This window comes from Struthio camelus, chromosome 3, assembly GCF_040807025.1.
Source record: "Struthio camelus isolate bStrCam1 chromosome 3, bStrCam1.hap1, whole genome shotgun sequence".
In the NCBI taxonomy this organism is placed as follows: domain Eukaryota; kingdom Metazoa; phylum Chordata; class Aves; order Struthioniformes; family Struthionidae; genus Struthio; species Struthio camelus.
Window position 1 is genome coordinate 79,637,687 of NC_090944.1, and position 144,179 is coordinate 79,781,865.

At 40.2% G+C, this 144,179-nt stretch overlaps 2 protein-coding genes and 3 long non-coding RNA genes across 17 annotated transcripts; 4 read left to right on the plus strand and 1 right to left on the minus strand.

Annotated features, from left to right (window-relative positions):
* Positions 1-233: 233 nt before the first annotated feature.
* On the plus strand, positions 234-67,169 carry IPCEF1 (interaction protein for cytohesin exchange factors 1). 13 transcript variants are annotated; one of them, XM_068938665.1, is made up of 13 exons: positions 7,843-7,924; positions 10,548-10,609; positions 24,336-24,385; positions 24,745-24,774; positions 28,744-28,780; positions 29,472-29,641; positions 38,588-38,661; positions 39,897-39,968; positions 43,246-43,307; positions 47,043-47,131; positions 52,730-53,087; positions 61,999-62,189; positions 65,401-67,169. In XM_068938665.1, exons 2-13 carry the CDS (start codon positions 10,594-10,596, stop codon positions 65,599-65,601), a joined length of 1,350 nt encoding a protein of 449 aa, XP_068794766.1. In that variant the 5' UTR covers positions 7,843-7,924; positions 10,548-10,593; the 3' UTR covers positions 65,602-67,169. The 13 variants fall into 13 exon arrangements, with proteins under 13 accessions (XP_009675292.2, XP_009675291.2, XP_068794766.1 ...); XM_068938666.1 differs by lacking the exon at positions 24,745-24,774 and having other exon boundaries at positions 7,845-7,924; XM_068938672.1 differs by lacking the exon at positions 29,472-29,641 and having other exon boundaries at positions 7,852-7,924.
* A 4,332-nt stretch (positions 67,170-71,501) lies between these two features.
* On the plus strand, positions 71,502-83,441 carry LOC138066768 (uncharacterized). The gene is made up of 3 exons (XR_011140260.1): positions 71,502-72,012; positions 79,680-79,744; positions 83,407-83,441. It is a non-coding gene; the product is annotated as an uncharacterized lncRNA (long non-coding RNA).
* On the plus strand, positions 83,438-93,510 carry LOC138066767 (uncharacterized). The gene is made up of 3 exons (XR_011140259.1): positions 83,438-83,503; positions 83,633-83,757; positions 93,374-93,510. It is a non-coding gene; the product is annotated as an uncharacterized lncRNA (long non-coding RNA).
* OPRM1 (opioid receptor mu 1) lies at positions 90,394-117,121 on the minus strand. The gene is made up of 4 exons (XM_068938674.1): positions 116,775-117,121; positions 102,090-102,442; positions 100,433-100,953; positions 90,394-94,083 (listed from the first exon to the last, which is right to left on the minus strand). The coding sequence occupies exons 1-4, from the start codon at positions 117,119-117,121 to the stop codon at positions 94,045-94,047; spliced, it is 1,260 nt and encodes a 419-aa protein (XP_068794775.1). The 3' UTR covers positions 90,394-94,044.
* LOC138066769 (uncharacterized) lies at positions 102,896-115,069 on the plus strand. The gene is made up of 3 exons (XR_011140261.1): positions 102,896-104,736; positions 109,548-109,770; positions 113,888-115,069. It is a non-coding gene; the product is annotated as an uncharacterized lncRNA (long non-coding RNA).
* Positions 117,122-144,179: the final 27,058 nt, after the last annotated feature.

Here is a 144,179-nt window from a genome sequence, read left to right on the forward strand (position 1 = left end):
TAATGTGAACATATATAGTGTGCGTGCATCTATCCATCTGTCTCGATGTGAGCTTGAAGTGGTTTCTCACACCACTTCTGTTATAGCCTTGCGATATGAACTGCTTGGGTCTAGGCACCTGTTTGCACTGGTGGAAGAGGTCTGTCGGAGCAGCAGCTGGGTGGAGGAGCTCTGACCCCAGCTGCATTTAACGTGGGAGGCTCACAGGAAGGCCACCGTGCCCTGGCTGGCCATGCGCACGCAGATGGAGAGGTGAGGACTCCTCATCTGCTTGTTTTTGAGCAGTTTGAATCTTGCAGCTTTGGGAGAAGGTTGCCCAAATAATGGTTCCCCTTGTATAAAAGGATAATAAATCGCTGCTAGTGGTGAAAAGGTTGACATTAATGAGTTGAGAATAGTATAGATAGCATTGTCATTATGATCAGGGAAGATTCAGAAGGCTTTTTCTGAGAGCTGGTTAGGCCTTTGTGCCCTCTTGACAGAGGAGAAACATGTGGGACGTCCTCGGTGCGGGCTTGTACGGAAGTTTTCAGTGCCTTTGCACAGCCTTGCCTGTCATTAGCAAGGTAGAAGTGCTGCAGGTATAACACAAGTGAGCCCACCTAGATCTCCTGAAAAACCTTGTGCTTAGGTACTAGCATAAGGAACTTATTCAAAATATGTATAGAGAGATTTTAACCACTATTTTAACCACAATGACTCAAATGTTTACTGAGATATATCACTAAATGCTCTTATTCCCTTCTCTAACCTTACTGTGAGTGATTAATGATGAAGAATGCAAATAAGCAGGGGGAGTAGAGGAAGACTAAAAATTATAGCTGGGTAGAAAGAGTGACTGGAGAGCATCCTTCACTCTTCTCATGATGATTAACTATTTGCTATGCTCCAGGGACAAATGCTGTGGGTGAGTAAAATGTGAAAAGAGGAAGTAAAACATGCTGCCACTTGCAGCCTCAGCAGAAAATACTGATGAGAAATGGCAAATGTGCAGCTGAGCATGATGCTGTTCCCACTGAACATATTAGTGTTTCCACATCAGCCCCTTCACTCTGAGGTTTCAGAGCTCAGCAGTTACTTTCTGTCATCCTAAGAATGGGTGCAAAAGGAAATAAGCTGGGACTGAATTTGGTTTGAGGAAATTAGATTAATCTAAATAATACTTATTAATGTGCTAATGATAGTATCATTTTAAAAGCCATTACTTTAGCAATAGCTATGCAACCGTAAAAGCCACAAAGTCAGCCTTTTCTTACTATTGTTTCTAAAATTGACCTTTTGCAAGTTAGAATTCTTCGAAGGCAGTGATTAGGCTTTGTATTTCAGATAACTGTATCATACCAGTATTTGCATTTAAATGCAGCTCATGCGACCTTCAAGGGCAACTGAATTCAATGCACTTCATAAGAGTAATACACAAAGTGATTATAGTTTATTGATGAATTGTTGCACAAATCAATAGCTGCAGTGTCTTATTTATTTATTTATTTATTTATTTATCTTACAGATGGAATGGGACATCTTTTTTTTGGGTTCTTTACAAGTAATTAGGCCAGGCTTAGGAAACTTGCAGCACAACTTTACTTATTTGAAAGTTAAGTATTTTGAAAAAATAACATTACTAATTTATGTGAAAATAATATATATATTTTTAAAAGTTTTTCAAACATTTTCAATTCCTTTAACTTTCAAAATTTAAGATCTTTGCAGTTCTACTATTTTCCTTTATTCCCAAGAAGTTCACTATTTTTTTTCTTTTAAATTTCATTTTGCAAAATGACCCTGATTCTATTTGGAATAGAGACTGCCAAGTGAGAATTCAAAAAAAAAAAAAAAAAAAGTGTGTAATTGGTTTAATTTTCCCATTTAACCACTTATAATTCTTCTGCCTATCAGGAAAAACAACATTGCATCCATCAGCTCCCATCTTTCCCCAAACTTGAGATTTTTTTAATAGGTCATTTTTCTTGTATAAAGTTCTTCATTCCTTTTTGGATCTCTGAAAAAAATATTACAATTGAAAAACTTTTAAGTTCAAATGACTTGGCAGAACAGTTGAAATGTATGAATCAGGAAGACATATTTTGTTGGTTTAGTTTTGGTTTAGTTAGAAAAGAAGACTTTCAAAGGAGCACATTTTGGGAAGTGTATAGTCTCAGTTCCTCACCTGCTTCCTTTCTGTTATATTTTGTGGTTGGATTTTAGCACAAAAGTACACAAATACATAGGTTCTCCTAAACTTACATTTATATTCATCCGTTTACTCCTGCTCATTGAAAAGACATGCAACTTTCTACTCCTGAGAAGACTTACAAGGTCTTCACTACAGGTTTGTAGATGATGTCCATCTGTGTAGATAACACTCTGCAAGTCAGAGGTACATTTGGCTCTAACTGGGAATCACAGGACCACAGCATCACCCAGGCAGGAAGGGAGCTTAGGAGGTCTCAGCCCAACATCCTGGTCAAAGCAGGGTCAGCTGCGAGCTCAGGCTAGGTCACTCAGGGCTTTGTCCACTCAGGTCTTGAAAACCTCCAAGGATGGAGGCTGCACCACCTCTCTGGGGGACCTGAGCCACTGCCCGACTGCCCTCGGAGTGAGAAAGTTTTCCCTTCAACTCAGTCTGAACTCCTCCTGTTTCAGCCTCTGTCCCCGAGTCTCTCATCCTCCTGCCACGCGCTGCTGTCAAGACCCTGGCTCTGATTTCTTGCTGGGCTCCCCACAATGCTGTGGGGCTGTGGTGAGTTCCCCCTGCAGCTGCCTCCACCCTGGGCTGCACCAGCCCTGTTCCCTCAGCCTCTCCTACTGGGGTGAGTGCTCCAGCCCCAACCACTGCGGTGGCCCTCTGCTGAGGTCAGTCCAGTCTATCAGTACCTTTCCTGTAGTGGGATGCCGAAAACGGGACATGATATCCAAGATGTGGTTCAGATCAAGCAAAGGGGGATAATTACTTCCCTCAATCTCCTGGCTATGCTTCTGTTAATACAGCCCAGGATGCTGTTGACCTTCTTAAAAGCACACCAAGCTCCCAGTGTAACTGGAAAACTCAGTTTCTTTTATGTAATTAATGGGATTTACACAGCCCGGATGATGAAATTGTTTATGTGAATACTTGTATGATGGGCAATCCACTGCAGACTGTCTAATAGGACAATGCGTTTTCTATCCATATAGCTGCTACAGAGAGCAGTAATGTTAATACATACGTACAGCTGGAACTGCTGAAGGCTTTTTACGAGTGATAAAAGGAAAGCAATAGCATAAAGTTGTGCAACAAATGATTTTGAAGCAAACCGTGGGATTTAAGGTTCTCTACGTATGTTAAACTGCCTGATTAGTATAGTGCTGCAATAAAACCAGCGTCTAATGTTTAACTTCATTTGGCAACCATTTGGTTTCAAGACACATAACTAACTGCTTGGTCACTTTAAAGATGTTCTGTTTTCCTTATCTGCTAATGCTGTCATTTTAAAGATAGCTTGTATACTGCCCTCATGTGAAACATTTAATCTGGGAAACTCCAAACACCTTCGAGGTATTAATCAGCAAACTTTTGTAACATTCCTCTGATGTAGATAGTTACTATGTACTTCCTTTGCAAGTGTGGAAGTAAAGCTGAAGAAGTGGTCAGTTCAAAGACAAGTGATGAGTCAGTGCTGGAGTCAGGACTGGAACATCTGAATGCCCATTCCCTGCTCCGACCGAAGGAAGCAAGTCCTGTCAAGTCCCCGAGGATTTTATTTTCGAAGTCTCACATAGGGATTTAACCAATAATTAGTGGTAAATACACACAGCCAGTTTACCCTTCTTTGATTTTGGAAATAATACTTCTATGAGTTTGACTTGACTCCAGGAAGAGGGAAATAGAAAACTGAAGTACTATATATAATGTCCTACCATTCTCTCATTTTTACTAGAGTATTCAAGAGCTGTTTTGTTTTCTTAGTTACAAAGTTACTTCATTATGTGAAAGAAGTTAAAATATAAAACAAACCTTACTGAGGAACTTGAAACATCTTTGCTGCTTAATAAGAAAAACTTTGTTACTGGCAGTTGGTAGCTTTCAATATAAATGTTAAGTGCCAGCAACAACAATTTTTCATGTAACAGATAGGTATGGCAAATATGAATCATATTGATTGACAGAGACTCATCTCTTCCCACTTGTGGTCTGTGCAAGCTGTGGTAAATATCACACAGCCAATAGAATTTGTTGATAAGTGATGTGTAATCTGCTTTCAGTGGCTCTCCCATACCTTTTGGTACATTCATTGGTTACTTAGTTGGCTGAATAATCAAATGAAAGCTAGAATGATACCTTACCTTCCTGTCTGGTTAAGAAAAAGACTCTCAGAGTATTTTTGAAGAAAAAAAATATATGGTATCTAATGAGATTCCAATGCAAAGAATTTGTGACCTGGCTCACTTTTTTCTGATCCCTTTAACAACCACTGTTCTGCTGAAATGCAACATCTAGAATCTTCAGCCGGACAGGTATGTTTTCCCCAGCATAATGTCTTGGTCCAATGGACTTGATACCTACTATAGACGCATGTAAACTTAAAATGGAGAGGTAGTTAACCTGATTTTCCACCTGCTTGCTTTCATCAAACCTACTCTTGTGATTTTTGTGAGTTACCTTCTGATTCCAGGTGTATATGATTTTGATTATTCTGCTTCCAGAATCATTTGCTTCCTGATAGGGAGCTTGCCAGCTGAACAGAAATTGAGAGTCCCTAAATTCTGGGTTCTTCAGATTCTCCTATCTCCTTGTAGCCAGCTTGGCAAGCTGTGAAGTACTTGGGAGTCCTGTAGTTCCCTAGATTTTCAGAAATCAGACTTTTCCCCCCACCTCAGGATGGATGTTAGTGATTTTTATAACCTGTAATTGCATAATTGTCTGCATGATTTTTTTTAACTCTTTACATCACTCATCCAACTGAAATTTTTATACATGTGATGTGCAGCATTAAAAGTTAATGAAGATCTCTTACTTTTTGTCACTACTGTGGCCATGAGAGGAAGCTAGTAATAATAAGAGAATCAATTGCTTATGTGGTGACGTTTGTCATGTATAGTTCATTCTAATGTTCCTGGAAATTACTTTATTTAATGCTCTTGCTACACAGTCATTCACCATGTAGTCTGCTTTGTAGAGTAATAATTTCAATTCTGCACCAGCTTCCACATGCCTGACTTCAAATTACTGCAGCAGTGAGTTGCTATTATTGTGCCCATTTCCTTCTGTCCTTTTTTATTTTTATCACCTTTAATTATTTGTCCTTGACACCTGCATTCTTCTTCTTCTTTTTTTTTTTTTTTTTTGGTATGACTAGAGAACAGAGATATATTTTTCCCCATATCAGTAATAATTTTAAATATTTATATTGAATGTGTTATCAGTTAAGGCAATCTACAAAGCACAGTTTAAGTTTTTAAATTTATCTTCATATAAGAACCCCCCCCCCCCCCCCCCCCCCGGTTATTCTTGATCTTTCTTTTCACTCTTCACTATTTAGTCTTTCAATATACTTTCCATTGTTTGGTGGTGATGGTTATTTTGCATAATATTCTACATAACCGTGTGTCATTGATTTATATCAATGCATTCTTAAACTCATTATATTGTTCACCATTCCCTTCCTCATTTGTCTGAACATTCTGTTCTGTTTCTGACCACAGCTGCACGTTAAGCAGAAGCTGTCTTTGAACATGTCTTACACCTCTTTTAAGCTGATGTTTGCAGCAACGGAGCCATTAGGTTAATCAGTTGATTATTTTCCACTTCAAATGTTATTAATGGAAATTTAGCACCGAAGGTGCATATACTTATCTTTATCTTACTGTGACAAGTCATACATCGGTGAGAAGTCTTTACAGACATTACCTTAGCATTGGGTTGAAAGGGGTGAAAAGTAGTTAGCAAAGAATATTAAAAAAAAAAAAAGACAAACAGAGAAAGTAATGTACAATAACATTTGATTAAAAAGCATTCAAAAGCATGTTTTTATTCTGAAGGATATGCTGTTGCCTCCCAAAGGTGATGAAAAGTACCATATGCATGCAGTGCAGATGTCCATCACTGATGTGTGACATTTAAAGAAGTATACAGCCAATCATATTTTATATGCTAAAAAGTAAATTAAAAGTAAATAAGTTTTTAAAAAAGATGTCCTGCCATAATGGAAACTTTGCTGAGATTAATCTGTTCTAGAGTGATCTCTGTTTTTAGGTTAACGTTGGTTAAGGATGTGACAGTTCTGCTCTGGCTATAGTGGTACAAGCTCTAAGGTGGGTGGTCCATGAGTGCATTATACTGGTACATCCTCATCCCACAAAAGAGTCACCTTTATGGCAATATATCTGCCTGTGGGTGCACTGATGTACTCAAAGCTGTATAACTTGCTCAAAGTGAACAAGGCGATGAAGTTACTCCCTATATACCGATATGAATCATTCATTTTCTATGCTCTTTACTTAAGCTTCTGCCAAGGCTACTAGAAAGCCTTGTAATTATAACAACCAGCATTCAGGCATCAAGGTCCAAATTAAATTTCTCCTGGATGTCCTACAGGTGGCACCATAATTTCAATGGCATGAACAGTAAAAAATTCAAATCTCTGGATGGTTCCTTTACCTCCCTGTGGTTCCTAGAATATACCTCCCGCAATGGAGAGACATCTGAGGAAATATATATGAGAATTCCTAGTCAGCAGTATAACTCCATGCTGCTTTGAAGAAACATGTCTATAATATTCCAGTGATTCTAAAAGGAAAAATTTGCTTCAAAACATGCAATAATTTACCTTATTTTAAGCAGCTTCTGTCACTCTGAAGAAGGATCAGATTTAACCAAGTGTATGCTCTGTTTTCTCTACACTAATTTGATGTGCGAAGTACGTAAAGAATTGTATAAAGAGATTGGTGAAAAATATTTTGATGTTTGTGCTTTCTATAGTTTGTTCTTGATTTATTCGTGAAGTCCATATACCTATGACTGAATCTGTTATATATATACAGGCCAAGAAAGTATCCAAAACTACAAGGTCCTCATTTTTTATTTCTCTTTGTCCCCCAGACTTGGTAAAAAAATGTGACTTATAGAAACAGGTCTATCATGTTTTGAATAGGGCTATTAATCTTGGCTTGTCATTGCATCAGGTGATCAAAAAGTAAAAATCATAAATAAAGATTGTTGATTTGAAACTTTTAGACCCTGTGCTCTTCCCCAGACCTTTCTGTCAACCACACCTCTGCTTGGATTATGTTTTCTGGGACACACTTTGTGGGTGATCTGGGAAAACCGAACCAGTATTGCTACATGCTCAATCCTTTTTGTTTGTCCTAAGGGCTTTCTGGCCTCAGTATGGCTGAGCTCACATATCCCAGACCTCTCCAGCACCGCTCAGTGCAGGGTGGCCTCGGAGAGCCCCTGGGAATTTGAGGCTGAAGGAGCGCTCAGGAGAATGGGTTAGCAGTGGGGAAACACAACCCTGTGTTGAGGCACGGGTAATGCTCTTTACTACAGGTCACTCTCTCTACCTGTAATATGCTTTCTTCTGTCTCCCACAGTGCATTTAGAACCTCTTCTGAAAAATATTCAATAGCATAATTTTTAAACTAATTTTCATTTGTGAAATGAAAATTCAAAAACTAGCTATCTATGAATGTTTCTAATTTTTAGCTACTCCCCCCATTTCTAGCTATCTTGGTTCTAGTATTAATAGTTCTGGCAGGCATGGCTTTTAGCACTTGCTTTGATGCCTGGCTTGTGGTTTATGTAGTCATGACTTCTAAAAGACACACCAATTTCCTCTTGGGCAATTTCAACATTGCAACCAATTTCTGTAAGAGTTTCCTCTCTACTTTGAGAAGTATGGGAGTTGACAGGACAAGTATGGCTGTTCGTCAGAATTCCTAGCAGGTAAGGGTATTTACTTCTTTCCTGTTAAGTGACAGATAGAGTTGTTTCTGTGTAATGACAGCTGCTTTCTTTCTTCCTTTCTTTCTTTTTAAAAAAACAACCTTTTTAGCTGATGAGAAATGACATTTGGTACAATAAAGGAAGTTCATACTGGCACGTAAGTGCCTTTTTTTTCCTAAACGGCTGTGTAAAGCAACTTATGCTTCCCTTTTCTTCCTTTTGGTTAAAAAATGCAAAAATATTACTTAGAAATAATGATTTTTGTGTTTGTGGGGTGAGGACAGATGACAGAACATATGCAAACTGTTTTTATTTTGAACAAGTTTCAGTCAGTTATCTTTAAGATCCAGTAAAGGGCAGTCTAGTCCTGACTATTTCACTTGAATCAGATGTTTGTGAAGACAAATATGCCCTGTGGAAATGAAAAGCAATTCCTTTGTCAGTTTCAGGTTCTTAGAGAAAAATGTACAAGCGTAGCATATAAAGAGTATTTAAGGTGCAATATGAAGGGTAGAATTTAATGTGTTGTGATGACAGCACGGAGTAGATTGATTTCTGTTATTAATGTGAAAAGAATCTTGGACTATATTAATTTTAATGTTTTTCTCATAGACATGGAATTATGTGAGTAAAGAGACAGGAAAGCACTGTGTGAATGGGCTCACCCACATAAGCCATGAACAATAGGACAGCTGGAATTAAAATCATCTCTGTTTTCCCCTGAAATACAACACCTAAAATGCTGACTACATCTCTGGACCCAAATTTTCCTAAACTGTATGTGCCACTGGAAAAAAGCTGAGATTAACAGCTCATATATTCATTCACTTACCCACTTGATCCCAAGAAGTTCATTCTGGAGTGTAGGATAATATCTTTCTTTACTGGGATCAGTTCTATTAATTGAAGTTCTTGGAAGCTTTGCTATCTATGCTTAGGAACTACAGTTCAGTTTAATAGGATTTTCTAATCTGCCAGTTACGGCAATGTTTAATCACTTGTGACGCTTTCTAAAGGTGAGAGAAACTGCTTCGTAACTTCCCATGCAATGTTGTGCTTTCTGTACGTTCCCTAGTGGTATAATCTTTAACACTTTTTAGAGGCAAATGATGCCTCCTTCCTCTCTGTGAAGGAGAGGCTTACACCATGCCCCTCTCTTGGTGCTGACTTCCTTGTGCTGACTTGTGGGCTGCACACAACTTGATCAGGTGGAAGTCGTGTGGTAGGGCTGAGGCTGTGTGCCTCAGTTCATGGATTTTGAAGCGTTACGGTTTTAGATGCTGTCATCATTTTGACCCTGTGCAGCTTGCTACCTCACCCCTGCCTCTGAGAGAAGAGTCTCCTACTCAAAGCGGAAAGAGTGGGCACTTGCGTGCTGCCTTCCAACATCTGCTTTCTGTTTGAAAGTCATACTGATTTCATAGGAGGGAAAGGTGAAATGCACATGGAAAGGTATACTATCAGCAAACTATGTGCTCCAGAACTGCATCTGCACTGAGACTGGGGAAGAAGTTGGGGGAACAGAAAGCTGCTTCACTCCTTGTCACACTCCAGGCTGCTAATGTTCATATGGACTTCTTGTGCAAACAGCTTGCTACTTTCCCCCATGCATACTGGGAGATCTAATTTCTTGTGGGGCTGTCCAGAGGCCAGAAAGCAGCATTTGCAGTTCATTAAGGGCTGCTTTTGAGAGTGTTTTGTCAAGGGGGTGCAGTGGTAGGGAACTGCCAGCTCAGCATGCTGTGCTCTCTGGCAGCTTGTGTGTTGTCACTGCTGAGGGCATGTTGGAGGCTGCTGGGGGAGGCACTGAGATGAGATGTGCTGAAGGGCTTCCACAGCGAGGAAGATGCTCTGCTCTATTTTGGAATTTTACTTCCCAATGGTAAAGTGTTCTGCCTCCCATCCCTTCCACCCCTACCGTATCTAGCTAAAATAATAGCAGCATGGGTGGGTGGGTAGGATAAGGTTTGGTCTGGATAAAGAGGAAGTGGTAGCATGCCAAGAAACTATACAGACAAAGAAGTATTGCGCACTGACTATTAAGTGGTGGGGATATGCAATCTGTTGCTTATCATGCATGCAGTGTGAAGGTCCTACTGGATGGTCAATTGTTGTTGGATCCCAAGGTAGGAATAGTAACAGAAAGCACTTTGCAGAGAGGACTATGTCCCTAGATGACAGGCTGAATAGTTCCATTATTTTGTGCACGCAACTGTCTTCAAGAGACCACTCAAATGTCTGCTGATATACCTATTTATGGGCCTGGAGAAAGAGTCCTGCCTGCAGCGTCACTTACTGCTGATGAAATCACGCTGAGTGTGGTTACACAACTACTGCGTAGGGAGATGAGCACTGAGGTAATATTACATGTAAAACTTTACCTATAACCCCTTTCTGCATCTCAATTTCTCTCTCTGCTGAAGCAGAGCTACATTTCAGAAAAATCCTTGCAAGAGAGAAAAGCAATACATTCAATTAAAGGCAGAGCTCATCTAGTTGTCATTCTTAAAGTGCGTATATCTGTGTACTGCATTTATGCCTTTGTGATACGCACCTCTAGAAACGTTTTGCTTCCGCACCCTCCTCCACCCTCTAATTGTTCACTTTTCTTTCCTATCATCAGGTTACAGCCCGGTTTCTCTGCAGTGTCAGCTGCTTTTGTTTTTGCTATGGGGCATCTCTGGCGTAAGTCCTATGAATAGACTGAATTCCTCCGTTACGAATGTGTCTGTCCTCCTTCAGTTCCATCCCCCGCCTCTGGCTTAGCCGAGTCATCCTTGCTCTGTGCGTACGCCTTCAGTTTGTCCCCATGGTCTCTAACTTGCTGATTGCTTCCAAGGGGAAAAATCAATGAAAAGGTTGATGATGGCCTTGCCCATCTAATAGTATGCTTTCTTCCCCTGCTTCTCCTCCTGCAGGTATTTCTTCCTTATCTGAGTAGAACTCATCTCCCTTCTTGGTCCTTACTTCTCTTTTCTGCAGAACCTCCTCTAGTTTTTCTCCCTTTTACTCAACTAGTATATTTTCTTTCTTCCATTAAAAATAAATAAGCATCAAAAAACTCTGCTCTCCACCATTTTTATCCTGATTTCTCTTTGTCAGATCAAAGCTATCTACCAAGTCAATCTTTTTTAAAAATCTTACCATCAGTGATTTCGTCTGCTAATGGTTCTCCAACTACTTTTTGAGACACTGGTACAGATTGGCTTTCAGAAGTGCCTCGAAAACCCCAAAATACTGTCTATGGTCTACTCGGAGATCCTGTCCTCTGAGTTTTTTTTCCTCTACATCCTATGCCTGAGTAACTTTATTCAAAACCATTAGCTTGGCTTTTCCCTCTATGAAGATCTTGAAACAGATCTACTCCTATAACCCAAAGTTGCCTCTTTCTGACCAAAAGTGCAGCTTGGCCTGTCTCTCTAATATATCGTGACTCAGCCTTTAGCTGAACTCAGCAGGATCAACTTCCGCCTTTCCTGAATCATCCTTGCTCATTATTGACAATACAAATTACGATCTGAGTGTCGCCTTCAGTTCTCTGTGCCTCATTTCCAGGCTATCTCTAAATCTTGCACAGTCTTTCAAACTTCAGCATATTGTCTTCACTACCCATACATATAACTAAACTCTAATCTGAGTTGTTACTGTCTCATTTTCCGGTTACTGGACTCTCCTATTCTCTGGCCTTGATAAAAGCGGTTTGATCTCCTCAAGTCAGTTCAGAAACTGACTGCAAAAATAATTTTCTCACTCCGCTTCTTTGTTGAAATCTTTATACCTATTTACACTTCTGAGTAGCATCAAACATAAACTGAATTTTAACACTCATTTGGCAGCTTCCCTCCCTCTCTCATAATGCTTTCAAATGTTGGTAAAACTGTCTTATCATTTTTCTAAGCCACTTGTTATGGCACTGACACAAATTTTGACAATATCTGTTCTTGGGCACGCAGAGACTTGACATATAATGCTGGAGAGTATTGTCTCACTGTTACCTTGGACTCCTTCCTATTCCTGTCTACATCCCCCTGTTGTCTGCAGCCTTAAACTGGAAGTTGTTCTTTTGTTCTGTTTTCTTACAGTACCTGACATGTGGTCTGTTATAATGGAAATAAGCCTATTGCAATCCACACCACTAATACATCAAAAAAGTTTCTTTAAAAATTTGTTAGGTGCAAAAGCTATGAATCATTTTACATAGGTCTCCGCTTTGTTATATTGCATAGCTGCTTTGTTATTCTCATTATTTCTTACAAGGTTGCAGTAGAACTCATGCTGTTACTCTTTGGTGCATCCAGGTCTAACTCTGAACTTCTTCCAGGAATAGCTTCTGGGTATGGGGATCATCAAAATACCGCACCAGCTGAGTCATATTAATTATCTACATTTTCTCTTAATCTATAGCAAAGGCAAGTGCTAGGCAATTCAGATTAGTTTAAATCTCTTTCTCTATGGGTAAAATAAGCTGAATTACCAAGCTTTTGCCAAGGCCAAGACCTTCTTGCATGGATAGCTAATATGTCTCTGTTGACACATAGTAACTTGCTTATGTGTCTGAGCTTTCTGTCCATCACAGTCTTAAATTATTTGTGTGGATCTCACAAAGCTCAAGGAGAATAGACATGATGGCAAACATTCAGATTTTCTCAGAAAGCAATAGTGTGAAGATGCTTGCAGTAAATAGGAAGCTGCACTTCCCAAATTTATTGTTGAAATATCTTCAGTTATTAGCAAAATAGGGAATTTGGAGTGGAGAACAGGGGAAGCAGAAAGCATGTCTACTTTAGTAATTTAGTGCACTGGAGGGGTTTTCTTCAGGTGTGATTTTTGTCTCACAGCAATTGAACCCGGGTCCATGGATTCCTGCAATCACAAAAGACATATCTTAGGCTTGCATTGATTTCTGAATTCATGGGGCTTTCTCTAGTTCCCCTACCTCCATGAGTTTTTATGAGACTAACTTTCGGATAGTGGTTGAGTGCTAGCCTGTTTGTCCCCTAGTGGGAGGACAGCTTTAGAGACAGCTACTCAGCATGTTTAACTACTTTGCTCCTACTTTGGCCATTCATAAGTGGCCCTGTATTGCTGTCTGCAGATGTGCAGGGACATGGAGTACTCAGTTAAAACCTTTTCCCCACTGCTTCCTTCCTTTTCTTTCACTTTTAATGAATATATTAGTTGCATGTGCAACGCTACCAAATGTGCTATAAACTCGACTGAAATCCATTTTTAACAGCTGTTCAGCCTGCTGATCTGACTTACAGAGCTCTGTGGAGTTTAAGCCTTGGCTACCTTGAATTCAACCTTTCTACATTTCTTTATACTTCTCTATATTTGTGATCAGCTGGCTCTCTTCTACGAAGAATTGGACCTTAAACTCTGGAGTGGCAAATATAAAAAGTTTTGAGAGCAAGTCCTTTTCTTGGAAGTAATTTGTTTTTCTTGTTTGGAGTAGCTTGGGTTTTTTCTTCCTCATTGATCTCAACAAATCACGGACTGATGGTTAAAAGTGCTTTTACAGTCTATATAGTACAGAACTGAGTTTCTTGTTCCAAGCCTCTTATGTATTTGGCTCTGTTTTAAATTATTGTTCCATTACATAAAAATTATTATAATTTTGAGTTAAAGGCTATCATAGAATTTGAAGTAGAAATAATACTAATTCAGGACACAATGAACTTCAGCTGTGATATTATGACTTGACACCACTTTAATGTTTTTGTCACCCCGTGCTAGGATGCAGGTTTCAGCAAAGTTTTCAATGCAGAGAAAAAGGAAATTATGTTGTTGGACAATACAACCGCGAAACTTTATTTTTGTCTAATTTGTCTATGTTTTTAGATAAAACAGTTCCCCTCATTTTTGCATGGTAAGAAAAGAAAACTTTTAATTCCTTCAAAGCTATGAGTTTTTTTAACTGAAGTTTGTTATTTTTTACATGTTTTAGTATTTCTAGGATGTGGGAGGATTTTCCCTGAATGAAAAGATTGTTTTTCCTGAGAGTCTCTGTGGAAGAGAAAGCTACAAAGTAGAAATAATTATGGCTTGAAAATAAGAAATCTTTGCTGTGGGCATGATTATGGTGCTAACTTTTTACTGTACTAAAACTCCCACTAACATTAGTTGATGGGAGCAATTTATGCGTGTAAAAGTCACTTCAGTGTGATGCCGAAGCGTATCTTATTCACTTTTATATTTTCTTCTAGGGTACTGTTAGATTTTAGGGAATGTATATTAACAGGTCTCCTCCAGAAAGAGCAGTTTGCTGGTATTGGGCAGGACTTTTGCTTTCAGATGCTCCCCCAGAGCTTTGTTGTCATTTAGGTGTTTCTAGTCATGTCCATATGTCTGAAAAGCATCATTGCTCATCATGAGATAGTAATTCACTTGTGTTCAGTCACTGATGTGCTTAGATGAGTTGTATCCGGGTCTTTCAATGACCCTGTGCTTTAACAAGACGTGACTAATATAACCTTATTGTCCTCGATAATGCTTGCAAAGCAGATGAGCTAAACTATAATATCTGGTCAGAAGACATGAGAAGCTATATAAATGCCAAGAGAAACAGGATGCATAGTGCCATTTATCTGAGGAAAGCAGGAGAGATCAGCTACGAGGACAAATACCCCGTTCCGCATATTAGAAAAAGTGTGTGTTGAAAGTTGTGTCATCAAGTGAGTTGACTTAAATGGAGATAATTTAGATGATGGGTATTTAAAGTCCTTGTATTAGCCTTAGACTCTTTAACTGGTATAAATTACAGCTGTGCTGCAATGAGAAATATTGAGTGTGGGGTAGCTTTTCTCCAGACATTTGCTGCTCATTAGTTACTTGTACTACCATGTTGTTTTTGTTGCGAGAATGGCATGCAACATGAGAAGGAAGATTGAAGAAACAATTAAAATGGATACATGCTATTGTATTTTGAAGAAGATCATCAAAATAGGACTAATTACTCTGGTTGTGATTTCTGTGAGCTATGCACTGCCATGAAATAGTTGATAATATTGATTTTATTTTGTATTTGTTATCACTGGGAAGTCTAAACAGTTTTGAGGTTATTTACTTTTCTTAAATAAATCTCAAAAGATATTTGTATAAAAACAGATTTGAAAAAAGTTGAGGAACTCTGTATCAGAACACAGGGAACCAAATATAAAACACATAAACACCTGAGACTAATTTAGAAGAAAAACAGAGAGAAGAGAGAGAAGATGGTAAATAAAACTAGTGAAAAATTGTCTCCTTTACAAAAAAAAAAGGGGGGGAGGGAGAGTGAGAGAGGGAGAATGAGATTGTATTGTGTGCTGTATTAACTCTGGGGAGTGCCATAATATGATGGAATTTAAGGGAAAAAAGTTTGCTGAGGTATGGCTCATGACATCAAAAAAGCCAGTTCTTCTTGGAAAAACTGGAAATTGTTCTTGTGAAAGGATAATTATAGTTTATTGCTGCAGCTAGTTTCCACATGTTACCTTCTAGTTTAGAAAAACGTTCACTGCTTTACTTTCTGATTTTTCTACAGTGAGGGCAATCCCACAGAAAAGGAATAAGAGAAAGTGCTCAGTTGCCCAAGATTCAAGAAGCAAGTGTTTAATGTCTTTAGATCTGCATTTGCAGTCATTTTAATGATTTTTTTGGGGTGTGGATATTCTGGCAAAAGCTATAGTGGTTTAAGAAGCAAGAATCATAGTAAATTCTGACTGTTCAGAGGTGCTGATGGCTGCAGAGAAGTATTAGAGCCATCTTTTGCAATCAGTAATAATTTTTTCTAAGTTTTATTTCCGCTCCCAGGGTCTACCATCTTGTTACCCTGCCCATCTTGGACATGATACCCTTTTCACAGTGATGGACGGTTAAGGAACTTCTCATAAATATTTCTTACTATGCTCTTTTTGTGATTAAGAGGTGTAGCAGGCTTTTTTCTCATACTCACTGCAAACAGGTAAAAATGGAAAACGCTAATCACAGTTTGGACATAGGAGTTAAAGACCACCTCGTAATAAGGCAACTGAATTTTGATTGTAAATCTCCTTATATGAGCACTGCTTACAATAACTTGTGAGCCATGTGCTCTCAAAATCTAAGGATCTAAGGGAAGCACAAGCCAACTCTTGGCTCTACAGATTTTTAGAGCTTGTCTTCAGAATCCTTCTGGATTATAATTTTTTTCTTAGCAAGTACGGGGCTTTGATTCTTTTATTTTCCAGTGAAAACTGAAATCTTCATGCAAAGATGTTATCAAGAAATGAGAATTTAAAAATCTCACCACAAACACTAGTGAAAAAAATTATGACAAGTTGTAATTTCAAGAAGGAGAAAAGGAAAAATTCCCTTTCTTCTTCTCAGCCATTAACTGGACAGTTGGAAAGCTACAAACTAAAATTGCAGAAGTGGCTGGTGATTTTGGACGCTGCCTGGGAAAGGGATATGTCCGAAAATGGACCAAATTTTTAAAGGGTGTTCAGCACTTCAGGTAATCTTTGAAGGTTTTTCTATTATTGAAACCCAACTGATTTTATCTGCTTCAGGAACTGCACTCGCTCAGTGCTCTGTCAATAGTAATAACTACCAAACAAATAGGACAAACCCTGTGATTTACTCTTCCTGGATGACACCGAAGAAACAAGGAAGCAGTATGGTTTTTTTTTGCTTGTCTTTCTCTGTACCTTTCTAACAAGTCTGTCACGGTCTAATTTTCTCCCCAACTCTGTGAAGCCGCAAGTTAATGTCATAAAGAGACTATGTTATTAACGTAGTACTCAGTGAGTGCTGTGGTAGGGGAAAAATGTCTTTGCCGCTAATGTGAAGTTGCTTAAAGCTGCATGTGTACCAAATACTTGTCATATCTCTTTCTTCTAGTAAATCTCACATACTGAAAATTAAATGAAACTTTATTATCTCAATTAGATGTGATTAAAAGAAAATGAAACCCATAACTGAAATCAATAGTCTAGAAGTGAGGAATTAACTGCTGATTAAACTAGATTCTCAGGGCAAACCCAGGGCTTTCTAAGAGTATTTTCTCACTGTATCTTAGAGGTTATTATTTTTCTTCTCAGCAGTTCGCATCTGATCTGATTCATAAATACTCAGAACAGCACTTAGCTCTGGAGAAGCTCCGATTTGGGGAGTCCAGTTTTCTCTGTTCTCTTTTTGCTGGAGAAATGCATTTCACCATGAAGAAAAGAAGACCGCATGCAAATTTCTGTGGCTGAATGGACTTCATTGTAGCGCAGGAGCTGTATCACTGTCCTCAAGTGCAACCTGTCAAGACGGTTTGACCTTGCTTTACTTCCCCTTTCTAAGAATGCTTTATTAGAGAGAGATAACATTTGATTACTATATATGCACTTCATGTACTGTAAAGGAAGGAAGGAAGATAATTTTTTTTAATGCTCCCAGTTGTTTAATGAGGAATCAAACAGCACTCTCAAGGCTTCGGCTGCTTGTGAACTTTTCTGAACGTGAAGTGGAAATCCTCAATGGAAGAAGAGGCAGTTCTCCCCGTTACTTCTTCCTTGTTTCATCCTCATAATCAGTGTAATGATTTTGCTTTACCTTTTAGAAGCTGTTCTCTTGACATTTCTCTGCAAGTGTGCTAGTCTCTTTTGTAGAACTGCCAGTGTAAAGAATACTGCCTGGGTGGAAGAAAAGGGGAGAAGATATAGAGAGAAAATCATAGAGTGCAAGCAGTATTAAGTTTTTAATACCTTTTTCTTCTCAAATGCATATCCCAACAGGATGCTGCTGTTACCCTGACGCTTTGCACCGACAGTTGTGACCTGCCTAATATCATGACTTAATGGAATTGGACATCCTTATGGCATCTCTTGTCAGGGCAGCAGCTGACAATACTGCTTGAGCAACCCTATTTTTTTGACATAGACAAAGCCTCTACCCGCAGTGCTCTGGAGGGCAACGGTAAACATAGGAGGCATTGGTTGGCTTTTGCTGTGGTCTTAGCTCGGCTGCCTTAAAGTAAATTACTTCCGACCACTAGATGGCTCTGCCAATATGTAGTTACAGGTTCAGCCTCTCGTTGGAGCCCTGGCTTGAGCAAAAGTGCAGTGAGCAAGAGCGTGTGGGAAATGGCAGTCCCAACTCACGGGGGATTTTGAGCCTCTGAAGCTGTTTTTCGTTCCAACATGGATAGAAAACAAAGTGTAAAAATTCTGCAAAAGGAAAATATCAATGTGCAGGGAGGAGGAAACTGCAAAGCCAGTTTGTCCATGAAATCCCAGGTGGCAGAGCTGGATTCCTGAATTGTGCCAGGCCAGGTGGTGGTCCTGATGCTCGGGCTCCAATACGTCCATGCTTCTTTCCAGGCAGCCTCTCTGCAGGTCTGCATGGAGCAGGAGAGCTGAAGTTTTCAGTCTCTTGGCCTTGCAAGTGGCCTCTTGTGGAAGGATCCTGAAGGATGCCAGGTGTCTGAGGGAGCCCTGTCAGCTGGGAAGGCTCCATGTTGATCTCCATCTAGTATATCAGGCTCATTCTGATGAAATGAAAATAATTTCCCCTCCCCTGTACCCTGGCTGATTTTCTTCCGAACCTCCAAATGTACCAAATGTTTCACAACAGCCTATTGCTGTGGTTCCTTCAATTTTTATTTTGCCTTGGGTATCTAAAACATTATGCAATGCTTTGACAGCAAATGTTGGTCAGAACTGAATTCCAGTGAGGATGCTTCAGTTTCCTCTCACTACAATGATCCATGTTTGCAGTGTTTCAAAAAAATGCCTGATTTCTGACACTGCAAAAAGTTGTGAGCCTTCTCCTATGACGCTGCTGATATTTTAGCTTGAATTAGAGGAGCAGTCCTGCTCCTTTCTACTAGAGAAGAAACATTCCTCTTGTTCTCTCTTCTGATGATGGAACTTGCAGTGTTCCCTCCAAGGTGCATTTGCTAAATGGCTGATCTGAAAAAAATAGAAGAGGGAATGCCCCCTTCCCCTTGCTTCTTTTTTGTAAGGGACTTGCTTCAAGAGAAACCCCTCAGACCATGGTCTCAGGACGGTCTACAGACCTGGGTCTTCCCCCTCACCCCTCTCACCTCTGTGTTTGATCTTCTGGGCTAACAAGAACTGTGCGTCTTTGGGACAGAGCAAGACTCCTGGGGAGTAGTCTCTTAGACCTGGAGCATTTCTTTACCTCTTCATTTTGTTAGCAGTTCATCCATTTCAGCAGCCAATTTCTTAACATTGTCTGCTTTTATTGTGCAGTAGTTTCAGGCACAGCCAAAGAGCTAGCTAGGAGGCAGGAGTAACTTCACTATTACACTTACCTTTTCCAAAAATGCTCCCCACGTCCTGGGCTTTGGCTTTACAAGGGCCTCTATCAACCGAGCAGCCCTGAGAGTCAGCTCAACGCTATGAGGAGTCTGAAAGCAAAGTCACGTTTAGGGTAAAAACACTGCACTTAAGCATACCATTCTGATTGATTTTCTTTGGTCTGAGAGAAGACCTGAGAGACAGTTGTGTAGCAGCTCTCTTCTCTTGAACCCATTCCTTCTTTCCAGCCTCCCTCCTCTGGAAGGCAGCAAGTCTGGGCTCCTTTAACTACTTTCTCAGAGCTGTCAATGCTTGTAACCTGCCACTCTCTGGGCTTCCCTGCTGGATTAACAGGATCTGGCTGTAATCCAGCCAGGGTGATGTCTCCAGGCCCTTTCTGTCTTGGAGATAGAAGCAGTGAACTTTGTTCCAGCCGTTCCTGGCCTTTTCCCAAACAATCAAAAGTCTTCTTTTTTAATTGCTTGCTGGTGAGGGGATTGAATCGTTTTAAATTCATTTGAAAATAAGGTTATAACCAATGGTGTTATCATGTGACATATGCATTTTTCTTTCTGCTAGGCCTGCTAAAAGAATTCTTGTGGCTTTTCAAAGGCTAATTTGGGGGGAAGTGTTCTTTTTTGGTGTTTTTGTTTTTTAAGGTTCTCAAATATATCCATTATGGCCCAGGTTGAAGGTATATGCTGACAAGTAAGACTTACAAATACACTTTAATGCACTTATTGTTTGTAAAATTAATGGTGAATCTGTAGTTTCAGCTGCATTTTGAGACACAAAGTCAGAGGGACCAAGAATGATGGCTTGTAACCTCATCAGGGTGGGACAGTCGTAGGTGAATATGAAAACTGCCTCTGTGTCTGTTTGTCTCTGCCCTGTGGGACAGCTCTAGCTTAACATCTGACCTTCCTGGCCAGACAGTTTGTGAGAGAGAATCTGCAGATCAAGAATCTCCTTTTACAAGTAAGATAGTTGATTTGCATAGTTAATTAATCAGTTAAGTAACTGACTTGATCATTAATTAGTAGCTACTAGTAAGATTCTGTCAGACTAAGCTGATTTCTAGTAACCAGAAGTACAATTATGAGCTTACAATTACCGTGTTTATTTTTTTTTCCCCCTCCATTGTTGCAAGAACCTCAGTTAGTGGTAACGTGATGATTTAGGACTATTACATAAGCCTCTTTCTTTGACGAAGGACAGTGCTTCAGGCGCTGCTATAATTTGGGGCAATGCTATTCCTAATGTTTGGTAAGTGAGATCTGTGATTAGGTAATCATTGATTTTTAGGGAAATTTTTGTAGAGCTATCACTAATTTCATATCACCTGTCAATTCATTGCCCATTGAAGTGCAGATTGTTGCAGGCAGCCAAATAAACAGAAAGCAAATAGCGAAGTTAAAGCTGGAGACCAGTGTAAAAGAAATGGAAACAGAAGAAAGGTAAAAAGCTTCTTTTCTAGGTTGTTTTACAGCCTTGACTTAGTGCTTGGTAAAATGGAATTTTTTCGCCTAGTCGATGTTAACACCGTCTGAACAGGAACTGAGCTACACGTGTTTTGGGTCTTCTGCAATACAAATAATTTGAGTCATGTTTCATTGCTCAAATATTTTGCTCGGAAGCAGGAAGGCATATGCCCACTCTGGATGTCATCTGTGGGATGCTTGGAAGGCATATCTGGCAGGCTTGCACCAAAATCACTGCAGATCAACAGGCTCACTGTAGTTTGTAACTGGAAACACACAGTGTCAGGCCTTGTAGATTTTAACTTTCACAAGAACACTATTAATAGATTAAGTGTGCTTTTTAAAATCAGAATCATTAGAACTTGCTGCTTTTTTTTCTTCCCCTTTTTTCCCCACTTAGCACTATCTTTGATCTTTAACAGAGATAGTTCTGTTTATTTCAGAAGAGATGCTGTAGTCAAATGGAAATGATTGCAAATTATTTCTGATAAGTCCCTTGCTGTGTTTCCACGTTTCTTGCATCAGCTATTACTCACATACCTACTTTTTTACTACTGTTCTTGAAAGAGGAGGATTGAAGTGGTGCTAATAAATACAGCTATGCAAACTGGTATTTATACTTGTTGAACCAAAAAAACCCTTTGAAAACTTGAATTAGAAGTCTTCTAACTGAAACTACTTTTTATATAAAGTATTTGGTTCAGTCTGAAATTGTCTTTTCTGATGAAAATTATTGTGTGTTCTTATTTCAAGAAAAGCCAAAGAAACGTAGGTATGGTTTACAAACTAAAACCATTCTTTTCACTTTCATCTAATAGTTCAAGAGTTTAAACAAAAAAAAAAAAAAGAAAAAGAAAAAAAAAGATTTTCCAGGATGTGGGAGAAACAGGTTTGTTTCTCTCCTTAAAGTGAAGGAATCTGAGACTATATTAACCTGCTCCCAAGACGGTGCTTTGGAAAGTATGTTTTAAAGCCATCTGAAGTGGGAGAGGATTCACTCTGTCATGTTTTGCTTTCTTTCTCTCTTTGATATGATCCACTTTCCAGTTTCAGTGAACTGAACACCTGTTGCAGCAGACTGCAATGCTGGCACACTTGCCCATGTGGGTGCCTTAATCGTAGGCTGGAGGCTCATCCTGCCCTCCATTTCCCGCATCTCAAGCTATTGCAAACTGAGAGTCTGGAAGCCCACGTGCTGGCCTCGGTGCCTAGCATACCCCTTTGGAGGTGAGACCCAGCTTCAAATCATTGTCAACCTGAGTCAGGGCAAGGCTTCCCAAATGGGTGCGTATCTTTAGTGTAGCGCCCTGAGTGCTATGCTCTTAGGCAGTCTGGGCCACATCGTCTTCTGCAGCTACTTTAGTTAGGAATCAGAGTGAGTGTTTCCTTTTAGGATGCTCACCTTGCGGTATGAACTGAAATGTTGTCTCTCACTGACCTCTTGCTGACTTGGAAAACTCCCAGGTTCAGATGGCTTCGGAATCTATCCCATGAGCACAGCTGCCAGCACCGGATGCACGCCAGGGTTGCTATGGAGTCTGTGCAGCGGTGTGACCATGTAATGTCACACACAGGCACAGCTTAGGGTTCACACAGCTCGGCAGGGGATACTAGCTGCTATGTGTGAGAGAGCAATACTGGGGAGGAGGAGGGCAGTTCCCAGAGTCAACCCCTGTATATTCATGCTGGACCAGCCAACAGGATGAACGTAGACTAGCTGTACTTGAGTGGTCGTATTATTCCAGTTCCTTCTCCTATGTCTGTTCAGAAAGGATAGGCAGTTCTCCTGCAGTGTACCTGCAAAGAATTGAAAGGGATCACTTCTTCGCTGTAGTGCAAAGAGCAAAAGGTTCTGAAATGTTAGCTTTGCAACAGCTGATTACACTTGAGTAGAGGTAAAAACCCTAGCACTACTTCACAGTGCAACTACCATCACTCAGGTTAGGTTTGCTTGCGAGAGATAAACTCAGGTTATCTATATGAGAGTCATTAATGCAGTGAACATATAATTTCTATGCCTTTCTTTACATGGGGAATAATAAATTATAGTCTTAACTAGAATGAGATGAAAACTTTTGCTACTTTTGAAAATTGGCTTAAAGACTAGTTAGCCACTTTTTGGAAACTAAGCAAAAGTTGGACTTAAAGTCACTGAGAAAATTCTGCTAAAGTCCAGTTCAACTATTTTAGCATAAATAACACAAGTGGAAACATTTCCTTGCCAGTTAACTGACTCTCCTCCTCTCATTCCTGGTATCATGCTGATTCAAATCTGTACAGTTCTTATAATTACACCCCACCCCCCTAAACCCAAAATGCACACAAAATGAAGAAATGACAGGGAAAAGGCCACATGTCACAAAAATTACTATAATTTAGTCTGTTATTCCCTGGCTTTCTGGCTCAGCATTTGAGGCTCCTATGTTCTTTGCTTGTATAACTAAAGGTGTTTCCTCTGCTTGTTTACACTAACAACGATTTCTAAACATCCTTGAAATTACTTGCTACAACATCTCTCCTCATTTTTTTATTACTTCAGTTTGAACCACTTTTAGAAAGTGCTTCTTTCTATTTTTGAATAGAAACAATTGGGAGTCAGAAAAATGTGTATTTGTTTGCCTTTCTATTTTTGGTTTGAAATTGTAGCTAGTAGGTGGCTTTTGTTTTCTGTTTCAAAATATTATTTTCAAATTAAAGCAAATATGTATTAAGAATGGCGTATCTCTTAAACTATTTGTTTTAGTAACAGGAAAAAGTTCTTGTTAAAAATTCTTCTGAAGTGTGGCTCTGTTTTTGGAAATCCTTTCTTGCTCACGGAAATAGAGTCTTATACCCTCTTCCATTTCACTGAATGATTCTTTTATACATAGGATTCAGTTTTATAGCAATGTTGCTACCACTAAAAAGTTGACTTATTTTCCTTCATCTTCTAAATTGCATCTATTTTTCCTCATATGTGCATTCTACCACACCAAAGAAAATCACTTAGGGAGGTGGCTATTGGTTGTGTATACCAAATGAGATTGTCTACACTTTTGCCTAGAGTGATAACTTCAAACTTTGTATATCTTTGGGAGGAAAAACCCCCAAACCTAGAGTATGTTGTTGGCGTGTGCAGATTTTGCTCTCCAAAAAGAAAAACTGCAATTCATTGTTTAAGAGGTAGTTCAGTAGGAGATCCCTTATCGTTTAGGAATCCTAATCAGGCAGATTAGTGAATTAGAACTCCCAGAAATCACTGGGAATAGCTCAGCCTAAGTGGAAATCAAAGAAGTTCTCTAGATTTCTTTCGAAACTAAAAAACAAAAAACAAACAAACAAAAACCCCCCCCTGCTTTACCTATTCATTCTCTTTTCATTCTCTAAAATAAAACATATCCATGAGTTTTATTATATTTATTCCATAGAAAAACTTGGTAGCTTTATATTAGAGGGCTTTATCACCAGTGGACTGGTGGACTTCTACGCCAGCATAATCAGATCACATAATATAGCATTATCTTTGGAAAAGATTATTTTTTGTGGGGAGAGGTAGTTTGGGGGAGCGGAGGGGAAAGTTGACAAGTCAAAGCATTTTAACAGATTGTACTCTACTGCCAAGACTAATGTCATGAAAGCATGATACAGAACTTTAGGAAACAAAACTTTCTTCTTTTACAGCTTTTCTACTGAGTTTGAAACCATTCATGGAAGCTGATGGCAGTGCTCTCGTAAGTACATCTGAAGTTACAGCAGAAATACTGAGTCATTGGATAAGTTGAAGGGAGTGTATGTTTGGGTTTGTGTCCTTGTGATCACTGAGGACAACATCAATATCCTAACAAGATCTTGCTTATGGGTTAGACCAAGTGGTGAGACTGTCACAGCCTGCCCCAGTTCTGCTCTCTGAGTGACATGAAATCTATTGTACGAGCCTGACTTCAGGGGTCCCATCGTTTCCAAGTCCTACCCTGCAGCGGAAGGGACAGCAACAACTTAGGACACAGAAGCTTAGTAAAGGGTTTTCTTAGCTACACGTTTTACTCTTGTGAAGCTGTAAAAAATGAACTGATGGCCTTTGCCTTCTCAGATTCGCGTGCTGGGAATCAAACTGCATGAGGTATGAAGTCTGGCCTTCAGTATTAGTGCACTGCCTCTGCTTTTGCTTGCATGAAAAATTTTTATTTCACCTAAAACAACCTCATACACCCTTTTTACCCTACTTATTTCTCTTGGGGAGTTTGCAGGCTGCAGCCCCTCAGTTTTTAGGCATGCATGTGCTTCTTCTGGCAGAAGCGTTCCCTGGGGGTAGCCCTTGTGCTTCCTGAAAACTTCCCAGAGAGGCCCTGCCCACCTGAGGCTGGTTTCCAGCTACAGGCCGAGTACTCCAGGCCACCCATTTGGAAGGGAGGCTGGAAATAGGTAGTGTCCATGCTGCATATTTGCAATTTGGAAATGAGAACTCTACACTGACAGAGGCCTCTCGCTGAAGATGTCTTCTCCAGTATGCTCTTGCTTATCTGTGGAGCCGGCCTGCCATATGAGTGGCTGCTAACAGCGCCGAGCCATACGCCTCCCTTTGCAACTGGCCTGTGGGTATATTTGTGGAGTGGAGGAGGACTGGACAGCAACTGTGCAGCCTGCATTTACATGCAGGATCACCATCCCATCCTGCTCAATCCCCCAGACCTTAGCAAACTGATATGTAAGCCAAAAACCTCCCAGCAAAAAGATAAAAACTACTCTGTGTTGCCAGTCCTGCACAAAAATTAGGACCCTAGCCTTCTAAAACTGGAAGTAACTTTAATGGTCTGCATTTGTTTTAGAGCTTTCTGAGCATTATTTTTCTCAGATTTTCCCTGGTAACAAGGAGAGCTAGAAATAGGTCTAACTTTTTCAGTTGAAGCTGTGATAATGAAATGAATTACTCGTGATCAGGAAATACAGACATATAGAAAAACATCCACCATTGTCAGAGGCTTGATAAAGTCACGACATTTGGTTCTGTTTCAGGTCACTCCAGTGACTAGGTCTAATAGTTACGGTATGTTAACTTCTGAAACTTCTGTTTCACCCCGATCAGTAGCACTGATTTTACTGGTGATAGCTCTGCATTCCGTAGTCAGTATTTTCTCATTGATCTGCACTGGTGTTGATATCTCCGATTACGAGTGAAACTTAAAAGTCTCTCTTAACTAATGTTCACCTAGGGTCATGAAATGAAAGATTCTTGACTCGCATAAGACATTTTTCAGAGGGGGAACATTTGATTTTTGAGGAAAGATTTGCAAATAGAAACTTTCTAAAGTTGTATATTCTTGAGGAAAACTGACCCCAAATCCTGCTGGTGAGGCATTATATGAATTTGGTGGTAGATTCATTTTAAAATAGATTTTCCATTGGGTTAAGATGAATAAGGTTTTATTGAAAATGATTTCTTTATTTTATAAAATACCTCTCTGACTACAAACACTGATGCTTAGGGAAAAGACATTGCTTGTGTTTCTTCAAAGATTGCCAACATTTGGGAAAGCAAGTCTGTCAATAGCACCAGATTTCTTAGTGTATTCCATTACTGCAGTCTGGAATTAGAGATTGCTCTTATGAAGAACAAACTGGATATTTTTTCTACGATGAGGATATGATTTTTTTTGTATGACTCTGAACAGCAATAAAATCATTAAAGTTGCTGAATTCCTAGTTTAGAAAAGAGCTCTCTATAATATTATACTTTTTGTTCTTCCCCTGATGGAGAGGCTCAAAGGCATATTTTTTGCTTCAGCTTTCTGGAATCCTGGAAATGAAAACCAGAAATGTAGCTTAATTCATGAGATCTCACTCAGCAATGACTTTATCACATATTTGTCACTGATTTTATCCAGGCAAACTAAATGCATTGCTGGCTTGGGGAGCTCCTCTTCCCCCATTAATTTCCCAACTTGTCCAGTGAAACGTGAAAAGATGGAGATCTATCAGCCCTGCTAACCTGCTGCAGGAAACAGTAATTGCTGATGAATAATAAATGCACATTTATAATTTTCTTTTCTGCTACTTCAACTTCTTACTAAGTAATCAGTTTTCTCCTCAGGCTATATTTTAAAGCAGGCCCAAACTGATGATTTCTGTAATATGGATTTCAATTCTTCCTTGAGAGATGGGCCATAGACTATACTACCTTGATTTAGGTTATCAATAAAGTTAGTGGGAAGAACTGTTTCTTCCTCAGTTGTTTAGAGAGCCACATCCTGTCCCAGTATTGCTCTTACCACTGTACAATGTTGTTAGGTTGGGTAAAGATGATGAAGTGTCCCCACTGCAGTATCATGGCAAAGATGTAACATCACCCCACTATGTAGTTTCTGCGCAAGGAGAGTTGATTCACATTTGCGTTTCTTAATACCACCTTGGAAGCTCTAGACAAAAGTGATTAGCATGACAGCATGACAGCATGACCCATTGATTCATGACAGCTATATTTTCTTTCTGTGTGTCCCAAGTAAGGCATTACTTTCATTTGAATGAGGAAACAGAGAGTGGCCCGTATAGGATGGTTAAATATCAGACTCCAGTATAAGTGATCCGTTTTCTCGTTGCTTTTCTTTGTCTGTTGTCATGGAGAATAGTCTGAGAGAGACAGGCCATGATAAAATTAAAAAAGAAAAAAAAAAAAGGGAGAGTGAGCAAAAGAATGAATACATGATGATTAAGCAGGAATCTGGGATTATTCATTCCTGGTAAAGCCTCCCACAAGTGTGCTATACAGGTCACCTCAAATAAGCACCAGATAAGCACAAGTCTTTGTGATATGCAGTTCTGCACTCTGATACATGCTACAATGATAACTAGATAGAGAATGTTTAGCTGTTGTAAATATTGATGATAGTGGTTTCTTTTATTATTGTTTCCAGATGGTGCAGCTTTATTCACCTTTAATTCACCTGCAAAAAGAGCCATCAAATCCTTCAAAATATTATTAAATAAGTTTATATTTTTCTTCAAAGCTGGTTGCTTAGGTAGAGAAAATACATTAGGGATGTTCATAATGTAGCTCTGCAGTGGATCAGGTAGCTACCAGCTTTGCAGAGCAACGTTGTGACCAAGCACATTAAATTATAAGTCCTCTATATCCAGCATTTGTCATCCAGAGGTCTCAAAATCTTCCTAAAAATAAAAAAGGTAAATGATACTGTTCCCATGCCAGAGATGGAGAGGCTGAGGCAAGGAAGGTAGAGTATTTGGTACACAATCACGCAACCAGCCAGCCTGGCTAGGGGGAGATTAGTTTAAAACCCAGACTTTATGTATCTAATGCTCTCTTTTTTGGTCCCCGATCTCCTGTTTTAGTTTCATTTTCTATGCATTTATGTGGGATGAAATATTTTCTATGTACACTGCAAATGAGTAAATATAATTCAAATATGTTATTTTTACACTGATTAAAATTCATATATATATAGCATGGCAAACTTCTCATATATTTATGTATTACTGTTAGGACAATCTGCCAAGTTTGTGCTTTTTTTGGTTACTTTTCTTTTACAAATGTTACGAAACTCTTACTCATGTAGGGGGAAATATACTGTCTACACTAATTTGAAAACAAGTGGAAAATGCAATTTGTTTCCTTTTTTTAAGAAGTGCTTAGGAGGTCTAAAGGACAATAAAACATCTGACATGTACTTTTATTCTTTTTATTGTTTGTAATTCTCCCTCCTGGAGTGCAATGAAAATTAAAATATTGGAGTCCTAACTTTTTATTTTTTAACTTCTAAACACAGAATACGATTCAGGCAAACACAGAGTAGAAGCTGCCTGTGGGTGTGAAACAGGAAGCACCAGTGGGTAGGCATATGTATAACAGAGTTACGTTTGCTCTTGTTCAACTACATCTACATCAATTTTAATTAACACATTTTATGCTTCAGCTACTAACGTCCTTTCAGCTGTGAGTAGGTTATGCGATTCCATCCTGCATATACCACCAGCATCACCACCACATCCTTCTCTAGCTTTCCCCTCCCCTTTCTATACAAATGTTGCAACACAATCTGAAATTTCCTCTTTTCTTTCCTTCCTGCATTTCTTACAGGTTCCCTTGCGTCAGAAGACAAAAAAGAAAAGTCAAGGTAATGAGTGATTTTTTTTTTCTTTTCTCTTCTGGGTTCCTCTTTTGTTATTTTCTTAGTGTGCCTTGTTCTTGGGAGGGTGAGGATTTTATACTGCTGCTTAGCTGGTGGAAGATTGCTTTTTAACTCCACTGATTTTTGCACTAATTCTGAAAAAAATGACAACGTGCTGTTCCTTTGGACTAAATCCTTGTGGTATGTTAATTGATTCAAAGCTCAAAATCAATGAAAAGCTGGAAATCAGTGAAGCAGAATCAGGTACAGGCACATACACACACACGTTAGCGGTTTGCATGTACTTGGCATAATAGTTTTCTCTAGCTGTGTCTTAAATAGATGTACTGTTTTTTCAGTGCAGCTGTGTGAAGGGCAGTGTATGCATGCTTCTCTTAAAAGGATCAAAAGATATATTTTTAATTTACAAAAAGTCATATCATCTCTATGCATGGTTATCTTATCATTAATTAGTATCTGCATTATCTATAGCTTACTTTTGTTTTTATGCATCAGAACGCCTTCTCAAATGAAAGTGTATTTACAGCATTATAAAACTGAATGACTTCTAAACATATTTTAAGATATGCCTAGCTGACTTAAGATCACTAGCTAAGGCTGATATCTTTAATTGGCAATAAAATCTTTTCTGGTAATGTACTTTTAAACAAGTGGAACACTATTTTAAATGGCACAGGGTTCTTTATAATGAGCCGACGGAGGATATCGTGTAAAGAGCTCGGGCAAGCCGATTGCCAAGGATGGCTCTACAAAAAGAAGGAAAAAGGAGCTTTCATTGGCAACAAATGGAAAAAGTTCTGGTGTGTGCTGAAGGAGTCATCGCTGTATTGGTACAGCAGTCAGCTGGTGAGTACAGTGTCCATCCAGCTCTGGGTGGCTGATTACACAGGATATGCTGGCACAGAGAAGAGAGGAGTTGGGGGTACAGTTTAAACATACCCTAGAGTCGTACAACGACTGGGTTTATTTTTCAGCCCTGACATTTCATGTGATCTGAGAACTGTCTATGTGAATGTGAAACATGCAGAAAACTGTGTTTTCTAGTTCAGTAAGTACTTGTGAAATGTTAACTTCTTGTCTGTTCTGCTGTTTGAAGAGCTTCTCTTTTCAGGCATTTAAAGCATTCAGTTCAGAGCATTTCAAATGCTCTGCTGGCATTTGAATTTGGGAAAGGTTTTCCTGGGTTCGGCCGTTTACAGAAACTTGCTGTCAAGATTCAAAATAGGAATACTTTTTCACTTCTAATTCACTTAATTTTAAGAATTCTCTCTCCTCCCAAGCCTTCCACCTTCAGCTTCATCTGTTTTTTTTTAATTTAAATTTTATTTATTTATTTATTTATTTTTACAGTTTGAACTGATTGGGTTGCAGGTATGAACACTGCAGTTTTGGCAGTTTGTGATTATTTTACTCTTGATCTTACTGATGTCTCCTCCAGAGCATTGTGATTAAAGGTTCTTGCATTCTGCTGATTTTTAACTTCCTGCTCTTATGAATCGGTGCTGAAAGTCAAATCTGCAGCAGAACACTGTTTTCAATTCAGGGTCTAGCTTTCTGTTCAGAAGACAAGCTTTTCCCAGGACAGCTGGTATACATAACCAGGAGGGTTGGACTAGATGATCTCCAGAGGTCCCTTCCAACCTCAACCGTTCTGTGATTCTGTGACCTTTCTCTTCTTGCCAGTCCAGTGCAGACAGCTTCCTCCACTTAATGTGTGAGTGGGAAATAGTCCGAGACAAAGAGCAGCAGTCCCTGAATTTCTGTAATTAGCTGAAGAAACTAGGAATTAAGAACCAAAAAGGGGAAAAAAAAGTGTGATGTGGTAAGAAAGCAGAAATGGAATTCAGGGTAACTCTTTAATCCCCTTTCCAGATGACTGTCTCTGCCGCTGACGACCCACACTCAGGCTGTCATCTAGGGCACTCTGCAGATGTTCTGCTTGGATTTTTAGTGAAAGGTTATGGCTGAGTGCAAAGTAACAGTGGGTCCTAGGGAACAGCTGAATGCGTTCCAGGCTGTTTGCTATGGCTCTGTTTGATGGGGCAGAGATGGTGTCTTGCACGTGCTAGGAAGATTCAGACATAATTATTCACTTCCCTCGCTTGCACTGCTACATCCCAATAATCTAACAAAAGCTCCTATCATATTTTAGTGATGGATTGACACAGCTCGGAACTGGGGATTTCAGAGGATTAGAGGATGCTAACAACTGGCAGCTTCAGTGTGGAATTGTGAATGGTTATCTGGTTTTCTAAATGCAATAGGCTACTTTGGATATCAGAGTGTCCCAGGCCCAGCTCAGAAAGAAAGATTAATGAAACTTCTATTCACTCTTCCAACTTTTTAACAAGTTAAATGGAATCTGGATTTTTTCCACTGGTTTATTTCTATTGCAATAATCTCCATAAAATGTCTTACTAGCTTTTTCATTCAAATAAAATAGTTAAAACCATAAATAATATGAAATAAAACTCGTCATGTAGGAAGTATACCCTATTTTCTTTTCAGTTGTGGCTAGTTTCTTTTTAACAAGATAAAAAACTTTAACTGACTTTTCTTAGATGGTATTTAAAGACAGTACTGTTCTTTGGGGGGAAAAGTGAAAATATTAACTCTGCTGGTCTTGGGCTGGTTTTTTTTTTTATGGGGTTTTGGTAGTCTGGTGAAGCTTCCTATCAAGACCAAGTCAAATACACACATGAAGAGAAAGAAAAGGAGGGGAAAAAGGCTTATTTTTCCAATGCTTGCAATATTTCTGCTTAAAAGAAGTGGACTGTCAGATACTTGTCAGTCACACTAATACCTTGCAAACTTGTATTAGCACTTGCTGTTTTAATTCATTGCTTGCAGTTGTCCACCTGGCCAAGCAGTGTTATGAAAGGTGAGCTAGTTGGCTAATCAGGTCTTTTATAGATGGAAAGTGTTGGAAAGAAATTGTTCTGAGGAGTAATCAGGCTAGGAAAAAAAATAAAACGAGGCAAGATTAGGCAAATTTTGCATTAGAGGAGAAGGCTGGGAGCAGGGGGATGTGCAAAGTCACCTGCTTCCCTTGCTTGTTGTGGTCTGGCTACATTCCTCCCTCAAGATCCAGAGAAGTCCCCGTCACGGCAGGTCCCAGCGCCTCTAGACAGCATTCGCCAGTCAGGTGAACTCATCCTTTTGGTCCATACCTGCCCTCCTGTTGTCCTTGAATACCCCAAGATAAACAGGGTTGAAGAATGGGCAGCAGCCTCATTCCGATTTATTTCATACACTCAGCATTAAAGAGCTCATCCAACGTCGAGATACTTTTGGCTTGTGTCAGCCTCTGACTTTACACCTATCACAGTACTTCTTTTTAAACAAACTAGCTGGTAGCACTTTTTGGCTTTCAACTTCTGCTGACTCTTGCACACAATTTTATGTAACAAAACTGAAGTTTCTTTGGACAACTCAAAGTGCAGCCTCTGCATAAACCTAGATTCATGCAATGTTTGCAGAATCACAGTAACTATGGGGTGCTGAAAAAAGGAGAGGCGTTCTTTGTTAGGATATGCTCACTTAAACTGATTAGACCAGAACCATGTTTAGTACAGCTTGTGGTGTACATTTGAGGTGAATTTGACCTACTGAATTTTTCACCAATGTTTTCATCTCCAGATTTATGAAGCAAAAATAGCAGTGATATATTCACTGGCTTGCCTGATACTTGTTTGTACTTCTATATAAGCCTGGTTTTAACACTGTCTGCAGTTCCATTGCCTTCAGAGGAGGAGTCCTGTAACAGGCCCTCTTAGATACCGAAGTGAAGGTTCGTGGTGGAGGACTTGGGCTGACGTCAAATGAACGTATCAAGCCAGGTTACACTGACTACTTGTAGATCGGTCTGACCAGTTTCGTCATTGTAAGAAACAAGAATGTTTTGTTAATCACTGTGTAGAAACTGCAGTCAGCCAGACACTGGCAACTGTAGCATAGCAACAGCAGGGTGCTGGACCTAACCTTTTTTTCTAATGGAGCTGGAGGAAAATAAGAAGTGGGTGGAATTTGTAAATGAATGTCCGTTATTCCATATTTGGGTAGGTAACCTCAAATGACATCATGGTCTTGATGAAGTGTGTCTTAAGGCCTTCAAAGCTCTGGAAGTTTCTGTTGCTCTGATTTAATTTGCCTTCGGATCGCTCCAGTTCTGGATCTTTCACACCAGGCAGATTGGAGGAAGCAATATAGGACGCTTCTGGTGACGTTTACAGACAATGATTCCTTCAACTTAACATAAAATACTTTGTGAAAAAAATAATGAAATGCTGAGAAGGATCGGTAATAGCAGGTGAGGCGATTTGAGAGTCAAGCTTCTCATATACTGAAAGCAAACCAGGACACACAGGTCAAACCAGAAGAGCTTTAAAGTAGCTAGCTGAGGTATTGAGAGTAGTGAAGTTGGGCTCAAGTCTCAGTAGGCTTGAAACTTTTCTCCATGTCCACTTGCCCTTCCTGTAAAACATAGATATGTTTACAAATGAGACAGGGGAAGTTTTCTTTGAAACATAGATATACCCCCAGTCTGAGGAACGGAAACTTTTGGGCACAAAAACTTTTAGGAAATACATTTGAGCAGTCAGAATTTTTGGGGTGCATTCAGGAACACTAGACTCCTTGGAGAATGGCTCTTTGTTAGTGTCTGGTTTCCTCTTTTTAGTACTGTTCTATATAGAGAGCTGTCTTGAAAACAAGCATTTAAAGAGGACACTGATGCTGGACCATTCATACTGAAACCCTTGAAAGAATCGGTACTTCTGCATGCGAAGAAGGGTGGAGGGGGAAGATCAGCCTGTATAACACTGAACTCCCCTCTCATTTCATGCGTGCTGTGAATATGTGAATAGTGTTGGCTGGAAAGGGGCAGAGCACTACTCTGTTCTGACCTGTGGGTCTTTACTTTTTTGTCAGATAACTTGGCTGTCTTTTCCCAGTACAGTTGGAATCCTATAGTTTTGCAGGAGATGTGAATGATGGTTGTCATGGGGATTCAGCTAAAAAGAAATATAAAATTAAACGGATGCAGACTGTGATCTGCTGCCATTATTTATCTTTTTTTTTCCTTTTTTTCATTTACTGTATTTAAATTGTGTTCCTCACTCCATCCCCTTTGCTAGAAACTGTATGATAATTGCAGTCTTTTAGAAGAGAAACCTTTCTCCTTTGAGTTTAGTAACTGGCTACAGGAGTGGTAAGAAGTCACTGATGTCTGCTGACTTTGCTAAGGGCTTCGGGGACCTGTGGTCCAATGTGTTACACAAATTACCCACAGTTTTATGGATTGCCTCACTAGTGTACTTGTCAGAGAGAAAAAAGACTAAATAGGCTTGAGGACTGAACTGCTCTTCCAACATTCGCATGGTCTTCTCTGGACAGGGCTTAAACAGTGTGATAAAACCATCAGGAAAAATTTGAATTGCAGATTGGAGCTGTTCCACAGTATCTGGAGATTTTCACTTTATAGTGCTAATTTTTAATCTTTCTGCATCATTACAGTCACTTTAAATATTGAAAAAGGACTATCAAATGATTTAATAAAACTCATAAAGCCACTAAATTTATACAATGTATTGAGGCAAGCTAAAAAAAAAAAGCTTTTTTTTTTTTTTAATGTGAAAAACCTTTTGTCAAAAAGTAGTTAGTTTCCTTTTGCCCAAAGTATTTGCAGAGACAGTTGCTACTATTGAAGTTATTTTCTTACAGTTGGGCAAAGTAAAAAGTGCAGATTTATATGTTAGGCTAACCTGCATAAAAACCACAAGATATAACATTTTATTCGTTTAAACATTATGACTAAATAGGAAGCAGTTCAAAGTTCTTTTAATCTATGTTTTTAGGGCTATTTTACGACATCGCAATGAAACCTGAAGGAAGCTTGACTGAAATGTGTGAGCTAATATTATAATAGTGTATTTAACATTACCTTAAAGATAACATTTCAGAGAAAAGAAAATATTTAGGACTTCTATACACTTTCAATGTCTTAAAATGCCATTTTTACCTCAAGAATGACTGTGAACATGACTTCCACATGTTCTGTTTGCAGTGTTTATTTTGGTATTCCACTTATTGACCGCATGACACTTATAAGGTTTTACTGTTATGCTTCTGTTTCCTTTTTTTTCCTCCTTCCTTTTGTCTAATCATTAGGGAACTACATATCCACCAAAACCCTGCTTTCTGTTATATAGATAGCACATCCGGGGTGTGTACCAACAGTACATTTTTTTGAAAAAAGGAGGTGTTGTTCCTAAAATTCACACCATTAAGCTCCCTCCTTTCATTCATATATAAAAAGAAACATTAAACTTTACTTACAGATGAACAAACAGGAGGGAGACATCACTAACATAATTAATATAAAGCTTGAGAGTGATGCATTCAGCAACACCTTTTACCAACTTGAACATGCCAGGGGCTGCCTAAGGACTCTGGAGGGTTCTCTACATTAAAACATTTTCAACTGGTAAGTGTAAATTACTGAAGTCAAAGCCTATAGATCTATTTCCATGAGCAAATTAGAGAGTAGTCCTCAAATTTAGTTACATATTGGAGATGACAGTCATTCAGGTCCAAGCTCCCACCTTTGCACTGGTGGAAGTATCTCAGGTGAGTGTCTCCGCACTGGGTTATAGGGTCCTGATGATTCAGGAGCCCAATGAATATTCAAATATTTGTAAAAGTAAAATTGCATTGACAGCAGAGACAAATTCACAGCATTTCATGGACTCATTTCCTTGTAAGTGTCTGTGCAGCATCCTAAACCGTTTTTATAGAGTGCAGTCGAGATCAACGGCTAGTGCACCCATAGATAAAACTGTCTGAGCTGTTATTGCAATTGTAACATGTAAGGCCCTCCCAAAATAAAACAAACTTGTTATCCACCTGATGGCTTACATATCTCAAGCCATGTGTTCACTGGTGTGTAGGTGAGAAGGTACCCAGGTGTATTTGTTTTCAAGAGGTCTTCTGAGCCTCCATTTTTTATATTAGACATATTGATATTGCAGAGAAACAACTGGCATTGCATATATTTCTCATTCAGCAGTGTGTGTAATAATGACTTTGATACCACATAAACTACTTTTTTAAGGCTGATCTCTGGTGTTTGCAAGCTGGTGTTGGGAACTAATAATTCCAATGTGCTTGCCGTACTTAGTCCAGGAAATGACCACCCTTTTTGGTACAGAAATCCACAACAGTACATTCTCTGTCCTTAGTACAATAAGCAGCCCATGAACTGAACTTCTCGGTTACTTCCCCCTACTCATTCATTCACCCCTGTATATTTGCTGTACTCTATGGATCAGGGATGAAAATATTAGCTTAAGGTCTAATTGACTGAAATATTTTTTATATATATATATATGAGTTTTAGAAATTTTGGCTTGTTACTTTTTTCTTTTCTTTAGACAATTGGTATGTTCTCTCTGCTTAGTCTCACTAAATTCTGATTTGTAGAATGGAAACAAAAGTGCCCTCAGGTCAGTCTCTAAAAATGTCTGACAGGTACAAATATAATCAGAGAATGTTAAAATCCACAATAGCAAATAGGCAGTTTTCTGTACAGATGAAGACAGGTTGTGAAATCAAAGTTTTTCAGCACAGATCCTGGTGAACGTCACTGTTTCTTCTATATCAAAGGAAAAAAAAATAACAAAAAAAAATTCCACTGCTTTTTGTCCTGGAGCTACCAAAACCATTCACTGGTGAAGATGCAAAATATAAACCACTCATAGGAATATTTAATACATGTAAACTGAAGGAATGATAGTTACACTATGATTCACAGTATACTAAAGAACAGATATGCAGAGGTGCTGGGAAGCCATCCATTGCAATATCCATTTTGTGTTCATATTTCAGTTTTCTGAGCTTTAGTGTTTGAAAGTATGAATCTCAAAGACTTGTCTCGATGAGCATCTTTTTACAGTCTGTTCATATTCATGCATAATGTGACTTGAGATACTGTCAGTCATCTTCATTTAGCCTCTCTCTTTGTAATTGTTTTGTATATTTTACCTGCTTTAACTGAGCGTACATTTTCAGAATTTTAATGCGGCTAGGGGTAGGGTCTGGAAGCATTAAAGAAGTGATTCAGGAATGAATATTTTCCATATTTTGGAAAGCACAGTTTTTTTGTCATATTATATGCCATGTTCTTTTATCCCCTATTATTGCTCCTCTTAGAGGTCTATTCTGTTTGATCAGGAGTTCCAGGTGAATGAAATAGATACAGTACGGAAAAGGTTTCAGCTACAGAGAGCAGGGATTTGGGGTTAACTAGTAACTTTAGTATTTCTGGTACCACTTTCTATTGGAGTCCAGCTAACACAGAATAGCAGAGTCAATACTCGTTAAACTCTCTCCCCTCCAAAAAAGGAGCTTAATCTCCATTTAATCTCACATCTAAACAGTCCACTTGAAATGTCCTTCTAGCTTTTGTTGCCTACTGAACCATACCTGTAAATTTTGAGGGGGAATGATAATTTGGGTGGCCAAAGCCATCTGGGGTAGGTTTGTACTGTTTAATAATGGAGCTCAGCTGCCCAGGACTGTCCTTTGGCAGTGGCAACTTTTCAGCTACTGGCATGGAGGCAGCCTTTGTCTCCTCAGCCTCACTTCTGTATAGGAGTACATAAGCGAGCCTATGAGGTGTTCCATGTTAGTCATTATCCGGGGAGACCCTCTTCCACCTTTCTCTTGGATTTAGTTCACTTTTGAATTCCCTTTGCTGTAGAAGGCACCGAGGGTGCGTATCACTCACCAGACTCTTCACAAGCAAACTGATAGAGCTTCCTGCCATGAAATCTCATTTTTTTCCCTGTGTGTCTGAGTATTGACTGCAGAAAGCAAACTTTTGTCTTTCTGTTCTCAAATGCTGTGTTTGTTAAATGGAATAGCATAGGACAGCTGCTAGTCCAGCGCAGAAGTCTACTTGCTATTACTCTACCAATTCGCTTGTCCAGCATCTGTGAAGACAAAAAATTATGGAATTTATGAATTCCATTTGGATAATATAGGGCTCTTAGGAGATCTTTTCACTTAGTCTAATTCTTTCCACAAATCAGGTACCTACAGTTATTGGCAGTGGCAGCCTGGGAAACCAGACATATGTTTTTCGGATATACATGGAACAATTATTTCTGATCTTGTATCATTTATCTCTATTGAGAGCTTCTGTTTTTAGAGAGCTTAATAGTTTCATTTTCTATGACATGCACACAAAGCCTGGCTGATCTCTTTGTTGAAGTATGTTATGAGATCACTGTTTGCTACACAGGAACCGTGTTCCTCCACCTCCTCCCTGCTTTTAGTCCTGGTTTGACTAAAATTTGAATTTTGCCATTGACAATTTCAGACTTTGGATTATGCTTTTGAATAGTCATGAAACCTAGATAAGGGTACTCCAATGCACGTGTTTTGAGGTGGAGAGGAGGGGGAATCTACCTTAACACTACTTATGAGGAGAGAATCCTTCCTCTTCCAAGCTCTTTTATATTTGGAGATGTACAGCAAATCCTATGCTTACACAGACAGGAGTGGTGGCTTCCTAGCCTGCAGGACCTGCATAAATAGTAGCTGGTATAGGAATTTTTCTTTTTCCCCGATATCAGCCAAAAATTGTATGCTAATCTATCTCCATGGTGCTGAGAATATATTTTTACAGTATAAAAAGCTGTCAAAAACAAACACTGACATGTTGAACGCTGGTAGACTAGAAGACTCTAGTGCTTAACAATTGGTTGATGTGGTGATTTTTTTTAATTGCAGGCTGAAAAAGCAGAAGGATTTATTAGGCTTCCAGACTTCAGTGTGGACCGAGCAACTGAATGCAAAAAAAAGCAGTAAGTTTGTCTCTTGGCCCCAGTTTTGCATGAATAAAGATTTTTACATGATTGCAAGGACTTGAGTCTCAGTAGTGCATGACAATGAGGCTGTGGGGAACTTTTCTCTTGTATGAGCTACTAAAGGAAAAACCTATTGCAAAAATATTTTTGAAAATTCTCTGCCAGATGTGTTCCTATAGTCTGCTAAAACGGTGATTCAAAAAAAAAATCATTAAGCCAAATGCTTTTTCTTTGTTCGCTGTTGACATATAGGAAATAGTCTTAGATGCCTTCTCTTAGGTAAGGAGGTCAAGTGAGGCGAGTGATGCTGCTTCCTTCTGAGCTGGGATTATTCTTTAGTCTGCTGTGGTGCAGCTGACTTTGGGCTGTACTTGAAACCTCCAGTTGTGCAGGGAATGACAACTTTGTTTAGCAGTGTAAACATTTCAGAATATTCTCTCCAAACTCCATATGTAGCATTGGCTTCCAGCTGCTTCTGAGTACACTTCAGGAGTTTGGAGGGGTATTGCTGATGTTCCAAGTTATAAAGCTCAACATGCTTTTTCTTCTGGCCTTAAGAGAAAGCCTTCTTTCTTCTGCTCTGTCCTCTTGCTGAGGTTAGCTGTAGGCATGCCTGACATTAACTGTGGACTTGAGTTCTCAAAGAAAAGGACATAGATGCTTTGAATATGAAGAGCTCCATTTAGTGTTCTCAGAGGAAAGGCTGTTGAGTCACATAAAACCAGGGGCAAATGTTGCTGTTGACTTCTGTAGCTGTTGGCTGTCAGTGTCTGGGAAGAAAACACATCCTTATCACTTACTTGGGGTGGAGTAAGTCAGGAGACTTACAAGGACTGATCTGGTCTGGGCTTCTTGATTAGCTGGGTCCTAGTCAAATAGCGTATGCTTCCATAGGACAAATGTAAAGTAATATAACAAGGAGCAAAAAAGAGAAGCCACGCAGTCTCAGGACTGGAGACTACATCTTAAAGACTCTGAAAAGTCTTACTGACAGATGTTCAACAGCATAATGTGATGCTGAGACCAACAGGTTAATGTATGGCTATAAATCACCAGAAATGTGACTTATTATTGTAATAAAATATTTGGTTTTAGGGTCTGCAGTTCAAGATAGATGTTGATAAACTGGAAAGGGTATTTTTCTGGTTATAATTATTACAGATTGAGGATCTTTTTTGACTTCTTTTGAAACTAATTTTCTTCACACATCTTTTTTTTTTCTTTTCTTAAAGTGCTATTAAGATCAGCCACCCACAGATCAAGACATTTTATTTTGCAGCAGAAAATGTTCTGGAAATGAACACGTAAGTAAAAGTGAATGACCGTGGTGCATCCTGTCCCACATCTTAGAACACTCACTCTTTGAAAGTTCATTCTCTGTCAAGCAGTTGTTGACAAAGTTATTCTGGGAGTTACTAAATCTTTTCCTGTTTTCTCGTTGTTATATAGAAGGTAACTACTGCTAATTCAAGTTGAACATCTTACTCTAGCGCTGGATGTTCTAGTAACTTGAATATTTTTCTGTACAATATTAGAAATGGAATATTTGTTCACTAATTAAAGTTGAAATCAGAATCTCATTATTAGCCTAATTTTGATACTAGTCTTCCCCACATTTGCAGGTATAAATCTCTTTCCATTAAAGAGGTGTGTAGACTGGATATCAAATTCATTACCTTGGGAGAAGTGAGGGAAGAAAGAAAAGTACAATATACTTTTATTCCAGGAATGACTTAGGACTAGAATGTAGCGTTGTTTGCTTTGAGATGTCTTTCAGATTTTTATGTCAGTTAACAAGGTAGTTATAGAGCTATAGAAAGCTGTGTCTTTAATGTAAACAAATATTTACTTCACTGCCAAACGATGCTGCAGTTAAATGATCTTTGTGCCAGGTCATAAATTTTCGTTTCACAAATGTCCATAGGAACAACAATTTATTCACGTGGTTGTTAATGAAAGAAAGTAAAACTGGGTATGAGTTTTGCCATTTTAGAAACCGCTGAGCTATCAGAAACAGATTTTACTTGCTATTTTACTTGCTAGTTTTGGTCAATTTATATATATCTGATATCTTCTTTATCTTTACTACTTCAGATTGTAGGCTGTTCACAATGGATTAAATGGCCAAAACTCAAATACAAAGCAGCATAATTTAAAAAGGAAGAGAGCTCCTATGATAGTAAGGTCAGGATTTTAATGAGGACTCAATTGGTCACCTCAGTGAGATCCTTCATAGACCTTTCACTGTTCTTTCCATCTATAAATACGAGACTTGACATGTTTACCACAAAGGAAAAGGAGAGAGATGAAGAGAATGTGTGTGACCTTCTGAAATAGCTATAGATATAGAAATGTATTTATATTATACATATATCTACAATACTGCACAAATATAGGTATATATTTATAAAGCTATATTCTATAGATACATGCATGTAGCAATATGTTGCTCTTTACAACTTGGAGAAACGTAGAGCTTGCTGATGAGGAAATAACCATGCTTTTCTATATAGCTGTGCTTCTTACCAAGGCTCCTGAGTGGAGCGGGAAGTTCTTGAAGCAGATGGGCTGAGGAGCACTGAGAACGAGGGATCGCTGGGCAGAAATATTTCTGTAGAGAAAGCAACTACTGTTGAGACATGAGAAGGAAGGATGTAAGGAGAAGGAAAAGAAAAAGTAGAGCTGATGGAGGACATGTGAGTGTTAATAGCCAGTCTGGAGCCCAGCTGGAGATCCTCAGAGTCTTAATGACGCTTTTGAAATGTTTAGTCTCATGTGAGTGAGTGACTGAAATCTATGCAGGTATCCCAGCCCTTACACCCTGAGAATGATTTTCTTTAAACTCCACTTTTCAAGTAAATTTCATTTTGGCTTAAAGCTAGGTAGCCTACCGTTAGAGCAGCTTGCACTATCCTGCACTAGTACTAATTCCTCAGTATTGTAACCCATGATATTTTCCTTGGCAAAGTATAAAATACATACATTTAATACATAAAGTACACACATATTCACGCCTATGTCAAAACAGAATAAAAGACATCTGTTCTCCTGGCTCCAGTCCTGCAAATACTTTTGCATGTGAGTGGTTCCACTGAACTCATTGGGGCATTCATGTGCGTCAAGCTACTTGTGTGCATAAATGTTCGATAGATCATGTCCTTTTGTAACTCTTCATGCATATATCTATTAAATCAACAGTGGGCTTATTAATACAGTCATTTGCTTCATTAATTTAGCATGTATTTGCCATAGTCATGCACATGTGAAAAGCAAATGTGTGCTGGCTAGCTGCATGCATTTTTACCTGACCAGTTGCATGCCTTTTCTAGTAAGCTGTCTGACCTCATGCTTAGAGAAGTCCTGGATTTCTTAGTAACTCTATTCTTTTAATTTTCTTGCTTAAAAATCTCTTCTGTTAAAACTCTATTTAAAAAAAGTCAATAATAAACCACTCTTGTAGGAATGATGTTTTGATTTATTGAATTATTATGTGCTTCTATTGTTCATATTGCAGACTAAAAACCCACTGTTGCCACTGATCTAGCTGGCAAATTTCCCCTTGCTTCAGTAAGAACAAGATCAGATGCAACAGTTTCCCCAAGTTATGAATCTTGATTCCTGGCCTTCTTCCTATGTTCCCTATTTAGGCCTTGAGTTTTAATTTGAAGGTCTAGAGCTTTTTTAGTTATTACTTTCTTAAAACCTGGATAGATCTGAATGACTTATAAGCAAACACAATATATAAAAAGTATTTCCAGGGATTGTTTCAAGCATTAGAAAAATGTAGCCACCTAGGAGAGAAACACAGAACTGTTAATAGCACAAAAGCAACACAGAAGGTAAGACTTAATAAAACAAAAGTGCATAGGGAGTTGAAGCAAGCAGTGCATAATGGTTAGAAAATTAGGTTTATATGGCTCTTCCTGAGATCGTCCTATAATAGCTTTGGCCAGGACAACTGACATCATCTTTAATGGCTCTTACGGCTTTTGCTTTGTCTCTTCTGAGAGATGACACCTTAGCAGCAGGACTAAACCAGTGAAATTTTGTTATAGCACAAATACTTTTCCTTTAGCTTCCACAAATGTGGCTCCTTGGTTATCAGTAGTGCTTTTTTGAGGATCAGGAAAAGATGATGTTCTTAGTCAGCTAGTCCTGCTTACCACATGCAGTCTGAGAAGAACACAAGGGCTGTATGACGGAGAAGCGTGAATAGTTTGCTGTAGTACTGGATTATGTCACTGGTTCAGAAAGCAATACATAGAATCAGTTTAGGAAAAGAAAATTCTAAGTAGTCTTACGAACTGTCTATTACCTGTTACAAGGCAGACCGGTGAGCTGTTTAGCGCGTTTCTACTTCTAAGGGCAACTGCGCCATCCACAGTTTTTGCAAGGAATGGGAATTATGCATTCAGGTAACTGGTGTCTTTTTAGAAGGTGGTCTAAGAAAGAAACTCTGACATTTAGACTAAAGGTTAGCCACAACAGAGATGGTAATACAGAACACATCTGAAAGGAGCAAAACTTTCAGAACAGCATGTAAGTGTCTCTAACAATGTATTCCCTCTGCTTCTAACACAGGTGGCTGAGTAAGCTGGAAATGGCTGTAGACCCTCAGGCACTCAATGGGAAGAATGAAGAAGGTATGTTTCTGACAATGGTTTTAGTATGTATCTACGTAATGTTTTTCACAGGGCAAAGTTTTCGCTGGGCTGAATTTGTGTCATCCATTTTCTTTGTTTTAAATTGTTACCTTGGGCCTGTCTACCTGCTGAGCTCAGAGGCACCACTCTGACTCAGTACAGGCTAACCATAGTTAAAGAAACACTGGCGAGCAGCTTATAGAGACACTCAGCGATCCTTCTGACTGATATGTAACTACCGTCTGGCAGTTTGCTGGCTGGCTGAGTCCACAAAGAGAAATAGTTGTGCTACCTGGGTTTTGAGCTTGTAAGTTATATTATAGGAGCTGTGTTATGAGTGGGGAGCTTGCTAGCTTGGGAACATCTTATGCAATGTAGATGTCCTACATCATTAGGGACATTGTCCCTAATGTCTCCTCCAGTTTGGAGGGTTCCAAGAGCAGCAATGTCTGCGTACAAACTGAAGTGTACAATTTCCTTTCCAGCTAAGCCCAAGAGTTAATTGTGGAATGAGTAACTTTAAACGCCTGATCTCCTAAAAGACATTTCCTAATCTGCACAATGATATAATAGAACTTTTTTGGAGGTCAGTACCTGCACCCAAATCACAAATATGGGTTGAGGACAAAGAAAGTGTCATTTGTCACAGTGCTTGGTAGGGCTGCTGGTGAAGATGCACATGTTTGGAACTAGTTTAGAGCTCAAAGCACTACGGCTAGTTTTATGAACTGCCCCTTAGCAAACTTGGGATGAACTTTAACCTGAGGAGTATGTATCTTCTTCTGGGCTTTTAACCCTGCATTTCTGGAGTGTTGGTTGAGTGCCTTTTTTAGAACTGCTCAGATTCTGAAGAAACAGGCATTATGAAGAAGAAATTGGTGTTTAGACTGGTATGAACACTTAAGTGATGCAGCCTGTTTTGTCTAAGCAGTGGAAGGCTCTTTGCCATATCGCTTCTGCAACTCTGCAGAAAAAGAATGTGGTTCATGTCCGACTTTGGGCATGTAATGCCATTATTGATTTATCTTATCTGTCTCCATATAAACTCTGCCATTAAAAGCAGCTTTCACTGATAAACATAGATATCACTGATTTCTGGAGATTCAGTAGGTCTCATCTTTTTTTTTTTTTTTTGTCTTCACTTCACAGTTCCTCTTCATTTCTTGTCAGGAAACCTTTTAATTCCCATTTCCCTAAATTCCTTCAAAATATCTATGTCCTTTTGCAACCCAATTGTATCAGAATAATATCAGCTAATTAGTGGGGAGGGCTTTACAGAATACTAGGCTGTGTAGCAAGAACTGCATGATAATTATACTTGGGGAAGAAGTGTCCAAACATGTTTTCCATGTTTACACGAAAGAGGAGGAGATTGACTGAAGGTAATGATTGTCAAAATATTATACGTAGAAACAAATTCATTTTTTTAAGACCTTAGAAAATGTAGCATATTGGTTGGCTTGGCTAAGTCAGGAGTTTAAAAATTAGATTTAAAATAAGAGAGCCAAATAAACTGCATTAAAAAAAGAGAGAGAGAAAGACAGAGAGACAGACAGACAGACACAAAGAGAGACAAAATGATCCACTTGAGCAACCTTTGTAGCAGGTTATCTAATTACCCAGGTATAAACATAACACTGCCAAGATTTCTTTAACTTTTGAAGCTGGTGGCTTGTCTCTCCGTTCAGAAAAAACTCTCTGAATGTGGTGCCAAACACCAGCTCAGCTTTCCGCTCATGTTTTGCCACAGGTGCTCCAGCAGCTCTCTTGAGTACAGGTTCAGTACCCTGTTAGCTTGTCTGTGTGCCTTACAGAGGCATTGTTACACTTCACAGAAATGTCACCATTACCCACAGTTGTTTCTGTTTCTAGTGACCCAATTCTGCCCTCTCTGTCACAAACCATAACTCTCCAGGAAGGTCTTGGCTCTCATTGTGGCAGTTCTTGTATATTCTTTTGCTTTCTCTGCCTTCAGCCCTCCTGTTAGCCTATTTAGAGTATCAGAAACAGCTGTTGCTTCTTTTTCAGTTCTTCTGTCTGTATAAAAACAATAAGTTCTTTACTCGGAGTTATTCAAGAACATATTAATAGAGCCCTAGAATTTGATATAGGCCTTACTGCAGCCAGTCTTGGTCCTTTATGCTAAGATGTGCCTGCACCTATTTTCACTAAACCAAATAGCAGTTATGCTATTAAAAAGTCTATAGTTCTGCGAACAACAGTACTGGGAGGAAACATGTATAAATTATTCAAAAAGTAATGAATCTCCTTAGGTGTCACTTTGCTAACATCTTAGAAACCTCTCTCTCTTGTCTACGAAACTGTTATATTTTACAGCTTTTTTTCCCTCGCAGTGTGTTTATTAGAACCCCAAAACGACATGCACAAAAAGAAAGTGTGCAGGTATTAATTTAGCTAAAAGATGTGGTAAACATATGTGTTTACCCACAGACTGTGCTAACATTGCTTTCTACTGATTCAAACCCATGAAGACCAGCTCTTGCAAAATGCTCTCTTTATAAAAACAGCCCTTAACAACTTGGAGAGAGCGAGCTGGAGAATTATTTCCACTAGAGAGATGCGATTGCTCTTTAAGAGCACAAACTGACTTTATACGCCTCGCGCTGAGGGAGAGGAAGTGCAGAGTGCTGGCTCCAGTGGAAACCGCAGGGGCAGTCTTTGCGCTTCTGACACCTAGCGCTTGCTGACGTGGGCCTCGTTAAACTCCTAACTGCTTGTTACCGCACAGGTCCCCAGCTCACCGGGGTAGGTGTGAGCTCTGTCACACTTGGCACATGGTACAGGAAAGCATGCAGACACTTGCTCCTATGAAGGTTTGATCTGAAGGGGCGATGTGTGCTGGGAGATTTCGTGGAGGGGAAGTGATTTTGCCCAGTGGTTACAGCCAAGCTCTGGAAGTAGGAACCACCAATTTATTGCCTCCTGTTTTTGTCTCTGTGTCTCATTTTATCAGCTATCTGGTTATCACTTTATTTAATCCAGTGTTAAAAAGCACTTAAGCAGTGCTGGAAAATACCTCCATCCGCTTCACAGGGAGTTAAATAACAACATGACTGCCTCTCTGCCGCGTATGAAACGATACTGGGGCTTTATCAGCTTGCTTTTCATTTAAAAAAAATGCATGAGGTGTATAATCCTCATGTGTTTGCTTTTATGACTAGCTTTACAAACATACCACTGTTCCACGTGGTGTGCCTGCCTACGTGAGTTACTGTGTGGTGACAGAAGTTTCTGATGGGGGTGCTTCTTTGCTTTCCTAAGTACCATGCAAGCAATCTGTTTTCCAAAATCTCAGCCAAAATACCGTTTGCCTGTTTAGGACAGTTTGCTGGTTAAAGAGATTGAGGGCCAGAACCTGCTACTTGCGACAGGTTTCCCTAAATTATACAACCAACCGTGCGGCCTTTCTTTTACAGGCTGAGAAGGAAAAAAAATCCTATTCCCTCCCCCCCTTAAAGCTATTTATAGCAGTGCCACCTAGTGTTTACTGCCGTGGCAATTATGTTTGCGTTAAAAAAAAAAAAGAAAAAGAAAAAGAAAAAAAAAACGATTACTACAGGTGGGTTAATTTTCATTGAAGGAGATACTGATACGCTACAGTGTGGTCCTGAGACCAGAAAGTGCTATTTGGTGGTATTTGATTACCACAGTGGTGCAGAGAATACATGAACGTTAGACCAACAGTTTTTGTTCATTTTTCCCTGTCTGCCCCAGAATGTTACAGTGAAAGTGAACATGATGATCCAGAAATAACAGACACACCACCTCCCCCCTACACAGCCCAGCCACCACCTCCTCATTTGGTAAGTCTTACAGTATTTAGCTTGTTTCTAGTTGCTAACTAGTTGGAACAAATCTCTCTTCAGAAGGTGTATCTTCACCTAATGACCTAAAGTAGGGGCGGTAAATGTTCACTTTTTGCCTGTGAAATGTGAATGCACCAACTCACCACCCACCCTATGACGGAGCTTGCAGTTATTCTAGCCTCCTCCGCTGAGAGCCTCACACTTGAAAGCGCAAGCTCCTTCAAATGAAGACATATCTGTTTTAGAAAGGAAGGTGTCACTCTACCTCATATACACAAGGTGTCTTTCCTTTACGAGGTTTTCAACACGCTGCCATAACCTGATTTTTCATACTTTTCTTTTCCAATCCAATCCCAAATCTTTTTTTTGGCTACCTCTGACAGCATCATCCAACAGATTTGTATTTATTTATCTGAGTGAGCTACTCTTAAAACTGCTGAATTTGAAGCTGCGCTTGTGGCAGGAAAGTAAAGGGAAGTGAAAAGAAAGTGGTCTCTGCTGACAATGACAAAATCTGTTCTTTTCTTCTACCTGTGAAAAAGAGACTATAAACAAAGAAAATAGGCATCCTCCCAAAATCTGGGCTGTTTTTCTCGCTTGCTGTGGAGCATTTGTCCAAAATATTCCCTCCTGCCTAGCTTCATTTCATGAATTAAAATAAGCAGTATGCATGCTCATATGTCTAATCAAATTGACTTACCTAGTTATTAGCCAGTTACTGACCTATGAACCTTGTTTCTATGTTGTTGCTTTCCCCAGTGATCTCATCTCGCTTTGTATACCTTTTAGTATATGAGCTTTAGTTATTCTGTGTATAGAAATGACTAAACCAGTTAGGGATGGTAGTGCACCTGAAATAAGGATCCTTATTTCAAGCCTTTCCCTCCTTTGTTGAAAGTTAATATTGAGGGGTACACAGTAATATGCTTAATATAAAATTATATTGTTGCATCTCATAAAGGGAAAGTGCCCACTACCTCATCGATCTGGTACAGGTTCCTCTATTGGCACACGGAAACAACATCCAGTAGCTGAGGTGATCAGAGACAGAGAAGCAAGAACAAATTTGAAAAATATAGATCAACCGTAGAAGCTTGCATAGTCATAGTCAGTAATAAAAGATGTGTTGGCACACACATGCCATGTGTCCCTGTCTGGTATTCTTTAATTAGCTCTCATAAAGCTGGGAGTGTGTGTCACACCATCACCTATTTGGCCCCTTCTGTTTCAGTCAGATAAGTCGGATAAGTTCACTTCCTCTCCGAGTACAGTTGTTTAATACTAATCACTGTAAAACAATCCACCTGGCACTCGGGGATGTGGGGTGTTCACTGCTGTATAAAATATGATTCTTTATTGGCTGTATTAACTGAAAGTTAAATGTGGCCAAGTGGCTATAAATATCAGAGAAAATAGGAACCTTGGCAATGTGACTCCAAGAGTTATTTTGGGCCAAAAGCTGATAATGAAGTGTCTCGAATTTTATACGTCAGTGGCTTGCCTTTAAGTGGCTGTAGATGTCTTTCCCTTCTGCTCACCCCTGAGTGAATGCCTGCATTTTTCCGGGTAATGAGTTTAAACAGGTGCTGTTTTGTAGTTTTCTGTTTTTCTGGCTTCCTGCTGCTTGTCAGTCTGTTGCTGCAGAGACTATCTCCGGTTATCTCCTACCCATATGCTCTTCTGGGAGGGTATGTTAGGAGACAAGGCTGACTTCAAGATTTTAGTAGGGAAGGTGGGTGCTGAGAGGTCCCACTTCCTCAGTCTTTCCTCATAAGGCTTATTTTCCCTCCAGCCTTTTCCTTTCTGAGCTGTTTTCCCTTCTGCTCATCCCCACCTTGAAGTCACTTCTGCCATGGACAAAAGTTAGTGTCTGCAAAGCAGATTAGTCATCTCCTCCTCCCAGAAGAGGCCACTGAGATAAGCTCCAGCTGCCACTGCTCTGCCCTATGCTCGGCTCCCTAATGTGGTGGGTAGGGAACACTTAGGTACCAGCAGAGCTGAGCTGATGGAGTTCTCTCTCAAATTTTAGATATCAGCCTCCTTACTCCTGATAGCAGCTGAAGCAAGAAAACCACTAGAAAGATTGAGAAAGCACAGCTTTTACTGGGAAGTCAGTTCTAGGGATGAAGCTCGTGGATGGTTTGGGGAAGGCTGGTTAAACACTGCTTGCTGCCTGTTCATTCACTACAGACTTTTTGTACCAAGCTAAGAGATCCTGAACATTTGGTGGATCTGGGATGATATTATGTACGTACACATCATTTGGGATGCCTACTTGCATTTTTTCAGATTGCTACTGGGAGAAACGCTTATCCTGGAAACTCAGACCACCATCAAGAATGTTATAGGCGCTTGACTGGGGCTTATTTCACTTTATTTATTTATTTATTTATTTATTGGTGTTGTACTTTTGCCTCCCAAGTGACAAGGGCAATTTGCAAAATAAGATTTTGGAGCTATGGACACTTTTGAAAATTAACCCCATTATCTCAATTAGAAAGCCTCCAAACTTCTTGAGATCACCTCCAGACTGGAAACTATTAATCTGGAAACTAATAGTTATCCAGGTGCAGGCACTGTTATCTATTAGAGCAACAAATATTTTGCTGTACTTATAGCACAAAGTTTTAGTTGCTAGTTCTCCGCTAATTCAAAGCATTTTGACCATTGAAAAACAAAATAGTGGTGAGCATGAGCCTTCTATGTTTATGAGTGCTTCTGGGTACTGTTGAAGAAAAAAGCAAGTGAAAACCAAATACATTTTAGCATTTGTAGGACAAAAGCTCTACTGACCATTTGCATTAATTTTGCTGCATGTGAATGGATTTAATGCTCAAAAACTAGCAGCCATGCTGAGCCAATAGATTGCAGCAACTCCGAAAAAGCTGTTGACATATTTCGTGGAGATAATTTTTCTCTTAAAGGACTGTCTAGGTATCTTTTTTTTATGTCTAGTGGAATCCTTATGATCTGCTGGCTTGAACATCTGCTTTTTAAAATGTCCCCAAATGGAGATTTATTTTTACATGGATAATTGCAAGTCTTCCGAAGGAACCTCTTCAGTAGCTGAGGTAAACATTGGTCATGCCAAGAAAAATAAAATATAGTTCTGTATGTTCCCATGGGTAGAGAAAGAGAAACATATTCTGGCAGTCGTCTTTATTCTCAACCAAATCTTGTCTTTAACACAAAATGAAAATGAAAACAAAAATACATTCAATTCAGGGAGACACCGTTTTTGTTTCAGTGGCATTTTCTATTGCATGGAAAAATGCCAGAAAAATGTAGGTGAGATCTAGCATATTCTTTTTCTGCCTTTGAACAACTGGAATTAGACCAGCAAAACCCCATGTGCATGAGCTTTTACTTTTCAGTTGCTCTGCCTGGCTGTAGAAACAGTTCAACAGTTTGTCTTCTCAATAGAGTTCAGAGACAGATGAAATGCTTCAGGTAACTCATGCTCCCAAGCGCACTTTTGTCTCTGGCAGATGTAGTTTATGATGCATCTCCTTGTCTTTTGCTCTAGGGCGCGTTTGTGAAGGTTTTCTTTTTAAAAACCAACAGGTACCTGAAACACAGTATCATACTTTCCATAAATAATGTTTGTTCCCATAGCATTGGGGATAGTCTTGGAGGAATGGCTTTGAAAATTTACAAAAGTGAAGAAAGTGGTGCAAACAAATGGTGACCATAATCTGATATCAGTCCTCCTCATTCTCTGAGTTGATTAGTAGATCTAAGAACCAGCTAGATCAAAACTATCGGAAGGCAATCCTATTTGCATTTTTTAATGGAAAAAGGAAGTATTATATGCTATAGCAACACTGAGTTGCCTAAGTTTATATAGCATAATTCAAAAATGTTGTCACACCTTGTTTATATGAATATTTCTTGCTTCTAGTTTGTCAGGTGATTATTAATAAATATTCCAGGCTAGTCCCTTTCTTGTGTTTTCATTTTGTTGAGGTTTCCCTAGCAACACCACTTCAGTAATTTGCAGCACTGCTGGCTTAGTTATCATCTGTTTTAATCCTTAGAGATCTATTCTACATATGTACATAAACTTTCCAGACTTGTAGTCTATCAAGTCTGGTATTCTGATTTTGACAGTGGCCAGTAGCAGCTGATTTGCAAAAAGGACTAAAATTTTTGCAGTAGCAGATATGAGAAATCTGGCTTTCGTATTATGTCTCATTGTGATTTCTAGTAGTTTCTACTAATGGGTGCAATATGAGGCTTTGTCTCTCTTCCATTGCTTCATTATTGTTAACTAATCTTCTTCTGAGTATTTGTGTGTGTATCTATGTGTTTCTGTGTACCCATGTAGTAACTTTTTGGCCCTCTTTGAAGCTTTGCTTAATTCTTGGCTTTGACTTAGATTTGGCAATGCCACAATTAACTGTGTAGACGTGTCCTCTCCACACAATTATATTTTGTGTGGAGTTGTTGTTGTTAACAGTTTTGAATATGTGCTTCTCAGTTTAATGGATTGTCCTTTTAGCTGGATATTTGACTCTCTTTCTTGGCTTATCTTTTCAGCGTCGTTGGTCATTAAGAAGCAGGCTAGTGCCAGTTCTTCTGTGGGAGAAGTTGCTGTTGATGACCAGACAGTAGTACAAGTCAACTAGTGTAAATGACTCCTGTAAAAAAAACAAAAAACAAAACCCTAAGCATCTATCTGCCTGTCTGGGTAGCTACGTACCTTTCAAAACTTTCTTTTTTCTCCTAAGCTTTCTTTACAAGGTACTATGTGCCTATTATGCCCTCTCTCATTGATCACCTAGCTCCTAACGACGGCTTGTAGAGGTCTCTGAGCCCCTTCTGGTGATATGAACTCTTCCTGAGACCAGTATGGCATAGAGGGACCTAGGATGTGCCGATTATTTCCGATGTGTCTGTAGTGAAGCTCAAGTCTGTTCTCAGATTCATGTGCTCAAGGATAAATTTGGCAGGTGAATGAGCAGCACAAATCTTGTACCATTCTGCCTTTTGCATGCCCTTTGCCTCGTGGTTGCCTGCCTTTCCCTTTCCCCATTGATTTGCCATCATATTACCAAGCCTTCTTGGCTTGGTAAATGATTAGTCCCTTGAATGGACCAGGTGAAATAGCTTTGTGTGCTGAGAAAGTCAAGGTAGTTCACTGCTCAGGCTAATTCTTGACTGTCTCTGGTTATGGCATCAATGGATTTACTAAATGCTTTAAGACAACTCCATGGTCAACGACTAATTCAGGGCTTCTCTTCTGTGCTCTTGATTAGACCAATGGAGTGAATAGACAGTAAAGAGTGAAAGCGAATATGAGACCTAACATGGAAAGTTGCATTCAAAACATGACTTCTTTTTCTAGCTCTTTTGTTTCTAGGTGTTTCTAGGTTTTGATCTGTTTACCCCTTGCTTCATCACTTAGTTTTTGAAAGTGATGGGAGACTGGCTTTCATGCCTCAGGCTTGTTTGGATTCAAATTTGATCAGATTATATCAGTTTGTGGTCAGTTAGCATTTCAACTGCATATCCACAATAGATAGAGCCTAGGAACAGGAATGACTTGGAATAAGGTTTTGTTTTTTGTTTTGTTCTTTTGTTTCTGGAAAACAGGATCAGCAGAAGTCCTCCTTGACCTCAACTCTGTCAAGTGAAGCATCTTGTTCTCTCTCCTCCCCTGAAAGCACTTTCAACTCCCAAGAGTCGTCATCTTCCTTGGTGTCCAAAGTGGTTTATCCCGAGAGGCAGTCCTGGCTTGACCTAGTTAACAGCTCTGCCATAGAAGAGGGTGATCAGCCTTTAACCTTCTGTGTCCAGGTTCACTCTGAGGAGCAGCCAGAAATGGACTGTGGAGAAGTGGCAGAAAGCCAGGAGGTCCAGCCCAGTGGTGGATCCCAAAATTCTTTGTTAACTCAAAATATACATTGCCTGGCTGTGCTAGATGCAACAGGACAGAAATCACTAGCCAAAGGTGAGTGAGGAGGTTTTATCGCAGGGCCATACAGTGTAAAAGTTTATTGGATTTTTTTTTTTTTTTTTACCCCCTTCCTTCCTTTATATGCTATACTGAAAAGTTTTCCAGCGGTACATCATTTATAACAAGCATCTGGTTTACTGTGCTTCAGATATATAACCTAGTGTCTAAATGATAAGTACCTTTAGACTTTTTCTCAAATTCTGCATAGATGTCAAAGTCATAACCTCTCTATAAAATCCTAATATAGACATATCTTTATTGGCTTTCTATAATTTAATATGTCTGTCTTTTATTGGTTAGAATTGAATCTAAACTTTAAGAAAGCTTCACAAGTAGGGGTGGAATCGGACAATATCTGACAGAACTGACATCCTAAGCAAAATAGCCTATGAAAGAAGTGGAGAATATGGAGTAACATCAATCCGCCTTTAAAAGTGAAAGGAGGTGCCTTCACTTCTACCACATATTCCCTATTGATTTCACTGAACTTCATCATAATCAAGGGAAAACAGGTGCAATCTGAAAGTCATTTAAGACTGGACTTTGTTTAAGCATGTGGGTATCTGCTTTGGTATCCTAATACTGAAGCCTACTGCTGAATTAAAAACATAGTACATTTTCCAGAATTTGGTCATTGTTACTTGAATAACCCTACTGCCATAGTAAGGCATTGCGCCTTGCCTTTTGAGCATTATGGCATTGCGAGTAGTGGAATGGCTAGGCCTGGCAGAAATGGGGTCCCTGAAGAAATACATAGTAAATGCATTGTCTTCTGTAATTTGACTTTCTGGGTTAAATTTAAACACATAATGTCTTCGGGAAACATTCTTTGGGTGAACTGTGAGATTCCTAGGTTACATATGAACCCATATTTAAGTACATTCAGGTGGACTGTTGGAGTGTAGGCTATATATGACATAGTGGCTTAAAGATCCCATTAAGCAAGGTTAAATGGTGGCTCTTCAGAAGTGTAAACTTCACCTTTCGCTTAGAATATGTTACTGTGGCATTCTCTGAAAACTTGCAGTAATCCTCAGGTTGCTGCTTACTATAGTGACTGTAAGGGCACTGACAAGAACTTTTATGGATGGTCATAGATTTAGCATGCCACATTTGTAATCATTTAAAGCACAGTTTTATAGGCTGAAATCATACAATGATATAGTAATACTTACCAATAAAATCAGGATTAAAATGTAAATCCAGGCACATTTTGGTATATTACTGTCATTTGGAAGCTGATTTAATTGTCTGAAAAATATTCTGGGGGAAATTACTATTTCCATCTGCTCATTCCTTAGCAGGCAGCTTTCCCTGATTGCGGGATGCTTCCATTGTAACCGCTCTGGTGATCTGTGATGGAATTCCAGAAATAGATCATTTCAATGAGATAGTCACTATGGAAACTGTATAACCTCACTAGTTACTGTCTGCATCGTAACTTGTTGTTGAGCCAGTAAGACATCTACTGTACATGCATTTTTCTTTCCTTTATCAAGTCTGCATGGTATGAGGAGGGGATGGAGAGTGCTTGCGACTTTTTCTTGCAATGGCCCCTGGAAAAATAAATGAAAAAATTTGCACGGAGATTGATTAAGCTACTTCAAAATGGGAATGTGAGGTGGAAAAAAGGATTAATGTAAAGTAGCCATTCAGTTCAAAATGCAGTTTATTGGAAAGGATTTAATTCTGGGTTCAGTGGCTTATCCCCCAAGAATTTCTGCCTTGAGCTAGCTGATAAGGATATGCATGAATCTTGTGAGATGAATTTCAGGTTTGGGGTAAAAGCTAGCTGCCAAACCATACTATTTACCATAAGCGGTAAGAACACCGTAGAGTTATCTGCTGTGAAACAAGAAGAATGCATACCTCAATCATTTGCTAGTGCAATCAGTATTATGTGCTTTATGATATTTCTCAATAGCGCATTTCTGAGAATTCTTCCTGTTTTAGAGTAACTGGAACGTGTCCAAAAGGAGGCAGGACCACCTTGTGCTCTGAAAGCGTGGCCTGTGTTGCGTAAAGCCTGTACCATTGTTTTAACAACAGCTATGCATTCTTTGAACACTCTCACTCCAGAATATTCAAGCTTGTGCATAGTGTCTCCTTCTCCTTACGAAAAGTGAAATCACCTGTCACACAGTCTACTTGGTGGCCACGTTCTGCTTGGCAAACTCTCTGTTGTTAGTTGCAGCTGATAGCAGCTGTGAGCCAAGGTGAACGCTTTCAAGAACTGAAGAGCATTTTTACTGGCAAAAGCCAGAAATGGAGACTGACATGAGAAAAGTTGTGAGCTAGGAGGAAGCGCAGCTTTGACTTTGTGGGAAAAGCTTGTCGTGAAAATACCAGAAGAGTACAGAAGCCTTAGGTATGAATTAAACAATGAAAGAAAAGTTTCAGAAAGATCAAATGGCCCAAATCTCCGTGAGAAAAATGAAAGATTCAAATAATCATAAAGGATTATCTTTTTAATGAAAACTATTAAATGAAATCTGCTAAACAACTGTGTTATTTGCAAGGAGATGTACTAGATGGCGTTTTGAAGGACTTTCCAGCCTTACTCCTCATGGTTTTATGAATGTTTTCAGCCTTATTCACTGCTCTGATTTTTGAGGAAACTTTATGTACCAGAGAGTAACACAAAGTACAAGAAAAGGCAGAATGTAACAGTATTTGCTTTTGAATTTGCTTATTTCCATTTATTTTGTGGGAAAAATAATATTTCAGTATTATTGCTACATTTACAGAGACAAAGAATGTAAAACTCCCTCTGACACAAAGAAACTGAAAGGCAAACAAACAGCAGTTAAGAATATAAACAAGTATCTGACTACGTGCGCTGTATCCAGAAGCTGGCCTTGTCCCATCCAGGATGGCTAGACACTCTCTGCAGCCAAACTTCATCTTTTGTATTTCTTCTGGCAACTGCTGGAACAAAAATTAATCTGATTATGACCCACCACCATCATCGTCAGAAAAAACAATAACAAAAGGAAGTTGCAGAAACTGAAAGGTTACTACAAGAGAACAGGAATAGGTGTTTGTGTGTATTTAGGGATCTTTTACTATAGCAATAACATCCTTCTTCCTTGCATTTCCTTAAGATTTTATGTTCATGATCATGTGAAGTTAATGGATCTTGGCAAGAAATTTTTATGGTACCGTATTTTAGCTCACGGTAGCTTGTAGAAGATCTACCATGTGCTGATATTTTGGGAAACCTCAAAAACTTTTCACAAACCATTTGAAATTTATCTGGGTTGATTTTGTGGGGAACAATTGGTTAAATAGGAGCGGGATGCAATCAGTTCCTCCTTTTTTCAGAACTGACATCCTCTTCCCCTTTTGAGTTTGCGTGTGCCAATAATAGCCAGAACAGAGCCTCTGGTGTGCTCTGGCCCCTTTATTCCTGCTCCAAAAATCTCAAAAAATGGCTAGATGGTAGTTGTATAGACCAACAGATTTGCTTATAGTGAGGATAATTGTATGGACAAACAAGTGTATTTGAATGATTATTTTGCTTCTCATCAAAAAGGCTTTAGAAATCACAGTGAAAATTATGATGCTACAGTTTTCAGGACTTGGAAAAAAATACTTAATTGTATTGTTTCCAGTTACGCCCCAGTTTATTAAAAATGGAATCGCTCATTGCAGAGGAATACAGCATACAAGAGTATCCTATTGTAGGTAAGAGTCTCTTACTATTGGTGGTGAATATTTTTCACGTTTTTTTTCTCCCATTTTCTCCTACCTCATTGTTTAGTAGTTCTGCATTTGCCAATGAGGAGTTTGCCTAAGCCATGCTCTCTTAAATGGAGTATTTCCTATCTCTTCTGTTCTGTAGCTCTATGGGAAATGATATTTCCCCATGATGTCATCATATTCCCATTAAAAAGTCCACTACTGCTGTGGAGAATAGACACTGTGTGCGTGTGTGTATGTGAGGTGAGGGAGGAAGGGAGTTACATTTTTCTCCTCTCTTCTCCCCAGTACGCGTCTATATGCTGTCACATTGGCATCAAAAGGTTAGGCAGAATTGGAAATAGGGGTGTTGCCACAGCCACGAGAAGCTCATATAAGTAGCAAAGACAGGGAGAAGAAGCAGATTTTTTCCTAGAATTAATACACAGCTTGAGAGCTGTGAGATCTCAGTGTTAGAGGGTGAGAGAACAAGTATTTAAATTTCTTGGGTTCAGTTTAGAGTTAGTAAGATATGTTCTGTTGGAGTTATTTTCCAATGCAAAATGTTCTTTCTGCAAAACATTGCCAATTTCTGTTTCTTTACCACTGGGAAGCAATAAGCTTGATTTTTTCATAGCTGCTTCTTGCAAAACATTCAAGTTACGAATTTTCAGACAGGCTCCTGTGTTGCTGCTGCAAAGTGGGGAGTCTGAATACCTTGACGTCTCCCGCTTGTGGCAAGTTGGCTGAAGGGAAGGTGGAAGCTGAAAACTGAGGAGATGAAGAGCTGATGTGCTCAATCTCTGGCAGCTTGCTCTTGTCTGTGATATCTCCTGTTTAATAAGAGGGAAATTTCAGATAAGTGGTACCAAGCCTCAAAATTCTGATATGCTTCTCCTGAAACAGAACTAGTCAGAGGTTCTCACCAGCCTAAAATAACTTTATTTTCCTCACCCCACATTAGAATATCTCCTTCTCTGGAATGGTGAAATATCTCAGGGAAAGACTTTCTTTTTGTTGGCACAGCTCTGCTTCTGTTCCACTTTTCCTGCCGTGAAGCCTGTCAAAGTTAGAAGAGCCATGCTGTATAATTTTTCCAGAAGTAGTATGAGGCTTAGCAGGCTGGAAGACTCATAGATGAAGGGCACTGTGCAAGAGCCCAGTAAGACTGATCCTTCCCGTGACATTGCTCAACAGAATTGCTAATAGTTAATATTGCCAAGGGTATGGAAAAGCATACAGTAAGTGGCCGTGCATGCGTTAGCTTGTGTGCAGGTACACACTCGTAAATACACACAATATGTCGTATCCTTCCACTGTTGCTGTGCTTCCTACCCCTAATCTCTCTGCAGGTCCTGAAAGGAAAATGTACATATTTTATCTTTAAAATAGGATGAGATGAAGAAGTTCTGTGGCAGCACTTAAGTTTCTTAACTTGTGTATCTGAGGCAGAAAGTGTTTAGCTTGATGAGTTCGTGTGGAAGAGGTAACTTGCAATATTGTATTTTGAAATGATTCCGAATATGCCTGATGTTAGCTATGTGACGAGGCTGGAAAGACTTACGTCAGAGGAGTGCTAGCGGGGCCTGACCTGTCTGTGCTCTTTAGAATTTTTACCAGCAGAATATATCCCTAATATAAATCCTCTGAGGTTAACAAAGCTCACAGAAGGGGTGATTCACTTATATTTGAGAGTCCAACACAGATAGACTCGTCCCTTTTACTCTAATCTTGAGTATTGTGTGTTATGTGCATACTTTTTTTTTTTTTTAAACTTTGTGATGCAAACCAAATATTTTGTGATGATTCAATTGTATGGCCTACATGGGGCGGGTTTCATAGCAGGAATCCAAGTTAGTGAAGCCTAAAAATACAGAATTGGTGACTATTTGTACTTCTCTATACTGAAAATTACTCAATTGCTAGGTCAATGCTTTCTTTCCAGGCATAAAGGGAACTAAGCAGTACAAAGTTTTGGGCAAAAGTGCTATAAATGGTTGAATGTGGAGAAAAAGTCCAGTCTTTGCTTAAGATTTGAATCATGCTAGTTTATCCCCATCACCCAACCTTAATTTTCTTTGGATATTTTTGTGGGGGAAAAAGCACAAAACACACTACGGCTACTACTTTCTTCTTCATTTACTTTCCTCGTATGAGGAGGCTTGTGAAATGCTGTAATGGACCATTAAAGAATGTGTAAGTGATGAGAAATGTTTTCTTATCATAGATCATTTTATTGGGCTTGTTAATTGATTTGCTGACGTAATGCCTCTCCCCTTTTTCCATGACGTCTCCCATTTACAGATTCATAGCCCTGGATCTAGCATGTTTAATGACAGTTTCAAGCCTGGAAAGCATTGGGTTTTGCTTTTTGAGTTTGGCTCAGGGGAACTCAGGATATTGAGGGTAAAAGCCCAGATCAGTATCAGACATTTATTGGCAGATTTACTCTCTGTCAATAATGGTATTTGCTTGTGTATAAAACAATAACGGTATTTGCTTATATACAAAAACACAACATTAAGATACTATTTTTTTAACTGTTGTGAGAGAAGCTCATTGCTTATTAATGTAAGCAAAAATGTAGACAATAGTACTCACATCTGGCTCTACATAGCCTGTAGGTTTCACTCACCCTTTGTAACCTGTAATCCTGTTTAGCATCTTCACTGTCATTCTCTTTATGTACTTGATCTCCAGAATCTGGCGCGTTCCTGTCCCTGTGAAATTAACTGACCTCATTCATTCTTTCAGGGGTCGAAGTGGGGAAAGAATATGATATAGGAGAGGAGTTTTTCAAGGTAGCAAGCTTGAAGGAGTGCAGAAGCTGAGTTCAGAGTGCTGATCATGGGGAGGGAGCCTTCTGGCCTGAACTACCACTTCTCTTTATACATTAAGAATTTGTGTCCTGCCAACCTCCATCCACAAATGCATAAGAGATATTAGAATACGCAGAATGGAAGAAGCATGTTCAGAGACGGAATTTTATCATGTTTGTTACTTTCTAACACTTTTAGGACACTGTGGAGCATCGTGAGTTAGCTTCAAAAAATGTCCAGAGCAGGCACTTATAGTCCTTTTGGCTCCCTGCCCCCACCTTTTATTTTAAGTTGCTGGACAGTCAATGCATTTTTTTTCTTTTTATGTAATTTTTCTTGGATATCTGTCAATTGGATCCGATAAAGCTGAATTTATCTCTGAAAGTGATACTGTGTACAGTCCCAATGGGTAATATCTGCAGCACAGCTGAGCCAGTCCTGTGCAGGAGCTGGCTAATGAAACAACCAGCTGCTTCATCCCAAGTAAGTAGGCAGGAAGCTAGTTATAATTATGAGCCTCATGGTATGAGCTGACAGTTTTCAGGAAATACTACTGCCATGTATTATGCCTTACACGTGCATTTTTTTTCTATTTCTCGCAGCCTGTTAAATATACAACAGTTCTCCTCCTCCCCCTGCACTGTACCAGCGATGGAAGCTATATTTAGTTCTTGTCAAGTTGCAGCAGCCTCTTTATAATCACAAAGTAATGAAAGGCGGCCAGCAACAGACTGAAGACAAATATTTGTAACATATCATAAACTTTTCCTGTAACCTAAATATTTAAGAGGATGGGGGTGTAGGAGGATGCTGTACTTCTTAAAACATGGACAAGATAAGAAGCAGACTCCTGAGTGTGCTGACATGCTGGTCAGCTATTCAGCTACAGCATTTCAGGCCTGATCCCAGCTCACGTATGCAAAGTTTTGCTTCGTCTTATTTGCTTCAGCTGTTGCAGGGTCAAGATCTTAAATGCTGTGGTGAGGGTAATGTAGAAAGGACCAAATTTTTGCTCTTGGCCTCCTCCTTAACCCTTCTCCGCTCCCCCTTCTAATGCATCACTTTTCATTTGCAAACGTATAGCTTGGCATGGGCAGAGTGACGGTAGCACAACAGTGGTTTGCACTCCTAAAGGCATTTATTGACCCTGGATGGCTCTTGGACAGCTCTTGGAATCCTGCTCTAGAGGGACTTTTCGCTGCAGCGTGAGAGAGCAAAGGAACTGCTTCCTTTTGTTCAGAAAATGTTTGCCGATTGAAGATAATTTAGAAAAGCCGATATTTAACTTTTATTTAAAAAAAAAAAGCATAGATATTTCTGTTGGCACACGGAGGACCGCATTTAAGAACTACCACCACCATCCCCAGTGAAATAAAAATGAATGTTATCCAAGTGGGGAATTAAAGGACTCGTTAGCACCCTGAAAACACCAATAATTTTAAGATTTTCCTTTAGTAAATACTGAAATAGAAAAGCTTTCAGTGTGGGTTGAGGGATAAGAGTATCTGGTCCTATCATCACAATGGGTTGCACAGTCTATTGCTGAAAATGACCTTCTGTTCACATGTGCCCGTCTATGCCTCGAACTTCTTTAGCTATTCATTTTTAAGCTGGTTTTTTTTTTTCAAAAAAAATGACTTTGCTTCAACTTTTATCTTATTTTATCCTACTTATTTCTCAGCTGCTTGCTAGCTTTTTCCCTCATGTTCTTTCTGTCATGTAAGATGATGGTACAGTTTAGGAGCCGTCAGATTGAAAGGAATAATGAAAATGAAGATAATGAAGGGTTCATTGTGAGGGACCACACAGAAATTCTGTTGCAATCTGCAAAACTCAGGAGTTAGTTATCAATAGGTAACTATTTTCTAGGAAACTTTTCTTGGGGGTCTCTGAAGTGTCTCAGTGCCTCATTTCCTTGCCCAATTTTTTAAATTCTATTTTTAATAATTACCAAAACCTCATGATGAGTGGGTACACCGAATAGAATTGATTTGTAAATTGCCAGATCGAAATGTGTTCAGGGTAACCAACGGTGTGCAGAGTGAAGGGAAAAGGTAAATAGGTGTAGATGCTCTCAAAGTTGTTTTCATCAGATGTAGCACTATTGACAATTGTTCAAAGCCTATGATAGATTCAGAGCATTAAAGCGGCACTTGGACAGCAGAAGTTTATGCTTGTATCTGTTTGGATGGTAATCTGATTCTTACAGTTATTTGAGTTTGGTAATATATTTTTCTTATATGCATTACGACCCTAAAAATTTCACGAAAAGGTGCCCTTGTTTTTGACTCTAACACTGTTACTTTTTAACTTGGCTAAGGTCCGTTTTGGTGGCTGAACTTAATGATTATGCTGTATGCTACCGTATTCACATTCTCATGCTAAATTTATTCTTTTCTTTGCAGATCAGGGAAAATGCCCCGATGATGAGATGGAGCGACTTTATAAGTCGTTAGAACAAGCAAGCTTGTCTCCCATTGGTGATCGTCGGCCTTCAACCAAGAAGGAGCTTAGGAAGTCATTTATCAAACGTAGCAAAAATCCTTCCATTAATGAGAAACTCCACAAAATTCGAATGCTGAATAGCACATTAAAGGTGAGGTCACAGAGTGGGGCCAAGGTTCCTTTCCTGAGAAGAAGAAACACTTTGGCCGAAAGGAGAAGCAAGCCTAGACTTCAGCAAATCTCTAATTACATATTTGTTTAAAGCTCCAGAGAATTTGATCTAGTTTTTGAAATTGTTTTCTACTTTATTCTGAACACCAAACTGTATTTTGCTGTTAAATTTGAACTGAAAGCAGAGGCAGTAGTTCAGAAGGACTCTTTTTGCAGAAGTTGCAGCCCATTTGGAAAATTTAATAAAGAAAGCTCCTTTTATTTAGCTGGAAAATTTGCAAGCTCAGCTGAATGCACTAAATAGGAGAGCCTTAAAAAAGGAAGAACAGAAAAAGTATGTTAATAATAAAGGACAACAAAATGACCCTGAGCCAAAAAAGTTTTCCTTATGTGACTATTGGAGAATGCACAGGATGTACCAAAGCTATTGTAAAGATCTCCTGTAACTAAAACACTTTTAATAACAAAAGCATCCTGCTTTTATGTGGGAAATGTATCATGAACTGGAGGGAGAAGGGAGGGGTTCATGGAACGTTTCAAGGAAGGGCCAATAAATCTATCCGCAACATGGGGTTTAATGAGGCTGTTTACTTGCCAGCATCATGTTGGCTGTCATGGAATTTCAAATCCTGCTTCAGAGTAGTATTAAGGGAAACAGAAAAGTTAACCATAGCATTTAAATTGTAAATAGAAGAAAGAATAAAGGCAAAGTTGGGGCTTCACTTATTTCTTTTTTTGTTCACTAGAAGCAGGAACTGAGTAACTTATTTCAAAAGAGTGCATTTGGCTTCACGCGTTCTACTCTGGAGAAATACATGTAAAAACTTTTCCTATCAGCACAATCATTGATTTGATTATTAGTTGCAATGGAAGGCTTGGCTTTGGCATTCAGGCCTATGTTAAACTTCCTGAAGATACACCTGAAAAAACAAGTTGGACCATAAGAATTCTACCTATTGTAGGGCTTCCAGGCTCAGTATGAGAACTGGGTGAAATCTCTCCACGAATTTCCTCAGTGTTGATGAGTCCGAAGTGAAACATTGCTGAATGCTTATGTAGAAGAGTAATACTACAATAAAGTAAGCCCATCATATAGCAGAAAGTTAGTTAAGTAGTATCCCTATTTTATGGAATAGGAAACTAAATGTAGAAGCATACTGCAAGGTTTCCCCCAGTGGGAGCCTCCGTAATAAATCTAAGAACTAGTTAGTACAAAATGGGGTAGGATCTTGTGGGATAATCAGTTTCATCAGTATAGCACTGAACGGAAGCCTAAAAGCCTTTCTGTGGACATGAGCAAAAAGGAAAACTTTGCATTGATTTAACACAGGAATATTGTATGACTTGTGATTAGCAGTGTTTATAAGCTTAGGCTTGTCTAATGCTTGTATTAAATATGGAAAAATAATTTTGGAGTGTTCATAATACTGAGAATGTGTTTTTTTTTTTTTTTTACTTTCTTCAAACTAAAAATTGGAGTATTGACAAGACAAATATAGCACAGACGTTTTCTCACAGACACAAACAGAATTCTATGAACAGCAGTGTTTAGTTAGCCTGTCTGAAAGGCAAATGCTTGGAGTAGGGAAACTGCGTATTCTTTGCATCAGTGGGATTATATGCTTTTAAAATGTAACAAGAGACTGGAGATAACTGAAAATCATCTTCTGGAAATTTTGAAATCAGAAATTTTTCACTTAGTCCATATTTACTTTGCTTTGATTAAAACTCTCTTAGTCTAAGAAAGATGATTTATTCAAGACTCAGTGCAATCCTTATTTTAGACTTTTGACTCCACATGTTTAATAACAGATTAATGTTGCTGCCACAATATATCAATAGCAAAACATACTTTGGATGGTTTGGAAGAGCAGGAGGCTGTGCTCAAATGCAACACAGGTTTAGTGAACATGGGAAATGGGTTTAGTGCTAGAGAAAAATTCACAGCCTGACTTTACCACCATGTTTACCCATTTCAAATACTCTTCCCTCTCATCTTGTCCTCACCTCTTAAACTAACTGCATATATCTCTGCACCTATGCCAGAAGACTTCTTACCAAGGCTGGCACTGAGTCTTGGGGTAGGGTCTATGTAAACCAACAGTTTTATAAGATTTCCTGTTTCAGAAGTGGCTCAGGCATCATGGGGATTAGATTAGTTGAAATAATGGTTGAAGGGAACAGCTGACTTTGCAAATTCTACTGCCTACTAATCTTTATTTACTACTTCTCACTTCCTCACTCCCTTTTCTTAAATTTCCCTAATGTGGGTTGGGATATGGATGTGAGAGCAGCCTGTTGCTACTATCAGGAAGTGTCTTGAATTTGTGGGAGCGTTTTCAAGGCAGCTAATGGCGTAGAGCGTCCTTGGGCTGCGAGAAACTGGTGTCCTTAGGAGAAGATGGCAAGAACTATTCTGTTGCTTTCCTGCAGAGAGTGGGAGGATGGAGCCAGGCAAAATCAGTAGAGATTTATTAGTGCAGTTAACAAATTGTATCATCTAAGTGGGGCTTCTCTGTCCTGTGATCTACTGCCTGACAGATAATAATGCCTGGAAAAGCAAAAAGTTGCGTTGTGACAGAAAATGTGAAGACATCAAAGTTCTCAGTCTCCATCAGTGACTGTCCATGATCTGAGCTGCTGAGACTCTCTGATAGCTGAGACTAGATTTCTTAATAGAAGCTGGTGGTAGATTTATTAACATCCATATAAGCTCTAACGACCAGCGAGCTACACTGCCACGGCATGGATTATGTTCACAATTATTTTCTGTCCAACTCCTGGAGAAGAGACATTTATAATATAACCAGGGAACAGGTATTTTTTGAGAAAGTCAGGAGCGGGCTGAATTACAATAATAGATGGTTTTATGTCCATTTTCATATGAGTGCTAACTTTTTGTGAGATGGTATAACAACGTCCAATTTTCACATGACTTTTCTTTCACAAAGTTTTGCAAAGAATCTTTAAAAAAAGTCTGTGTGAAATCATAATCTTGCCTTCAGTTGGGAGAAATTTCTACTATGGACTTAATTTTGATAATGCCTATTATAAAAATGAGAACAAGTTACCAGCATGGATAACTGCTCATCTCCATGTGGCATGGTTCTGTAACGTTCCCAAGGTGTTTTCATTATGAACAATGAGCCTGGCAGATTTCTGTGAGAAGTAACCTCTTCTTCTCTTCCTAGTGTAAAGAACATGACCTGGCCACAATTAACCAGTTGCTAGAGGACCCAAAGTTGACGGCAATGAAGTATAGAGAGTGGAAGAACACAAACATCATGCTGGTTCAAGATATCTATCACCAGCAGGATGCCCAGGATGTATCCACAGAGAACAGCGAGGAGCAAGAGATGACTCCACCATCTATTGCTGAAAGTGCTATCTGAGCCTGTGGATCTGTGGCGCACAGCAAGATTTCCGCCCCCGGTCTTCACGTACACGCACTTTAAACTGCTGTGTTCTGAGGTTTGTTTTTTCCAAGTGTTCTTCATACGGAGAAGAACCCCTTCTCCAAAGCTTTAATTCCTCTTAACAACAACTTACTTCATATCGAAAGAGTGAATTCCCCAATTTAAAAAAAGCACGTCTGTATCTGAAACGTGTATCTAAGAAGAATATTATCTGAAGCGGGGAAGAAATGTTCTTCCATCTTGGGAGAAGTAAATTGAATATATGCGGCTCCTGGAATTCACAGAGGCTTCTATGAACTGCATAGATGTCAGATGCTTGAGGTCATTTTAACCACGTAACTTACTGATAGAGGAAGCTACAATAATGCCAATAGGATACAATCTACTCTGTACTTTTTGACCCTGCCTGCAAGGTAACCCGAAATAAGTGTTTTAATCTCTACATTCCTTCACTTTGACTGATTTACCAGTTTAAACTGAGACAAGTAGAACAGTCATTATGCATGAGTCTATACTACAGACAATTGTCAGGCACCCGGTCTGTGCCCTGCCTGACGTCTTAAGAGTTTCACATTTATTTATGGACCAGACCAAAGTACTGTCTTTCTACATCAAGAGGAGAATGTCCCTGAGTATGTCTGGAGACACACAAATTACTCTTTAATGTGGCAAATGATGTTTTAACAAGTTTCAACTTTTCTTATGGACATGGCAGAACTTCCCTGAGGACTATTTGCTTCTTACATATTTTTGACAGTACTGAATATATAAGGTACAAGTTCATCCCAAATTCCTAATTAGCAAAGTGATAAAGTCCCCTAAGCAGAAGCTAAATCCTTGAACTCCTGCTGCAGAACTGAAGTGTAAAATATAACTGCAAATATTTTTGTACATACATGTTATTTTATGGCTTATATGAGTGTGACCATGTACTGTATATATGTTCTATTTATATATTTATATATGCTGAATTTGCTAATGTAGATAGGAACATATGGACCACAGCCACCCAGATGAGAGTGCTTACATGTTGACTTGAACTGAAATGCCTCCTTGTTCTTTGTACTATTATTCATTTAAGTATGAATCACAGTAATGGCTCTATAACTGAGACTGTACTGGGACTTTTACTGTAACTTTTCCTTGTTTCTTTCAATCTAACTTTGAAATTTGAAGAATATCTGTATAATTTCAGGTAGGAAAATATATTTTCCAGAAAATGTCATAATCCCACACTGGACAAAAAAAAAAATGAGTACGTTAAGAAATTTTGCTACAGGCTTATAATTTTTTGGCCTCGCTGTCCTCAACACAAGGTTTGTTTTTCCCTTCCCATCTTAAGCGTGTGTTCAAGTATGAGAAACTTTGCGGAGTGCTGAATTTTGAAAAATAAGAATTAGCCCACCATTCTCAAATTAATTAGTTCACCAGAACTGTGAGAATTTGCAGTTCTGTTGGCTATTTTGTAAAGATACTCTTTGTCATTAGTTTTTAATACATCTTACCTTTTAAAGCAAAATACACAATACACACATAAAAACATATTCCCTTGCATGGTGTATTTATTATAGTTTTGATTAAGAAAGCAAATGTTAATAGTCTTTTTAGGAACAGATGATTTTTTTTTCCTCCTGCTTCGCAATAAGTCTGATTTGGATGTTGCATTTTTAACACTCAGCAACTAGCCCTTACAAATAGAGACATAGAATTATGTTCCGATGCGTCCAAAAATGCCAATTAGGGCTGAGCTGAGTGTAGGGACTGGAATGTGGGTGGTAAGCTATAAGGAAGGGGAAATAGAAAGAAGAACATAGGCTTCTTTGATACGGGCTTTAATGGGGAAGGGGGAATGGACACAGAAGATGGGGGCCGGTTGAATGCAGAAGCACGGCTGCGCTAGGTTTATCATCACTGCTTCTGGTGTGAAAGGGTTTAGGAGTGTCAGGGTTAGGACTAATACTGGGTTATGGCTAGTCTGCTGGCGTGGAACAAAAGCTGAGTGAGACTTGAAAGCGGGTGATAGTGACTAAATAGAAAAGCAGACAAAAAGCCAAGTTGGTTAAAAAGCTAATGTTTCCAGGAAATCATCATGTGTTTGGTGAATTCATAATTTCAGCAATTCAAACTAGAAGTTGATGGAAATTAAGAAAGCTCAAGAGCTGGTGGAATTTGGTTTTCAGTAATGCCTTGTTAAAAAATTGAACCCGTTTGAAGGTCTTTTATCTTCCACCATTCCCAGAGGCCCCTCTGGACAGCGGGTGTCTGCGAGCATTCAGCTCCCACATCGAATTCTTGAAAGCAGCTGCGCAGATGGAGAGGGATGGCCTGTGAATTTGGCATGTTGATTAACTGTTTAGCACACATTAAAAGATACGAGTGTAGGGATGAATCTGCTTTGTCCATCTCAATTTTACGTAGATGGTGCTAAATAACTGATAAATAATGGAGGTCCAATTATATGCACACTTTGCTTTTTCCCTTGCAAGTGCAGATCATTCTGTTTCTCATGAAACAAAGCAAGTAAACACAATTCTTTTGAAAAAGCATCTTCTCTGCTTAGACCTTAAAACAAGCACTTGCTTAAGTGCTCTGTTGAATAAGGCCGGACTAGTCAGTGCCTTGCAGTTCTGAGCAAGTCCTCATTGACTTCCTTTGTTGAAGTAAATGTGCGTTATACACGGGAACACAGTGTGGCCTGTATGTACTGTCTAGACTCTTGTACACGCCGTGCTTACGTTAGCATATAGAACTGTGAGAGCAGTTTTGCCAAATACAGAGTTGGGTTATCCAAACTCTGCTATTGATTTTGTCGACATCACGTAGCCTAGAATAGTTTTTGAATTGTTCCCTTTCAGCTGGTCAGTACGTTATCACTGTTGAACTACTGACTCTTGGTAAACCTGCTGAGGATGAGTCATATCACCCATCTCAGGAAAGAACAGAGAATTCTTTAATTGGATTCCTTGAAGTCAGTTATCGCAGCGAATTCATGCGTGTGTGAGAAAACAAATGTATGCTTTTTCTGTGAGTGCATCCTGGCAGTCGATCTCCTTTTCCTTCAGCTACTTTTTAGACTCAGAACAAATGGAAAGCCTGGGTAATGTGAACCAAAAATGACATTAAAATCAGATTTTTTTTCCCAACATTCTTAATTAATATGACAGTTTTCACCTGATGCTGGATTCACCACAAGGGGCTACACAGTAATGAAAGCAACTGAAGACACAATCAGAGAATGAATCTTGTGTAAGCAGACAGCTACAACTAGTGGATGCACTGGTGAACCAAATCAGCTGGAGAAACTTTGACAACTGTGTGCTTTACTTAAAGATACTTAGGGTAAACGATATTTGGGTATAGATTTGATTGCTGTGAATTTAGAAGGCCAGCGTTAGTGAAATAAGGAATAGGAAAGTTGTGCGCCCCTAATGAATATCCAAAAATATTTAACCATCTGTTAAATCCGTCAACAATAATGAGACTTGTTTCATGCATTTTTCAGGAGAAAGTGTGTATGCGCATGCCCATGCATACACACACAATTATTCCTTTCTCTGTAAAGCCTATTTGCATTAGTGCAGTAAGTCCAGCTATGCAGATTTTGGAGTAACTAATTACAATATCTAATTTCAGCTGGTTTTGCAGCCTGTCTCTGGCGGCTTTTCTGGAAATCAAATCTCTCTCTATTTTGATGGTGCAGATCTCATGAGCTACCAAAATTACATGGGATCACATTTCCTTTCCTAAGATGGGAAAGTTTTCAGGCTGGGTTAGTGTAGTGTTTCTTCATCTAACTCTAATGATTTACTCAATACTAGATTTCATTTGAAATGGGAATAAATGATGTGCTACAACCCTTTTTTTGCAGATGATTTTTTTTGGAGGAAAATTTTATCTGTTTTGAGGTAGTGAGTGAGGAAGGGGGAGAAAAGAAGTGGTATTGATTTAAAAATATGTAGAATTTTGAAATTTAGAATGATTTCTAACTAGAAAAGATTATGGGCATACTGAGTCTATTGTGTAAGTGCATGAGCTTACATGTCTGTAATAGATTTAATATAAAAACTTATTTTTTTAATCTCTTAAGATAGTAAGGAAATGACTTCTTTGTGAGGAATGTGAGGAACCCTGTAGTGTAGTGGGAATTTGTTTTTGTTTTTGTTTTTGCTTGTTTGGTGGAACAGGACCAACCAATTGCAATGAGAGTCCGAGTTTACTTCATTTAGGTGAGAGATGTCATTCTGTTAACAGGAAGCCCAAGTGGTTTTCTTGTACGAGTAGAGCAAAAGTGGTATTTCCTGTTTTGTGTGGAGCATTTAGAACAGCAGACATTTTAAGATGTACATCACAGGATCCCTGAGTGCTTAAAAACCTATCCCAATTTGGTCTCCTCCAAGCTGCCACATGTAGAATTGTTTCATTTTTAAGAACTAGCTTTTCTATTAACAAAAGCAAAAAAAAAAAAAAAAGTAGGGGGAGGGGAACTTTGTGAAGAAAAGCAGAATAGAAAACGTGTGATTAGGTTGGAATTCTTGTCTCCCTGCATATGGGTAGTGGGAGCCAAGCTTGCAAAAGTGAGGCATTTCCACACTCTGAAAAAGACGGTAATTTAGGTTTGGGGAGAGTACTAAATTTCTTGTAATTTGCCATGGGAGAAGAAGTTCGAAAACCTGTCTGCTCTGGGAAAATGAAAATGTTCCTGTTTGATTTCCTCACGGTAAAAATCCAAAGAGAGTGGCTTGTGAGTTGGCAGAAAGTTAAAAATGAAACACGCATGTAAGTCTTTGATAGTTCATCAGTCTCAATGCATTACTGTGAAATGATTGGCTTTGGATGACTCAGCCTTTAACACTGAAAATCCATTTCTTTGGGAAGCCATTCCAGCTAGCACAATGTCTGAGGCTTCTGCATACCCTCTGGCCCATACAAGGTCCTTTTTGAGGATGCAGCTTGGTGTATTGCCTCCGCTTTTATAGGGCAAATAGCATACATCATTAGACAGTAGTTTAGGACGCCATTCAATCCTAATCTTTCCTATGTCTTAGATGTCTTTGAACCCACACAAATTATTCTGACTCTTGAACTTATGACTGCCTTACCTTTTCCCACCTAAAGATAAAGAGGATATGAAAACATGTGTCTCCTACATTGATGTGATGATAAATTAGCACTGATCTTGCAAAGACTCAGGTAAATCACTTTGTTCATGAACATTCAGCAGAATAACTCATATGATGAAATGTCATATGTGCATAATAATCACACAGTGATCTTGTGCAAAACTTTCAAAGGCGAAGACTGGGCAGAAAAGAGAAACAGGGTGTCTATACCATTATCGTCCGTGTAGACAGGGAAAGCCATGCACGGAGGAGCACTTGCAAGGATATCAATCAGGAGCTGCAAGCAGGATACAGGTATCTGGAGTCTTCGTTTGATATTCTAGCTGCTAAGTCTATTTTATTCACTGCTTTCAAACTCACAGCACAATATTTGCACTCAGCTCTGCCTTTTTGCATCGTTACCCACATGACTCTTGATTTTAGTGGAATGATATACCTGTCTTGGCGAATGAGAGCCTTATGTTTGCACTTGTCAGTTAAACACTGAAATGAGAGAATATTTTGATTAGCCTTTCTATTTTTATTTTTGACTGCAGATTTTTCAATTTGTTGCTATATAATAAAATAATGAGAAGCTGGTTCTTAGGAGCAAGCAGGTTTGTTTTGGGCCTATTATAACTATTAAGAGTAATCTGGAATGAGGAGAAGTCAATGAACTGTTTGACAGAGGAATGTCTTCCACAAGCTGGCCATGTAATTTTGGAAACTCTGCAGCTGAATTAGCTAATTCTCTTTAATAGTTTATAGTTTCTTTAGTTTCTTTAGTAGTTTCTTTAGTGGTCTCTTTAACAGTTAATTGTCTTTCTTTAATTCGCTACCCTTAAAGAAGGATATCCTGTGCCTAGTGGTCTCTTCTGAGAGCTTTGGGACATTGCTGATTTTTTTTTTAAACTCAGAGGGAAATGCTAGCCTGTTTCAAATAAAAGAGAATTGTGATCTTTGTCAAAGGCAGGAGCAGAAGGAAGAGGGAGTTGGGTAAGCAGGAGGAAAGAGGAAGGACCTCCTCCTTCTTAGAGTAAAGCATTAACTTGTCTCAGCTTCCCACAAAGCTGTATCTTCACTTTCACTAAGTAATGCTTTCTTTTTATTTTCTCTGCAACACGTGGCTGTGAAGACAGCCTAAGGAAGCAGTTTCCATATGGGGTTTAGAGTGATCTCAACCTGTGCTGATGTGTCCCCTGCTTCATGCAGGGCCAAACGTTCCTGCTGCCTCCTTCGTTTCTGGGCCTGAAGACCAAACCCTGGAAAAACCCTACATAAAACAACGGTATGTTTCCTTAGGAACCTTTCTGGCACAGCTTGGTGCAGGGATGCTGGTGCGGGCATGAGAGAGAAAGGTCAGGGCTGGAGCACAGGCCTGAGCTGGTGCAGGCTGCTTATACACCAGCTTGCACTAGCTGCGAAACGGCACCTTGCCAGCTTGCACTGCCTCTTGTTTTCCCCTGCCTCCTCCTTTCTTGTTGAGTTACACTGTCCTGTGATGGCATACAATAGAACCGGTCCCAAAATTTTATAAGAATAAGAATGAATTTCTCATTGTGATTTTAACCTTTTTTTTAAATCTGCTTAGATAAATGTAAATATGCCAGGGATTGTAATAACAGAGATACAGAACTTCACTCTCACTCAAGGTGATGGAGCCAAAATTCAGACACTTAAAAGGGTCCCTTTCCAAACGCCAGCCTCCCCTGCGCTCCCAGGGAGCTTGGTACAGATACATTTGATGATGCCCCAGAGGAGAAATGCACCATCCAGCTCCATTGCTCGCAGCTGGCCTGCCTTATTTCGTCATTTCAGATTTTGAAAGGGGGCTCATGGTCGTCACATTGCTGGTGTTATTGTGAGCTGTTTCTTATTGCTGAGAGGGGAGAGCCTTGTTCAGTGTTAGGCATGTTGTTAGCACCTGCTGCTTGTTGTCAAGAAGAAAATGTCTGTTTTATCTTCCTGTGCTCAGGAAATGACCTTGTTGTCTCTGGTGGGGGATGTTTAAAAATTGTCTGACATGATCTTTGGTAGTACATGGGATAGCGTGCAGCATGAGAAACTGCTCTATTTTTTTGATGTCGAAATATATATCTTTCCTGCTTCCACTTCTGGGCATAGCTGGTGTCAGCCTCTGGGAGATGTATAGATTCTCCTTACATTGCCTTTGGGAAAACGCCGTTTTCTTCAAAACGGTTCTCAAGTAAGTTCTTCTGACCGAGAAAGCGATACATTAGCACAGCCTGCTGGCTGTTAGTGAGACAGCAAGCAACATATGAAATTGCTAGTTAATCTGTAAGTGAAGCAGTCCTAACTGTATTTCTGTTGTAGGCATGATGGTCTCAGTTTACAAGAGAGAGGCAAGGTTTAGAGTGAGGCAACAGCTTTTGCTAGAATGACTAATGTAGGTGGAAAAATTGGAGAAGCTGTCTGGCTCAGCAGCCCTCTTTAGATCTGCAAGAGAAGCACTAAAATTCAGGCAAAGTACAGGCTGAGATAAAACTGCTCAATGAGGGAAGGAAAGTTAACGCCCGCGAAGCCAAGGTGGGTGTTAGTAAGAGAGAGGTGGTAAATTTGTGAGGGGAAAGAGGTAATTATTGCCTGTGAAACAATAAGGGACGTGAGATCTGGAGAAACCCATAAGCAGCTGTAAAACTTATGTCTTGGGGTGGATGATTTTTAGCATCTGGTTACTTAACATCCATAATTTTCAGTCAGTAAATTGTTAAAGCTGTTTTGTAGATCACCCTAGAAGATTAGAGTTGAGAGGTTAGAGGGTTTTTTTTGTGGAAAATGCTCTCATGCTGGCATTAAGGATGAGGGGATATTTCTGTCCGTCATAAAATGTCTGCACGAGTCTGGTAAAAACCAGAAGTCACAACCATGGTGTGCTGCAGGACGAGAGCTGGAAATTCAGCAGCATCTCCAACATCCTCAGCCCTTGCAGTGGCAACAATGTCCCAGTAATCTCCAGGCCTTTCTGTACTCTCACAGATTTGTTGCTGAAGTAGAAGGTATATTTCTAAGGTGCATTTACTTAAATATTATTTTTCATTACAAACAGTAAATTCAGTTCACCTTGGCTTGCACTTAAGTTCATATATTACACCAGTTATGAAAATGACCCTAGTGGTGGTGTCCTTTTCTGTGTGATTTGAAAATTTTGTCTTATGTTGGGAGTTATGCCAGGAGGAGCCATGAATAAAATTCTATGTTACTGTAAAACACAGAGGGCACGTTCTCAGGTTGATGTGATAGTTCATGGTAAATATCCTTTGTTAGCTGTGAAATTATTTATTCTGCTCATGTTGCTGGTGACAAGTTGAGGCAATTCAGGTGGCAGTCTTATGTATTGTTTCTGAAACAGGTTTTCTGACACAGTCAAAATGATGAATTGCGGGGCTGATACTGGCTGGAAAAAGTGGGTGAGAATCCTCAGCACTTAGGCAGTGAACAAACCTCTGCACTTTGGAGACAGCGACACAAACGGTGTTTATGTCTTGGCAATGGAACTCAGGAATCTCACTTATTAAACAAAAGAAAGCAGTTCCATGAGAAAGTAGAGGCAAAAGGAAGGTAGAAGAGAATCAGGTTGTGCGATAATGTTGTTCATATAAAAATCTGAGGATGAAATAACCCAGTGGGGGAAAAAGGCCCAAATCTAGGAAGGTATTTAGGTAGCTGATGTTGGCTGATTTGGGAGCACATATGTTCTGTGTGGTAGCAGAGGTAACCCCGTCAGGCAATGCACCAGGCAGGGCTGGGTGCTAGGTGAGGGAAATGAGCGACAACATGGCCAAGCGCAGATGACCGGACTTTTCTTCCAGACATTAGCATCCATGCTAGCTGTTCTCTAACATTGTGGTAATTTGTGGATCTGGGCCTAGATAATCTGATCTCTTTCCCAGCTCAGGAGATGCCACTGAGCAGAGTACACTTCCCCTTTTTAGGAGCTCTAGTTCTAATTTTGTTTTCTGCCTGAGAGAGTTTGCATTAGGGCTCAGGATGGTAATGGCCGAGGTGCCTGTTTTTTCACTTGGGCCTACAAAAGCAAGCATGAGGCTTGCCCAGGGTTTCTTGTTCATATTTCAGTGTTGGTCCAATTGCTCTTGCTGATAAAGATTAGTTTAACTCTAAAATTACCATTTGTATCAGAGAGATGTTGAGTTAATATTGGGTACAGAAGGGGTCACAGAGGTTAGTGAGAACTGCATCATGCACTTCTTTTTGCTTTGCTCCTGGCTGTGGCTCTGGTGTATGCTGAAGAAATGCTCATGATCAAATTTAGACTTAGAGATAGTAATAGATTCAGGATACAATAATTTAAGATCTTTATTACTAGGTCCTGCATGAACAAATGGGATGGGTTTAAGGTAGGAGATCCACGGGTAGACTGACGGCTTTAGGGTTAGAGTCAGGGTTGGCTTAGGTCTGGCATAGTGAGAACTAAAGCTATAGATTGTTTTCTAGGTGTCAGAAAAAGCTCAGAGGATAATTTAGGGTTAGGAGAGGCCCTTCCTTTAATTTTGATTTGGGGTCGGATGGCATTCTCATTTTAGGGTGGCAACTCATGTTTGGGCTACAGTTAGGCCTTGCACTGACATATGCTTATTAGTCTCTGCCAGCCCTAGTCCCAAACCTCTTCTTCCTGTGCCCTAATCATAACTTTTGTCTGTAACTTGGTGCCTTAAAAGTAACTTGGTGTCTCTTTCTAGACTGAACACTATTGCAGGCTCATTGAGTATTATCCCTCATTAGACAGAGACTGAATGCTGCTTCAAAGACTATAAATGTCCTCCTAAACTTTGATCTCAATTCTAGAGGGCTACTTTGTGCATTGGTACAGCTAGAGGCAGAGGGCAGAAATCCTGGATGGGCACTGATAGAGAAAGATGGGGGAAGAAACACTGGGAAGGTGCGGTTATTTACGTTGAAATTTACGTTGAAAGAAGACAATTCTGGCATTCTTCTCCTCTGCTTATGTGCACTCACACAGATGCACTGTGAGTCAAACTTGCTGATTTGACCAAAAGCTACAAAAAAGAAGCAAACTCAGACTCATTGTGCAGCTGCACAGAGGAAAGCGTTGGCACAGGGGAGGCAGCAGGACCTAGAAACTGGGAGGAGGCAGGGGAGAAGGTGGTGAGCAGGAGTTCTTCTTTCACAGCCCTGCTACATGAGATGAGTATAACTAGCGGTTGTGCACATCAGGCTGTGCTTCTTCAGCTATCTGAAAGGATCCAACCTGAGCACTGCTGCAGTCTCTCCCTTATCCCCCCACAGACTCACCCTCTGTCCTGAATTGGCATTCACGTTCATCTGATCTTGCTGTGAGCTGGTGCACTGAACTAAATTGGCAGAAAAAACAGCCCAAAATAGGAAATATTTTTGGATAGTTAAAATTCTTGAAATGACTCCCTAAGAGGAGCACAGGGCTAGCATAGAGAGGGAGAGGAGATATGCAGATCTGCACGGGAAAGGGTAGGATGACAGCTACATCAGCTTTAGCTGCTTAAACTCTTGTGGAGTTGAACCTTTATTGTTGCTATCAATGAGTTCGGCTGTGAAAGAAAATATTGCCTAATTGTTCTTTTTAATATAATGGGTGAGTGGCAAAACCGACATAGACGCTGGCTCATGTAAAGTCAAACCTGGGAGGCCTTAAAGAACCATGTCTGGCTTGCCAAATTCCTTTAATGGCATCATGTATGTCTTCAGCTGATGTCAGCTGCTTCCTGGTAAATAAAGAGACTTTGATAGCTTTCTAAGGATACATGGAAGATCAGACTCCATCTGTAGATATGAATATACGGATATTGCTGTATTTAATACATTCACATCGTCAGAATTAATCTTAGTGTTTCTAGTCGTTGTCATCTTAAATGCTCTGAGAGAGAAGGTGGGACTGGGTATGGTTCTAGTGCTGGCAAAGAGGTAGAGACACCCAGTAGATGTTCAAGCAATCATCTGGAGCTCGTGGAGCCACCAGGAGGTATTCACAGGTGGGGCGTCTTAATGAAAGGGCTACAGCCCCTTTCAAATCTCCTTTTCTACTTAGAAACTCTCCTGTAGCTTATTTTGGGTGTAGGATATGGCAAATATTGATATATTTGGATATTTTGGAACCACAAGTGATACAACAGTCCAGCCCTCCTACTGTCCATGCTCTGCTGCCATTCCACACTCTGAGTTTGGCCCTCCTGCCTGTCTCCCTAAATGATGCAGCGTGTTTCTTGGGCTGCAAAGGTAACACTGCATGAAAACAAGTTGTGTGTGATGTGGCACTGGGTGACTGCGCAAGTTAAATGTGTACATAACATGTTGCTTTTATCCCAGAAGAATGAGTCTGATATACTTTGAATAGCAAATTCCCTGTTCATAATACTGTTGTGCAGAGGAAATGCATGTGGAAGAAAAGTCAGTGTAAGGTATAGGATGTTGAATGTAGATTTGAGGGACCAAAATTCAATTTCCAGCCACAGATAACACAAGTGAATTTCATTAAATCTGTTCTAACTAGTGACTCTTTGTAACATGGTGATGAGAAGCGTTTACTGCAGAGGGCTGTTATGTGTATCAAATCCAGCAGTACCACTCCACTAATAAGTAAACAGAGACTGGCATAGAGTTGCCAGTATAGGCTGTGACAGTCAATGGTAACATGGTGACTGTCAGATCTTGAGGACCGACAATATGTGAGTCGATGCTGGCGGTATACTTCCAGGAGGGTCTGTGTAAGGGAAGAGGGAGAAAAAGTTAGAGGTTTCCTGCTTGACCATCCCCTCTGACAAGAGTTGTTGCATTCGGGACATGACATGTCCATCACACAACCATTCTGCAGCTGCAGGGTTAGACCCTACAAGCCTGTGTGACTTTCTCTCCCTTGAAAGCAGAATAGGACTATGTTGCAACTGGAGATGTATTTGCAGAAAAGGGAGCTCAAAGCAGCTGAGATGGCTTTTAGCTGGCTTTTACTGTTTCACTGAGGCAACAAAAGCAGTGGGGGCTCAGCTGGCACCCTGCGTAGCTGGGACTCAGTAGCTGAACTCAATGTCTTTTTGGCTATATTCTTATTAAAGCCAAGTAACCATGAGGTTTGCCTATGCTACAATCATTTGACTCTCATGTAGAATAATGGGAGCTTATATTAATGAGAAATCTAAACGCAGCCCTTCCTCACTTCCAACTTAACAGGAAAAACAAGGAGCTGGTGGCAGATTGTATCACAGGCAAAACGGACTTGACTCAGGGAATCTTTACTTAATTTAGTTTATTACCAATTGATGCTCATATCTGACCATTGATTCAGGCACAGAGAAAAAAAAGAGAAAAACGATTAAACAAAGAGTTAAGTGAACACCTTTCCTCCCCTTTCCCCTGGTGCAGCTTCAGGCAAACCCCTTTTGACCCCACTTGGTAGTCTCACCTTCTCCTATGTTTGCTTCGGTTATGGTCAGTCTTTCCCAGTTCCTCCAGAGAGGTGATGAGCAGCTTCAGGCAGTTGCATTGTGTGTAACCATTTCTGGTGGCTGCTCCATGCATGTGGGTTTCCTCTTGCTGCTCTTTGCTTCTTACTGGTTTTCTTCTGCTGCTCTTTGCTTCTTGGTGCCTCAGCATGGGTCACCCACGGGCCGCCATCCCTTGGGAGCGTCCCTATTCTTGCTGCTGCTTATTCACTATTTTTCAACAAAGAGGGTTTTAATATCCAGTCAGTCTTTTGTTGAATTAATATGGAAGAAGATTAACTATAATTTTCAAAAGAAAATTTAATAATTTTCCCAGTGACTCACTTCTAAGTTATTTGATTTTCTCAGAATTATGTTTGTTAATGTTCTGCTGTATTCTCTTGACAGCCTTTTTGTACAGACAAACTGAAAAGTTCCCTTTCAGTCTTTGATTTGTGTTAAATTTTTACCTGCATCATCTAGGATCAAATTAATTATGCTTGTGACAGAACTGATAATTGGTTGGAAAACATATTATATAAGGGTTGTCACCAGTGAAATCTCTAAACAAGGCAAGAAAATCAATGCTTTACCTCCCTTTGGTATCTACTTTCTAATTTGATCCTCTGCTGTTTCTCTTCAACTTTTTATATTTCTTTCCTCTGGATTTGCACTCAGTTTCTTACATGTTAGCAAACAGAATGAAGGAGAAACTACTTGTACTTTCATATATTTTGGCTGAATTTTAATCAGGCATGAAATCATATTTTTTCCCCCTTTTCCTGAGATTTTTAAAGGTTATTGTTTTCTTTTGAATTCTTGGAGGAAATGATACATTTACAAATATTGTTTTTCAATAGCCAGTGGAATCTTGGAACCATATAGGCCTTTCTCCATTGCAGCTGCACTGGCCATTTCTGAAGGTCAGGACATCTCTCAATATGAGTTCCTGAAAATTATAATTTTTAAACATTCATCTGTCATCATGTATTGTAGGATTTTTATTTCAGAAGAGCACAGAACTAAGATGGGAAAGTAAATAGTGAAACTGGTTTGAAATTTACGGGTGTGATGGCCTAAGGATATATGTAAGGCATATTCACGAGAGACTTTTTCTTTTTATAGTATCTGTTGAAAGTGGTGGAGAAAACTTGGGGCACACAAGCTCTTCTTCAGGTCACCTAAAAAGACCTGAAAGTCTCAAAAACCTTTCTATTTTTCCAGCTATATTGGTAAACCCAATAAATGTAATATCTCTCCTCAAATATCCTGCTTTGTTTAAAATGATGTTTGCTTGTTGATTTTAATATTGTGGAAGTAATTGTCTTGCTTTTTCAAAAATTCATTTATTATTTTCTACATCTAGGTAGCAACTGATGACTACGATCCTCACATTTGAGTAAAGTCCCTTTCCGTTCCTTTCTCCTCTGTTCCGTTCCATTGCATTTCTTTCCTCCCCTTTCCTCTCACTTCCTTGGAGGCATATGCTTCTTTCTTTCTGTTCCAGGTACTCACATAACGAGCTGTAGAGGTGTAGCTGCATTACAGATCTGCATTTTAGCATATTATGTGGTACGTACGTAAGTATGCATGCTGATCTTGACGTTAGGAATTATTCCACTGGAAAACAACTACAATGTGTCAACTGCAGTGGTCCAACTACTGCTTTGATGTACTCAGATGACATGGAAGTAAGGCCTAGAATAATGTGGATTTAATAGTTGGGATAACCCAAACTCTCTCTCATTGATTAATGGTTCTGTGAACGTACATCTTTCTCAACCTCTTTTACTGAATATTTGCTTAGTTTAGTTCATAGTGCAGAGATGACAAAAGCTGTTCAAATTTAACTACTTTTCTATATTCTTTAATTGGAATATTTAGCCGTATCTGATATTCAAGAGAATTAGAAGACAGAAGAACACAGAATGGAAGGGCTCAAGGCATGCACTGTTCATATATAAATGATGCATCCCTTGGGGGCTACTGCACTTCCAGTTACTGTCACAACCTCTCTCTCTGAATATCTCTGCTCTGGTTTTCTCTTGTAATGCTGTTAGTATGCAAGCACTAGAAGGAAAGCATTCCTTCCAGTTTCCTGCATTTTGAGTCAGAGGGATAAAAAGGACTTGATGCACAAGAATATGTTAAGTGGCTGATGGCTAAGAGGATTTGTTAATCTTTCTGAGCAAGAGAGTCTGAACAGGATTTGCTTCAATATGCCAAAATGAGATGAGATAAATGGAGAGAAAGGTGGTACCGTAACTCTGACTCACACAAAATGTCTGCAATGTCTACACAGTGTCTAAGAGACACTTTTTCTAAGAGAGGATGAAACCAAATGTAAGCATCAACTCGTGATAGATCAGAACATCATGCATTGACATTAATTCTTGGTGATGCAGAAGATAATGAGTGTTAGCACTAGAAAAACTGAACGGGAGGCTGCCTGTTGGTGATGCTAATTAACTGTAGCCTCCCTCTGTGCTGATGGTCTCTGGCTTAATGGGGTTCATTACAGAGCAACACTTGACTTATTTTTTAAAGTACTTGATAGAGCATTTACATTGCCTTTTTAAATTGCCATCATTATCTCTGTCATTTGGAATTCAGATATGGGATAATTGTAGAAAAAAAGGTTTTCTTTTCTTCTCTCCTAAGAAAACTGTGCCTTATAGGTGGTATAAAAATTCTATGTTAATTGTATAAAAATATAAAATATCTTTGGGAGAAGGAGTAGTAGCAGATTTATATATTCACAGTCAACCATCTGTATTTCAGTCAATTAGATGCACTGCAGTAAAGTCTAAATTTTAAAGTGAATTGCTAAGATTTTTTACATAGATTAAAAAAAAACATTTATTGTATCCCTATATAATTTTCTCAAGTTAGTTTTTAAGAGATTGAAGAATTGGCTTCAACTTTATTAAGTTCAGATGCTCATTAATATTTTAACTTTCACTGGTTCAGCTTATTAGAGTAAGTTAAATTCCCCCTTAACACATGTCAGAATATTTAGCTGGTGCCCATTATTAGCAGAAAGGACTTGATGCATTTTATTGTATTTAGCTTTGCTTAAAATAGAAGTATATTGCCTGCTTATCATATAGCCAAGCTTACAGATTGCTTGGTAAAGTAGACTCATTTGAATCTTGTGTGTCTTAATACACGCAGATACAAAATCATGGATCTGGGAACAAAAAGATGTTGAAATAAAGCAAGTGCAAAGCATTTGCAGATAATGGTAAACAATTAAATGAGTAGCAGCTCCTGCTGTGGTGCTGATAAAATGAATAAAGCCCTTGGGGAATACAACCCTTGGATGAGCATGACCCCACAGAAATATATGTTTTCCAGTAAGGATAGTGGTTATATATGAGTACAACATTAGTAAATGACATGCACGTCTGAAACCTCAGACCCAGTTCTTGTTCAGACACCAATGAGATGTTGAAAACCTAGGTGGTTGGCAGCAAGTGATACAGCATGCTTGGATGTGGACAAGAGGCAATGGGCACAAGCTGAAACAGAGGAAATTCCACTTAACGTGAGAAAACACTTCTTTACTATGAGAGTGATTGAACACAAGCACAGGCTGCCCGGAGAGGTCAATGGAGGCTGATATGCAGAAAGTCAGAACAGAAGATTACAGTATTTGATTTTAGCCTTCAAATCTATGGATGTGTGAATATGCCTGAAAGGGCTGAGCTAAAGAATCCCGCGGGCTGTTTTTTGTTTAAAAATAATAAAGCTGATTACTGTTGGCAGTAGATTTTACGTATCCACTATAAAACCTCAGCAAACCTCTTACAGACCCTCAACAAACATACATCATCAACAATGAAATCTAATTTAGGACGGACCGAGGAAGAGAAAACAAACAACACAGTTAAAGTGAATTTATTATGCAGGAGAATTCAGTGAAATTGGGGTTACTGATACCAGAGTAAAAGCCATCATGGTAACTTTCAAATGTCTTGTAGGTGGTTATTATCACAGGTTGTTTTTATAAAGTCATTTTTATTGTTCTTGTTGTTTTATAAGGTTTTTATTTCTCTTTCTCTTTAGCATTACTGTCTTTGTTTTGTAGTTGCTATATTGCTTCCTATCTGGAGTAAGCATAGTGAACCTACTGCTGCATCTGGCCTAGCATAGCAGCATTCTGCTCATTGTGTAATGGTGTTCAGTGTTTTTCTTTCTGTTCCTATTCCTCTCTAGAAATGGTTTCTTACTTTAAATGCATAGTTTCTATTATATATATCTATATAGTTTCTATGGACTTAATGCCTGTTCCAGGGCTTCTTGCAGAGAAGTCAATGAGAGTGTGAAGAGAAACACCATTTTTTCCTTTAAGTTTATGATGAAAAGAATAGCAAAAGAAAACATGTTATTTAAAAAGTGTTATCAAATTGAAAATATTGTGATCATTCAATAATTTCACAAGCTTTAACATACCCTTTTTCAAGGCCAAAGTGTTTTGTTTTATCTCAGTCAATGTCAGCACATACAGAAAAATCCAGTATCAGTGTGTGATATTGATTTAGAGTTCCAGCCACTAGACAACAAATGCTGTCTCATTTTCATAAGTTTTCATTCTAAAACTACAAGGCTGAAACTTTCCAAAAGATTGGATAGCAGCAATTTCACATGAAGTGCAAATATTTTATTTTTCCTTTTAAAAAAAAGCATAGATTTTTGCTCTTAGCAGATGAAAAAGATCATATCATAAATTAAAACCAGAAGAGAGGAGCTAGAGAAGAAAAATGCATCCTTGTTCTTTTTATTAGTGAGGAAGGAACTTTGTTTAAATTTAGAATACGACAGTGAGGCTAGTGTGTCTCAGTTGCTACCTCCAGAAATAGAACAAAAGGCAAATTTAATAGCATGTTTAAGGCCTTATTAAGACTTTGTAAGGTTCTTATATTAATACACTGCACAAAGTATGTCACCTGCCCCTGACTCACAGAGGAAATAAGTTTCTTATAGTTTAGAACTAAGAATCTTGACCTGCGTTTGGGAAATATAGGACCTCCTACTTCTGGACGTTTAGGTTCTCTAAAGGTAGGTGTATTCCCAACACCGATCACCACCTTGAGAAATGAGAAAAAACTATAGAGAGTGCTGTTTAAAAACAGTTTAACACATTTCTATAAAGTTATGTATGTCTATAAAGTTGTGCGTCTAAAAAAAATGCTATCTATCTAATTTCTAATTCTATGCTGTTATCTCTGTAGGATATTCGTCAGCCTGGTCTTTGCATATGTGCTAGATACAGGAGTGGACACAGGGGTATCAGCTCCACACACCTTGTTCTCCCCCCAGTTTCACCAGGCAAGCATTTTTTTTTTACCATCTTCCTCTGTCTACAGATCAGGCTGTCTGTGGATGACAACATATAGACCTGCAGGAATTGAATTTTTCAGGTGCTTTCCCTAAAACATGATCTTTGCATAATCACAGGTTAAGCAAGTGGGAATGCTGCTGGCTGGCCAGGAAATCAGGACCAGCGACGAGGAGATAAAAAACAACGTATGGGAGAAGGGTTATGTCTATCCCTCAGAGGAAATGAAGAATTAGGAGGCAAAGTATGGGTAATAATGGAGATAAGTGGAATGCAATTAAAAAACAAAAAACAACCCCTTACCCCCCAACACACATTCAAGCTTTTACTGTTGCTGTCACAACAAAATAAGGTCATAGGGATATAGCCAACAGTACAACATATTCTGTGTCTCGGTATAGCAGGCCATCCCAATTTTTCTAGCCCAGCAGGTGCTAACACTACATTTAGAAATGTGTATTGCAAACCTGCAGCACGGATAGACCCATCGTCTACCATCTAGCCAATGTCAAGGTCTGTTCTCAGACTCAGAGTGGTTCTAGCTAGGCCAAGACTATTAAAATCCCTCCCCTTCCCCCCCCCCCCCCCAAAACTCCAAAACTGTGCAGCTGTATCCAAAGTACTTTGGCAAGCATCCATGTTATCTCCTTAGATATGCCCGAGAATTGATCGGGACATTGCCAGCTGGCAAGAATTAAACATAATGTGAAGAACTGAACGTTGCGGATGATTGAGGTCCAGTGTCCAAAGTCTCTAGCACTGTTTAGCTGATGAGTGCAGACACAGCCCATGAGTTCAGATGTCCTGTGCTGCAGCGTTAAGTAGGGCTGCCGACAGTCAGGGAACTGTAAATCCCTATACCAGGGCCCAACTCTAGAGCTCAGACTGGAGGTGGCAGCTGGCTTTAGCCTGTGCTTGGTGCACGACCGCCAGACCTCAGTTCTTTACTCTCCCTGTTTGTGTTTCTAGATTAACAAGGCCAGAAAGCTCCCCGACTTCACTCCCCAAATCCTCCCACAACACAAAAAAAATCATATTAGTGTCAGCTCGGTTTGAGCTTGCTGAATTTGAGTGCCATAACTGGAGGCTTATGACTAGAATAAATATATTTAAAAGGCTGTTTTTGTCAGGCAACTGCTCTGTACCAGACTGGGACAAACAGTCAAAGAAGTTCCTGCAAAGCATTGATGGTAATTTCTTGACTCAGGTGGTAGAGACGCCGACGAGGAGAGGTGCAATGCTAGACCTTGTGCTAACGAACAAAGAAGGTCTAGTTGGAGAGGTGAAGATTGGGGGCAGCCTTGGCTGCAGTGATCATGAGATGGTGGAGTTCAGGATCCTACGAGGAGGGAGCAGGGCAATGAGTAGGATTGCAACCCTGGACTTCAGGAGAGCTGACTTTGGCCTCTTCAGGGACCTACTTAGGGGAATCTCCTGGGGTAGGGCCCTAGAAGGAAGAGGGGTCTAAGAAAGCTGGTTAATATTCAAGCGTCACTTCCTCCAGGCTCAAGAGCAGTGCATCCCTCTGAGGAAGAAGTCCGGCAAAGCGGGCAGGAGACCTGCATGGATGAGCAAGGAACTCCTGGCAAAACTCCAGCAGAAGAAGGAAGTGTACAGAATGTGGAAAAGGGGACAGGCCACTTGGGAGGAATACAGGGACGTTGTCAGAGCGTGCAGGGATGCGACAAGGAAGGCTAAGGCCCAGTTGGAATTAAATCTGGCAAGGGATGTCAAGGACAACAAGAAGGCCTTCTTCAAATACATCAATAGCAAAAGGAAGACTAGGGAAAACGTGGGCCCGCTGCTGAATGGGGCGGGTGCCCTGGTGACAAAGGATACAGAGAAGGCAGAGTTATTGAATGCTGCCTTTGCTTCCGTCTTCACTGCTAAGGCCAGTCCTGAGGAATTCCAGACCTTGGAGACAAGAGAGGAAGGCTGGAGAAAGGAAGACTCTCCCTTGGTTGAGGAGGATCAGGTTAGAGATCTTTTGTCCAAACTTGACATCCATAAATCCATGGGCCCCGATGGGATGCACCCGCGAGTGCTGAGGGAGCTGGCGGATGTTATCGCTAGGCCACTCTCCATCATCTTGGAAAGGTCCTGGAGATCAGGAGAGGTGCCTGAGGCCTGGAAGAAAGCCAATGTCACGCCAGCCTTCAGAAAGGGCAAGGAGGAGGAGCCAGGAAACTCCAGGCCTGTCAGCCTCACCTCCATCCCTGGAAAGCTGATGGAACAGCTCCTCCTGGAGGTCCTCACTAAGCATGTGGAGGACAAGAAGGTGATCAGGAGTAGTCAGCATGGATTCACCAAAGGGAAATCATGCTTGACCAATCTGATAGCCTTCTCTCCTGGAATGACTGGCTGGGTAGATGAGGGCAGAGCAGTGGATGTTGTCTCCCTGGACTTCCGCAAGGCTTTTGACACTGTCTCCCATCCCATCCTCGTAGGTAAGCTCAGGAAGTGTGGGTTGGATGAGTGGACGGTGAGGAGGATTGAGAACTGGCTGGATGGCCGAGCTCAGAGGGTTGTGGTGAATGGCGCAGAGTCAAGTTGGAGGCCTGTGGCTAGTGGTGTCCCCCAGGGGTCAGTCCTGGGTCCAGTCTTGTTCAATATATTCATCAATGACCTGGAGGAAGGGACAGAGTGCACCCTCAGCAAGTTTGCTGATGATACTAAACTGGGGGGAGTGGCTAACACACCAGAAGACTGTGCTGCCATCCAGAGGGACCTGGACAGGCTGGAGAGTTGGGCGGAGAGGAACCTCCTGAAGTTCAACAAAGGCAAGGGCAGGGTCCTGCACCTGGGGAGCAATAACCCCATGCACGAATACAGGCTGGGGGTTGACCTGCTGGAAAGCAGCTCTGCAGAGAAGGACCTGGGAGTGCTGGTGGACAACAAGTTAAACATGAGGCAGCAGTGTGCCCTTGTGGCCAAGAAGGCCAATGGGATCCTGGGGTGCATGAGGCAGAGTGTTGCCAGCAGGTCGAGGGAGGTGATCCTGCCCCTCTCCTCAGCCCTGGGGAGGCCTCACCTCGAGTCCTGTGTCCAGTTCTGGGCTCCCCAGTACAAGAGAGACATGGCACTCCTGGAGAGAGTCCAGCGGAGGGCTACCAAGATGATTAGAGGGCTGGAGCACCTCTCCTAGGAAGAAAGACTGCAAGAGCTGGGCCTGTTCAGCCTGGAGAAGAGAAGATTGAGAGGGGATCTCATGAACGTGTACAAGTATCTGAAGAGGGGGAGTGTCAAGAGGATGAGGCCAGCCTCTTCTCCGTGGTGCCCAGCAACAGGACAAGAGGCAATGGGCAGAAACTGAACCACAGGAAGTTCCATCTGAACCTGAGAAAAAACTTCTTCACTGTGAGGGTGACAGAGCATTGGAACAGGTTGCCCAGAGAGGTAGTGGAGTCTCCTTCACTGGAGACATTCAGAACCCGTCTGGATGTGATCCTGGGCAATATGCTCTAGAGGACCCTGCTTGAGCAGGGGGGTTGGACTAGATGATCTCCAGAGGTCCCATCCAACCTAAACGATTCTGTGATTCTGTGGGACCATTAAGTCCTTCACCCTTAAGGCAGGCCTGAGTACAAGGCTAGTTCTGGCTCCCCAGGGATTTCCATGGAGACCAGCATAGCAAGCTCCAGGGTTGGGGTGGTGACTGGCAGGTTTGCATGCGAGGAAGAATCAGTAAAACTAAAGAGAAACTGGGAGGGAAGAATCACTTAAGCGCTCAGTTCCAAAATGTTATTTTTTGCACTTGCTGAGAAATGCATCAGTCTGAGGATCAGGCTGAGGATCTTGGCTTCTGGCTTATGTTAGACCCATCTTTACATCATCAAATTAAACATTTCCCTTTCTCGTTCAAAGGCTTTATCGGTTATGTATTTTCAGGTTTTCCGAGCAGAAGAATTCAGTGGGGGGGCCAGCATGGTAAAATGCACTCCAGGGAAAGTCCTTTCTTCAGCATTCAGTGGCTTTTTTGGGCCTAGTAAATCTTGAATTCATTGCCCTATGTGATCTTTGGCAGGAAAGATGGAGGTTGTGTTTGTTAGCGAATAATCTTTTCCCAAAAAAGCAAGCTTCTGTGGAAGATGCGGGTCTGAATCCCTCAGTCAGGAAGGACTGGATTTCCCGCACTCTGAGGACACCCTCCAAGCACTGGGGTATCGGATGGAACAGGGACACTACCTCATATCATCCTTTCCTCTACTTTATTTTGGAAGATCAGTCTCTAGTGAATTTAGTCTTGCATGAATTTAGGCATCTGCCTTCCATGGAGTGAAGGAACGGTATCTTCCCCTACGCTTATACTTTAATCTGCTCATACTTTAGTATAGGTGCTCTACAGGCAGATGTTAATGTGGAAAGAATAATTTAAGTGCAAAATAATGTAGGTAAGCATTGTTTTACATCAAAAGCACTTTACTAGTTTCAATTAATGATGGGCTTGTGAAGTATAGAAATGCCAGAAACCTAAACTTATTAAATATTAACCTGACATAGCCTATTTGTGTATGTAGTCTGCCATAAAAGCCTATGATTGCATGATTTGTGTTTCCATACTGTAGTAGCAGCTTTGAAAACAGATATCACTGTTGTGTCATCACTTATGTTGTGGCTGAGTGTATCTGTGGGTGTGTGCAAATTTGAGTATACTCTAGACAAGGTGAAGCTGGATTAGAAGTGATTAGTTGCAGCAATAAACATCTTTCTTTCATCTTTCACCATCCAACCTGTACATTCCTTACTAATGTAGCACTTCGGAACTTATCCTGACATTATATAACACTTTAAAACTTCCACTGAATTGTCCACAAAAAATACTTCCCATTCCTTTGATTTCTGAAATCCTATTTTAGGGTGCTAATGACAAAGGTGAATTTGGTGCAGTGGAATTAAGCTGGTGCTGCATTAAAAGCTGAATACAGGCTTGTGTTTAATTATTGTACCGATTTTATCATGAACTTTAATGGAGAGAGTAAGAGTATGGAATGGCTGTACAGATCTCTGTCCAGAGAGAAACACCGTACTCAGCTCTTCATCTGATGAGTTGTTTTAGTGTGGGTCTTTTGGGGGCTGCAGATGGCTCCATGTTGCAGAGGTCAGCTACATCTTACTGGGGAGCTATGCATTGTCTATGCCACTTGCATTGGATCAGAAGCAGCATTTGTCACTGCTGCCTACCCAGGCATTAGATAATGTATCAGAGTAACTGTAAGCTCATATAATGGGTTTTCATCTCTGAAGAAATGACCAAATCCTTGCAAGATTGAAAGCTGGAAAAACTGGTCAGTGCTGCCCAAACTGGCATCATGGTTCAGGCCACACAGAGAAGTGGTGTTCTGCTCCACAGCCCAGGCCCAGTGAGCTCCTGTGGCTATCTGCTATGTACTGACCTGTCTTTGGGAACCAACCCGCTGCACTTTCTCTAGTGTAACCCCCCAAGTCTTTCTTGCAACCAACACAGTCCTAGTGCTTTGCTAGTCCTGAAAAGCTCACTTAGTTTCTGGTCAGGTGGTGTCTATCAAGCAAACGGGACTTGAGGATTGATGGGGTTTCACATCATCTTTTTTCTCTCTCCGGCATCCTCCTGCCTTGTATCATCAGGCTGGTTTGTTCTTGGGACCACTGATGTCAGCTGTTGTGCTTCTTGAGGCCAGCAGTCCTTTCCCTGTGATTTACACAGGCTGGGAGCTGCTGAGAGCAGTGTGTTTAGCAGCTGCTGACTCGGTTCTGCTCACTTATAATCACAGATGGTTATATGTACAGAACAGATATAAGGCAAGGCTTTCTATATTGAAGATATATTCTGCTTTCTTCTATATCCAAAACTTCACTGAAGCCTTGCGTGCCATACTATGCAATCACAAAATGATGGAAATGATGGTTATATCTCTGGACATATGAAGTCATTTGTCTGGCATTTGTTACACATCTCTAAATGAAGTACTGTCTGATTTTATAGTGACCATAGATCAGTTAGCTTTTTGCTATAGCCTTATCTTCCTTAACTGCTCCTGTTATTATCCTGGGAATATGAAAAAGTATTGAGGCCTACAGTAAACATAGCATGACAAACTGGAAGGCTGCCAAGGGTCCAATAAATAACTAGGAAATAAAAGAACCACACAAGCAAGACATAGCCAAAAAAAAAAAAAGCATAAATTCTTCACATCAGAGTTCTTTACAGAGGAACTCAGGACGGTTTCTGCATTCCATTCTTTGCAGTGTGGAAGCCTGAAGAAGTATCTCAAAATGAAGTATCAGCTGAAAGAGCTCTAGAATAAATCACTTTTTTCTAATAGGAACAAATAGCAAGGACCAGATGTTATTCACTTAAGGGTTCTACAAGAACTCAATATGAAATTGCTGAACTAATAAACTACTGTGATGTATTATGCATTTTAAAACTGACTTTAGAACTTAAATAATAAGTGGCAATTGGGACTCTTATTAAAAAGAAAAACAAGAAAAAAAAAGAGAGAGGGGGAGCTATAGACCATTAATTCTGACTTTTGCAGTGGACCAATTAGGTGAAAGAGCAGAATGTGTAGATAGGTGGTGGAATATGAAAAAACGAAGAACTGACCCAGCATTTCAGAGGCCATCAGAGGAGCTAATGTGGAGGAAAGTGATCCAATTGTGACATGGTGCACTTCAGTTCTGAAAAACCTGTTGGACACTTTTCCTCACCAAAGGCTCTTAAACAAACCAGTGTGTCATGACATAAGAGAAAAATTCATTCATGAACTAATAACTGAATAAAAGATAGGAAAAAAACAGTAGGAATAAATAGGAAGTGGAAGGGAGGTTTCCAGTGATATCCTAGAAGGGTACTTGTCTCTTTTTATCTTTTTATCTTTTTATCTTTTTTAAGAGAGGCATATAGTGAAGTAACAATGTTTCTAAAGATATTCAGTTATTCCAAACAATCAAAGGTAGGCCAGATGCAGGGAAGATTTGATAGTATGAGGTGACTGGGGGATCAAATGATAGGTGGCATGCAAAGTTGATACATACAAAGTCACACACGTAACAGTGAACTCTAGCTGATCAGAAAAGAGAAGAATCTTAAGAGTCACTGTGGGTAATCCTCTGAAAACCTCCGTGTAGCATTCATGAGTGTTCAAAATGGCAATGAGAGTGCTAGGAAGGAGACAGTTAAGGAGTTACACAACAGTATTTATAAAATCATGACCAGCATGAAGAAGAGACTAAAGAGTAGTCATATTCGTATCACCTTGTTCAAATGTCATACTGAACAGTCACTATTCACTCTTTTTTTTAATCCGTGATATAAGAAATAGTTATGCCCAAATCAAATCTTCTACCAGATATGCCTGGGAATATTTTTGGGACACTGAGCTTTGCTGGCACAGAGCAGCTTGCATTTAAGCTAGTAAATTCTTTTGGCCTCCAAGACAGGATGACTTCTTTGCAAACTGCCTTTGGGGCATGACCCCAAAGCTTTCAGCTTTGCGGCTGAAATGTTCAGCGCCCAGACCCCGCCTGGGATCACTTAGAAGCAGGCTGGTTAGCATGGGCCAAACAGCCAGTCAGTAATGCCCGACTCTAAACTGCTGAATGGTTTAATAGTATGGACAAACTCCTTCAAAGGCCTGGGAATGCTTCTGGGCGGTTGTTTAACTCACTCTGAAAGAGCTTGGGAAGCCACCTCATCTTATACTGCCTGGAGTGGTAAAAGGAAGGCTTCCCTCAGCTCACTCCATCATTTGCACGTGTCTGCTGCTGGAGACAGATGGGGTCCTGCTCTGGTTGGCCCTTGGGTTTTAACCTGCACAGTTAGTTCTTGGCACAGAAGGGATGCACGTGCTTTGGATCAAAGCACAATTCTGTCCACGTATGCATATTTTTGAATAATAAACTGTCAGGTTTTCCCTTTTTTAATTAAAAAGAGCACGTATTTTTAAAAGTGGTCAGTTAATTAATTTGAGAGCCTTCAAGGTGATTTTTTGGTCTCTGTTGATTGCACAGCATTTTTTAAAGCCGAGCTGCAAATATAAGGCACACTATGTTAATGAAAGTGCACTGTGATCTGAATATAACATTGCAAACAGACAAGAAACACAATTATTTTTATTAAATAATTACAATAAATATACAGAGGTTATGTAATAATGCTACTTACTGCAAAGCACTACCAATGAACATTCATATCTTCTGGAAAAAAAACAAGACATTTTACTTATCTTTGCTAATGCTCTGCTAATAAGATTTGCTTACTTATATCCTTAGACCATCACAGCTACAATAACATTACTGCTGCTAAAAATATTTACAGTCAGCTTTGCTCGTTTAATTCTTGGGCTGTAAAAACTCAAAATACCTCTTAAAATATTAGGCTAATTGTTGGCAAGTTATAATTTTCTACTTGTGAACTTCATTCTGTTCTAAGTACAGAAGAAATAATGATTTTAATTCATTAAGTAAATTCTGTGAAAGCTAATGACCTCATGACAAAAGTCATGAAACTATGGCTTTAGGTTTAACTGAATGTATTTCTCTTTATGATTGACCATTTGGGACTTTTCAAATATTGTCACTCAATACATTTCAAGTTTGTGAGGCTGGGGTACGTGAGCAGGGCAGACTACTCGGGACCTGTCAGGCAGTAATGAAACTGTATGATGATAATCCATTTGCTTTTCTGGTGTGTATTCTAAGTTAAATTCTGCCAAACAACTCTCTAAACAATACTGCTATGTAGCGCAAAACAGCATGTCAAACTCTCTTCTGAGTTTGGCCTGTATGTCATGCTATTTAAAATTTAGATGAAAAGTCTTTGTCTTGGGATGATGAAGACTCTGGTTTAAACTTTACTGCTGACTATGAGGACATCCTGCTAAGTTAATATAAAATTAAACATTAAATCCCTATGACAGCATAGTGCAGTTTTCAACAGAAAGGGAAAAAAAATTAAGGCACTTCTACTATGTCTAGTTACATATTCTGCAGATATAAAGGACTGGATATTTAGCTGCAACACATTGATCAAACTCAAGTAGCACTACTTCAGTTTACAACTCACAAGGATTTGGCCTTCAGTCTTTATTATGCAGACAATGGCAGAAACACAGTTTCACATGGAAGGCATATTCTGTCGCACACGTTTTAACAATGAGAATAAGAAATACAGTGTGGCTACAGAAATAAAAAACTGCTCCATACAGTTTTATTTTAGAATACATATGAATTCATCAAAGCACTTTTTCGCCCCTGTTAACTACTGATGATATATTTACAAAGCAAATAACGAACAATGGCTAGAAAATAGCATTGCACCACAAATTATCTACATGGATATTTCTATATTTCATACTAGAAAACACCTAAGATGGAATTTACTTCAGTACAATGTTTCTTTCATAAATTTTAATGTGTTTTAGTAGCTAATACAAAATAGAGATGCAGACTGCATTACATTAGTAAGAAAAGCAAACATATTATGGACTTGGTTAAGAAAAACGTTTCCTAGCAAAAAGTAACTTTTCTTTAAAAGAGCTAATCTGCTCTGAGCACTTCACATAGGGACTGTAGACAACTTACATTTCATATAGTTACATTTCACAGAGTTCCTTTCATCTTGAAGGATCCCCAAGTGCTTTACAAAAAAGAAAAAGTTACACAACTTTGAAATGTTGCTGATTGCACGGTGGAAACTTGAGAAACTAGGTCAAAAGGAATTCATCAACATCCTATGCTAGCTCTGAGAGGCTTGTAGCTATATTTCTATTCACACTGGAATTTACAGTAACAATCTTGTTTTGGAGTTCATTCTACAGTCGATAGCAACATGGACTAGATCAAACCTTTGCATCTTTTTTTACTCTTATCTCCTTTAGAAGTGGCAGCTCACTGCTTTGACTGTAAAAGTCTTGTTTCTATGCAAGAACTGGAAGAGGAAGTTGCAGCTTGGCGTTTTTTCAAACATGCATTGGAAGAATTATTCTCCTCTGAAACTGTGGAACGAACACAGGAAAGACCACCTCTTGAATTGCAAAGGTGCTGTTCTAGCTGATCTCATGAGACGTTTCCACATAAGTAACCTGCACAGAAAACACCTCTACAAAGAAATTTTCAAGTGTAAATCTAGTCCCCAACAGTATTACAATTCCATCATTAAAAGTTCACGTCTTTTTCAAACTATAACCGTCTATTGTTTGAATTTTTGTTTCCAACCTGTTAAACCCTACTGTAACTGCTCAGATCATGTCAGATAGCTACAGGTAGAGCAGCTTTGTGTTAGACTAATGCATTCCTGGAAAACATGTATGTTTTGAACACTGATGCTTAAAAAGCCCCTGAATCTCTTGGCTCTGCTTGCTACTAAATTTCACGCTTGTGTTATGTGCAGTGCAGAGGTGCTGCAGAAGTTTTGACAGACTGGAAAAGCAGGCACTTTCCTTTGTGTTTTTTGAGGGAAAGTGTATCCTACACTTCCCCACAGCATACTGCACAGACACGCTGTTGCACTGGTTTGCAATTGCTTTGAGCTATGCGGCAGGAGGCCCTGTCACGGCAGTGGAGTGGTTTCAGCTTCTTGAAGTTCCAACTGAAAGGAAAGAAATTGCAAATACAATGAACAATTACTTGATTTCTTCCCTCCCACAAGGCTCTCTGTACGTGCGTGCGTGTGTGTGTGTATTTGTGCTTAGGAGGAATTTACTTCTCATTTGCAGCTACTGTGCTGCTGTACAAAGCCGAACAGCTAGCCCAGGTGCTAGGGGCAAGACTACTCTTCTGTTATAAAACAGCAATGGCAGAGGGAATGATTACAGGAAAATGTTCATGTCTGATTTTTAAAGGCAAAGGCACATCAGCGTATCTGAAAAGCTGCCTTACTTGAATGGGAATTCAGACCAAGCCAGTTTTTTTTCTTTCTAGAGGCGAACCCACTATCAGTTTCATTAACATGGAACGACTTCACTCTCTTGCAGCAACTGCAGGAAAGTTAGCATTTCAGATGATGCATTAATAGCTTTTCTGTGGTCAAATCAGTAAATTGGCCAATGCTTTATTCCGAATTTTGACTTGCATTTAAAATCTAGTTTAAATTCTGAGATGGAATTAAATCAGACCCCCAACAAATCCCCCGCCCTGTGTGCTCTTGCTGTCATGTTAAGTTATCTTCTTACCTTGGCGCAATAGTACTACAAATATTTTCATCTGCATATTAGGCACCATATCCTGAAAGTCTCCAACCTTTTTGCTGTCTATCAGGTGCTGCCCTGCAGCCCTAGAGCTTGTTGGACACAGGGTGGGAGACTGTCTGGGTAAAGCGTTGGTGGCATGGGAAGCAGAGTCACAGATCAACCTTCACTGACACAAGAGAGGGGAACGTGTTGCTATATCAGTAATGGCACACGGGTGAGGGTTTCAGGGCAGGAGGAAGGAAGGCACATTTTATAACTGGATTGTTTTCTGAGTACTTTCAGCAGAGCGAAGTCTGTTGGGACTGATTTAAGGAAAGATTTCTCCAGTATCAAAACATAACTCAAATGCATGTTCATTTTAAGATGCTATGATCAGGGAGTTTTTGTATTCTATATTGGGAATGTTCTTCCTTAGCCCTTTTTGGCCAGAAACTTAACTGATCCTAAATCTGAATGTCCTTTCCTTTTGGAGAAGTCTAGATTCAGAAATGAACTTTAAAGTTCATATTCACTTACCTTTATGAACTGGATAAGGTGTAAGCATTTCTATTTTAGGTTTTTTTTTTTTGCATATTTTTGTTTGTTTTCAAACCATTAAACTTTCTATTCTATTAAGGAAAAATTGAGGTGTTCTGTTCCCCATTTATTCACAATTTGATAATACTACAAATGCATGCAGCCTTGGAAGATTACTTAGTTCTTGTCCTCATAGCATAGTTTACTTGTTTTCTTTATGAAATAGTCTGACACATTCTCTTTTCGCTGTTACCTAAAAGATTCACAAAGTGCCATGTCAATGCAAATCAGCTATAAAAGAAAGCCTAGTTTTAAGGATCTCCTGAATTTAGCGATAGGTTATAGATATATATAGTATTATTTACAAAGGAGATGTGCCCATTTTCTCATAGTATATAGAAAAGCCATTCTCTAATAATGTAGGCAGATGGGAATCTGCCAAGGCTTGGGGCTAATGAATCTGCCCAACTTTTGCCATGTTTCTACATAGGACCCTCCAACATGCCCCAACACTGTTTGCGATCTGCCATATAGCACTAGGACAATTAAAATGTTACAAAGTACTTTCTTCAGTTAATTCATCAGAGTGAAACTGGCTTTCAAATTTTCCTTGTTTCAGCTCAAAAATAATTTTCCTATAATCCAGTGTCCTTTTTATTTCTACATCTTGGATGCCAAGCCAAGTAATGAGGGCAAAGCTTTCAGGACTGAACACAAAAACCAGAACTTCTGGTTTGTGAAGATAACTTATAATAGCTCAGGCCTTATTTTCAGAATGTGAGGAGGACTTGCAGCTTCTATTAAGGCATTTAGAAACTTCAATGGTTAAGGAGAAAGCCTCAGAAACTGAAAATACAAAAAATGGCTACAGAAAACGACTTAATATGCCTGCAAATGTGCCTGAACATAATTTGCTTAGTTGCTTGAACGCTTTCAGGTAAGACTCTTGTGAAAACTTAAACGGCTCACAAAGAAAATAATTCATTTATATGAATCTAATTTCTCAGATTTCTATTATTATTAATAATCCATTTTTTCCTGAGTGTATGCGATTTTCTGTGTTATTAACAGCAACAAAAATAAAAGGTATTTGAAAAGATACTTCTCAGGAAAAAAAGAAATATCAATGTATCTTAAATTCAAGACATGTTAAAGCATTTCTCAATCTAAGAGATAACGCAGAGAGTTTCTGTGCACCTGGAGTAAACAGCTATTTCAAAATATTTGTTACAGGTCTTTGCTATGAATCAGGTTAGTACCAATGACATCAGTACAGTTTAGTCATTTGCAAAAGCTGCTATCTGGTCCTTCACTAGAATTCCCTACCAATATTGGGATTGACAGAGAAAAGTTCACAGTAAGCAGTTTTGCTTTGCAAGCAGATTTTCCAAGGTTCTGTCATTCCCATTCTGTTTTTCCTCTTCACGCAAACGCGCTTAGAAGATTGCATGTGCTTCCCCGAAAATTAAAGTGAGCCAAGCCTTTAAGCTAGTAAGTTTACATAAAGCTGACTGTGGAACAAATGTAATCTGTGCATTTTGTCACGGCAAGATAGTTGATTGTCACACAGGATATATCCTCCACAGATGTGAAACACGTCAGTCTTACAGCACTTTCAGGTTTTACATGCCTGACTAGCCGCTGCCTTTTCTCTCTTAGAAATACTTTGCTTCGCTGGACACGTACTATTTTCATAAATGCTCACACCATCAGTGTTATGGATCAGATGCTACTTTGTGCGTGTGAAGGGAGCTTCATGTCTGGGGAAAGTCAGAACTTATTTTGTTCTTCCAGTTTTCATAAACACTGATAAAAAAAAATCAAACTCTTAATCCAGACAAATCTTAACCTTTGCATGAAGATCTTTACAATAAAGCCCCAAAGCCATAAAATAGGGTCAAAAGTCATTATCTTAGCGCAGAATAATATCAGTGATTTGTGCTGTTTCCTCTTACTGCTTTTGCGCTGATAGAAAACTTGGTTGTCAGTTCCAGCAGTGAATGCTTATTTGAAGTGCTTCAAGAGCGTGAGGTCTAAAGCTGCTGAGCTCCTGAGTGCTTGTAGTTCTCATTAACTTCTGCAGGAGTAAAGAATTCTCACTTGGCAAAAAAGCAACTTGCTGAACATCTGTTTCTTTGAAAATAACTTGAACTGGGCTGAGTAGCCCTACACCCTTGCAATTGTAATTCATACCAAATCATCTCCAAGGCCTTGCCTATACAAGAAAGCACTTGTCAGTATACTTAGATCAATAGAGATATTCTGGCTAGACCGTCTTGTACAGAAACCACTTGCCTGTGAAAAGACTGCTCTGTTAATAGAATTTACAGTAGCTGTTTGAGCAAACAGAAAAAGTGTGTGTTTTTTTTTCCTCTTCTGGGAGCAAAACCTGCTCCCAGAACTAGGACTTTCACTACTTAAAAAAATTAAATTAGATGTCATATTTATAAGTACTATCCCAGAAACCCTTTTTAGTGTAGATTAGTCCTACGGCCTTTGTGGTCACTCTGATATTAAGAAAAAATGTTGTCTCTTACAAAAAATTTTGCTGAAGAAAAAAGTTAAATGAAGTTTTTAATATTCAGGTTTGACCATGGTTTGATGTGAATATATTCCAAAGACTTTGCAGAAGGTGAGAAAGCCTGCCTCCGCCAGCTGCTGTGCTAGCCCAGGGAGCACTGCGGTGCAAATGTGCAGGTCAGCATCCAGAGAGCAGACCTGGCACAAAGAAACCACTGGCAGCAGCAGCCGAAGCAAGGACTGCTGCCATGGTGGTGAGGGAAATGAAACTGGACTCGCTTATGGCCACTTCAAATTCTCTCAAAAGCCAAACCATGCAAAAAGACACATCCACCCAGCTATGGGGACATAAGTTTCCAAGTGCTGTATTCTCCGTGGCCCTGGGGAAAACAGATAACTAGTTTTCAGGAATAGCTACAAAAGTAATCAAAGCTGGGCAGTAAAAGAATTTCTTACAGGTCTGATTATGCTTTTTTGTTCCATATAGACTGGCTGTTTGCTTCAATTTTCTCCCTTACTGCCTCACTCTGACCTCATTCCTAATTTTCCTCTTTCTCCTCTCGCACTCTCCTTTTCCCATCAGCATCTTGCCCTTCAATTCTCTTCACATGTGTGCTATCTCTTTTTACCTAATTCCATAACTGTTCCTTGAAGACCCCCCCCCCCCACCACCAATTCCCCGCCACACAACTGTGTGCCTAGCTTGCTCCCTGCTGCCATCGTAAAACTCACTTCACTTGTTTGGTCTATCCCGCCTTGGCTGACTGTCTCCCTTGTCAGCACGGGCTGAAACAGCTCTGTGGGCAGGATCATCATCTAGTCTGCGTTTGCTCAGTGCACAGAAAAATAGGACCTTATCTCAGGCAGCCGCTAGCTTACTAGAAAGAGTATAGAGAAGCATAACTAAACACAGAAAATGTGTGCATGCAAACTACACTGTAAAACCTGGAACTGCACTAAATACAGCTATAGATATAATCCTATTGTAAGACGCATGCATAAAATTGACTCCACTGAGGGTAACAAATGCATTCTAGAGAGCTGAATCTCTCTAACAAACATTTATTATGCATAGTAAATACTATATGTATATACATATATATATGTGCGCCTATGGCAAGATTGGCGGTTCTGCTCCATCACCAAAGCGTGTTTAAGACTGAACAGGACAGGTTCTAACCCATTTCACAGGCCAGTATGATGTGTATAAATCAGATGCTGGTGAAGGAACACACCAAATGCAGATGTTTATTAAACTTTCCCATCCTGTTTTTAGACTGCTCCTTCCTCTTCTGGTGCAACCACAATTTTGTCTGTTTGGTTATGGTAACGTCCTGATTTTGGATTCCTGCCATCAGCCCTCGGTCTCAATAAGTGATAGGTATACTATTTCTTTCAGGAGGATCCATTCACTTTGCACCTTGAGAAGGCAGCTAGCTTGTGGCTGAAATGGCAGCAGTGAGAAACTCATACAAGAGCAACTTAATGATACTGCTGATGCAAGGAAACTCTTTTTAAAGGTAATGTGGCAAGGAATGAACTAGGCTTGTGCCTCTTGTTCTTCTTTTTAGTGAATTGTGGAGAAGACTCAGAAGCTTTTTCTGGTGCTTGTTTTGTGCTTAATTTCAGGAACATTAAGATTCACCTTCATGTTTTGCTTGATGTTTACTGAAGGATGCGGACTGGAAACTCTCAGACTAATCACAGGAACATAAATGTTGAATACACAACAAAAGAGCTTATCTCCCAAAAGCTAAGCAAAAAATAGCCTGGATAAAAAAAAATCTATTTCCCTTGGTATCTGCTGTGTCACGAACTCCTACTTCTCAAAGGCTTTTTTCTACAGGGAAATATTCTCTCTATACCTTAAACAGCACAATACTCCTTAACATGTCTGTCTGTCTGTCTGTCTGTGTGTGTGTGTGTGTGTGTGTGTGTACATATATATACCTATCTGTAGAAAGGTGTTCAGACTAGGCGAAAGTATTCCTATTTGGAGAGTGAAATGAAAGGTGTCAGCTGAAAGCATATTTATAACGCTTTAAGTAGTTGAGCTGGTTTAATTACCTATGCAAATGTTATCTTTTTACATATGTTAAAAAAAGAAAAAAAAACAATAATGAACCCTAGCCAACACAGATAAATATCTGGTACAAGAACTGCACGTAGACAAGCCTTTGTCTACTTCTTGAATGTCTTCCGGGACAAACAGGACCTTCCAGGCCTTTTTTGTAAATCATAAGAATCAAAAAGTGTACAAGCACAGTTTCTTCTCTTTTCAATTCACTGTTGAAATGGGAGAAGAAAAAAGATTTACATCTTGTCCCACCACTGTCTCCTTCAGTAGACAAGGAGTATGAACACAGAAATCTGTGATTATTCTCCCAACAGCTCTAACAGAGTCATCTGTTGTAAACATACTGCAATGAAACACTGCCTCTGGTTTGTGCACTGTGTAGGCAAGCACACTGGACCCGACCAGGCAAGGTACCTTTGAAAGCCCTCAGCTTCTGGGCACCTACGAGCTGAGATCAACCAGCACCATGCAGGACCGGGGCCTCAAAGTATGTGTATGCCAGCTACAGAAATAACCCTGAAGGCATTTATGCCTTCAAATAGCTACAAATCAGTATAAACTGTAACTTCAGAGTACATGTCATCTCCAAGCGGGAGACCTGGATCCAGAGATGACATCTCCACTGCTAGTCATACCTGATGGTTAGTCCTGTCCACAGTGTTGGCAGTGGAAGCATGGTCACGAGTGTTTTGTCGGACGCGGGTGGAGTTTTGCTGCTCAATGGTGGAGGAAGTGGGGATGCAGAACTCTCTGAAACATCTTTTGAAATTCTCATCTAGAAATGCATACAGGACTGGATTAAGGCAGCTATTTGTATACCCTAGAGCAATACAAAAGTGCCAGGAGACAGTTTGGAAAGTAGTTTCTGGAATGTTGACCAGGGCTTTAATGATGACATAAATGTGGATGGGAGTCCAGCACACGATAAACACCGCCACCACCACCAGAACCATTCTCGTAATTCTTCGCAGGTTCCTGTCCTTCTCTTTGGAGCCAGATAACATGCGAACACTCTTTAGGCGTAAAATCATCAGCCCATAGCACACAGTAATGATCAGGACTGGCATGATGAACGCAAAGATGAACACACAGATTTTCAGGAGGTTCTCCCAATACCAAGCAGGGTGGGAGAATGTAAGTGTGCAGTCAATAGATCCTAGAGAAAAAATAAAACAACAGAGAAGATGAGCAGGTCAGTTTTTCATTTGCTTTCTTTAGTCTTTTTTGATCAATGTTACAGGCAAATGAATGAAAATTTACTAAGTAAAACACTTCTAGAACATAATGTTGCAAAACATATATGATGCTTTAGTTAGAACACCAAAACCAAAGTAACTTGTCTTTTGCATGTTATTGCTTGGGATTTGGTGTATATTTGACAGAAAATGAGCTGAATTGCCATAATTGCTCAAACTTTGATTCACTTTCACTTTCAATATAAAACCTGGTGGAAAAAAGATGGTTTAGCCATCACATCTACCATCAGTTGGGCCTTTCAGGGCATTGGGGAAAAAGGATGACATGACACTCGGGTAGCTGCGTTTTGGGGATTTTCACTTGAGTTGATGCTGTTACTTCGTGGAAGGTCTTTGAGCACCAGCAATCCAAAATGTACTATCACTGCTGTTTCATGTCATGCCAGACTAGGTACAAAACAGCCATGACTGCCAACTTCCATGGAAATATCTTGGGTAAAGCACAGGCTTCTGTGTACTTTAGGAGAGGGGTGGATAACCCTGTGTAGCCAAAGGCAGGCTGGTGGGCAGGCACTGATGCTGGCTTTCCCAAACGCTTCACTGACTGTGGGGAGCAGTGGGACTAGTGTCCATCTACAGCAGGAAGTGAGGAGCTCCCTCATATAACAGAGATCTTGTCTAGTGCTGTGTTTAGTCAACTAGACTGGCGCTCATCTAAGTGAAGAGAAAATGACTTTGATTCAAGGGATAAGCCATGTGAAGGTGAGGAGGCACTCCTTAGAGGACTAAGCCTCCAAGCTTCCAGAGAGCAAAGAAACAGGAGGCAAAATCATACAGGGTTTTTCTGTGCCTAGACAAAAGGAATAATTTGTTGATTGGTCTAGAACAAAAAAAGACACCTTGTACCGAAAGGTGCCTATAACATTATTGAGCCTGTGAGGGCCTGCTGTAAAAATTCTTAGAGGAATTCTTAGCCTGTTTGCATTGTCAGGTTGGAAGTCAGAAATTAGTTCAAAGCCTCTGCAATTAATAGAAACAATGCAGTCAGGAGTTTAAACATTGAAATATTCAATTCATAAATGAAAGCTGGACTTACCATGCCTGTATTTAGTAGTTGCCATGAACATAACTGGTAGGCCAATGGCAGAAGAAAGAATCCAATTGCAGACATTGACAATTTTGGCATTTCTGGGAGTACGGAAATCAAGGGCCTTGACCGGGTGGCAAACAGCTACGTAGCGATCCACACTCATGGTGCAGAGTGTAAAGATACTGGTGAACATATTGTAGTAGTCTATGGATATAACGATTTTGCAAAGGATTGTACCAAATGGCCATGTTCCCATCAAGTAATTCACACTCTGGAATGGCAGAGTACTTGTTGCTAGAGCATCTGCCAATGCAAGATTGAAAATATAGATATTGGTGGCAGTCTTCATTTTCGTGTACCTAGAAAAATCAGCAAAGCGTGTGAATGACTACAACTAACAATATTAAATAAAATCAAGACCAATGCAACCTCTGTAAAAAAAAAAAAACAGGTAATCTGCAGGACAAGACACAAAAAGTGTAAAATGAAATATATAATGTGTCTTCTACTTTTAAATGTGTGATAACTCTTGACCTTGATCTCTTTAGAACATGAGTCAGCTGCAATGAACGGATGACAGGGATATGTACGGGACACGCTCGGGACCGTTCAGGTAGGGCCCAGATAAATGCAGACTTATTGCTGAATGCACCTAGGTAACTTTCATGATGAACATTTGAAGATGTACTGTCTTTGTTCTCTCATTTCATAGCACTATGAATGAGAAGCCATGAGTAACCTTAATTTTAATATTGATATATTTTTTTCTAATAATTTCCAAATAGATCCAAACTCTTGCTTTACCGCTGTCTAGAGAAAGTATGACCTAAGTATGGTATTTTGAAGTTTTAAATCAAATCTGAAATTAAAGTATTTTAGAAACTTTTCTTAGGGCAGCACCCCATTTATCCAATAGATTGTAATGCTAACTTAGGAAGAGGTAGATTCTGCAGGCATACATGTCTCCCTCCACGGGAAATTATTTAGGAAAAAATGTAGAGGATTGCAACGTGGGAGAGAGACACAATAAATTGCAGCTCTAAAAGCAGCGTTTTGGAAGAAGGGAGAAAATATTTTCTAGGCAAGTTGCTGGTGAATCTTGCAGAAGAGAATGAAAATAGCAACATTTTAATAATGACTTAAGTATCATCCAGAATGAAAAGGTTGAGCTAAGTCCTCTCTCTGCTGTATCCCTTCTTGTTGTATATCAAAAACGAATGGATTCTCCACAGACAGGACAAGAGAACCCGGATTAGCTAAAGCTGTGTCAAGAGAGCCAACTGGAGGTGTGGTTGCCTTATGAACAGCCTTATCCAGCTTGCTTCAAGCCTGATTTAATCAGCTCAGGGATCAACAGCATCAGGGGCAGTGGCACTGGAGCCTGTGCCAATGAGAAAAGCCAGTGCGGATCCTGGGTCCTCACCCAGGCTGCTAATCCATATTGCACTCTAAGACAACTGCCATGTCCTTATGGCTGGACTGGACAACAAGCTTAGAGACGCTGCTCTCTGCTGCTGCTATCCTGCCTGATTCTAGGGCAGTACTCTCCTAAGAGCACATCATTAAGTGATAAGGAGTTTTTATCAGTAATTAAAGCCATTCAGATGCTTTACAGCAAACGCTTGATACAGAGAGAAAAAAAAAAACCCAAACCAAAAATTAAACAATAGCAAGTGACTCTGAGTTTAGCATGTCAGAGAAAGGGAAGAGAAAAGCTCTGAATAACTGGAAATGGAAGAAAATTTCTTCATTGGGACTGCCATCGTCCTCATCCCGTTTAAATGCTAGGCAGTTTTCAGTTTTGCTGTCTCGCTTTCATTCCCGGTTTAAGCTAAAAATTCTTGGGCTTTCAATTATTCCATTTAATGGGCCCTACAGATTATTAACAAAGGATTTTGCCTGATATACTCTGTAATCCTTATATTTCTAATCACCCCGTTCTTATAAAAAGGAGAAGCAGAGCTTCTGTGGTAGTAGAAAGTATTTTACCTCCACAATTGTCTGATCAACAAAGCCCTTGAAATCCACAATATTCTTTTCAGTGCCTTCTTTAGGGTTTGGGTTTTTCTCTTTACTGAATACTTTAAAAATGTCTAAAGGACTTATTTCTAAAAAGTATATTTTGTTAAACATGAGTATTTGTCAAAATAAGTAGACTATCAGAGTCTTCGGGATCAGTTCTTTGTATGAACAAATAAATCGCTGAAGCAATTGATTAAAATAATTTTAACAGCATGAAAAAATAACAGTCCCTCAAAACAGAGCTCTTAGAAGCCCTCATCTTAGCTGTTACTATTTCTTTTGTTAAGGTATCAGCCTGCTTATGTGAGAAGGTGCACAAACATTCTGTCATCTAGACATAGATGTGTATGTGATAAGATTTCTATACCTCAGAAGGACTAGTTTTTATACAGAAGGAAAGTCTGTATGCCTTGTAATACCAAAAGTATTATGCTGATAAATGCAGTCTTTTAAAAGATATTTGTTTTCACACTTTCATTCAGGGCCACTGAAGAATCTATTTTGAAAAAAAGACTAAATAAAGAAAACGTTTTAAATGAAAACGTCCAAAAATCTGAACGCTCGTATTTAGATTACATTGGAATTTCAGCATCTGAAATGCTGAGTATATTGGATTTCGGATGACAATGAGGTGAGGGCAGAAATTAGCTTTGGACAACATTACTTCTATTTTCACAGCTCTGTTACGAAAGACTAATATAGCAACATAGTGATTCAATTTTTTGGTGAATATTCAGCTCGACATTGCTCTTGTTACATATTTAAATTAATTATGCTCATTACAATACTGACACCCATTGTCTACCCTGTCTTTTCAGTGCAGGTTTGTATCATGAAATATCTATTTTTATGAAGCATCCTTTGCGGTGGATGGAGATGATAGATCAGTTTTACAACAGTAAGAAAACTCTTTACATGTGTCTAAGGTTCTGTAAGGCAAACTCAGCCCTGCCTTTATCTTCAACCCAACAAAGCCAATCTGCCAAAAATATACTTGAAATTTGAAGATTTGGGTTGTAGTAGTCCACTAACTGGGAATTGCTTGAAATAAGAAAAAGCAGTAAGAAAAAGCATGAGAATCCTACTGAAATGTTCACTAAGCTCCTAGCACTCAAGGGTAAACAGAAATAGAAAGCCTTGAAATGACCTCTTCCACTGGCAGCCCATGGGCCAGTCATAGTCTGCAAAACAAATAAAAGGTTCATGACACACCCTAGCCATTGCACAAAGCCTAACAGGATCTTGAGTGGGAGCCACAAGCACTATCCCTCACTAACATGCGTCAAGAGACGTGAGTCGCCTGGGCAGCTCGCTCTTTCTACAAGCCACGGGGTACAGCTCTGCTTCTGGCCTGCCCTCACGAAGGGCTTTGTCTCCACCTGATCACCCCCAACCATGTTTCTTAAGAGTCTTTTCTGTTAATTCCCAATGGCTCAAAGGTAGAAGGCAAATAACATGAATGACCAACATATGCTTTCTTAAAAAAGTTATGAGGCTTTTAGTTCACGCTATGCTTTTTCTAAGCCTGATTGATGCACTTTGGAGACTGTCATCTGAGTCTTGTCCTTAGCACTTCTTGTACCAGGTGCAAAGCAGCCATGGTGGCGAGGGGAACGTTTAGCCCAATGAATATAGTGATACAAACCATTACAAATTAATCTGGAAACTACTCCTATCTGAACGGCACCAGTGAGGGGAAAAGCACAGTCTTTTGCACTTAGGAAACGGGCTGTCTATGATAGATTGGTAATAACTACTTTCAGCAGCACACATACCAGCTTTTGTCCGTGTAATACTAATTTGGAGACAAAGGCTGCTTCAACTAATCTGTGTTTAGGTTCAACGCAAAATACATAAAAAATTGGCTTAATTACAGGAGGTTTTTTGCAGGAAGCAGCCACTCACGAAGCTGGTTTGGCTGCTCCAAGAAACAACAGCCTGCAATTAGGAAACACACAGAAGTCCTGTACACAGACAACCCTACATAACTCTAGCTGATTCTGGAGGAGATTAGGTTAATGTTTCTGATTCACATTCTTCTTGCATAAATGACTTGTTAAACAGATGAAGAATGATTATGTGCATGCATTAAATTTGTTGAGGTCTCCTTGGGTGGCAAGATTAGAAGATGTGAAATATGCCTACTTGAAAAATTTAAATCAGCACTTATTTCCATGGCTGTTCTGGTACATCTTGTATATGCAACCCAAATATGAGTGAGAAAAAAGGATTTAAGGAAAGGTCCCTCTTGTTCTTTCTTACTGCAATTCATTTCTAGGAACTGAGATGAACTATAATGCAGATGTTTTCTTCATAATTATCTCAAAACACGGTCTCCTGAAAAATTTAGAAATATTCTAATATAATTATAGCAATAGTCTATACCATTGGATTCCTAAAACCAGAATTAAAAACTATCAGATTTCGAAGCCACTGGGCTGGAATTGCCATACATCCACAAATGTAGATTTCTAGCTGATTGTGAGAAATCCTGCACTGCAATTCCCTGAAATAAGTCACACCACACTTAATACTGAAGATATGGCTGGACCATGACTTGGTCAGGTCCTTAGTGCTTTCCTGAGAGATATCAGGTACTTTCAAATTTCATTGAGCCTTTAAAGCTTTGGGCAAAGGTCACTTCATATTCAGGCTGGTCTAGACATTCCCTTAAAAGTTTCCTCTGTCTGCCCATCTAATTAGCGTGTCTGACATTGAAATGGTTAAGTCTCAGATAGGCCACATCTTGGAAAGTACTTGCAGGGTCTCAAATGACACACTTCTGTGATGGCCATCCTGTTTAAATGCCCTTTTTTATTCTTTGCATGATAGTTGGGTCTCTGTGGATTGAAAGCATATGGCTTCACCTGTTTGGAGATTTAGTCTCTGATTTTTCTATTTGGGGATATTCCAGAAAGTTTACGCCTTAAGCCATCAAGCTTAAGCTCTGGGAACAAGCACAGAAATTTGTGTACAAACCGCATACATTATTATGCAGTCAGGCCACTCAGCATGGATGCGACATACAGTGGTTAAAAATCTACTCATCCTTTTATGTACTTCTTCTGAAGAGATTATATATATAAGGATGTAAATTGGAGTAACAGGCCTTCAGGGAAAACAAACGAACAACAAATAGAAAAAAAAAAAGACTCCAGCAGGCACAACACTGTAACAGAAAATGTTCACACTCAGTTATTAAAAAATTATGCTATTTGCAGCACACTCATGCCCTCCACTGATTCTGAGTTCGGGGGTAAGAATCGAACCGGGGAGAGAAACAATTTTTACTGTCTTTAAGAAAGAGCGTAGCAGTAATTTTTTTTTGCCCCTGACTCCCATCACCATGCTACAAGGTGACCACTGTGAATGAGCTCCAAACATTGTGCCCAAGCTCAGAGTCAGTAATGCAGAGCGAAAAAGCTGGATTCAATTGGTGAACACCAATAACATCACTACAGAGCAAGGGAAAGTTTATTTGTGTGCTTAAAGATAAAATTCATTTGGCTTTTCTCTCAGATCTTACGTGTGTTTGCAAGAGAGAAAAACTAACAAAACTCTAGGGTTGTGAAGACTGTGTTGGTGGTTTAGTTAGAGGGATGGAAAAATATACGAGCATCATGGATTGCTTTAGATGCCAAGATATAACATACAACAGGGAAATGGGCTAGACTTAAAATTGCAAGGCACATTTGGTTTTGAATGCTGCAAAGCCTCTAACTGCATTACGCTGGAGCAGCCTTCCCATTCCTTCCTCACACATCGCAACGTGATGTGCATTTTCTGAAGGAGTCTGTAGGTATGTGCTGAATGTGGAGCTGACAGGAGGACAGATAACTGCTGGACTGGGAGTTGCTTCACTTATTATCTCTTCTCCTCCTCATCTTCTTTCTCCCCACTTCCTTTTCTAAGTTTCTTTGTTACTTCATTCTCCTCCACAGCACATATGAAATGAACCTAAAGTGTCATCAAAGTTTTCTTCCCTTAAGTTATCTTCCTCGCATCCCTTGAATTCCCAGCTCTTGTTTCCTTGTACTGGGAGCGGTGTGAGGAATGTGCAGAGCCACCAGGTCTTGCCTGCACATGCCAGGTCAGGGAGGGAAGCAGCCCATGCCCCTGTCCTTAGTGGAGCATCAATGCAGGTCCCTTTCTCCTGGACTGGGAAAAAACCATCGATTTCATGATGAGCTCAGCTTTTGGGAGAGGGACAGCTAAACGAAAGCCTTTTTGGCAGAGGCAACTTTTTTCAGTCTCCAGTCCTGGTCTTTTGGGGAATGATGCGGTGCCAACAGACCCTCAGAGAGTCATGAGGGCATCTGACTCATCCTGCTTTGAATCAATTACAATAATGTGCTGGGCTTTGGGCTAAAATTTACTTGTTGCTTCTTTAATGGCATCTCTTCTTCTGCTTTTTTGCTACTAAGGGACATTAAATAGTAGTTCTCTTTCTGCTATTTATTTTGAATTAGTGGGCTTAGTCCCTTCGCAGAGAAAACAAAACAAAACAATGTATTTCTTTGGGAAAAATGGATATTTTGGGGAAGACGACTGGTCCTTTCCCTTGAGGGAAAAGATTTTCTGACTGAAAGCATTAACTAGCAAGGGCTTTTTCCCAAATAGAAGACATACTCTCTGCAATAGTCATAGCAGCTAGTTATTTTATTATTATCTTTCTCCCATATTATTTCATTCCTCTTTTTGTATTACATTTGCATAGAGAATGCTCTGGCAGAAATTTGTACAAAATACAGCTGACTTGATTCATTCTTTTTTCCACAAAGGGGGGAGGAACCAGCCAAGAATAGATGTTTATAGGTATACTGATATCTGCTTGCCATGCAAACTTTTAAGAAGTTGCAATGTACTATAACTCCTATTACCTTAATTTCTTTTCTTTTTTTCCCCCCTACACTTACAATAAAGAACTATTTAATTATAAAATAGAAATGACAGTCACATGTATGCTCAAACCCACTCCCATCAACTGCTGGAACACTGAACCCTCCCCGCTCCCTAGCCTAGTTTAAGAAGGGAACATTTATCTGCAAGTTATTCTAGGACTTAATCTCACCTGCTTGTTAAACCACCTTTAGCTTAGTTTCTGTGTGCCTAGTGGTGAGGCACATATGGGTCTGCAATAACAGTTGTTGCTTTCACAGATACTGCGTAACATGCCCCTGAGTGGGAAAAAAAAAACTACTAAAAAGGATAACTCTGACATATTGTCATTATCCAGCAGTGGATGCTTATTGTTAAGGTGTTTGCTTTGCTAGGAAGCCATGGAAAGGAAAATTACCAGTATCTTTAGCTTCTTGACTTCCTCCTGTATGCCTTCAGGGAAGTGTGATTGTGCAAAGAATCACTGACTGCATCTGTGATAACCTATGTGACATTTTTCTAAGAGGGACAAGTTAAAAGCTGTTTTCTCTGTTCTGATAACAGACAAAGATCTTCTAGGCGCTTGTTGCCTCCTCCTAGTTTGTGGATCGATCACCTCAGACAAGGACCGTACATGAAACACCCGTAGTTTTGGGAAGCCTGGCAGGAAGCTTTCTGAAGATGGCGTCCCCGCTAGGAGATGTGAGGGAACGGCAGTAGTCATCCCCTGTTAGGAAGCTATTGGAGCAGAAGCATGACACTCGTGGGAATGTCACAGAATATACAGGTAAAAGTAATGCTAAACACACCAGGATATCAGCAGCATCTTGTGAAGCTGGCGAATATGATCTGGGAAGGAATGATGGAGGTGAGATAAGGGAACTGGAGAGAGGCTTGGGGAAAGTAGATGCTGGAGGAAGGGGTGATAGAAAGATGGAGCATGATTGTCTTGAGAAGACTGGATGAAAGGTACCAGAAAGTGTGGAAGTGGTTGCCACGTGACAAAGATGAGATTGCAACTGAAAGTGGGGGGGCAAAGGCAGCTTTGAGATCATCATTTTATAAGGGGCATTTGGCAGACTGGCTTCTTGACTAGTGTTCCTGCAAGCAGTGCGTCCCAGGACTGAGAGGCAGCATTGCGCAAGTGAAGAAGAGGAAAAGATAACCTAATTGCTGTTCCTTGCCTCCCCCGTCCCCGCACCCTCCCCTACACACACACAACAAAGAGGCTTTTCTCATGCTGGGATTGCTCCAAACAACACAATGAGGAAGAGACACTCTCCTCAGTAGACACATACTTTTGTTTTGAAGATCTGTTCCTTTTCTAATTCCTGAGATACAAGATCTTATAGCTGATAATTGAACACATTTCAGCAAGAAGGTGGAAAAACTGTGCTATTTCATGTCTTTCACAGTTACTTGGCTAGTTATATTCTCTGTCATCTTTACTTTTTTTCATCATGCAAATTCAAAGGGAAATTTAAATAAAATAAAAAAAGTGTTTAACATTAAACAGATGAATGAGGATGCTTCTTCACATACTGTTAGGCTAAGTTATGGAAATCCTTGCTACTGAATATCATTACAACCTGGCTTTCAAGAGAAAGTAGAATCTTTGAAAAAAAAAGGTAACATCCCCACTTACACGACAACAACCCCAAACTTCATGGCGTTAACCAAACAAGGCACAGATGCTTATAAAAAGAACTTCTTTGAGACCAGATTAACTATAAGAATTCACAAAATTGTTGCTTTCAATGTTTTCTAAAATATAGTTGCAATGAGTGGATTTGTATTTTAAAGTGAAACATCAAGGATTGAAAACTAATTTCACTTAGAACTCTAATGAAAATAAATCTTTTTTGACAATGCCAATTAATCAATATATCCAGAACTTCCATCTCTGAACACTTACATAACAAATTTAGAATCTCTAAACAATGCTTCAGAATTCTGAAATTTACTTTAGAAAATGTTTACTTCAAAATGTCTTTGTTTAGGAGTAGTCATATTTGTCGCATTTTATTTCCAAACTTATTTTTGATTCTGATTTTTTCTGGCACTGCTGCATGGAAGAAATGTCTATAAAAAGCTATTGAATAAAATGTTGATGCAAACTACAGCTCAGAAAGTCCTGCTACAGACTTTTAGACTAGAGTGGGAAAGAGTCCCACTCGATACTCTTATTTCGTCTGCTCTTTGACTGAACACCAGCTATTATTGGCTGTGGTTGGAAAAGAGGTTAATAAGCTAGATGGACTGTGATGCTGAGCCATTTTGGCTTACATCATGTTGTGTTTGACATTTTTGTAAATATGTCACCTCTTCCTCCAGAAAAAAATTGTAAAGCTTATCAACAGTGTTCAATAAAAGCTATGCTTGATTATTTGAAAAAAATAGCGCAAGTTCAACTGAAATAAAATAGAGTATTTCAGGATCACATAGGCTCATATATTAGCTCATTAGTCATTAGCTTGCTAGTCATTACACATATAAACATGTAAACAACATGTGCTTACCATATTTTCTAGGTTTACCCATGTCATGAAAAGTTCGTACAATTTTACTAATTTTTATGAGTAAATTCAAAACATTCTGGAAGTATTTACCTTTTTTTTTCATGGAGACCATTATCAAAATAACATTCCAGGAAAGTTACGGAGGGATCAAAACAGCTTTTTCAAAAGAAATTGCATGAAAGGGAATGTTTTCTGGCCACCCCTACCCCGAAGAGGTCAGTGAGAGGAGCCAGCAGTGTACAGAGGACCTGCCCTGCCGCGGTGGGCGCGCTGCCCTGCAGGCAAGGGCTTGCTGCGACCACGGGGCCAGGCACCACGCTGTGGCACAAGATCTGGAAAGGGGTGCGTGGCTGCTCTCTCAGTGAAACTGGGGTTATTTTGAGGTTGCAGACCAATGCACTCTGGGCTGAATTTTGACTGTCGCCATATCAGTGTAATTTAAATGGAAAGGGAATACAAAGACGTCTTTTGTCTGCCTGGTTCCCTCGATCTTTGAGGAGGGAAAGGAGCAGCTCGCTAGTCAAACATTTGCCAACTAGCAGAGACTACACAGAGCAAATTTCTATCACAAAAGGTGTGCAAATAGAGACACCTGCCTTTCTGTAATGCAGGACAGTGTGGGTCACTTTCTGCGTTGTTCATTTAATTTAGCTTTGCTGTTCCTGCCCATTCATATTTTCTCCCAGTTCTGTCCCCAGATCTTCTCTGCCTTGTATTGGGAAGCAGTATAAATTAAAAATTGGCATTATAGGCTAAGGTTGCTGAGGTTAAGGTTGCTGTGGCTTTAGTTAACTGCTCTTATCAAGAACACTGAAATTTTTCCTTGCAGCCTGCTGAATAGGCAGGCCACCCATTAGCACATGCAATGCCATCCAAATGCAAAGAGGTTCATGTGGCTGTGGACAGGAAAGAAAGGAATGCATTTTATCCGTTTCTTGGTCTCTAGATTTCCCGATCGACGGTGTTACAAAGCATGCTGGGGGCCTTCTTTCACATTGCATCCACAACTCCATGTCGGCCTGTAAAGAAGAGCTTCTGAAAAACTTCCTTCACTTAAACCCTTTTCAATATTTGGATCTTTTTCAGTTTATTTCCCTAAATAGATTCTCTCCACTTCTTATATTGTAACCTCTTTCCAAATCCCTTACTTTTCCCTTTATTTGCACATATGTGAGAATATTTATTCCTCTTGAGATATCAATCCTTTTTATAATTGCAATTTCATCCCATATTCCCTCCTCCTTAGGAAAACACTCTTTTCCTAAGGTGCATGAGAACAGGGCTGAAGTAACCAGAGCTTTATTGTATCGTACAATCTTTCCAGATGAGAGTGTTTTTTCATCAGAGCTCTTTGTCCCTTCAAAACATTATTCAGAGGTTGTTCTGAGAAATGTAAAAAGACAGCTTTTAGTTTCGGAGCAGGAAGCTTTTTAAAAAAAAAAACAGAGTAATGACTGACTACAATGAAACAAGACATTTCTTTCCTCTTGTGAAGGATCACAGAGTACCTCAGGCACCTTTGTTTATGATACGTGACAAAATTAATAGCAAAGCAATTAAGGGATGAATCTTGACTTGAATGACTTTAAGGGCTATTGATTGAATTACGGTCATCTCATGGCACTTAGCATTGTGGAGGACTGGGACCTTAGAGAGCTATTCCACTCTTCCAGACATGCGATGCTGAAGATGTTCAGCTACAATTCTATTATAGCTTTCTAGCATTGTGCAAACTGCCTTAATCACAGGGCATACTCTTCGTCCCACTCTAATCTGTGACTAATATCCCATTGACTTGACTAGAGAGCAGGAAAAGCCTATAGATTATTGTGAAAATTAATTCATACCACATGGTACTAATTGTACTCTGTGCTGTCATACTCTGCAGCAGCTAGAAGTAGCATTTGCTGTTGACACAGGTGTAACAACACTATGTTTGTATTAATAATTAACATTTATATGAAATACGTGAGGAAAACTGATAATAAAAATTATCTGCAGATTATTCAGATGGTAGGAAGTTCATGGATGGCAATAAAACCTGACTATTTCTGCTGTCACTTAAAGGACTATTTTTATTCTCACTGAAGGAAACAGCTCAGTGTTGGTAATATGGGGTTCAACTTCATACATTGCAGATATATCATGTTGTAAATATTCTTTCAAGGAGGAAAGGCACCATTTGGGGAAAAAAGAGAAGAGTGGTTGAGATTGCATTAATTATATAGTAATATGTATATAAAATCATTGCTCCTTACACTGGAAATCTGGCCAAGGGAAAACGGGGCAAAGGACTTGTGGAATCTACATTTTCATATAGATAATGACATTACATTTCTATCTCCTTTTTGGACGTGTCCCCTTTTTGACTTCTGTTTCCTACAGCAAGGATAACATGGCAGCATTGTGGATCGGAAACGAGGGTTCCACGTCCAACAAGGACTTGCACAATTCTGTCTCCAAACTCATGGATCTGACTCATCTGGAAAAGCTGAAATGACTGGATGGAGTTTCAAGTTTATCTGTTTATAGGAATAATGCAATAGTTATTCCCCCAAAAATATTTCTAAAGAAGCTGAGATTATGGCGCAATGGCAACATGCAGCACTGGGTAAGAAGTCACTGTTGCTTTCACTGGGGCTAGATTAACAGAGGTGAGTAAGGGACAGTGTTTCAGATTTTTAAGCACCTGCCTCCCAACTCCTAGCATTTCCAGGGTAAATTAGGTATCCATCCTTGCTTTTAAAATCTGATTTCTAGTACCCTCAATCTGTCTCAAATTTAACATAAACTTCAAGACTTAGCTCTTCCTGAGCAGGTGTGGTGCAAGAAAAAAAAAGAAAAGGAGCTTTATATGACGTCAAATTCAGTCCAGTGAAAGGTTTGCTCCTATCTTCCGCTGGATCCAAGGATATATGAGCACATGCACTCATCATTTGCATCATGCATATCAACTGGGAATGACTGGGAATACTGGCATCTTAGTACACCTTGCAGCAGGAAATAAATAAAAAAGTTCCCTACTGTAGTGGAGGTAGACTAAACCTACAGAGAAGCATAGAAAGGAAATGCATTTTTGTGTTACTTAAACCACAGATCCTATTCAATCATAACATGTATGTTCTTCTTCATTCCAAATTGGTAAATAGCTGCATGATATTAATTGGGAAGCAACTCTGTCATATGGAAAGCTGCTCCTGCCGTTAAAGCACAGCAGACCTGCATTCAGTCTGTCTTTGCCATACAATTTCTGGATGGTGTTCAAGAAGCCATTTAATGTTCTTGTACTTTCATCTGTAAAATGAAAACACATTTTTGTTTTCTCCTATTACTTCTGACTTTTGTTTTTAGATTGTAATCTTTGGGAAGACGCTCTCTTTAAACAGGTATCTAAATGCAGGTGCCTTGTTCAATTTGACTTTGCAGTGCAAGCGTAATTCAGTTAATAAATAAAAGAAATATGAGCATACCACAGGTTATATCCAGTATATATACATAATCCCAGGGACAACTTGAGGCATATTTCTCTGTCGACAACCATCCTGGCTCTGTTATATTGTGCATCTGCTTTTTCTCGCAGAAGGATGCATACAACACTTGCTCAGACAATTGTAATCATGCCCCTGTTCAGAAGCATTTCTACAGCTGTATCTTAACATGCAAATAGCCTGTGTCTCAGGCTGACCAAAACCACACAGCAGTACAGATCTTCCCAGTGCTGTATATTTAAAATACAGCCTCTAAAATGTAGTTAAGCACTAGGTTTGTGGATTGCTACGGTTTGAACCACTGATGCATGTAATGTAATCTCTAGTCGCATTAGGTCTACAAGCCATGCTGGTTTTGACCTCCCCAACATGCTGCTACACACTGAAGGAACCAATCTCTGCTGTGCTGCAGCATCCTACCTTGAGCATTTTTCTTTTCTCTAGCTAGTGCTCCCAGTGCCGAGCGTGCCCTGAAGCCTCCCCGGTGCTGCTGGCCTGCGAGCAATGTCTGGCACCAGCCTCAGCTTCCACCTGTGAGGTCCCTGCAGCCGTGGCACCCGAGACTGATGGCTATGTGGCTGCTACCCTACTGCAGTGAATGTCAGCCTAGCTAGCCCCAGTGTGTTTTTAGAGTTCCCTATTACCCTGACTCCTTGGGAAATGTACAGTTTGAAGGGAAAAAGTGAAGGATGCTTTGAAAACTTGGGGAAACTGGGCGGCCTGGGGCTGTCCCGGCGGGGATGGGCGCACCCCAGGGCACTCCCTCCAGCAGCGCCCCGCTGGGCTCCGCTCGGCTCCCTGGCTGCTCTTCTCCGCGTCCCTCCAGATGTTGAAACCACGAGGAGCCAGGAAGGAAAGAGGCGCTGGGTGAGCCCCCGTGCCGGGCCGGGTCCCCGGGAGGTGGCGATGTTCCCCCACCGAAGCGGCCCGCCCCCATCCCGGCCGGGTAAAGGAGCCCGTTTAATCTCGCCGCCACTCGCCTTCCGCGAGAGGATCCCGATTTACCGCTGTGGGGTTTCTCGTGCGTGGAAGCCACAGACAGATGTGAGGGACCTGGGCAACACCTGGGCGCGCTGCGCGGCGGCGGCCGCCCCCCGCCCGCGGCTGGCGCGGGAAAGCTGCGAAATGGTGCAGCACTGCCGGATAGCTTGATTTCCTTATAGTGCGCGCGATCCTTTTATATACATCTATCTGTCTACACACATGTATACACAGACAGACACACACACACACACACATATATATATTTATATCTCAACGCCTTAGGCCGGGGAGCTATAAATCCAGAAGACAGAGGCACTTAGCCGTGACGCTGTCTGCATTTTGCTTGTTTGGGAGAGGTGAGGGGAAAGACGCGGGGATGTGCGCGAGTGTCTATACCCAGACGCTCACGGGTAGTGGCTACAGTCACTCCTGCCGCCCTCCTGCCTCGGCGGCCAGGTGTGACGTTCGCGCCGCTGCTCGCTCACGGCGCTCCCAGCCGCAGCCGCGTCCCCCCGGGGGCCGGGGCAGCACCTCCCCGGCTGCCAAGCGGCGCTGAGGGGCCGCGCTGCCCGGCCGGTCGTCACGGCCGCCGCCCCGTCTGAAGAGCTGCTCTCCCCGGCCACTCGCCCCGCAGCTTTCTCAAAAGCCTCCCTCCCCCGCGCCGGGGCAGGAGCCCCAACGCCCCGCCGGCACAGCCCCTTGCGCACGTCCCCCCTGCCCCGAAGAGGCCCCGGGGGGCGCGGCAGCTCCGCGCCCGCCCGCCCGACGGCAGCGGGGCCGGGGCGCTGCAGCCGACTCACCGGATGATGACATACATGACCAAGAAGTTGCCGAAGAGCCCCACCACGCAGACGACGGAGTAGAGGGCCATGATGGCGATGGCCGTGACCACGGAGGGGCCGCCCGCCGCGGGCGCGCAGGGCCCGCCGCCGCCCGCGCTGCCGTTGCCGCCGCCGCCGCCGCAGGGCTCGGAGCGGTCCCAGCCCGCCGCCGCCGAGCCGTTGCCCCAGGCGCCCGACGGCGCGGCCGGGCAGGGCGGCGCGGCGGGGCGGCAGGCGGCGGCCGAGGCGTTGGCGGCGAAGGGGGCCTCCAGGGCGCCGGCGAGGAGCGGCGCGGAGCCGTTGCCCAGCAGGTAGGCGACGGCCATGGCGCGGCGGGGCCGCCAGCCTCGCGGCCGGCGCGGCGAGCCCGAGTGGCGGCGGCGCGGGCGGTGCCGGGCAGGCGGCGGCGGCGGCGGCAGCAGCGGTGCCCGCCCGCCCCGACGGCGCGCCCCGCCGCTGGGCGCCGGCACGTGTGTGCGGCGGGCGGGCCCGGGAGGAGGAGCCCGGGGCCGCCGCGGGGAGGGCGGGCCGGAGGCTGGGCTTCGCCCGCCACTGCCCTTTCTGGCGCGGCGCGGGCGGCTCCGGCGTTGCTGGTGTCGGCTCGGCCCGCCGAGGGCGCCGCAGGAGCGGGCTCGGCTCTGCCCGAGGTGAGCCCCGCCGCCCCCGGCAGCTGGCGCGGAGCCCGGCGCGCTCCTGCGGCGCCTCTGGAGGGCCGTGAGGAGCGGGGGCGCTCCGGCAGATCTGCCCGCACAGCACTTACAGTGCTCCCTTCCCGAGCCCCGAAAGCACCGGTGGCCAACCCGAGTGAGACGGCACCCGGGCAGAATGACTTAACGGGCTGCACGCTGGGGAGGGGAGGCGATCAGTGTGCAGCTATTAGCATCGCGAGTCAGGGGCCTTGACAAAACGTCGCCCTCTCTGATTATATAGCTTGGAGGAGAGAGCGCTGAGCCTAGTAATAAAATGTGGTGAACCGTACAGCACCACGCTGGGAGGGGATTGTGACCAGAATTGTGCTTTAGAAATGACTTGGATATCACCAATCCTCAGAATTTTCAGAGGACCTGGTGCTTCACTGCTCCAAGGATCCTCTCCCATAGACATTGGTGTGATTGTTATCAGATAGGAAGACACAAAAAAAGTATCGAAACTGGAAGGCTGGGGACATGTATTGTGCAGTATGTTCGCCTTGCACGCTCCTTATTTGCATCGGCACATTTTTGTGCTCAGTTTGTTGCTCAGTTGCTTGACTGCTTGCAGGTTCTTCATTGATTAGTAGAACCAAGCTCTTCTACTGTCTCATCAATGAAATCAAAGGAGATCCTTGGTAAGGGAGAAAAAAATCTCCAACTGGGGAAGAAGGTGACAGAGTGGGAGTGATTGCTCCTCCTGCTTCATTGCGGACTCACGCTTAGTGCATCTGCTTGCCCTGTGCATAGCACCTCCAGCTACTTCAAGAGTGTAATGGCAAAAATGGAGAAGAGGAGGCGAGTTGCACCATACCAGAGAGATGCAAAAGGACAGACGTTTTAGTCAGAGTTGTTCCTGCGCTTCCATGATACAGGCAATGGCAGCTAAAGTCGATTAGAGCAGGTAATGCTAGTAGAGGTAGACCACATGCTCTTCCTAAGTGTGATCATTAGCCATGGGGAGGAAAGCGAGGAAAAGGGAAAAGGATGCCATTGGAGTGGGAGAGGGCCATAGATCTGGGTAACGGCTATTCCTTTTTTAAAGTCTTATATTGTCAGGTGTTGTCAGAGATGTAATGGAATAGAGGAGGAAGATCAATTAAAGCTGTTAATGGGTGCTTTTTGTAGATAACATGTATAGCTTCATGGCCACAGAGAGTATTCTGAGCATCCTTTTGATGAGAGAGACATTTAACGTCATATTAAAAAAAAAAAAGAGGAGCTTTAGAACAGGACTTATATTCTCTCTGGAAAAATCTGTGAGAGAGTGGAAATGAAAGCAAGAACTCGGAGATTTCACATGCTCAAAATCACTGCCTCTTTATCGCCTTATGAAGTATAGCATAGTCATACACAGAGCAGGAGGCACAAGGCTTTAATGGGCCATTCTCAAACACTTGTATTTTTGAGTATGTGCATAGTGCAGGAGCCTCTCTCTGCACTTCCCCTTTCTTCCACCAAAGTCATCAGAAGATTTTCATGTAAGCCTCACAATTTGTAACAGTGGTATCTTTGGATGTGTACACCTATTCCTGGCTGTGTGAGGGATAGAAGATGGGTAACAAAACCCAAGGCTGCTGGGATGTCCTGTCTGAATCCTATATTACAGCCCATATGCCCGTATTTGTATTATATTTCAATCATCCTGGCTGTCAGAAGGGCCTCTGTTGTCTAAAAATGCATATCTTAAAAAAGTCTTAAAAACAGATGCCCGGGTGTTCTAGTCTAGTGTTATATACAAGACTATAACATTTAAGACTGAAAAATTAATACATCTGATTAAATCAACCTCTTGGCAGATGCAGATGAAAACTTGAACTGTAAAGAGGATTGGCAGCAAGCCCTGGGAGCTGAGCCTGTTTAAGATAGGCCTCATTAGACAAAATTTCAAAGGTAAAGGAAAGAAACATAGTTAAATGCTCATCACAAAGCTATTACAAGTGTTATTTCTCAAGGACATAGGCAATATGAAATAAATCTTAACAGTAACGGTTTCAGATGGTGAAGGACATTTTCAATATAATAATACATGAGACCATTTCTTCAAATAAATTCAGATAATGAAGGTCTGGATAGTCAACACTCTGCTGAAAAAGTACTTATGGAGTTGTAGACCTGTATTTCCTTCCTGTGGGTAGTAGCACAGTGCACACAGAAAAGGGAAAGACATGGCTTTGAGACTGTACATGACTGAAAACCTATGAGAGAGCCCAGAGATTACCAGTATGCTCCTGGCAAAATTGAAGTCTGTGCTGAGACCTCTGTTAAACACAGGGGTATTAAGTGAACTCTAGTTTTACCCTGGTATGGATATGACTGTGAAGATATGCTTGCTGCAGTGGTGTCGTTTGCTTATTTCTTAAAGGGAAGCTCCAACATCAGGTTGGTGTCAGAATCACAGCTTTCATGTTAAATCAGATTTTTGCTTGGCAAGTTCCTGTTTAGCTGTAACTAAAAATGGATGGGCAGAGAAAGAGTCAAAACTTGAACAAAATTCTACAGTGAAAATAGTATCCTAAAGACTGTCCTGGGAGTATTGGTCGGTGAAGTTGCTCTGGTACAGTTATATATATCCACAGTGACACCAGAGTTTCGTGAAGCAGGTTCACTTCCACAGTCTCTTTGGGATTCCTAAGCTAAATGGAAACCATGCACCTCACTTAAAGCCAAAGTAAAAAACAGAGCTGAGAGACAGGGTGTAGCAGCTTGGCACTCTGTAAAGGTGATCTCTATCCTATGGTGGTGCACCTCATTTCTTCCAGCAGCAGGGAAGGAAGGGGTTTGGGAGCAGGCTGTGCTCTCCATCAGGCTTGCTGGTGGAAGTTTTCCTTCTCCAAGCAAAGTGCAAGAGCAAAAGCCATGCAAGGTCTGTCTGTCCTGAGCAGAAGGAGTGGGAGACATTACACAAGAGTGGGCAAGGAGGATGGGATCTCAGTAATCCCACAGCCATTTTCCGCCATAGTCCTCAACTGGTTGTGAACCCCATCAAAGACAGATCCTCCTTTTTTCTCCTGAAGGACATCCTCAAGGCGATATAGTGATAGTGTTTTGGTAGCAGTATTGCAAAGATGCGCACTTTAAGTCATACATACCATATGAACAGGCTGCACGACTCTTGTTTTGGCTGGGTTTGGGCAGAGCAGACTTGTGCACGTTTAGAACAGACGACGTGTGGCCTTAACTTACGCCTGTACAAGATGAGTGTAGAATTCTACCGTGTTAAAAAAATAATTTCATAAGGTCTTGGGCAATAAGAAAATGAGATCTTATATCTTCTTACTATGTCAGACTAGTCTGTGGTGCTCACTGTGCAATGTAAGGAAAGTGTTGTGTTGAAAATGTTATTTAAGAATTTTCAGGCAAAGTTCTTAATTAATTTATAGTTTCAGTGGCCAGAAAGGACCATTCTGGTCATACTGTCTGATATTTTATGTAACACAGGTCATAATCTCTCTGTGTTGTGTTTCTTCATTTATTCTTTTACCCAAAGTGATGCTAATTGATATTAGCATTTCTCAGTCTCCTTAATTTCAGTCCAGTGTTTTAAGCAAACAATGTATTTCTCTCCAAAAATAATTAAAATCTCCGGTGTTCAAACTGTAGGAACTTTAAATATGATTTTTATATAATGATGCTACACAGTCCTGAGACCTGGATGCATAACTTAGACTACAGAGTTCAGATGATGAGAAATACTCATCATCTGAATTGTAGAGTTCAGCACTTTTTTTTCCACTTTTTTTTCAGGATTTATAAAAATGTTTAGCATTGCTCTTCTTTTGAAGAATCAGCTCCTCTTCTTTAGAGATGATGAAAGTTTTGTCAGCAGAAACCAGAGAGCTAGCTGCAGAAGAGGAGGTAAGAGTAATTGTTAAGTGATGACTAACGAGAAGGAACACAGAGGCCAGAGTATGGCACGGTTGCTAGGAGGGAGGCAGCAGTGAGAGGAAATATCCAGGATATGCGGGGCTAGGGTAGGACAGTGGTGTGCTACAGTAAAGAGGAGATGGATACGTGCTCATGGAGTTAAATGTGAAGCCAGCTCAATTTAGATGTCTACTACAAGTCAGTGTCAGAGACAAGATATTAGATGCAAGGTAGATCATTGCTTTGATGTAGCAGGGCTTTTCCTTCCTTGTTACAGATGTTTCGTTGTGAGGGAACCAGATGCTGACTTGGGAGGGTAAGGGTTATCCTGAGTCCTGCCGTTAAATTTATGTGTGCATCATGTACAGCAGTACGTTTGGAGTTATTGAGTAATTTGTGTTCTGTGCTAGCCAGGTGGGGACAGATTTGCTGAAGGAAGAGATTCTAGAGCGGCAGCTGGGTGTCCTAGAATGCCACTGTGAATTCTGGAGCTCTAGGAGTATGTACATGCTCATTACAGTTTCGATCCCTAAAATTAATTGAAGACTTTAAGAATTTTGATACTGAAATTCTTGCCTGATTTTCTTGCATATGGATAATAATCATGTATTAATAGCTCATCCAGGGTGTTGGTCTCCAGTCAGTTATCTTTGTGGAAAGTAGAGGTTTCTGTTTTCAGCTTTTTCTTCCATCACATCAAAAAAGCAGTCTCGGTCATCTGCATGACTTCTGTCTTAGTGACCCTCGTCACCTATTTCTACTTGGTAAGCTGGGACAGTGACTCTTTGCAGGTAAGAGTAAAGTGCATGGCGACATATACTGAATCAATTAAGTGAACAGAAGTGCTTTTGATTCCAGGGTCTTTGAGCTTTTTTGTACTTGTGAAAAATAAAATATATCTTTGAGGTTTTTCATCACAGTGGTCGTGAATGGTTGCTTTTGTGTTTTTCTAACAAGTGTGAAGTGTATTGGGGGTGTGGACTTGGACCTCCTAAAAGGCTACTAGGTAAATTCATTAGTGTTTGTGATGAACTGTGATAAGATCACAGAGTCACAGAATCACAGAATCATTTAGGTTGGAAGGGACCTCTGGAGATCATCTAGTCCAACCCCCCTGCTCAAGCAGGGTCCTCTAGAGCACATTGCACAGGGTCGTGTTCAGGCAGGTTTTGAATATCTCCAGGGAAGGAGACTCCACAGCCTCTCTGGGCAACCTGTTCCAGGGCTCAGGCACCCTCACAGGAGAGAAGTTTTTCCTCAGATTCAGATGGAACTTCCTGTGTTTCAGTTTCTGCCCATTGCCTCTTGTCCTGTTGCTGGGCACCACGGAGAAGAGGCTGGCCTCATCCTCTCGACACCCACACATTGATGAGATCTCCTCTCAGTCTTCTCTTCTCCAGGCTCAACAGGCCCAGCTCTTGCAGTCTTTCTTCCTAGGAGAGGAAGAAAGCTCCAGCCCTCTAATCATCTTGGTAGCCCTCCGCTGGACTCTCTCCAGGAGTGCCATGTCTCTCTTGTACTGGGGAGCCCAGAATTGGACACAGGACTCGAGGTGAGGCCTCACCAGGGCTGAGGAGAGGGGGAGGATCACCTCCCTCGACCTGCTGGCAACACTCTGCCTAATGCACCCCAGGATCCCATTGGCCTTCTTGGCCGCAAGGACTTCTAGTTGCTGCCTCATGTTTAACTTGTTGTCCACCAGCACTCCCAGGTCCTTCTCTGCAGAGCTGCTTTCCAGCAGGTCAACCCCCAGCCTGTACTGGAGCCTGGGATTATTCCTGCCTAGGTGCAGGACCTTGCACTTGCCTTTGTTGAACTTCAGGAGGTTCCTCTCCGCCCACCTCTCCAGCCTGTCCAGGTCCCTCGGAATGGCAGCACAGTGCATCTTCTGGTGTGTCAGCCACTCCTCCCAGTTTAGTATCATCAGCAAACTTGCTGAGGGTGCATTCTGTCCCTTCCTCCAGGTCATTGATGAATATATTGAACAAGACTGGACCCAGGACTGACCCCTGGGGGACACTGCTAGCCACAGGCCTCCAGCTTGACTCTGTGCCACTGACCACAACCCTCTGAGCTCGGCCATCCAGCCAGTTCTCAAGCCACCTCACCGTCCACTCATCTAACCCACACTTCCTGAGTTTACTTATGAGGATGGGATGGGAGACAGTGTCAAAAGCCTTGCGGAAGTCCAGGGAGACAACATCCACTGCTCTGCCCTCATCTACCCAGCCAGTCATTCCAGGAGAGAAGGCTATCAGATTGGTCAAGCATGATTTCCCCTTGGGTGAATCCATGCTGACTACTCCTGATCACCTTCTTGTCCTCCATGTGCTTAGTGAGGACCTCCAGGAGGAGCTGTTCCATCAGCTTTCCAGGGATGGAGGTGAGGCTGACAGGCCTGGAGTTTCCTGGCTCCTCCTTCTTGCCCTTTCTGAAGGCTGGCGTGACATTGGCTTTCTTCCAGTCCTCAGGCACCTCTCCTGATCTCCAGGACCTTTCAAAGGTGATGGAGAGTGGCCTAGCGATAACATCCGCCAGCTCCCTCAGCACTCGTGGGTGCATCCCATCGGGGCCCATGGATTTGTGGATGTCAAGTTTGGACAAATGATCTCTAACCCTATCCTTCTCAACCAAGGGAGAGTCTTCCTTTCTCCAGACTTTCTCTCTTGTCCCCAAGGTCTGTGAATCCTGAGAGCTGGCCTTAGCAGTAAAGACTGAAGCAAAGAAGGCTTTCAATAACTCTGCCTTCTCTGTATCCTTCATTACCAGGGCACCCACTCCGTTCAGCAGCGGGCTCACATTTTCCCTAGTCTTTCTTTTGTTAATGATGTATTTGAAGAACCCCTTCCTGTTGTCCTTGACATCCTTTGCCACATTTAATTCCAAGTGAGCCTTCTTTGTCACATCCCTTCATACTCTGACAACGTCCCTGTATTCCTCCCAAGTGGCCTGTCCCCTTTTCCTCATTCTATGTGGAAGATGGTGAGGCCCACAGAAGTATCCTTGAAGGAACCGATAATTTTGCATGCCCTGAGTTGGAGCTAAATACTGAATGAGAAGAATGAAAGGTACTCTGAAAAACTACCACTGTACTGAATGAAGTAAGGCTCTGGAGGAAAGGTTTGTTTGTAGTGTTATAATTAAACAGAGTATCAACGGGAGCATTTAAGTTTATATAGTTTTACATTTTCTAACTCTTGAATACTTTGACTTTGCAAGTGTAATTCATGGTCATTTTCTGCACTCTAAATTCAAAATACTGATTTCTCTGATATGCCAGAAAGACAACATTAGACATATGCAAAGGATGCATCCGTTGGAAAAATGCTATCAGCAAAGAGGCTGAGTCCTCTGCTGAGTTGGAAATGGCAGTATAGAGAAAAAAGGTTTCTACGATTATACAATTATCTTTTGCTGAAGGGAGGAAATTCAAATAAATAATTTTTAAAAATCTCATACTTTTAGGAAATCCTTAAAGTGAACTAGTAAAGTACTCATTAGGGGCCTTGCAGGTTCCACTAGACATTTTGAAATAACATGAAGACTCTTTGAAGAACTGTAATAAATTGTTCGGAAACAATATCACTTCCAAATTGTAGTTTAGGGCTATTCTGACAGTATCAAAAATAAAACATTATGTAACAGTAATTTGCAATTGACACACATTATTTGTTTAAGGAAATTAAATAGTACTATGTTTCAAAATAAGGCTATGAATTTGATTCTTGGAGTGAAGAAACACCAGTGAAATTGCTACAAAGTGGGAATGGTGGTGCCTAGCTTGTTTGATTTCTACATGTGATTTTATTTTTGGAAATAAATTCATTTCAGAATTCAAAGGGGAGGGAAAATGTTGATTATATTTTTGAGCACTTACCCTTATGTGTTTTGGATAATTTTAGAAATAATTAAATGTTACAATATTTAAAATTTTGCAAGCGCTACTTATTTTCAATGAGGAAAGGCTTTGAATTTGCTCCTTTGTGAAGCGTGAGCTTATGAAAACCCACCTCTGGGATCTTGTTGCCTGAAATGCCCATCTATTAATCTTAACTCTTCATTGCCTCTACCTGCTTACATTTCTGAAACCTTTTCCTGGGCATCCTTTATGACTCTTTTTTAGGACCACGTTACCTATACCATCTTTCAAACGCTTGTCTTTGAAATCCTTTCTTGTTTCTCATTTCCTCTGCTGTACTTGCAAGAAGTGATAAGAGGTTTATTTTAGCCACAAGGGGAAATCTGCTGTCCAGTATAACTGTACTAATATAATTGCAGTTATTTGTCTACCCATATGAATACTCTTTATTTGAAATAGTGGGGAATTTTAAATTTTATACCTTATTATACTTTCACATAAAAATTATACGTCCAAGAGAATACATTCCCTGTGCAAGAATAGCTGTCCAAACACAGCTTGATCTCCACATTGTGAGTATATAGGGTTATTCTGACACATCATGAACTTCATTGTGCTAGTGGATCTGACCTGAAGGTGTCATCTGTCATAGTGTGCATATTCACCTGGTGCTCTCTTATTTTCATCTACTGTCTTCTTAGCTAACTTACAAGGGAGAATATGGAGTCTGTTACAAAGAAAAAGATACCAGTGTCTCAATACTTATACAGGCTGGTGCCAGTGTCCTAAATCATAGTATTGCAGAATGACTGAGGAAGGTGCCTTCAGGGATTGTCTAGTCCCACCCACCTGCTCTGAGTAGGGTCAGCAGAGCAAGTTGTTCAGGGCTGTGTCCACTTAGGTTTTGATTATCTCCAAGGATGGAGACTCTACAGCCTCTCTGGGGCAAGTTGTGCCAGTGTTTGATCACTCTCACAATAAAAAAGTTTTTTCTTGTGTTTAGGTGAAATTTACTTTCTTTCAATTTATGCCCATTGCATGCTGTCCCATCATCCAGGTCATTAATGAAGATGTCCTGGACCTGGTATTGACTCCTGGAGGGCACCACTAATGACTGATCTCCGGTTGGACTTTGTGCCACTGATCACAGCCTTTTGAGCTCAGCAGCTCAGCCAATCTTCAGTACACCTCACTGTCCACTTATTTAGCCTGTATTTCATCAGCTTGTCTGTGAGGATGTTATGGGAGACGGGGTCAAAAGCCTTGCTGAAGTCAAAGTAAACAACCTCCACTGCTCTTCCCTCATCCTCTGAGCTGGTCATTTCACTATAGAAGGCTATCAGGTTGGTTAGGCATGATTTCCCCTTCATAAATCCACTCTGACTACTCCCATTCACCTTCTTGTCTTTAATATGTTTGGAAATGGTTTCCAGGATTATTTGCTCCATCATCTTCCCGGGGATCGAGGTGAAGTTGACCAGCATGTAGTTTCCTGGATCCTCCCTCTTGTCCTTCTTGAAGACAGGAGAGAGATTTGCTTTTTTCCACTTCTCAGGTGCCTTCCCCAATCGCTATGAGCTTTCAAAGATATTCAAGAGTAGCCTCCCAATGACACTGGCTGGCTCTGTCAGCACTCGTGGGTGCATCCGATCAGGTCCCATGGATTTATGTATGTCTATGTTGTTCCCTGACCCAATTCTTCTCTACCGAGGTTAAGTCTTCCTTGCTCCAGACTTCCCCTCTGGTCCCAGGGCCTGGGATTGCTGAAGGCCGATCTTACCAGTAAAGATGGAGGTGAAGAAGGTATTCAGTACCTCAGCCTTCTCCATATCTTTTATCTCTCCTGCCCACATCACCCTGCACCCTTCGCTTGCCAACCTGCTCCACCACCTTCCTCATCTGATTATGAGTCATCATCTCTTCCCCCATCATTCCTAGTTTAAAGCTATCCTCACCAGGCTGGCCTGTTGGCAAAAATGCTTTTGCCCCACTTGGTAAAGAGGTTCCCATCTTTTCCTAGCAGTCCTTGATCCTGAAAGAGGATCCCATGGTAGGAAAAGGTAAATCTCTGTTGTCAAAAGCAGCTGCACAACCAGCTGTTGATCTCAGGATCACTTCTCTTGAACACCTTCTCCCTCACTGGCAGGATTGAGGCCACCTTGGCCTCTGTGCCCTTGACCATTACCCCCAGAGCCATGTAAGCACACTTGATATGCTCCAGCTCTCCCTGGCAGTATCACTGGTGCGCACATGGAAGAGCAGGATACCAGTCCAAGGACTGGAAAAGCCTTAGTAGTCCCTCCACAATGTCCTGCATCCAAGCCCCAGCAAACCTCCCCAGACAGCAGGCTGGGTTGACAGTTCCCTTGCCCTGAAGCAGGGAATCTCCCAGTATAGTGGTACAAATGCATTTATTCAGAAAGGTGTATCAAGGTCAGTTCTTGCTAGAAAGCTAAGGGTAGGAAGGGACTGATGAATCACTGTTTATAGCATCAGTGTTATTAGATTACGTTTCCTTGATTGTTAGTGATTGTTCCAAAGAGGCACACAGTTTCAGTTTACAACAAAAGCATTTAGAAAATAAAGTAAGTGCGGAAGAGTATATTCATCTCCGACTCCAAATGTATAAATAAATGTTTTCCTCAAATTTTTTTTCTGTTTACAGGCTTATTTTTTTGGTAACTAAAATGTCATTGTTTTAAGAAAATTTGCCTGCATGGAAGGATTTAAAATGAGGTATTACAAGGAATAATGAGGAAAGTTTGGAAAGAGTCTTAATTTGATTTGAATCCAACAAGTATGATTTAAAGTGCAGTCAGTAGAGTAAGTTATCTGTATTTACCTAAAATAATCTCAGCAAATGGGTGAGATTCAACTCTGTATTCAAATGCTGAAATTAAGATGTCTACATGGAAGTTAGGTTTCTAAGACCCATTGTGATCAAAAGATATATAATCAATAAAGAGCTATTCAGCTGACCAAATACAGATACATGGGGTGAAATGAATTGCTCTCTAGACTCCGCTGACTAGATTTCTTTGACTGTAATGGGAGCTTAGACACCTAGTGCACATGTAGACACCTAAATGTAGGGCTCTTAATCTGGTGTTAAATCCCTCTTGTTAAGACCTTGCAGAGCTGCTTAAATCCTGCAGGGCATCTGTAAAAAGAGGAGAGGGGCAAATGCGCATAGGAGCCATCATGGTGGATTGCTATCCACATCTTTGCTAGACTTTTGCCCCTCCTAAACAAACCATCTTGCTGTAATGCTGTATTGGGATGGATACCTGCTAACTCCTATTTCGGGTTTCTCTATTACTTTACAATGTGATGTTATCTGATGCAGTTATAAAATCCCATTGCATACAGGATCTTGTTTTCTCTCCTTTTCTATAAGAGCTTTGCTGTGGCTATTGTTTACCTTGAAAAAGCTGTCTTGTTTTGTGAACCTCAGCTTTGTATGCCTAAAGCTCAGTGTATCCCCATTTCAGTGGATGTTGCAATGTGTATCCTCAGAGGAGCTTTGTGGTACATAGACGTTAGCACTGATCTTGCCTCTTCTGCAGAAAGCAATGTTCATTTTCTTTCTCTCATAGAGCTCCTCTGTGGCTTGAGTGCTGTGGTGCAGGGAACAAAACAGTAGAGAGCTAAGTGAAATATCAAAAGAACCGTACCTTCCCACCTTTCTTAAAAGTTCACAGCTTAAAGGAAGAAAAATAGGATTATTTTTCAATCAAATGGATAATCTTTCCTATATGCTTATCCAGGGATATGTTTCTCAGTTTTTTGAAGATTAGTTAGAGCACATATGGCAGCATGCTCTCAATGCGAAATCATGACCGTCAGCCCTCAGGAAATCCAGTTGTAACTGGGTTTCTAAGACTGGAGAATTGAAAATGTTTGGATCCTGGCTATTGGAAAGAGGGAGAGAGGGGAGGAGATGGGAGCTGATTGAAACAGCAGTTTTACTTACCCCTGGGACAGCCCTCATGTACCACTAAGCATATTTATCTCTGTTGACACCTCTTTTAGTCAGATTTAGTCAGATTCTCAGCCTTGTATTTTGACATGCACAGTGAAGATGTTATTTTTTACAAAGGGGAAGAAAAGTCCAAAAAGCATTAGCATCAGCATCATCAGGAACAGTGACTTCATCTACAGTTATTCATACATCTTTTTATAAAGAATTTTCAACATCTCACACTTACTTGAATTTACACAAATTTGAGTTTATGCAACTCAAGACAATACATATGCTGGATTACTTTAAAAGGTCCCTGTGTGAAAACATCCTAAACACACCAGCTGAAAACATCATCTTAAATCTGTAAGTCCCTCTGGTTATCAAAGGCAATTTTAGTTTTTGATGGGTGGACCTGTTGCACCCTAAAGCTGTAAGAGCAGTATTTTGTTAAATTTCAACAGGGAAACTTAAAATATAATGATTCAGCAAGGTTTTGGAAAAGTTTCTTTTTCCTTTTGATAAGGACGTCTTGGTGCTATATATTGCAAAAGTCATGCAGCACTAAAAACATTGCTGCTTCTTTGTGTTACCATGTTCCTTCTTTGTTGTTTGTCCTTTTGTTGGTATTTGCTCAGAAGGGATGAATACAGTGAAATAAGATAAAAGTGCTGAGGCAAGTTTGCAGTTGGAGCTGAGAGATGACAGGGCAGTGTTAGCTTCTTGCCTGATTCAGAGATAGGCACTCTTCTTTTGGGGTGGAGTTGTTTTCAGTTGAGGTATACTATAAGGGTTTGGTGTATGTAAACATTAGGTATTCTTACCTTTTAGTTGGTTCAGCGTCCTAATGGATGATCTTGGTAATATTTTCCATAAATGGATCTATACTTTTATATGGCTATCCAATGGGAGTTTAATTCTCTGTGTTCTTCTGGAAGGAACTCTGAATGCTTTTAATGAGTTTAGTTTAGGCTGGTGAATTTGCTCTTTCTTGTATTCAGTCCCATTAGATACTCCTTTAGTTTCAAGATAGTTTCCTTAGGAATTGTAATTGTGCTTTAAATGAACTCAAACAGCATCATGCCACATACATATTGGGGAAATAATCAAAAAATGGTTGTGGTTACTGGTATGTCAGCAGAATTTAGACTCTGAAGTCCAAAACTATGAAGACGTCAGTTGCTGCTTATCTCTGGAGCAGTCTGAGCTCCATAATCGCTTAGGTTTTCAACTTAAAAGTTACTCAGAAACTTCTTGTTCATGCTTAGACACACCTCATCACTTAAAGTACATATATCCTTTTTCAGGGAGAAAAGAAGGACTTTCACTATGATGCAATCACTGAGTTATCGACTTAAGTACTTGCTTTCTGTCTGCTTCATCCACTGAATTTTGAATTTTCTGCTATAAATCAGACCAATTCAATAGGAATAGCAGGCTGCTTTCTTGTCCTTTACAGAGATTTTCACATACTTAGATGATATGTGAGGATTAATCTCTCAGAGTAAAGGAAGTATTTGAACTTGTGTCTGTCATCATCTTAAATGACTAACTATAGCCTAAAATCAGAGGAGAGGGATAGTGTCTTCTCTTCCTGCTTTATTTTCTGGGGCAAAACTGACCTCTTTTAAAAGTAAGTATTTGAGTAGCTGCTTTCATCAGAGGGGTCAGGGGAAGGATCAAGTGTAGGGTAATAGCTTTTGTTATCTCTGAGTCACCAAGAAGGGCAGGATGTCAGACTCACCTCTGTCCTCACCTTTTCATGTTGGCTAACTTGTGGGGGGACATCCTAGGCAGCCAGAGCTTGGTGCAGCTCATTCAGGAGTGCTTAAATTTGCTTGTTTGGAGTAAGGAAACTGACAGCCCTGGATTCTGTATTCTGGACTTTATGGTTGTACAGGTGACCAACTAAGAATACAGTGATCAGTATGGTAGTGAGGTCTGTGTTTTAGAGTTTTATGTATGTGTGAATCTTACTTCTAAAACAGTCTTTATGAATTTGAATAATTCTTAAAGACACCAGTAGTTTAAACTTAAATCTTAATCAAAGAGTTATGATCTCTTTTTCTTAGCATTGTTGGAAGAGCTAAGAATGTGTTTTCTGGAGTTCTATAGGGAGGTATTACTTAAGTGTTTCAGATAATAATTGTTTTTCAAAATCTAAAACGATGCTTTGCACTCAAGTAGCTTTTCATATAAGAAGCCAGTGATAATTCCAAATGATCTTCATATAATAGTTCATACATTACCTTTTTTTGGATATCAATTGAATTATGTTTGTTGTTATATATAAAACATGAAAATACAACTCCAAAAGAAGCTTCTATTATTCAAAAAAATCTTCTATTATTCCTTAATCTAAAGGAATAATAATGTTTCACTGTGTTTCTCTGGGGAACTGTTTATACAGTTTATGTGAATTGTCAGAAGACTTCAAGGGCTAATAGAAAAAACCCTGGTATTAGGTAGATGGTAAGTTTCAGTGAAGAGGAGCAAGAAGAGGGCAGATTCTTGCCTCAGCATAAGAATCCTAAATCCTAGAAAAAAATTTTTTATTAGAAATGCAGTGCTTCTTCTCAAAGAGGAGATGTTGTATCTTAGGGATTTTTTTCACAGTATTTTCAGTATTTTTCAGGCTCATGGAATGAAATATGTGGAATGGGCATTAAGACAGAAAACTGGTTGATGTAGCCTTCAAGTACCCTCTTGCTCCCTCATGAAAGCATAAAAAAGAGCTGAGAGAACATTGGAATGAATCAAAATAAAAATTCAGTGCAGCTCCTCTCAATCTTTTATCTCTGTTCTTCCACATGCAGAGGAAGCACACTTCCCCACAGTATCCAGACTGATTTACAGAAAGCAATTTCAGAGGTTCATGTACACTGTGAAAGCCTGTCTTTACCACAATTCTTGCAAAAAGGACCAGTAACAAAACCAACTGAGAGTAATTACCTATGGGTATTCCCTATGTTTTTGTTTGTAAACCTTTCCATAGAAACCAGTACTGTTAAGGTGAATTAATCTCTCCTTTATCTTCCAGTAAGTGTCAATTATTGTAAAAGAAGGTCCTCTATTTGCCAGCTGATGATAGCAATTGTTGTTTCCTGCTCAATTTGTCTGCTGTGGCAATCAGTACTCAAAATACTCATTGAAGTGTTTGTGTGTGCTCTTACTGCAGGCAATGTGCCTTTCTTGTTTCGAAAGGGGTTTGGAAGACTGCCTGTTTTCTGTATCAGAGCACTGCACTTGAAAGCTTGCACTTTGCAGATGTAGACCAGAAGATGGAAGAAGGGCTAAACACTAATGGAGAAAAAAAAAAGAAGGAGGGGGAAGAAATTGACTGGAAAAGCTTGAATTTCAGAAAGACTCTAATTTCAAACTCTGGCTTCTCATGTACACCATATGCAATCATAGAAACCCTTGTGAATAATGAAGAATGCTGAAACTCATTTTGTGACAGTGGGTGATGGGCCATGGGAACAATTGCCTTAAGATTCAACACAGCTCAACTTGAGTAGATAAAGGTTAAGCCACCAGTTCTAATAAAGGATCAGTTTGACAAAAGGATTTAGGAACTGGACCACCAAATCACAAACTCCAGTCCAAAATGTAAGGACTTCTGTTTAGCTGCCATTTACCATTAAATTTTAAATATTTTATCCTTATAGTGTTCAGTGGCTAGGAACTAGTACTAAAGTTCACCGCAGTAAGGAAAGTTTCTTATTTGCTGAATTAGGAATTATTATTGTTCTCTTGCTTTGGCTAGGCAAATGGTTAATTATCCAAAGCAAAGTGAACCAGCTGCCAAAAGCAGAAGTAGCTTTCACTCAGTCTTCTCTCCTTGTTTCCCCCAAATGATCATCCACGGTTTGGGCACTCTGCTAAAAAATGTGGTTGAATGCTTTTGATTACATGAGAGATGTGAGTTCAGGCCTTCCTCCTCCTGGGCCAGCACTTTTGTCACTGAGGTGTTGGTTAGGATGTACGAGGGAAGAAACAGCAGCTGTGATTTATGAAATGACATGGAGGTGGGCACCCAACAGTGGAAGAAGAAGCCATGGCTACAAGTTCAAATTGGAGGGAGGTATGTCCTTGAAACGTAGTGTAAGGGAACTCAAGTCCTAAGCAGGACTGCTGAATTAGGTCCTCAAATTCTCTTTAACATTTGCAAATGCTTGTTATAAGGGAACACTAGGGTTTGCATTCATATCACCCTATCCTGTAGAGATAAGTGTTACCAGATAATAACATTGTCTAAATAGAGTAACTTAAGCAGAATGCTGATGTAGTCTCCTGAGCTTCATTTTAGATTTATGACAGAAAACACAACACTTCTCTTTGACTTTGCTTACTTGCATTTATTCTTGCAAGTTATTCCTTTGTCAAATGTTCAAGATTGCATGGTAACCTCTTGTAAATATTAAGGGTTCTCTACATAATGCACCAAAGAAAGGCACTTAGACTTCTCCACTCTTCTTTTCTATTTGTTGCTTCAGAAAGCAGAATGATCCTGGGATGAGCCTTCCTTTATCCATGCCTTGCCAGCTCTTGGGCTGAGGAAGGAGGTGTACTAGTGCAGCGTTATTCCTGCACTAATCATTTTTGAATGATCTGAACTTGGTAAAGGGATACATTGCAGGTGGACAAAGACTTTTACTGGCTTTTCTGTAAGGGGTGTTCAGCTTATTTCTTTGAAGCCAGTACTAGGGACAACTTACGAACATGTAGTAATCTTTCTTGGTGACACATGGCAAAGTATTTCAGTGGACCATGAAGGTGTATTATGTGCATTCAGTGTGCCATTAGATATTTGTATTGTGAATGACTGCCAATATACATAGATTCTGCTCAGTGTATTATTAAGATTCTTTATCAAATGCATCGCAGAGTCAGCTAACTACGCATCCTCTCTGACTCATAATTTTCACATTTGTATAGGAGGAATAATGGCATTGCCTATAACAGAATGAAAAACGGTAAGTATATCCTGTATTTCTTATTTACATATTTTGAGCAACATAAAAACTAAAACTTGAAAGAAACATCTGCTTCTAATTTTTATGAGTTTTCTTCTGTCTTCCTTCTTTTCCATTTCCTGTTCATTTATAAATAACTTTCAGTTACTGAAAAAGAGCATAGGGGATGGCAAAGACTCTCAAACACCATGGATTTATACAAAAAAAATTATTTTTATTTGAGAAAAAGGGGAAATTTAAACAAATACATTCCCCAACAATGTTTCATTTACAAGAAAACCCACACTACTAGGACCAAAAATGACTTTAAGTGAAGCTTTAAGACTTGGCTGTGTAATAAACACGTGTAATTCTAATCAATCAATAATTGCAACAGATAGGAGAAGTAAAAGACAACATATTGGAAGCCAACATTTAATTTGTCACTAAGATTATGGATTCTAGCAGCCACCGGTGATAGAGAGGTGTCCTATTGGGGTACATTGACATTTAGAGTGAAAAAAAAAGTCTTTTTTTTTCTTCCTTTTGACTGTAGAAATGATTGTTCATGAGAAAGCTTTTCAACTGTTTTAGGAAACCATTTCTTTCTTTGATTTCTTCCTCCTATGAAATATCTGCAGTCTATTAAGTTGAGTTCTCTTACAGCGTCTGAACTGTTGAGTTTGATGTTGCCTTTGCTTGGAAGACTTAAGAGAGTGAAGAAGCACGTGCATTACTGCCTGAGATAAATGGGAGCAAGTGTGGGGAATGCAATGGAAAGTGATGAGTAAGAAGATGGCTAGGGTCATAGCTGCATGTATCTTGTTTGTTTGTTTTTTTCCCCCAATCTTTTTTGTAGGATTTCAGGGACTTGAAATGATAGAATAGTTGTATCCATGTTAGCCTTATATTTGCCTGTTTTGGGTATGCTGTCATTTGTGTGATATTTAGATAACAGAACTCTTCCTTTCATGGGTGCCATTACCTTCATGTACCATAAATCATTTGATCAGAAGGAAAGCTATGATACCAATTTGGCTTTGATATTACTGGAGTAACTAAGGTATAATTCCGCAGAAATCTGTGGAGTTGCACTGGGCAACAAGGAACTGAAGAAAAGCTTGTCAGTTATCTTTACCTGAGGGGACAGGTTCTGTCTGGTATTTTGATTTGCTTAGACTGCAAGTTCCGAGGAATAAAGATTTTCATTTAGCTGTAACTCAGTGGAGTACCAGGGCAAAGAGCCATGGCTCCACTGAGTGGGGCTGCCAGTGAGAAAGAAAAATAGCAACTTTACCTACCCAAGACCTTTACCTACCCTGTGGTGCCTGAGGCAGCATCACCTTGTGCTGCAGCTGTATTAGGGTGCACAGGTTTGGGAGGTTTTACAGGAGGCGTGCTTGAGTATGTGCTAGCCCACAGCGATAGCAAGTGCTGCAGGAAGTGGAGGAGAGATGCAATAGATGGACTGTTTTTTTTGGCAGGATTGGTACTGCACCAGTACTTCAGAAGGAGCTTGGGGGCACTCGCATTACGATGGGTCCAGCTGCCCTAATAGGACAGAAAAAATGAGTTCCTAACTCATTAATGATTCAGTAGATCCAGATGCGAAACAAAGCCTTAGACTTCTAGAATGAACAGTTACTAAATTCCCATCATTTTATTTAAATTTAACATACTGTTATTCTTAACTTCCTGTCAAAGTGCTTGTATACTGCCAGCTAATATCTTAGTTCTCTCTTGGAAGCTAGTACATTTTCTTAAGGAGCTAAAGCACCCATTCTATCTTTTATGTGCCTCAGAAGGGCATTATGAAGTTCAATTAACATTTGAGAGGTGTTCTGTAATCCTCCGATGACATGTGCTGTGGAAACACACAAAATGGTTATTATCTATTGCATACATAATTTTTCATGCCTATATATCTTTCATCAAGTTACCCTGGGATAAAAGTATCCTTTTTGGATTAGAAGGCCACTTGAAGTTGTGCAGTCGTACTAATCAAGTATAGCATAAGGGGATGTGAGAATTTTTGCTCATTGAAATTGCTCACAGTTGAAGGTGGAGTGACAAATCATTGTTCAAGAATTCATTCATATGACTATCTTAAGAACTCTCAGTCTTGCAACTTGTAAGAACTTACAATGTCAGTGTGAAAATGAGCGTAAAGGAAATGGAGTCTAAAAGGCAGGAACCATGATCCTGCTAGTGTGAAGACTTCACCTGCCATGCATGACCGTCTCTCCAAGCTTAGCACCACTTCTGAGGTCAAGGAGAGTAAGCTCAGTAATTAGAGAATGAATTTGAGAGTTCAGATCATCACTCTAAGTTTGCCCTTCGGTATGGCAGATTGTGGGAGGATGGATTGCCAAAACCTTGAAGTTTCATTAGTCCTGGAATGAATCATTTGCACAGAAGAAAGACTGAAGTCAAGCTGCCCTCTTTGAATGAATAAAGGTTTTTTATATATGAGTATGGTGAAGCTGGTTTCAGAGCACCCAGTGATTCATTCTTTCCAATAGCCCACGTGTCGGTCAGGTGGCCTTTCTGATGGAGCTCTCAAAATGCAAGCACCTAGGAGAACACGGTACAGTCAAATACGATTCAGGGCTACAGCACAAGTGTGAAATAAAATCTAAGCAAATATATAAGAAGGACTGTAATACAGATGAGTTAATAGCAGCGGAAGATCTGACTCTCATAAATAACTCAGCAGGTCACTGAGGTTATTTCTTCCCTTCCAGGTCCTGCTAAGAGAGTTTTACTTTGTACTGGAATATCATAAGAGTGCAGCAACTTATAGTATCACTTTTCTTATTGCACCTGCTGTTATCCCAGCCCAGCTGCGATAAGATTTGCATTCTTCCAGGCATTGAAGAAAGAGTCCCAGTTTTGCAGAGTGTACAAGAAGGACAGAAAACAGAGCTATAATGGGAAGAAATATCAGTTAGTGGTAGAGCTGAAAGTACATTGAATTCTGTGTGAGAGGGATTTCTGCCACCTAAGGAAGTGCCTGTCTCTCCATTGACTGTGTCCACAGTAGATTGTGCGGTACACTGAAGTCCCTAACACAGGTGCCTCTGTTAAGTGTCTGGATATAAGTAAAATGAATGTATACTTCAATTTCGTTAAACCCCACGTGATAGCTTGCCTGTTAGACCATGCCATGTCCCGTATTGCCCTGAGAGAAGCTGAAATCATTTTGGCCATTCTGTATGACCTTAATCATGTCCCTTAGTACTAGGTTGGTTGTCTTTTCATATGAGGTTTTCAGGGCTGAGGCAGCAAAATTTAGACTTATGTTTATCCATCTCTTTCCTTCCATGGCATTGTAAGGACCAGATCTTTTTGCACTACTAGGTATATTGGTAGAAAAAAGTGGATTTATACCTTTTCAAGACAGCTGGTACTGTATTCTCTTGAATTAATTTTATATGTAGCTTCGTGTTTCCTCTAAGTTTGTGGTATAATATGGTATGAACTTCTTTTGCGATACTCTGGTGCTTGTTGTCAGAGGCTTAGGGAGAGGGAAAAGGATGCAGATAAGCTGCAACAACTGAGGAAGCGGTTTCAGTCTCTGTATGTGATGCTGAGAAAGGAACGGGGAAGAAAAGAGCAGTTAACTTGGTGTCCCTTGCTAAACTGTGCTGAAAAAATGGCCTGCCTCTTCTCACAGGTACACTTGGGATGTGCCAGGGTGGATTCCTAGGTTGGTATATATTGCCCTACATTTTCCTCAAATTTTTTTTTCTGTAAGTGGCACTAAAAAATAACCCAAAATATATTAAACGCCTTAGCCACTATCAAATTTTAGCAGATTTCATTTTCAGTACCTTCTCATTATAAATATCTTGATTTTGTTTCTGTTGGTGGGATTAACAAATATTGGACTAACTTTGTGCAATATTAGAGATTTTAATTTCTGTAGACCAGAAAGGTTGATTTTGTCACAATGTGCTGTTAAAACAACCTGGTACCTCCTTTTCTAAGGATCTGCTTATTCCACATGGTGGATATTTGTGTGGCAGAGGGGTTGAGGCATTGTTCGCAAAGACTTGCAGAATTCCAGTTGTCCTCGGAAACAGATTTGTGCCCTGCAGCTGGAAGCCATTCATTTTTTAAAAAGAGTAGAATTTTTCTTTAAAATAAAATGTTGTTTAAAGATGTATAGACGTGGGTATCATCAATGTTCATTTTATAAGATGTTCTTTAACATAAAGATATACCTCCGTTGCTTTTTTCCTCTTAACTTTCAACTCCAGCAAAGCCCATCAAATTTGTGCGGTTTACTTCTAGCACTAGGAGTAGTGCTAAGGAGGGGGAAGGAGAAAGAGGAGAAAGGCCTACCTTTGGAGAGACATATCATGTATGCAATATGTGACTTCCCTTATATGGTCTTGCAGAGGGGAAAGAAACAAGATCAACTCTTTTACTTTGCTTTGAAATCTCTGTCTGAGAGGACACTGTAAAGGAAGTCAGGGGTCAATGTTACAAACTGAAACTGGGGAGACCAGAAAATAAGTGGCCTATTCTGATATAGCTAAAGTATGTCCCGAACAACTCCACAAGTAAAGAGCACAAGCTGCCTCCTCTGTCTGACCTTCTGGGTTACCTTTGGCCATGCTTTTGTTTACACTACCTTTTCCACTTATGTCTAAGCAGGACTGTTTAGGATGTAATTTATATGTCCAGCAGCTAAAAGGCAGTTCAATTTTAAATTGCCTCGTAGTGCAAATTGCATTAATTTACTTTCACTTGCATCGTGTTCTGTTGCCTTCTAATGTTACTTAGTTCCATGTAGATTTCCAAAGCATGGAGTAAAAATTCCTTCTTTTTCAGTTTTTGAAATTTGCTTTCATTTCAATTATATATGAAATCTGACATTTTTAAATTTGCTGAGAAGGAATTTCTGGACAAAAATAACTTCACACAGAGTAAATGGTTTTATTTTCAAAACATATTCCTTTTCTTTTGTTCTGTTTTGTTATTGGTAAATTATCTCATGTAATTTTAAAATGAAAAGTTTGCCCTAAAGCAATGAGACACCATGGAAAGTTTTAGTATTCTCAGAACTGCCAGTTTAGTTTTTGAACTCTTTTGACTCTCTCCATCTCTGTGACGTTCACATGTTGCTTCTATGCATGGAGTGGTCTTCTCACTCTGCGTAATTGTATTTCTCAATGTTCAAGTCCCTGTTGCTTTTCCCATTACGTTCAAAGGACTAGAACAATGTTAGTTAATCAAATGAACGAAATCTCCTAGTTCATGACCTTTTCTAGAGCAGATCCAGAAGGTCCCTTCTCCTCTAGCTTTTAGGAACACGTTAGGATAGAGGCTACCTTCTCTGTGTCCCAATGCAGCAGAATTTACTGTACATTTCACTATAAACAGTTATCTGCTTAAAAGCTTTGTGACATGTGGGCTGCTGAACTTGAATTATAGGTAGTATATGTATTGAGGGTATTATAGGTATTATATATAGTGAATATGCACTCCTGAAATTTTCTAGCCTTTCTCTGTGGCCAATCTAGACAGGGTGAAATTCAGTTGCCTAAACAGTGATGTTTATTGCCATTTAAGATAGCCTATGTAATGTCCTCCTAGCCTGCTATTGTCTCTTCTGGAAGACTTGTGTCATTGCAGCCGCATGCAGGATACTCTAGAGCCCTTTTAGTATCAGAGTGCTGTCTGTAATGTATATTTAAAGTAAATTATATCAATAGTTTCACTAAATTTAATGTTAGGCAGGTGCTGAATATAATCACATACTAAAATGTCTCTGCAGAACTCAGTCCTTTCAAGGATCAAGGCTGTGCTTAATTGGGAAAGCCAGAACAGCATTTATGGTTAACCAAATTACATGTAGGATAAGAATATCAAAAACTCATCCTGAACCCTGACTCTGATAGTGATAGCAGTACTTGCTCAGATTCTGTTCTGCCTTCCTCAGTTTTTCTCTCTGGGGACTCCCTGAGAGAGAGAGGTTATCTTTGCATTGGATATTGATTTTCTTCTTGGAATTCATCCAATCCCCTTTGAACCTGTGTAGCCTCTTAGCGTTCATGGCATTCAGTAATAAGCGATTTAACAATCCATTATGTGAGAAATATGTCCATTTGTTTATTTTGAACCTGGCACATGCTAGTTTCTACTGATGTTCTAATTATTTTTTATATTAAAAGAAACCGTGAAGAATCATTTCCTAGTCACTATTTCAGTGCCAGTTATGAGTATTTAAATTATTGCCTTATCCTCAACCACCATTTTTCTAGATGGAGGTATTATTATTGTAAATATGGTGATAATGAGCTGTAATAACCCAGGAGGAACTGGCAGTGAGCCTTCCCTGGCTCTCGTTTATAGCCTTACTCTTTTTCCTTTTTTTCCATACAGAACTAGGTATGGTATGTGGTAATGCTATTTTCTGCTATCTGAAAATAGTTTTCACCTAGCTTTAGTCTTCATCAGAGATCCACTGTAACCTGTAAATAATGAGATTGATTGCAGGCATTTTGTATTTAGCCCTCTCTTCTCTGAAATACATTACCCCTGTCTGTATTTAATTCAAAATTTCCAAATGTCTTTCTCTCTTCCTCCACCAATGCATCATGATTGCTAGTGGGCAGTATAGTTAAGGGTGGTGTTTAATGATTTTCAAAGCTATAACACAAAAATATGCAGACGTTTTTTACAACCATTTGTCTTCTTATATGATAGTCTGGCTTTTTGCCATTGTTTACTATACGCTGCATTCACGTTCTTTCTAGTAACTTGCTGATGTCTGATTGGTTTTCTGATTAATCTGATGTCAGACTTAATGCCACTGTCAAATCTGAGCTTAAATAGTTGCCATTGACATCATATGCCAATAGGCTTGGCTTTCCTGCGTGGTTCTGGTTTGCATGAGACTAGCGTCATATTTGGTCAGGTCTAAAGCATTTGGGAAAGTCTTTTCCCAGTGCTGCAGGACAGCACTACAGGGTGGATGAAATGGATGAATCTGTGAAGAATCATTCCCTATTCGGTGTTTCAGTGTCAGTTAAGAATTTATAGACCTGTCAGTATAAATGGACAGCACTGCAGATGCAAATAAAGTGTATTCACTTGCACAATTTTGGCTTTAAAAGTGCTCAGACTAGAATGTAGAGGCTAGGAGGATACTCAGATTTTTCAGCCTGATTCCTAGATCTCAGGCTTGAGTACCACTGGGTGAGAGCTGCAGGATGAAGGAGTTTCCTGAGCGCTGGCATGCAAACAAACACCCCAGTCATCTAATTTGCTTTGGAATGTTTTGCGCAAGCATCTGATACTATCATCATAATACTTCCTGAAGTGGAAATGCATTTTTCCTCTTCATAATTTATGCAATCAGAGAAATAGTTATGTTTGTTTGCTAAAGCTGCACCTACTCTTTGCTCAGCTGTGTGGCATTGTCCTTTGTTGTGTCAAAACTGAATTAATTTGCTAGGCATGTCCCCATCTGCTATTCCACTGAGAAAACTGGGGAGAGTAAGCTATAGGGCATGGGAAGGAGAGGAGTCTTGAAGTTATAAAAAATATTTTAGACAGAGAAAATAATGTGCAAAAAAGGGAAAAACAAGCTTTTATTTTTAAGGAACAAAATTAATGTTATTTTTTCCTCTTTGCCTCCATGTCATAGCTTGAGAAAAGCTTGCTTAGAACTGCTTGTTTTACCTCATTGGGTTTCTCCTCAGGAGGAGAGCGCTGTTTACGACACCAGTGAAAACCCAGTGATGGACTAGTTTTTCGTGTAATCTGAATTGCACCCATGGTTGGATGAACAAATCAGATCTGTAGACATGCTGAATGAGTGCTAAGAAAGCTGTGACCTTAGTAAACAAATTATTTATTTGCAATTCAGCCAAAGAAGTATCATGCATTCACCTCCTGTTTAAATTACATGCTTTAGGTCAGTTAAAATTCAAGACTGGTTCTAAAAATCAGTAAAATAGGCAGTTTCTTTAGGTAGTTGTATCAGGCTTTTAAACTAATTATTTTGGTAGGCCTAACTGTAGTATTTACTGTCAGATAATATAGGAAATAATACATGACAACCACTGGAGAAAGAATAAGTTATGAGTAGCAGTCTAGCATGTATGAAAACCTGTTTCAAGCAGCTTATGTCAGTGTAGCTTTAGTTAAGCTACTTGAAAATTAAATAACTGGAAAACACTGAGATGTGAGAAAGAGATGAGTTAAGGATTTCCCTGAACACAAAAAATGAAAGAACTAGCTTGACTGCAAAGGATACTCCCCCTATATAGAGACTATATAGATATAAAATCTTATTTAGCTAAAATGGTATCCACTCACTTTATAAAGATTAAGATGATTTTATATTATTACTGATAAAGATAATAAAAGAGTGGCATCTTGGCAAGGTGATGTTCCTCTGGCACTGAATTTGTGTACATGCTGAGTTTTCCATCTACAGATGCTCCAGAAACTCCTTATAACTTGCCCTCTGATCTCAGGCAAAATTTTCTGCCCTAACAAGATTAGTGTTCATTAATGCAGTCTTTACTTCTGTCTTTAAATAGTTTTTTTTTTTTCTTCTCACATTTATTTCTGTTTTCACTTAGTATCCACATCACCACAAATGACATACATACATTTCAAATGCTATTCAATGCATCTTCAAGTAGCTAGAAACAACTGTAGTGCAGGGACTCCTTTGAGGCTTACAATTACATCAAGCCCTTCTTTTTCTCAAGTCTGACAGCTACATATTGTGTCTATGTATTCCTCAGTTTCTGAAGTTTATCCAGGTAGGCTTCCAGCTGTTAGAGGAAAGGAGTATTTTTGGAATTCACCTCTGTCACAAATGTAGTAATTTTAGTAGCCTAAACCTTTGGACTAACCGATGTCAGATAAGTTCTTGCCCTCAATATGGTGAGATTCTTGTTTCAGCCTTCCCTGATCTGTGAGTTCAAGTGGAAAGGCTAAGGGAGGAGGTTAGGTTTTGTTCTAAAAATGCTATGTCATATTCGATGCATTTGTTTTGTATCATAATAGCTGAGCTCTTTTTTAAGTGTAAAACCTGTCAGAAGCTTAGCAATCATGATCTTTGAGGTGTAACCTGGAGCTGAGGTAATAAAATGGGCCGTTGCCCTGGCTAACACTTTGGGAACCGCTGTGTCACAGGCAAGACATTGCTCCCAGAACGCACACTGCCTGGGCCGCTTCTCTTGCCCTGCCATGGAGGGTCTTCCTCCAGGACAACTCAACCTAGGGAGCTCATGGGATCTTTAGCACTGGAGAGTTTTAAAAGAGAGTGGCCCATGCATCACTCCTCAGCGGCTAATCCTGATTAGGGAGGCATGGATTAGATGACCCTCCATTTGTTAGGGTTATTTTTTTTCCTAAATCATTTTTTGCTTTACTCAGTCATTTTGATCCCTCTTTTCTATAATCTCTGGTTTTTTCCTGTTCATAACCAAGTCTGTAAAAGAAACAAGTTTGTTTTGTATCACCCTTCCAGGTATCAAACTGCATTAGCTACATATCTGTTCTCTGTTTCTTATAATTTTGTTCATAAGTGCACATAGTTATCTGGAAAGGATATTTTACTGACCTACCGTAAAGAACTAGAGACATTCTACTTTGCTTTCACTGAGCTATTTATCTTGGCTTTTTACATTTTAACATCATAAACAGTGGTTAAGATTACTTTAAGGTATGGACTTTGCTGAGTGACAGCATTATAAGAAAGAAGATACAATTGAAAGCTTCCCTAAAAAAGGGACATAAGCTGTTTACATGGTGAAATGGAGAACTGTCAACGCAAAAATGAACGTTTGTGACTGTAAAGTCTTGATTTATGTTTCCAAAACAGATGTGCCCCAAATATTATGAGAATAATTAGGGATGCCTTCTGAAAATCTGGCTGTCAGGGTAAAAAAACAGTAGAAATGAATCAATAAGAAGACCCAGTTTTGCATTTCTTCTGTGCAAGTAATACCCTCTGAGGTCAAGCTGTTGTCTGGTTACTGATTGAACTATAAGTAAGTATTGACCACTAATACATTCTTT

Excerpts from the sequence above, each read along its gene's own strand:
- IPCEF1 (XM_068938663.1), top strand. The coding sequence starts at position 17,410 with ATGGAAGAAGAGGCAGTTCTCCCCGTTACTTCTTCCTTGTTTCATCCT. Across the intron at positions 43,308-47,042 it reads CAATGGGAAGAATGAAGAAG|AATGTTACAGTGAAAGTGAA; the intron begins GTATGTTTCTGA and ends TGTCTGCCCCAG. Across the intron at positions 47,132-52,729 it reads AGCCACCACCTCCTCATTTG|GATCAGCAGAAGTCCTCCTT; the intron begins GTAAGTCTTACA and ends TCTGGAAAACAG.
- OPRM1 (XM_068938674.1), bottom strand. The coding sequence starts at position 117,121 with ATGGCCGTCGCCTACCTGCTGGGCAACGGCTCCGCGCCGCTCCTCGCC. Across the intron at positions 100,954-102,089 it reads AACTACTAAATACAGGCATG|GATCTATTGACTGCACACTT; the intron begins GTAAGTCCAGCT and ends TTTTTTCTCTAG. Across the intron at positions 94,084-100,432 it reads TGGACAGGACTAACCATCAG|TTGGAACTTCAAGAAGCTGA; the intron begins GTATGACTAGCA and ends CTTTCCTTTCAG.